The 144179-nt window shown below is 36.5% G+C and overlaps 1 protein-coding gene and 1 non-coding gene across 2 annotated transcripts; one reads left to right on the forward strand and one right to left on the reverse strand.

Annotated features, from left to right (window-relative positions):
- Positions 1 to 1509: 1509 nt before the first annotated feature.
- On the reverse strand, positions 1510 to 111292 carry LOC119522743 (teneurin-1-like). Its single transcript, XM_037821366.1, has 5 exons — positions 111013 to 111292; positions 93570 to 93641; positions 3648 to 3908; positions 1913 to 1969; positions 1510 to 1554 (listed from the first exon to the last, which is right to left on the reverse strand). The coding sequence occupies exons 1-5, from the start codon at positions 111227 to 111229 to the stop codon at positions 1532 to 1534; spliced, it is 630 nt and encodes a 209-aa protein (XP_037677294.1). The 5' UTR covers positions 111230 to 111292; the 3' UTR covers positions 1510 to 1531.
- On the forward strand, positions 43405 to 43511 carry LOC119523942. The gene has a single exon (XR_005214742.1). It is a non-coding gene; the product is annotated as a U6 spliceosomal RNA (small nuclear RNA).
- Positions 111293 to 144179: the final 32887 nt, after the last annotated feature.

Genomic DNA, 144179 nt, shown 5'->3' on the forward strand with positions numbered 1-144179 from the left:
AGGAAAATGAATAACAACATTTGCCCACAAATAGCAAGCTCAATTCATTACAAATCATTTGTTTCCTCAAATTAACATGCTTTTAGAAAAATTATTTATGGTCTCATATCAATGCAACCCTTCTCTACAAGAATCCATGGAAATTCTGAAGCCAAGCTGGGCCTGAGTTATCATCAATTGAAAATTTGTGAAATTCACATTGGTGAAATCTTAACCATAGCCTAAGACTTACAGAACTCTAAGCTGAGCAAAGAAAAGTTTTTCAAGTTTGTATTTTACATACATATATCATCCAAGAGAGGAAAAAATTGTACTCTATTGAATAAATAGCTATTTGGAAAACAATCTATTGAATTTAGCCAACTGGTTTCTGAATTGCTTCTTTAACCATTCCTCACATGTAAAATGGGGATCATAATAGAATGTAGTTCACAGAGTGGTCATGAGGATGCGAAGAGATAAAGATATGAAAATTATTTTTGGAAATTGTGAAGTGCTGATCAATAATAAAAGTGAACATTCATGTTGCACTTATAAGTTACAAGTACTGCTCTAAACCTTTATGTACATCAATTCCTTCTATCATCTCAGAAACCTAAAGGTAGATACTAATATATTATCCTTATTTTACAGATTATGAAATTGAGGAACTGAAAATTTAAATACCTTTCTCAGGGTCACACAGCCTGGATTTAAACCTGTACTGTCTGGCACCAGAGAACATATTTTTAATCACTATGTTCTATTGCCTTTCAGAAGTTAAAATCATTCTTAGAAGTGCACGTTAGGCTAACAGAGCTTGCAGTTAAGGACTAGCTTTTAGCAGACAGGCTCATAGTCCAATCTTATGGTACTCTGTTCTGTTCCTAAAATAAACTTGACTTTTAATGAAAAGAAAGGCTGCATTCCTTCACCCTAGATTCCTCTAACCCTGTCTTAGTAGGTGCTGTAGGCAGAAGGCTGATTAGACTGAAGACCATATGAAACTTAACTGCCCCAAATATTCCTCAATGGCCCTGATAGGACTAAGGTATATGACACAATAACATACCATAGTGGCTCACCTTGGTAAGTAGTTCTTATGGGGGGGCATTATTTATATTTTATAAAAGACCTCTGATTAATTGATATATCTTCCCCCTGCTCCCTTTCTCACAGCTCTCCACACCCATTTTGAGTCACTGTCCTGTGATCAGATAACAAGTTCCCACCAAAGGGTGTTTCAGAAGGTTTCAGCACAGTCTCAGTCATCAAAATAATTTATGAATGTTGATTTCAGTACCCCTTTGCAAAGAGGCAAAGCCCAATGAGACAATGAAGGCAAAAGTAAAGAAGACCAATGTCCCTTTACTGAGTGAGGAATGACACGGTATAAACACAGGCTATAGGAAAGAATGAACATTTCTTGCTTTTGAAGGTGGTATTTATAATTGATGACATGGATAAAGTGTGATTCTGAAGCCAAGATGGGAACATCTTGAGGAACAGGTCAAGGCCATCTGCTGGGAGACATCATAAAGTTCCGCATTGCCTAATACCATACGAAGTTAATGACTGAAGTCATGCAAAAAAAAAAAAAAAAAAAAAAAAGCTAGCTATCAAGGTAGTCATGAATAAACTTAACCTAACCAGATTTCAATCTTTGTCTCCACACTATAACAATGTTTTTCCATCCCACCTTAAATCCTGCATTGTCTTTCTCCCCAGCTCTGATCTCCTCTTTCCCACCAACATACACATACATTTTCCAGGGGAAAACAAACTGATAAGTTGTCAATGAACTAATCTTTGACAGGTTCCTTAACCAAGATTGTGTTTTGTCAGAGGGGCAGGGTTCCACTTTAGAGGGTGGGTGTTAGGGATGGTGTGAAGTAAAAAGAATTTGTGGTCAAATTTATTTGGAAGTACTTACCTTGAGGAGATCCAGTTTGAGCCTCCATGTCACAACAAACAGGTGAGAATTTAAAACCTGTAACAGCAAACATTTTACTAATTAATCCTTGTCTAAATCATCTGGGATTTCTCAAACTTCAACCCTTACCCTTCATTCAATAGTATTTTTTAAATAGCAGCTTTATCGAGATAAAATTCACATACCATAAAACTGACCCTTTGAAATATACAATTCAGTGGTTTTTTGCATTTCCACAGACTTGTGCAACCATCACCACTATCTAACTCCAGAATATTTTCATCAGCCTAATATAATGCCTGTACCCAGGGTCTTGCAGGGGTAGAAGAATAGAACCCCATGAAGAAACTTCTTTCATTTATTTTAATGTTTCAACCCAGTGAACTAACTTGCTGTAACCTTCTATGTCAGGAGTGAAATGAGGAAGAAGTCTTGGCAGTACAGGACATCAACTGCCCCCCTCATTTCACTTACTTTTGGTTGTTATTTTTCCTATTTGACAGATGAAGTCCAGAAAACTGTAGTGACCAGTCCAATGTCTCCTAACCTTCATCTCAATTCTCTTTCACTGAAATGAATATGCATACACATACTAAATATGTTACCTTCTTATTTCCATACTTTACCTCCTACATTCTTGGCCATAAGTCAGCAAAACATACATACATACATACATACATACAAACATACATAAATACGAGAAATACATACATCAAGAAATCAAGAGAAATCAAGAAACTACAAGGATACTTGGTGATATAGCAAAGTATTATAGCCTATCCGTTAGGAATTGGTATTCTAAGTAGGGGTCAACCTCTCATTCCTGATTATATCCTTGTGTCCCCTATGAGCTGAAGGAGGCAGAGGATGACAGAACACAAAAAAGAGGCAGGTACAGGGCTATTTGCTACCCCTCTGCCACCTGAGAAAATATTAGTTAGTCACTGTTAATAGACTAGTCCTTGTAGTCATGGTGATGGGGTCCTATGAAATGTAGACAAACAGAACCGTGAAGAGACTAGATTAATGTCTTTAATAAGTATTAATGTGCTTTTCATGAAGTACTGTTGATCTTGGGTGGGGACAGAGTAGCAGAAATAAAATAAATTAACCCCCCCAGAACAATTCAAAAAGGCAAAACTTTTTCTTTTCTAAAAGTTGTAAGAAAATAATACGTAATTATAATTTAATGATACTGCTGCTAGTACCTATTGTCTTGCAATTGTCTGATATTATTAATTCATGTATTTTTAAAAATTATTTCAATCTAACCTGGATAATTTGAATGTGTCTGCACACTTGGCAGGTTAATCTGAATAAAAATAGAATGCACATGCAGAGCATTCTTGCTATACAATTGTTCATCTCATTTATCATATATTGATATAAAGCCAAAATATACAAAATGAGTACTTTATTTAATAAATCCCACTAGAATTGCACCAGAAAACAAAGATGAAATTTAAAGGTGAGCAATAAATAAGAAACATGCACAATATTGCTGACTACATGAGATTATTTAATTTCACTAGAAATGAAAAGAACTTTGTCTTTTAAATGTGTCTATTTGCCATATATTTAAGCACATGCCTTGTACTTGGACCCTGCAGACTAGCATTTCCATTCTACCTATTAAATGAAAGATGTGCAGACACAGAGAATGAAAACAAACAAAAAGGCTAGAAAACTGCATTTTCTCTGTGTTTTAAATAAACAGTTTAAGTAGCTTTATTACCATTCTCTCCATCAGACTTCCTTTCATGGTCAGTGTCAGTCAAGGACAATGCAGAGTTGGCCCGGCTGGACAAACAGGAGCTATGCTCTGATTTCATTCCCCTTATCCACATTCTCAGAGCATGGTCCGGTGAGGCAGCACCTTCTGTCTCTGTGTCCACATCAGAACCCATCTCTAGCTGGTAACTATGCCGAGAAACACTGTGCATGTCTGCCTGGTAGCCAGAGCACAGAGTGTGAGGGGTTTCACAGAATTCCATTTCTAAGAGGAAACAAAGTTCAGAGAAAAGGTTTAGAAGTATGAAGAAATACCCAATAAAAATTTGACCTTTTATCCTTATGTCCCTATCCCACATTGCTAGTAATTATGTGTTTTTGTCAAGTTAGAATTCTGGTCTTTTTTATTTATGGTACATTGTATTCTGTGCTTATTTGTATTTATGTAGTTTAAAATTGTGCTCTTATTGATTCTTACAAAATTCTGGAAAAAGCATCCCCCAAAGAGCTTTATAGATACAATTTTAGTTTGCAGAAAACGTAATAAGTGAATGCAGAAGAGAGCAAAAGGTAGAGTAGTCCCTTAAAAGGTATTTCTCTTCTAGGAGGAATATATGTGCTCTTTAAAGCACACCTATGCTCAAAATATTATAATTATTCTTAACACACTGAGGTTAAGAATAAATAATGCCATATGAACACTCAGAAAAGAAAACATGATGTTCAAATACACTTTTCTAAAATATTTTTCCTAAAACACTAAAATTGTGAATACCTAATATTATTTTCCATTGACTCCAGGAGAACTTAAGGTCTACTTATGTAGGCTAAATAATCTGTTTCAATGATTCTTTCAACAAACATATTTTTAAAAATATTCACTCATATATTGCACCATAGTAATGTTTCATAGTTCAGATTTTTCCCCCTTGTCCCCAAAATCTTAGACTCATAAAATATTTAGAATCTTAGAGAACTTTTAACAAATTCCCTCCTTTTACAGTTGAGGAAAACAAAGTCCAGAGGATAGACATCAATTGTCCATAGTCCATATCAGATAGCAACAAAAAGAACCCCTTTTTCTAAAACACCCATGTCGGCTTGGTTTCTGCAGAAACAAATGAGGACCCATCAACTTAACTGCATAAATATCAGGCATTCAGCCTTACAGTCAATTTTGCATTCAATTACAGCAATGTGTCAAAAAGGGGAAAAGATGATTTTAACCATCCCTAATGAGTTAATGAAAAATGACCATATGCCAAGGCATATCATCTGAAATGTTCACATAATACTTAGATAAGGTAATCCGGGGATGTAGTACACTATATAGGATTTTCTCAGAGTGACATCAGAGACAGGGTATGTCATTTGGCCAAGAAGAAGCTTAACTGAGTGCATATAATCCTTGGTACATATCAATAAAATCCAACCCCCAAAATGAATTTAATCTTTGAGTATATAAAGTGTTGGATCTTAGACATACCATACACAAGAGAAAAGAGTGTAGAATATGAACATATTTTCAAAATGGCTCTATTTCGTGATATACAATTGCTGAACAAGGGTTTAGTAAATCAATCCTTAAGACTTATGTAATAGCCATTAGGTGCCCAGCACTGTGCTTTGTGGAACAAGTATTTTAGGCATATAAAGCTTGTATTAGGAAATTTCAATGATAAATTAACCCTTTCAGTGTTATAAGTCACTATGAGTATGTTACTTTATGATTTCTGTGATGATGTTTATAAGAGTAATTCTATCCTTCTACAAAAAATTTGTCTAATTTCCAAATAAGTGATGTTTACAAAATAATCATGGTTTCCTCTTCTCAAAACATAAAACCTTATGAAACCATAATTCTCTTTGCCATAATGATAAAATTAAAAATCCATTTTGCCTAATATCAATCTTAGCAATCTAGGATATTGGGACTAGTTAATATTCATGCCTCTTAATTTCACAATATTTTATACTCAAACCTACTGTTGCAGTTGTTGCTAAAGCAACCTGGTAATAAACTTGTCAGCTTGAAGCTATAAGAAAGGAATTTTATATGTGCATTCACGATGTCCTTCATTCCCCTAGACCATTGGTTCTTAAACTTTAGCATGCTTGAGAATCACCTTGAGGGGCTTGTTAAAACACAGATTGCTGCATTCCCCCTTCTCTGCTCCCATTTTCAGTTTCCGATTCAACAGGTCTGTAGTGGGGCCAAAGAATTTGCACTTCTAACAAGTTCCCCTGTGAAAACTATGCTGCTGGTCCAGAAACTATGCTTAGAAAACTACTGCCCTAGAGAGTTCTATGAAGTTAGTAGGAGCCAGGAAAGGGGAAGACGTGAGGAAAGAAGGTACAAACTTATTTTGGCTTTACCACAGATTTCGTATCACCCACTCTAATTCTCTTTAGAGATACAAGAAAGAAAGCATCTGTGCTGAATTGCTGTGAAGTGTCCCCATTTATTTTCCATGGATTCAGGGCACTAATTAGGAAATTTACTTTCAAAAGCACAGACTTGCATTTATTTTCACTCATACAATGGCATATGAAATGTGACTGCCCAACGATTTTAATAAACATATGACTCATGGTAAAGACATTCATTGGAAAAGGAGCAAATAAAAAAAGAAATACACAGCTTATTTGCCATTTTGGATTAATAAAATACTAGGTAAGGTAAAAGAAAAAAAAGAGTACTGACAGATATAAGTAGAATCCTTTTTTTTTTTTTTTGGCAGAATCGTCCACGTTACTTTATTTCTCTATTATGATGTTTTCCCCAATGTAGACAGTCCTGCAGTTAAGTGTCCATATAATGTGACTCTTCCATTTTACTGTATACAGTGACGACAAAGCCAAGTCAAACAGGCCTTGGCCAGGCTAGAGATGGATCTGGACCAAGTGTGCACTCTTCCACCAACTTATGTGCATCTTCACAGAGACCAAGCTTGGAGCCTTGTTGACTGCTTTTTTTTTTTTTTTTTTTTTAATTCAGTTTTATTGAAATATATTCACAAACCATACAGTCATCCATGGTATACAATCAACTGTTCACAGTATGATCATATAGTTATGCGTTCATCACCACAATCTATTTCTGAACATTTTCCTTACATCAGAAAGAATCAGAATGAGAATAAAAAATAAAAGTGAAAAGAGAATACCCAAACCATCCCCCTATCCCACCCTATTTGTCATTTAGTTTTTACTCCCATTTTTCTACTGATTTTTTTTCAATTTTTTAACTTTGTTTATCAAAAAATTAAAAACAAACAGGCAAACAACAACCAAAAAAACCCCACAACATTTCAAACAAAGCAATGGATTAAGGAAAACAAATAACCTAAAATAACTACTTTGCTTCCAATATGTTCCTACCATACCCCAAGAAAATTAATAAACCATGTCCAAACAGAGGAGTAAGAAAAACAAATAATCTAAAATAACTACATTGCTTCCAACATGTTCCTACCATACCCCAAGAAAATTAACAATCCCTAAGAAAACAAAGGAATAAGAGAAAAAACAAACCTAAAATAACTCTATTGCTTCCAACATGATCTTACTATATCCAAGAAAGTTTACAAACCATAATCATTCCTGAGCATTCCCATAACATTGAGATTACCCTCCATAGTTTATCTGTTCTTATTAGATTATCATTCCCCCTCCACTAATTGGTATCTCTAGGTCCCCTACATTCTACAGTATAAAACATTGTACATTTTTCACAGAATTCACATTAGTGGTAACATACAATATCTCTCGTTTTGTGCCTGGCTTATTTTGCTCAGCATTATGTCTTTTTTTTTTTTTTTAATCTTCATTTTATTGAGATATATTCATATACCACGCAGTCATACAAAACAAATCGTACTTTCGATTGTTCACAGTACCATTACATAGTTGTACATTCATCACCCAAATCAATCCCTGACACCTTCATTAGCACACACACAAGAATAACAAGAATAATAATTAGAGTGAAAAGGAGCAATTGAAGTAAAAAAGAACACTGGGTACCTTTGTCTGTTTGTTTCCTTCCCCTACTTTTCTACTCATCCATCCATAAACTAGACAAAGTGGAGTGTGGTCCTTATGGCTTTCCCAATCCCCTTGTCACCCCTCATAAGCTACATTTTTATACAACTGTCTTCGAGATTCATGGGTTCTGGGTTGTAGTTTGATAGTTTCAGGTATCCACCACCAGCTACCCCAATTCTTTAGAACCTAAAAAGGGTTGTCTAAAGTGTGCGTAAGAGTGCCCACCAGAGTGACCTCTCGGCTCCTTTTGGAATCTCTCTGCCACTGAAGCTTATTTCATTTCCTTTCACATCCCCCTTTTGGTCAAGAAGATGTTCTCCGTCCCACGATGCCGGGTCTACATTCCTCCCCGGGAGTCATATTCCACGTTGCCAGGGAGATTCACTCCCCTGGGTGTCTGATCCCACGTAGGGGGGTGGGCAGTGATTTCACCTTTCAAGTTGGCTTAGCTAGAGAGACAGGGCCACATCTGAGCAACAAAGAGGCATTCGGGAGGAGGCTCTTAGGCACAACCATAGGGAGGCCTAGCCTCTCCTTTGCAGCAACCGTCTTCCCAAGGGTAAAACCTGTGGTAGAGGGCTCAACCCATCAAACCACCAGTCCCCTATGTCTGTGGTCATGTTAGCAACCATGGAGGTGGGGTAGGCGAATACCGCTGCATTCTCCACAGGCTCCTCAAGGGGGCACTGCATCTTTTTTTTTTTTCCTTGTTTTTTTTTTTTTTTTTTAACTTTCCCTTCTTTTTTAAATCAACTGTATGAAAAAAAAGTTAAAAAGAAAACAAACATACAATAAAAGAACATTTCAAAGAGACCATAACAAGGGAGTAAGAAAAAGACAACTAACCTAAGATAACTGCTTAACTTCCAACATGTTCCTACTTTACCCCAAGAAAGTTACCTAATATAGCAACATTTCTGTGAACTTGCTCCTACTATATCCATCAGAAATTAACAGACCATAGTCATTCCTGGGCATCCCCAGAACGTTAAATAGCTTATCTGTTCTTCTTGGATTATTGTTCCCCCCTTCCTTAATTGCTCTCTATTGCTAGTTCCCCTACATTCTACATTATAAGCCATTTGTTTTACATTTTTCAAAGTTCACATTAGTGGTAGCATATAATATTTCTCTTTTTGTGCCTGGCTTATTTCGCTTAGCATTATGTCTTCAAGGTTCATCCATGTTGTCATATGTTTCACGAGATCGTTCCTTCTTACTGCCGCGTAGTATTCCATCGTGTGTATATACCACATTTTATTTATCCACTCATCTGTTGAAGGACATTTGGGTTGTTTCCATCTCTTGGCAATTGTGAATAATGCTGCTATGAACATTGGCGTGCAGATATCTGTTCGTGTCACTGCTTTCCGATCTTCCGGGTATATACCGAGAAGTGCAATCGCTGGATCGAATGGTAACTCTATATCTAGTTTTCTAAGGAACTGCCAGACTGACTTCCAGAGTGGCTGAACCATTATACAGTCCCACCAACAGTGAATAAGAGTTCCAATTTCTCCACATCCCCTCCAGCATTTGTAGTTTCCTGTTTGTTTAATGGCAGCCATTCTAACCGGTGTTAGATGGTATCTCATTGTGGTCTTAATTTGCATCTCTCTAATAGCTAGTGAAGCTGAACATTTTTTCATGTGTTTCTTGGCCATTTGTATTTCCTCTTCAGAGAACTGTCTTTTCATATCTTTGGCCCATTTTATAATTGGGCCGACTGTACTATTGTCATTGAGTTTTAGGATTTCTTTATATATGTAAAATATCAGTCTTTTGTCAGATACATGGTTTCCAAAAATTTTTTCCCATTGAGTTGGCTGCCTCTTTACCTTTTTGAGAAATTCCTTTGAGGTGCAGAAACTTCTAAGCTTGAGGAGTTCCCATTTATCTATTTTCTCTTTTGTTGCTTGTGCTTTGGGTGTAAAGTCTAGGAAGTGGCCGCCTAATACAAGGTCTTGAAGATGTTTTCCTACATTATCTTCCAGGAGTTTTATGGTACTTTCTTTTATATTGAGATCTTTGGTCCATTTTGAGTTAATTTTTGTGTAGGGGGTGAGGTAGGGGTCCTCTTTCATTGTTTTGGATATGGATATCCAACTCTCCCAGCCCCATTTGTTGAAAAGACCATTATGACTCAGTTCAGTGACTTTGGGGGCCTTATCAAAGATCACTCGGCCATAGATCTGAGGGTCTATCTCTGAATTCTCAATTCGATTCCATTGATCTATATGTCTATCTTTGTGCCAGTACCATGCTGTTTTGGCAACTGTGGCTTTATAATAAGCTTCAAAGTCAGGGAGTGTAAGTCCTCCCACTTCGTTTTTCTTTTTAGAGTGTCTTTAGCAATTCGAGGCATCTTCCCTTTCCAAATAAATTTGATAACTAGCTTTTCCAAGTCTGCAAAGTAGGTTGTTGGAATTTTGATTGGGATTGCATTGAATCTGTAGATGAGTTTGGGTAGAATTGACATCTTAATGACATTTAGTCTTCCTATCCATGAACATGGAATATTTTTCCATCTTTAAAGGTCCCCTTCTATTTCTTTTAGTAGAGTTATGTAGTTTTCTTTGTATAGGTCTTTTACATCTTTGGTTAAATTTATTCCTAGGTACTTGATTTTTTTAGTTGCTATTGAAAATGGTATCTTTTTCTTGAGTGTCTCTTCAGTTTGTTCATTTCTAGCATATAGAAACATTACTGACTTATGTGCATTAATCTTGTATCCCGCTACTTTGCTAAATTTGTTTATTAGCTCTAGTAGCTGTATCGTCGATTTCTCAGGGTTTTCCAGATATAAGATCATATCATCTGCAAACAATGACAGTTTTACTTCTTCTTTTCCAATTTGGATGCCTTTTATTTCTTTGTCTTGCCGGATTGCCCTGGCTAGCACTTCCAGCACAATGTTGAATAACAGTGGTGATAGCGGGCATCCTTGTCTTGTTCCTGATCTTAGAGGGAAGGCTTTCAGTCTCTCACCATTGAGTACTATGCTGGCTGTGGGTTTTTCATATATGCTCTTTATGATGTTGAGGAAGTTTCCTTCAATTCCTACCTTTTGAAGTGTTTTTATCAAAAAGGGATGTTGGATTTTGTCAAATGTTTTTCAGCATCTATTGAGATGATCATTTGATTTTTCCCTTTTGACTTGTTAATGTGTTGTAATATATTGATTGATTTTCTTATGTTGAACCATCCTTGCATGCCCGGAATGAACCCCACTTGGTCATGGTGTATGATTTTTTTAATGTGTCTTTGGATTCGATTTGCAAGTATTTTGTTGAGGATTTTTGCATCTATATTCATTAGGGAGATTGGCCGGTAGTTTTCCTTTTTTGTAGCATCTTTGCCTGGTTTTGGTATTAGATTGATGTTAGCTTCATAAAATGAGTTAGGTAGTGTTCCATTTTCTTCAATGTTTTGAAAGAGTTTGAGTAAGATTGGTGTCAGTTCTTTCTGGAAAGTTTGGTAGAATTCCCCTGTGAAGCCATCTGGTCCTGGACATTTATTTGTGGGAAGATTTTTGATGACTGATTGGATCTCTTTGCTTGTGATGGGTTGGTTGAGGTCTTCTATTTCTTCTCTGGTCAGTCTAGGTTGTTCATATGTTTCCAGGAAATTGTCCATTTCCTCTACATTATCCAGTTTGTTGCCATACAGTTGTTCATAGTATCCTCTTATAATTTTTTTAATTTCTTCAGGATCTGCAGTTATGTCACCTTTTTCATTCATTATTTTGTTTATATGGGTCTTCTCTCTTTTTGATTTTGTCAGTCTAGCTAGGGGCTTGTCAATCTTGTTGATCTTCTCAAAGAACCAACTTTTGGTGATATTTATCCTCTCTATTGTTTTTTTGTTCTCTATGTCATTTATTTCTGCTTTAATCCTTGTTATTTCTTTTCTTGTACTTGGTTTAGGATTGGTTTGCTGTTCATTTTCTAGCTTCTTCAGTTGATCCATTAGTTCTTTGATTTTGGCTCTTTCTTCCTTTTTAATATATGCGTTTAGTGCTATAAATTTCCCCCTTAGCACTGCTTTTGCTGCATCCCATAGGTTTTGGTATGTTGTGTTCTCATTTTCATTCGTCTCTATATATTTAGCAATTTCTCTTGCTATTTCTTCTTTAACCCACTGATTGTTTAGGAGTGTGTTGTTTAACCTCCAGGTATTTGTGAATTTTCTAAGTCTCTGATGGTTATTGACTTCTAATTGTATTCCACTGTGGTCAGAGAATGTGCTTTGAATAATTTCAATCTTTTTAAATTTATTGAGGCTTGTTTTATGTCCCAGCATATGATCTATTCTGGAGAAAGTTCCATGAGCACTAGAAAAGTATGTGTATCCTGGTGATTTGGGATGTAATGTCCTGTATATGTCTGTTAAATCTAATTCATTTATCAGATTGTTTAGGTTTTCAATTTCCTTATTGGTCTTCTGTCTGGTTGATCTATCTATAGGCGAGAGTGATGTGTTGAAGTCTCCCACAATGATTGTGGAAACATCAATTGCTTCCTTTAGTTTTGCCAGTGTTTCTCTCATGTATTTTGTGGCACCTTGGTTGGGTGCATAGATATTTACGATTGTTATTTCTTCTTGCAGAATTGCCCCTTTTATTAGTATGTAGTGGCCTTCTTTGTCTCTCAAAACATCCCTGCATTTGAAGTCTATTTTATCTGAGATTAATATTGCTACACCTGCTTTCTTTTGGCTGTAGCTTGCATGAAATATTTTTTTCCATCCTTTCACTTTCAGTTTCTTTGTGTCCCTGTGTCTAAGATGAGTCTCTTGTATGCAACATATTGATGGTTCATTTTTTTTGATCCATTCTGCGAATCTATATCTTTTAATTGGGGAGTTTAATCCATTTACATTCAACGTTATAACCGTGAAGGCATTTCTTGAATCAGCCATCTTATCCTTTGGTTTATGTTTGTCATATTTTTCCCCTCTGTCTATTAATATCCTTTATTGTACCCATACCGAATCTCTTTAGTACTGAACCTTTCTCCAAGTCTCTCTGTCCTTTCTTTGTTTCTCTGTCTGTAGGGCTCCCTTGAGTATCTCCAGTAGGGCAGGTCTCTTGTTAGCAAATTCTCTCAGCATTTGTTTGTCTGTGAAAAATTTAAGCTCTCCCTCAAATTTGAAGGAGAGCTTTGCTGGATAAAGTATTCTTGGCTGGAAATTTTTCTCACTCAGAATTTTAAATATATCGTGCCACTGCCTTCTCGCCTCCATGGTGGCTGCTGAGTAGTCACTACTTAGTCTTATACTGTTTCCTTTGTATGTGGTGAATTGCTTTTCTCTTGCTGCTTTCAGAACTTGCTCCTTCTCTTCTGTGTTTGATAGTGTGATCAGTATATGTCTTGGAGTGGGTTTATTTGGATTTATTCTATTTGGAGTTCGCTGAGCATTTATGATTTGTGTATTTATGTTGTTTAGAAGATTTGGGAAGTTTTCCCCAACAATTTCTTTGAATAGTCTTCCTAGACCTTTACCCTTTTCTTCCCCTTCTGGGACACCAATGAGTCTTATATTTGGACGTTTCATAATATCTATCATATCCTTGAGGTCCATTTCGATTTTTTCAATTTTTTTCCCCATTCTTTCTTTTATGCTTTCATTTTCCATTCTGTCATCTTCGAGGTCACGGATTCGTTGTTCAACTTCCTCTAGTCTTGTACTATGAGTGTCCAGAATCTTTTTAATTTGGTCAACAGTTTCTTTAATTTCCATAAGATCATCCATTTTTTTATTTAGTCTTGCAATGTCTTCTTTATGCTCTTCTAGGGTCTTCTTGATTTCCTTTATCTCCCGTACTATGGTCTCATTGTTCATCTTTAGTTCTTTGAGTAGCTGCTCTAAGTGCTGTGTCTCTTCTGGTCTTTTGATTTGGGTGCTTGGGCTTGGGTTATCCATATCGTCTGGTTTTTTCATATGCTTTATAATTTTCTGTTGTTTTTGGCCTCGTGGCATTTGCTGAATTTGATAGGGTTCTTTTAGGATTTGTAGACCAATTGAAGTCCTTATCTCTAATTTCTCAGATCTACAGCTTCGTGGAGTACACTTTCTCTAACTAACCAGCAGGTGGCGTCCACGAGCCACCTGTTCTCCACAAGCCAGTTCTCCCCTGCTTAGCCTTTTTGGTGAGTGGGGGAGTGAGTCTTGTGGGGTCCAATTGGTGTACCAAGCTTGTGTGTGTAGTTGGTGTTGCCTGCCCTGTATATGGGGCGTGTTTCTGGGCAGTCAGGGAGGGGGGGTGGCCCTAACAATCAAATCTCCCTGGTGATCCTAGAGTTTTAAAGCTGCTGCAATAGTCTAATCCTTCAGTTCAGTCCTGCCACAGTTTGTCTCTGCCACTGACCCACAAGTCCTTGGTATTGGCGTATGGCTCCTGAGACTTGCAAGTGGGCCCCTCTTCCAGGCCGTGCACCCCGGGTCCTCTGTTGAGGGATGACTGTGCTATGTCACAGGTGAGTGCCGTCCCCCCAGGGCAGTTCTGGGCTGCTGGGCTGTGTAGGTAGGCTCCCAGTCTGCTGAAATGATGGCTGAATGGGGCTTTGTTAATTCACACTGCTCTACCTTCCCAACTCTGGGACAATCAGCTGAGGTTGCAGGGAAGGCTAATGTCCACGCCCAGTTTGTGGTGTGTGCCTGTTATTTGAAGCACTTCCGTCACACTGGGTTGTCTGGGGCAGCTCTGGGCTATGGGGCTGGCGATGGGCAGGAGTGTTTCCTGTCCACCAGGATGATGGCTGTGAGCGGACACCCCCCTTTTCTTGGGAAGTTGTGGTGTTTAGTGAATTTTCTCAGCCACTGGATTATTGCGTTTTGTCTCAGAGCTCTCCTAGTTCTGCTCTTGACTTGACGTGCCCAAATAGTAAGTCTTTGAAGCTTTCTGTATTGGGCTTCTTAGAGTAATTGTTTTAGAAAAAGAAAAAAGGATTAAAAAAAAAAAAAAAAAAAAACAAAAAACGGGCCCTCCTCAGAGATCTAATGGGTTATTGAAATGCTAAGAGACAAAGCAACCAGGGCCATTAAGGAAAGGTCCACAGGGCAGAGAGATCAGCTTTTCTTCGGGATTTGCATATGCGCCTCAGGGCCCTTCCCCTTTCTATGTTCACCAGAACTCCAAAAATCCTCTGCTTTTATTTTGGAGTTTTTCGTGTTGTTTTTTTTCTATGCCTGTCTCCTCTCTGCTGGGCTGGCTGCTCTCAGATTCTCTGGTGTCTGGTCTCAGTCTATCTATGGTTGGAGTTTGTATCAGTAGAATGAGTTTCCGATAAGGGCTGCCACTGCAGTTCTCCCTTCTCCTTCCCGGAGCTGACAGCCCCTCCTCCCCCGGGACTGAGCCTGGCAGGGAGGGGCGAGGGTCCCCTGGCTGCAAAAACTTACAGATTTCGCTGATCTCAGCAGTTCCACGTTTTCATGAGTGTTGTATGAAGTATGCCCAAAGTCAGATTGCTCTGTGGTTTCCAGTCCACGCAGTTCCTGGCTTTCTACCTACTTTCCTGGAGGAGTAACTAAAACATACAGCTCACCAGTCTGCCATCTTGCCCCGCCTCCGAAAATCCTTTTGAAAAGAGTTTTTTTTTCCTACTTAAAAGGAAATTTGAACTTGGATTTTTTCCCCCTAAGGAGATGTCATATCGTATGATCAAAAATTGCATAGGATGAAAATTTATTTTCTATTGGAACTATATCCTGCTTTGAATACAAAGACTAAATCACTAATTCTCTCAAAAAGTAAACTTTCTTTTCAAAATATATAATTAGAAAAGGTAACAATCCAAGTAAGCTCTAGTTGCACTTGTTTAAAAAATGGTAAAGCAACAACAAAAAAAAGAAAGAAAAGAAAAGAAAAAGTTTCACTGCTTTACAGTAAGTGGTTTGTTGACATACTTCACTTTCCTCTCTTGAAATTGATGTTACCATTGTAGAATTTTTCCTTAAATACACAGAAATCCTGGTGGTGTTCAGAATTCCCTTAGGATGCATTTTCTACAAAGCACTTAAATTGCACCTTAAGTGGTTGTTTTTTACCCTTGCACATATAACCTTGTTACTAAAATACTACATAATCTCTAGAGAAGAAAAAGTTCAACTGGATTTATTATACATCTATTCTTACCAAATTACTAGCCACAAGAGAAATAAGAGTACACACTTAGAGTATCTAATGTTTAAATGGATAGAATGTTACCATGAGAAACTACATTTCAAGAGTAAACATTTGTAGACATAGCCAAATGGATGATGTATTTGGGGACTTACAAACAACAAATATTTAATTTTTCTACTAAAGAAAACCTAATTTTCAGCCTTACAAGAGATAAAATCTGAGCAGATTAATAAAGGGTTGAAGCCCAGTTTTTAAAGTGGGGAAAATATTTGAAGATATACTTCAAAAAAGAAGATATAGGTATGGCAAATAAGCAAATAAACATCAGTAGTTATCAGTAAAATGTAAACTAAAACCATGACGAGATACCACTACATAACTAGAGTTGCTAAAAAATCTGACCACATCAAGTGTTTACAAGGATGTGGAACTAGGACTCTCCTATACTGCTGGTAAGAAAATAAAATGATACAACCCTTTAGAAAGCAGTTTGACAGCTTCCCAAAAGCAGTTTGATAGCTTCCTAAAAAGTAAAAGCTATATTAACCAGGAGAGGAACTGAACTCCTGGACATTTATCAGAGAGAAATGAAAGCTTCTGTCCACACAAAAACTTGGACAATGCTGTTCATAGAAGCTTTATGTATAATAGATAAAAAGTACAAACAACCCAAGTGCTCTTCAATAGTTGAATGAATAAACTAACTGTGTTATAGCCATACACTGGAATACTACTCAGTCATAAAAAGGAGTGAACAATTGATACGTAACAACATGAATGAATCTCAAAATAATTATGCTGAGTGAAATAAACCAGTTAAAACTTCTGCATATTGCATGATAACATTAAGATGAAATTATAGAAAATTCAAATTAATCTATAGTAACGGGAAGCAGATCAGTGGTTGTCTGGGGAAAAAGGTGGAGGGGAGGACTGGATTACAAAAAGCCACAATGAAGCTTTCGAGGAAATCTAAATGACTGTGTTCTTGATTGTGGTGATGGTTTCAAAACATAACATATTAGGACACAAGAGGAAGATGGTGGCATAGAGAAGAGTGGAAGCTAAGTAGTCCCCCTGGAACAACTAAAAAAAACCAGAACAACTAGTAAATAATCCAGAATAACTGCGGGGGGACAAACGAGACCGTCCACTCATCATACACCAACCTGAATTGGGAGGAATGCCCAAGATCACAGCATAAAATCTGTAAGTAAAACCTGCGGATCCAGGTCGCGAGACCCCCCCTCCCCCATAGCCCGAGCTGCAAAGCCTCGTGGTGCCAGAGAGAAGCTCTCTCCCAGCAAGTGAATATAGCTCAGCTGAGCTCCAACTGGGGTTTTAAGTAGCGAGTGTGAACTGCTCACTACAGGTGCGAATCCCCAAAAAACAGACAGAGGCTTTGGGTGACTACTGACCTTGGAGAGCCGGAGGGTCACCTTGGACTAGGTCTGAAGGGGACTATCTGTTTCTTTTTTGGCTCAGTGGAGAAAGTCCCAGTCGTTTTCAGTTTCCAGGGCTGCGACTGGGAGAAGAGTGGAGACAGCACAAGCAGAGAGAGAGACCATTGAAATGCTAATGACATCCCCCTAGGGGGTCTATCTTTTCTATGAGGAAAGGGGTGGGGCCCTTTCCATTCAGAACCAGACCCCAGAGCATGGGGGAACATGGCCATACCTCCTCACACCAGTCAAGAATTATAGGCTAACAGGCATCACCTGCTGAGCAGAAAAACACAGTGACCTGAGGCATCACAGGGTGGAGCAATTTTCTAAGACACACCTTCAGGGAAACCAGATACTGAATATTTCTTCCCTCTGGGACCTGAGCCTGTTCTGGTCTGGGAAAACCTGATTTGGATAACCAAGGAAACCATGCCTAGACAACAGAGGATTACAACCTACACTAAGAGGAACAAAGTTATGGCCCAGTCAAAGAAACAAACATACACTTCAACTGAGATACAGGAATTTAAACAACTAATGCTAAATCAATTCAAAAAGTTTAGAGAAGATATTGCAAAAGAGATAGAGGCTGTAAAGAAAACACTGGGCATACATAAGGCAGAAATCGAAAGTTCAAAAAAACAAATAGTAGAATCTATGGAAATGAAAGGCACAACACAAGAGATGAAAGACATAATGGAAACATACAACAGCAGTTCTCAAGAGGCAGAAGAAAACACTCAGGAACTGGAGAACAAAACACCTGAAAGCCTACATGCAAAGGAGCAGATGGAGAAAAGAATGAAAAAATATGAGCAACATCTCCGGGAAATTAAGGATGAAACAAAGTACAATAATGTACCTATCATTGGTGTCCCAGAAGGAGAAGAGAAGGGAAAAGGGGAAGAAACAATAATAGAGGAAATAATTCATGAAAATTTCCCATCTCTTATGAAAGAAATAAAATTACAGATCCAAGAAGCGCAGCGTACTCCAAACAGAAGAGATCTGAATAGGCCTACACCAAGACACTTAATAATCAGATTATCAAATGTCAAAGACAAAGAGAGAATCCTGAAAGCAGCAAAAGAAAAGCGATCCATTACATACAAAGGAAGCTTAATAAGACTATGTGCAGATCTCTCAGCAGAAACCATGGAGGCAAGAAGGAAATGGTGTGATATATTTAAGATACTGAAAGAGAAAAACCGCCAACCAAGAATCCTATATCCAGCAAAGCTGTCCTTCAAATATGAGGGAGAGCTCAAAATATTGTCTGACAAACAGACAATGAGAGACTTTGTGAACAAGACACCCGCCCTACAGGAAATACTAAAGGGAGCACTACAGAGTGATAGAAGACAGGAGTGCGTGATTTGGAACACAATTTTGGGAGATGGTAGCACAACAATGTAAGTACATTGAACAAAGATAACTATGAATATGTTTGAGAGAGGAAGGTGGGGAGCATGTGAGACACCACAAGAAAGGAGGAAAGATAACGACTGGGACTGTGTAACTTGGTGAAATCTAGAGTATTCAACAATTGTGATAAAATGTACAAATATGTTCTTTCACAAGGGAGAACAAGCAAATGTCAACCTTGCAAGGTGTTAAAAATGGGGAGGCATTGGGGGAGGGATGCAATCAATATAAACTAGAGACTGTAACTAACAGAATCATTGTACTATGCTTCCTTTAATGTAACAAAGGTGATATACCAAGGTAAATGCAGATAAGAGGGGGGGATAGGGGAGGCATGTTAGATACTTGACATTGGTGGTATTATCTGATTCTTTACTCCACTTTGATTTAAGGCTATTTTTCCTTTTGCTGCTTCCTAGCTGTCATGTCTTTTTCCTCTTTCTTTTGCCTCTCTACCTTCTTTGACTCTCCCTCCTGCCTTGTGGAAGAAATGTAGATGCCCTTATATAGATAGTGGTGAAGGTGGTGGACACATAAATATATGACCATACAGAGAACCATTTATTTTTTACTTAGGATGGAATGTATGGTGAGTGAACAAAACCATATTAAAAAAAAATGGGTTGATGACAAAACCTTGAGGGCAATATACTGAGTGAAATAAGCCAGACACATAAGGACAATTATTGCAGGGTCTCACTGATAGGAACTAATTATAATATGTAAACTCACAGACACAAAATATAAGGTACCAAGATATAGGACAAGGCTTAAGAATGGGGAGTGGTTGCTTAGTATGAGCAGAATGTTCAACCAGGATGAACTTAAATGTTTGGAAATGAACAGACATGTCGGTAGCAAGATGTGAGAATAACTAACAGTGCCAAATGGTGTGTGAATGAGGTGGAAAGGGGAAGCTCAGAGTCATATATGTCACCAGAACGGAAGTTGGAGGTCAAAAGATGGGAATGTATAAAACTGAATCCTATGGTGGGCAATGTCCATGATCAACTGTACAAATACTAGAAATCACTTCCATGAACCAGAACAAATGTATGACAATACAATTAGAAGTTAATAATAAAGGGGCATATAGGTAAGAAATATATACCTATTGCAAACTATATACTACAGTTAGTAGCATTTCAACATTTTTTCATAAACAGTAACAAATGTACTATACCAACACTACGATTCAACAATTGAGGGGAGTTGGTTAGGGATAGGGGAGGATTGGAGTTTCCTTTTCTTTTTTTTCTTTTTTCATCTTTCACTTTATTTCTTGTCTGGAGTAATGAAAAGTTTCTAAAAATTGAACAAAAATTAAGTGTGGTGATGGATGCACAGCTGTATGAGGGTACCCAGGGGCAAGTGATAGTACACTTTGGATCTTTGGATAATTGTATGGTATCTGAGCAATCCCAATAAAAATTAAAAAGGAAAAAAAAAGCATAACATATTGCATACTTTAAGTATGTGTAGTTTATTGTACTTCTATTAAACACAGTAATATTTAATGGGTTAGACAACACCAGAAATTTAGACAAGAACACTGGGAATCATTCAATTGTTATAGGTGGAGCCAAGAGCCTCAGAGGAAGAAGGAAGTCCTGCTCTTTTCCTCCCAGTGAAAGAAAGTGCATGTAGCATTAACAAAAAGGTAGTCAGGATATTATCTTGCTTAAGTCTAATCCAAGAGGCAGTCAAGAATAGCTGATGCGTGATTTCTCAGTGATTCTATGGAGATCACTTCTATCCTAGGAACATAACAAGTGAAATCCAAATTAAGGAAGGAAATGAAAGATAAAACTGATCACTGATGAGCTTTCAGCAGCTAAGGGAACTTCCTTTCCTTAAGGATCATGAGATTAATTTGATTGGGTCTGGTGTGTAGGATCACTTCAGACCTCTATTAATGCCAATAATTAACAAATTTTAAAAAATGTAAAGTGTTGAATAAAATGAGCTACTGTATTTTCTCTCTGAATCTAGAGGTAGATCATCAAGTGTTCAGCTTGGAGAACCCATTTATCAAAACTTGAAAGGGAAAGTAATAGTAATCTATATCACCGTTTTTCTAGAAATGCTATTTCTGAATTCATCATAAGCTCAAGACTTTATTTTTCTTAAAATTCTACCCATCAACAGTTCTTCCAAAAACAGAGCTGTAAGGCATCAAACTCCAAATAATTGGAAATCAAAGGGCATGATTATTCTTAGTCATGGCCTGAAAGATTTGGGCTACAACTTCTAAAGAGTGGTCATTTCCAAAAAACAAGGAAGAGGATACAATTATGAGCTTCAATTACTATGACTCGTAATTATTATGGATTGTATGCAAAATCAGGTGTTAATAATTAGCCACGTGGTTTTAGGCAAGTCATTCAACATTGTGGGGCCGTGGTTTCCTCATTTTTAAAATGCAGGGGTCCAATAGAAATAGTCTTTGGCAACTCCCTTGTTCAAAAATTCTATAATTATAAGTAGAATCTGTTATGGCAAAAAGTGGAATATCTAATATTTCCAAATGGGAAAATAGGTAGTAATTTTATGAATAAAGGCCCTATTCCAAGGGATAATCACATATTAGCTAAATAATATCTTGTGTCTTGATCACATATTTTGCTATATTAAAATATTGGTACAACCTAGGTAGCCACTGTGAATTGCAAGATTATTGCTAGAGATATAAATATGGAAATAGATATAAATTTATGCTAAACCTTTGAGATTCTAGTGCATTTTTATTTACTCATGAAAATTGACTGCTTCAATTAAGACAGAAAAAATTCAATTAAAACAAATAATTGTCCCTAACAAATAGGTCTCAAATTACTGTTGACAATTGTTTCACCTACTACTGACATGTCAGCCATATATATAATATTAATATAGCCAAGCAGAGTTGTTATACTTTCGTCTTTTGACATTTTTACTATGGAAAGTGCATAGAGATGTCTTGAATTCCCAGCAAAGACAAACACCCAAACAACATTAAAGGACAAATTTGTTTGTCTTTTCACATCATAAATTCATGATTTACTTTTCTTGTCCCTATAACAATGTACAAAAGCAACCGAGTAAGCAGTTATTCATCAAAAAAATTATCAGTTTACAAACATTGCTATAGCAAACAATAATCCATGGCATAATGAATAAAAATTCTCAAAATAAAAAACAATATTACTGAACCACTAATAATTCATTACTGGCTCCAGGAACAAAGGCAATGGATTATTACAGTCTTAACCTAGAAATAAAAAGAAGGAAATGAGCAACACCAGATAGGAGGCAAATAATTTTCACTACTGGGTACCATTTCATTTTCTTTGAGAAGAAAACATCAAATTATTAAAAAAATAGTTCACTTAAACACAACCTGCTGAACACCCACTCAATTTCAAGGCAAGAAAAGATAACAAAATAGTCTTCCTGATTTCTCTCAGTCTTAGCAAATTAATCCAATTTAATTTCCTCTTCTCTTACTTCATGTAAAAGCTTTATCAACTGCACAGTGCTATATTAGGTGCTGAGCAGAGTAAGTTTAGAGGACCATGTCATGTCTGTAGGAAAGTTCCACAGAAAGCCTCTTTAAAGGCCCTAATGATAACATAGTAATAAAGGCACATCACCCAAACATGACCTTTATTTTTAAACTTGTCTAGGGCAAAGGAGTGAGAGATGAGGTGATCCCATGTGCAAGACTGGGACCTCTGCTTATCAGATGATTAGGAAAATAACCAAGCTTCCTGAAGCCTAAACTCTCCCTCAAAATTCCAAATGAATCTATCATCATGGTTCTCAGCACCTACCAATTATACCTTATTTAATTTTCAACATTTCTCCATTTGTCAGTGACAAGCATGGCAAAAAATCTGGGCAGATTCCCCCATTTGGGACCTGACTCCCAGGGGTGTAAATCTCCCTGGCAATGCAGGATATGACTTCTGGGGATGAGACTGGACCCAGCATGGGATTAAGAACATTTTCTTGACATAAAGGGGGATGTGAAATGAAAAGAAATACAGCTTCAGTGGCTGAGAGATTTCCAATGTAGTTGAGAGGTCACTCTGGTGGACACTCTTATGCACTATATAGATAACACTTTTTAAGTTCTAATGTATTGGAATAGCTAAAAGTAAATACCTGAAACTATCAAACTCCAACCCAGTAGCCTTGACTCCTGAAGACGATTGTATAACAATGTAGTTTACAAGGGGAGATAGTGTGACTGTGAAAACCTTGTGGATCATACTCCCTTTATCCAGTTATGGGTGGATGAGTAGAAAAATAGGGACAAAAACTAAATGAAAAATAGAGTGGGATGGAGGGATGATTTGGGTGTTTGTTCTCATTTACTTTTATTTTTTATTCATATTTTTATTCTTTCTGGTGTAAGGAAAATGTTCAAAAATAGATTGGGATGATGAATGCATGACTATATGATGGTACTATGAACAGTTGATTGTACACCATGGATAACTGTATGGTATGTGAATATATCTCAATAAAAATGAATTTAAAATTTAAAAAAAATCTGGGCAGACTTAAAAGCCTGAAGTATAAACATTCATACCTTGTGACTAAGATTGGTTAACTGAATCCAGCCCAGAACAAAGATAGACCAGGTCAGTATCAAAAGGGATGTGTGCAAAAGTATAGTGAATTGCAAATCTGTAGCACATGGCTCAATCCAGAGAGGGGCACAGAATTTTAACACAAGGTCAGAAAGAAAGGAGATAAAAACAAAAGGAAAACAAAAACAAAAACACAAAAGGAACCCCAATTATGTTTAGAAAGAGATAAAAACAAATATCCTTCAGGAATTTTAAGAAGAGGAAAGAAATTTGATGTGGGAATAAGCAATGCTGACTATTTCCTTAAAATAATATTATTCCTTAGTGGAGGGTCCTATTTAAACTCTACTCACATAAGATGGGAGAACTTTTTCTGAAGATAACTTAGACAGCAGTTACCAGTAAAATGAAAAAATTGGATGCCTTTTCTACAGTCTTTGTACCAAGAGTATGGAAAAAGAATCAGAGACTAGAAAGAATAGTGGGAGGCCATGAACTTCAACATAAATTTAGATCAATGAAAACCTGTGCATGTTCCCTTTATTTCAACATTTTGAATGAGACAGAGACTTCCTGGCCTAAATGAGAAATTTTCAGGGCTACTGAACACTGCAAATGCAGGATGCTAAATGGCCTTAAAATTTCTCATTTCTTACTTGTGTTGGTCCAATTTTCTGGCTGTTTGTAACACTTTGGAGCCTGAATACTTATTGCACACTGTGGTCTTCCGGGTATATTTGTGTATTTCATTATGCTCACTAAACATGTGACATTGTTTTCTCAATGTGGAGTCTGTATGTGTGTGTGTTTGGAGCATTAATCTGCTGCTCAATTATTTCTAGATGGGTGAGACCAATGAGCAAGAGTGAAATGACGGTTAAAAACATTTGTGAGTGCTTTCAAATGCTCATCAAGGCAAACAAATGACTTCTGTAACATACTGCACTTCCCTAAGAGCATGTTTTTTGTTTTGTGTGTGTGTGTGTGTGTGTGTGTGTGTCAGAAGAATGAGTAAAGATGCCACATTAGAACCATGCACCAGAGTCAGCGCTCACACAGGAGTGCTGAAATTTTGAAAAGGAAGCAAACAGAACTACTGGAGTTGAAGACCACAAAAATGGAAATGAAAAATTCCTAGAAGGGTTTCAATAGCAGATTGGAGCTAGCAGAAGAAAGAATAAGTGAACGTGAAAACAAGACACTTGAAATGAGTCAGGCTGAGGAGCAGAAAGAAAAAATAATTATAACAAGGGAAAATAGCCTAAGACATCTCTGGAACACCTTCAAGCATACCAAAATATGCATTATGGGAGTGCCACCAGGAGAAAAAGAGAGAAAGGGGAGAGAAGAAGGAATTTATCCAAAAAAAAAATAATGACAGAGAACTTTCCAAACAACAAAAGACATGGATGAGCACGTACAAGAAGCCCAGGGAACAACAAACAGGATAAACTTGCAGAAAAATATGTCCCATCACATACTGATCAAACTGCCAAATGCAAAGAACAAGAAAAGAGTTCTGAAAGCAGCAACAGAAAAGCAACATTTTATGTAAAAGGAAGTTCCAATTAGATTGAGTGCCAACTGCTCATCAGAAATCATGGAGGCAAGAAGGCAGTGGGTTGTAATACTTAATAAGTGCTGGAAAAAAAAACAAGCTCCAACCAAGAATTTTATATGTGGTGAGACTCTTTCAAAACATGATGGAGACCTTAAGACATACCAAGATAAACAAAATCTGAAGGAGTTCATCACCAGTAGACCTGCCCTACAAGCAATACTAAAGGGAGTTCTTCAGACTGAAAGAAAAGGACACTAGAGAGTGGTAGATATTAATGGAAGAATTTAGGGGCAAAATAGGTATAAGATTTACAAAGAATAAAGAGCAAAATGACAGTAGAAAGTTCTGAATTATCAGCAGTTACTTTACATGTAATTAGATTAACCTCACCCATAAATTAGGCAGAGATTGGCAAAATGTATTAAAAATAACACAAATCAACCATATTCTGTTTAAAGGAGACTCACCTTAAATTCAAAGACATAGTAGACTGAAAGTGAAAGTATGGGAAAAAATACCATGCAAGCAGTAATCAAAAGAGGTATATATACTAATATAGAGAAGTAGTTGTATTACCATCAGATAAAACACAGGTTAAGTCAATAAGAGTTAAGGGGAACAAAGATGGTCATTGTATACTAATAAAGGGGTCAATTCAACAAGAAGACATAACAATTATAAATATATATGAACCTAACAGTAAAAAAGAAAAGACTTTTATGAAATGATCTTTAAAATGCCTAAGGAGAGGAAGGAAAATACAGAGAAAGAACCAAAGGATATCAGGAACACAATGAATGAACAGTATGAAAATCTTAGTAAAGGGAAAGAAATTTTGAAATTTGAAGCAAATACTGATAGATGTGAAGGGAGAAACTGACAGTTAAAAATTAATAGTAGGAAAATTTAATACCACACTTTTAATAATGAGCAGAGCATCTAGTCAGAAGATCAATAAGGAAATACAAGACCTGAAGGATATTCTAAACCAACTAGACCTAACAGGCATATACAGAACTCTACTCTAAACAAAAAAAGAATACACATTCTTCTCAAGTGCATAAGGATCATTCTGACTATATGTTATGTCACAATCAAGTCTCAATAAATTAAAATATATTGAAATCATACAATGAAAATTCTCCAACCAAAATGGAATGAAGCTGGAAATCAATAACAGAGGGAGAAATGGAAATTCCACAATTATGTGAAAATTAAATAACATATTATTAAACATCAAATTGGTTAAAAAATGAAATCACAAGCCAAATTAGAAAAGTCTAGAGATGAATGAAAATGAAAATACAACATACCAAAACTTAAGAGATGCAGCAAAAACATTGTTGAGAGAGAAAATTAGAGCTCTACATGTTATATTTAAAAAGAAGAAAGATCTCAAATCAGATACCTAACTTCAAAATTGGAAGAACTAGAGAAAGAAGAGCAAATTAGATTGAAAGCAAGTAGAAGGAAGGAAATAACAAAGATTAGAGTGGAGATAAACAAAATAGAGAGCAAAAACAAAAATAGAATCAACAGCCCCCAAATTTGGTTCTATGAAAAGATCAATAAAATTGTCAATCCTTTAGCTAGGCTGATGAAGGAAAAAAAGAGAGGACACAAATAATGACATTTGGAAATGAAAAGGGGGACATTAATACTGACTTCACTGAAGTAAAAATGGGTATAAAAGAATACTCTGAATGACTGTATGTCAAAACATTAGATAACTTAGATGAAATGGACAAGTTTTTAGAAACAAACTACCTACAGTAACTCAAAAAGAAATAGAAGATCTCAACAAACCAATAACTAGTAAAGAGATTGAATTTGTAATCAAAACATTCCCAAAAAAGAAAGCCCAGGACCAGATGGCTTCACAGGGGAATTTTACCAAACATTCCAAGAACAACACCAGTCTTGCTCAAAGTTCCAAATATTGAAGAGGAAGGAACACTCCCTAATTCATTCTATGAGACCAATGTCAACCTCATATTTTTGCCAGATAAAGATACCACAAGAAAAGAAAACTACAAACCAGTATCTCTTATGAATATCGATGCAAAAATCCCCAACAAAATGCCAGCAAACTGAACCTACCAGAACTTTTAAAGAATTATGCACCATGATCAAGTGGGGTTTGTCTCCAGTAATGGGAGGGTGGATCAACATAAGAAAATCAATTACTGTAATAAATCACATTAACACAATGAAGGAAAAAGCCACATGATCATCTGGATCACTACAGAAAAACTTTTGAAAAATCCAGCACCTCTTGTTGATAAACACACTTAGAAAACTAGGAATAGAAGGAAGTTTCCAACATGACAAAGGGCATATAGGAATTACCCACAGCTAACATCCTACTTAATGCTGAAAGACTTAAAACCATCCCTTACAGATCTGGAAGAAGACAAGGATGCACACTGTCACAGCTGTTATTCAACATTGTACTGGAAGTTCTAGCCAAAACAATTAGGCAAGAAAAAAAAGACATCCAAATTGGAAAGGAAGAAGTGAAACTCCCTGTTTGTAGATGATATGGTCCTATGTACAGAAAATCCTGAAAAATACACAACAAAGCTCCTAGAGCTGACAATGAATTCAGAAATGTAGAGGGGTACAAGATCAAAACCCAAAAATCAGTAGTGTTTCTATACACATCCAATGAACAATCAGAAGAATAAATCAAGAAAAAAATTCCATTTACAATAGCAACTAAAAGAATCAAATATCTAGGAATAAATTGAACCAATAATATAAAGGTCTTATACACAGAGAAGTACAAAACATTTCTAAAGGAGATCAAAGAAGACTTAAATAAATGGAAGGACATTCTGTGTTCATGGATTGAAAGACTACATTTTGTTAATATGTCAATTCTACCCAAAGTGATTTATAAAGTCTATGAAATCCCCACAAAAATTCCAAAAATCTTCTTTGCAGAAATGCAAAATCCAACCATCAAATTTATATGGAAGGGCAATGGGCTCTAAAAAGCCAAAGACATCCTGAAAAGGAAGAATGAAATTGGAGGATTCATACTTCTCAGTCTTAAAACTTATTACAGAGGCACAGTAATCCAAACAGCATGGCACCTATACAAGGAAGGGCATATAGACCAATAGAATTAAATTGAGAGTTCAGAAATCAACCCTCATATTTATGGCCAATTGAATTTTGACAAAGGAGCAAAGACCACTCAACTGGGAAAGTATAATCTCTTGAACAAATGGTGCTGTCAAAACTGGATCTCCATTAGCAAAAAAAGAAGGAGGACCCCTAACTCACAACTTCTACAAAACCAACTCGAAATGGATCAAGGACCTAAATATAAAATACAGAATTCTAGAACTCCTAGAAGAAAACTTAGGGAAACATATTCAGTACCTTGGGTTAGGCAATATCGCTTATACTTTACACCCAAAGCACAAGCAACAACAACAAAAATAGATAATTAGGACATCATCAAAATTAAAAACTTTTGTGCATCAAAGGATTCTATCATGAAACACAATGGGAGAAAATATTTGGAAACCATATATCTGATAAAAGTTCAATATCCAGATCATATAAAGAAATCCTTCAACTGCAACAACAACAACAAAAAAAAAACAAAATTAAAAATGGGCAAAGTCTTGAAATGATATCTTGACAAGGAAGATATGTAAATGACCAAATAGAATATGAAAAATTCTCAACAGCATTAGCCATTAGGGAAATACAAATCAAAACTACAATGAGATATTATGTCTCACCCAGTAGAATGGTTATTATCAAAAACACACACACACAGAAAATTACAAGTGTTGGAGAGGATGTGGAGAAAAGGAATACTCATTCATTGCTGGTGGGAATGTAAAATGTTGTAGCCACTGTGGAAGGCAGTTTGGCAGTTCTACAGAAAATTAAGTATAGAACAACTGTATGACCTGTCAATCCCAATACTAGGTTTATATCCAAAGAATTGAAAGCAGGGATTCAAACAGATATTTACACACTGATGTTTGTAGTGGCATTATTCACAATTGCCAAAAGATGGTGAAGCAACCCAAGTGGCCATCAACAGATGAATGGATAAACAGAATGTTGTATATACATGTAATGGAATATTATTCAGCTGTGAAAAGGAATGAAGTCCTGATACATGAGACAACATGGATGAATCTTGAAGTCATCATGTTGAGTGAAATAAGGCAGACTAAAAAGGACAAATATTGTATGATCTCACTGATTTGAAATAATTAGAATAATCAAAATCATAGAGTTAGACTCTAGAATATAGGTTATAGGTTACCACAGTACAGGGTGGAGATAGGGAATAAGGAGATAAGGCTTAAAATGCATGGAGTTCCTAATTGGAAGGATGGAAATGGTTTAGTAGTGGATGGTGGTGATTGTATCATAACATAGTTAGCATAACTAACAGTATTGAAATATATATCTGAATGTGTTTAAAATCAAAATATTCAGTTTCATATATGGTAATAGAATAAAAATTCTTTAAAAATAGTTAGTATGGAACAACTCTTGAAAGAGGTAATATCTTGAACACAGTTCTCACACATTCAAGATCATTTTGCTTAACATAAAATAATGCCTAGTAATGCAAGTTGAAAACTTATTTTGGTAAATTAGCTATGTATTTCAAATGATAGATGCTCCAGAAATTTGGCAAGAGAATGTTTGAAGCCCACTTATTGTTGATCCATGAAAAAACTCTTTATAGAAAGATTACAAATGGAGAACAACTTCTCTATGTTATACTCTGACTGAGATAGTCTCAAAAAGGAAGTTGTCCATATTACCCTTTCTGGCTTAATCAATTAGTAAACAGATCCAAATTAAAATTCTTCAGAAATATACCCTAAAAATGGTGTAGAACTGGGGAGTTTTACTGAAACTAGTCACAAAGACTTTGTAAAAGATAGTCTTTAAGCTGGCTTGAATTGAAACTTCTTTTGCCCTTCTCATCAATCAGTTTCATTCCATACACTAGAGACAAATTACCATCGTAATAAGTTTGTATAGTGACCAATAGTAAGTACGTATTTCTTCTGAGGTCCTCGGTTTTTGTGAACTTAGAGAATGTTACTCAAAACATTTTTCAGAGCTAGAGAGAAGAAACTCTCCAAGTGGGCCAAGTTTGAGGAAAGAGCTCTTTGGACACTCATCATGGACTTTTAAATATGAATTCTCTTTATAAGAAAGCATTAAATCCTAGAGAAGACTTCCAATATGTGGTAACAGGAAGCAAATTTACTTTCCTTCCTGAAACAACAACAAAAACAAAATAAACCAGACAAAATAATGAAATGATGACTTTCAGACACTGGGCAACAGGCAATGAAGGACAGTGATGCCTGAGAGATGGGAAACAAATGAAGTGATCCCTATGATTGTACCATCTTATTCTCTGCAAAGAGTTTCCAGAACTTAATACAGGGAAGTGGGGCATAGGCAGAACCTGCTGGTCTCTCTGAGTCAAAGAGATGGAGCTGATAGCCTGGAAAGGCCAAGGCAGCTATCATTTTCAGTGCAGAGTACACTGAAGAGGAGATAGCTGCACAGAGAGAGAACTCTGGATATCTGCAGAAGATCCTCCTGGTTTATTCATTTGAGATTTGTACATTGTATGCATATGAAGAAACCACCTCAGACTAGAGAAGGAAACACTTGAAAGGATAAAAGAAAACAACTTCTGAATATCAAACAGGGCTGGAAATAGTCCCTGTTTTCAACAACAATAATTGAAAACTTCATAATCCGTGAACATTGAGTACAGTACTCAGAAAGGTTTTGCTTGTTAGTGGGGCAAAATTAGACCTAGACCAAATGACCAAATATTGCTATGAATTCACCTATTAAAGCTTAATAGAAAGACCCAAAAGGATAAAACAGTTGCCAAGAAATTTAAAATGAAACAGAACAAAATAACAAAATTCTTTTTCTTTCTTTCTTTCTTTCTTTCTTTTTTTCTTTCTTTCTTTCTTCTCTCTCTCTCTCTCTCTATATATATATATATATATATATATATATATATATGTACACACACACACACACACATATATATATATACTATATATTATAAATACAAAACTATCCACACCATAAAGGTTAACTTCAAAATGCCTGTCATCTAATCTGGCATCCAATCAAAAATTACTAGACATGCAAAGAACCTGGAAAATATAATCCATAATGAGGATAAAATATTAATCAGAAACTGATGAAAACATGACACAGAAAATGGCCTTATTAGACATAAACAGAGATATGGAATATATTTTTAATAACCCAATTCAAATTCTAGAGCTGACACCTACAATGTCTGCAAAAAATAGGCTGAATGGATTAAAGGTAGATTGAAAATATCTCAGGCAAAGTGTATTTCATATAAAGGAATAGTAACAAGAATAATGAAGATCATTTCATAATGACAAAAAAAATCAGTTCATCAAGGTTCAAAAAAATCCAAAGCATTTGTTGGACTAGTTACAGAGCTTTAAATTGCATAAGGCAAAAAGTGATAAAACTGAAAAAAGAAATGGACAAACAAAAATTATAGTAGGAGAATTTAACACCACTCTGTGAATAATAGATGAAACAAATAGAAAATCATTAAGGATATAAAAGACTTTGGCAACTTTCTTAAAGAACTTGATCTAATTGAAATTTATAGAATATCATCCAACAACAAAAGAATACACTTTCTTTTTAAGTGCACATAGAATATTTACCAAGAAAGACCACATTCTAGGCAATAAAATAAGTCTCAATAAATTTGTAGGAATTCAAGTAATAACAAGAATGCTGTCTGACAATAACGGAAATAAATTTAAAAATCAGTAGCAGAAAGATTTCTGGGAAATCCTCAAATATTTGGAAACTAACACAATTCAAAATAACCTAAGGGTCACAGAAGAAATAAAAAAGGGGAATTAGAAAGTATTTTGAAATGAATGAAAATGAAAACACACATAGCAAAATTTGTTGTATGCAGTGAAAGCAGTTTTTAGAGGAAAGTATTAGCAGTAAAGCCTTATAGAAAACAATACTCGCCATTTCTATTTAACCTCATAAGGGAAGCTTTAGCCAGTGCTATATGGCAAATAGAAAAAACTAAAGGAATCAAAATTGGAAAAGAAATTTGACTTTATTTGCAGACGACATAATTGTCTAGGTAGAAAATCCTACAGAATCTACAAAAAAAGCTATTGGAAATAAGTTTAGTGAGGTTACAGGATATAAAATCAATATAAGAAAATCAAGGGTATTTCTATATACTAGCAATAAACATTTTCAAGTTGAAATTATGGAAAAACATGATTCACAATAGCCTCAAAAATATAAAACATTTAAGGAAAAATCTGAGAAAAGACATGTAAGACCTGTATGATGAAAACTACAAACATTGCTGGAAGAAATTAAAGAAGACCTAAATAACTGGAGTTTATATATATATATATATATATATATAATCTGCTCATAGATTACTAGGTTCCATATTTTTAAGATAACAATTCTCTCCAAAGTGATTTAAAGTTAAATCCCAATCAAAATCCCAACAGGCTTTTTTGTAGAAGTTGACAAGTTTGTTCTTAAATTCATAAGCAGCTGCAAAGGACTTAGGATAGCCAAAATAAATTTGTTTTTAGCATTAAAAATGTTACCTTTTATTAATGTTATTAAGATGATCATTACTATCCTGCTTGGAATTTGATGAGAATGGCCAATAAAGAATATTCTTATTTTACATAATTTTTGAAAATATTTCTTTTTTTATTAGAGAAGTTGTAGCTTTTCACAAAATCATACATAAAATACAGGGTTCCCATACACCGTCTTATTATTAACACCTTGCATTGGTGTGGCACATTTGTCATAATTGATGAAAGCACATTTTTATAATTGTACTATCAACTACATTCCATGGTTTAGCTTAAGGTTCACTGTTTGTGCTTTGATGTGCCATGGAGTTTTAAATTTCTTTTATTGTAGTTATATACAATCTAAAATTTCTGCTTTTACTCACATTCAAGTATATAATTCAGAACTGCTGATTACATCCACAATGTTTTGTTACCATCACCACCATCCATTACCAAAATTTTCCATCATACCAAATAGAAACTCTGTATACTTTAAGGTTTAACTCTCTATTCCTTACACCGAATCTGAACCCTGGAAACCTAGATATAGATTCTGACTATATGAGATTACTTATTCTAGTTATATCATGTTAGTGAGTTCATGCAATATATGTACTTTCATATCTGGCTTATTTGACTCAACATGTTGTCTTGAAGGCACACACATGTTGTCACATGTATCAGAACTTAATTGCTTTTTATAGTTGAATAATATTCCGTTGTATGTATATACCACATTTTGTTTACCCATTCATCGCTCAGTGGACAATGATGGACATTGGGTTGCTTCCATCTTTGGGCAATTGTAAGTAATGCCACCATGAACATCAGTGTATAAATAATTATTTGAGTCCCTGCTTACAATTCTTTGGGCTGTATACCTATAAGTGGGATTGCTGAGTCATATGGTAATGCTATACTTAACTTTCTGAGGAACCACCAAACTATCTTCCACAGCAGCTGCATCATTTTGCATTACCACCAACAACGAATGTGAGGTCCTATTTACTCCAAATCTTCTACAACACTTGTAATTTTCCGTTTCTTTAGAGTAGTCATTCTACTAGGTATGAAATGGTATTTCATTGTGGTTTTGATTTGCATGTCCCTAATGACTAATGATGTTGAGCATATTTTCATGTGCATTTTGGTCATTTGTGTAACTTCTTTAGGGAAATGCCTATTCAAGTCTGTTGCTCAATTTTTAATTGGGTTTTCTGTTTTTCTTTTTCTTGTTGAGTTGAAGGATTATTTTATATATTCCGGATATTATTAAGCCTTTATTGGACATGTGGCTTCCAAATATTTTCTCTTATTGTGTAGGTTGCCATTTTGCTTATATCATAAAGTCCTTTGATGCAAAAAATTTTTAATTTGATGAAGTCCCAATTATTTATTTATTTGTTTTTCTTTTGTTGCTTGTTCTTTGGGTATAAAGTAGAAGAGACCATTGCCTAACATAAGATGCTGAATATGCTTCCCTAAGTTTTCTTCTAGGAATTTTATAATTCTGTCTCTTATATTTAGGCCTCTGATCCATTTTTAGTTGATTTTTGTATATGGTGTCACTGTCCACTGTCATTATTTTACAAGTGGAGATCCAGTTTTCCCACCATCATTTGTTGAAGAGGCTCTTCTTTCTCAATTGAGTGGTCTCTGCCCCTTGTCAAAATCAGTTGGCTATAAATATGAAGGTTGATTTTTGAACTCTTGACTCAATTCCCTGGTCCATATGTCTGTTCTTGTGCCAGTAACATGCTGTTTTGATTACCATGCTTTTCTAATAAATTTTAAGATCATGTAGTATCAGTCTTCCAACTTTGTTCTACTTTTTCAAGATGGCCTTGGCTATTCAGAGCCACTTACCCTTCAATATAAATTTGATGATTGGCATTTCCATTTCTGCAAAGAAGGACTTTGGAATATTGATTGGGATTGTGTTGAATCTATGAATCCCTTTGGGTAGAATTGACAACTTAACAATATTTAGTCTTTCTATCCATGAACACTGAATGTCCTTCCATTATTTTTGTCTTCTTTGATGTCTTTTAGCAATGTTTTGTAGTTTTCTGTGTACAGGTCCTTCACATTCCTGTTTAGATTTATTCCCAGATATTTGATTCTTTTAGTTGCTATTGTAAATGGAATTTTTTTCTTGATTTCTTCTTCCATTGTTCACTACAAGTGTATAGAAACACTACTGATTTTGGGGTATTGATCTTGTACCCTGCCAATTTGATGTCTCATTTATTAGCTCTAGGAGTTTTGTTGTGGATTTTTCAGGAGTTTCTGTACATAAGGTCATGTCATCTGCAAATAGGGAAAGTTTCATGCATTCCTTTTCAATATGGATGCCTTTTACTTCTTTTTCTTGCCAAACTGCCCTGGCTAGCACTTCCTGTACAATGTTGAATAGCTGCTGTGACAGTGTGCATCCTTGACTTGTTCCTGATTTTAGATGCCTTCAATCTTTCACCATTAAGTATGATGTTAGCTTTGGGTTTTTCATATTTGCCATGTATGATGTTGAGGAAGTTTTCTACTATTCCTAGTTTTCTAAATGGTTTTTTCAAGAAGTGGTGCTGGATTTTGCCAAATACTTTCTGTATGCCAGTTTAAATGATCATGTGTTTTTTCCCCACTTATGTTAATGTAGTGTGTTACATTAATTGATTTTCTCATGTTTACCCACCCTTGCATGACTGGTATAAAACCCTCTTAAACATGGTGTATAACTTTTTTAATGTGCTGATGGATTCAGTTTGCTACAATTTTGTTGATGATTTTTGAATCTATGCTCAGAAGTGTTATCTTTATCTGGCATTGGTAAAAGGGTGATGTTGGCATCATAGAAAGAATTCGGTAATGCTCCCTCCTCCTCAATATTTTGGGAAGGATTTGAGCAGGACCGATGTTAATTCTTCTTGCAATGTTTGGTAAAATTCCCCTGTGAGGCCATCTGCTCCTGGGTGTTTCTTTGTTAGAAGGTATTTGATTACTGATTCAACCTCTTTACTAGTTATTGAATTGTTGAGATCTTCTATGTCTTCTTGAGTCTGTGTAGGTAGCTTGTTTCTAGGAATTTGTCCATTTCATCTAGGTTATCTAATTTTTTGTCATATAATTATTCATAGTGTCCTTTTATACTCCTTTGTACTTCAGTAGGGTCAGTAATAATGCCCCCTTTTCATTTATGATTTTTGTTATTTGTGTCTTCTGTCTTCTTTTTCTTGGTGAATCTGGCTAAAAGTTTGTCAATTTTATTGATCTTTTCAAAGAACCAACTTTTGGTTTTGTTGATCTCCTCTATAGTTTTCTATTGTTTATTTCACTTATCTCTGCTCTAATCTTTGGCATTTCCTGTCTTCTGCTTGCTTTATGTTTAGTTTACTCTTCTTGTCTTGTTCTTCCAGGTTTGAGGTTAGGTCTCTGATTTGAAATCTTTCTTCTTTTTTTAATGTAAGCATTTAGAGGTATAAATTTCCCTCTCATTACTGTCTTTGTTGCATCCCATAAGTACTGGTATGCTTTATTTTTACTTTCATTTGCCTCAAGATATTTTCTAATTTTGATTGTGATTTCCTTTTAACCCATTGGTTTTTTGAAAAGTATGCTGTTTAATTTCCATATATTGGTGAATTTTTCATTTCTCCCTTTGTTCTTGATTTTCAGCTTGATTCCATTTCGGTCAATGAGGATACATTTTGTTATTTATTTTTTTTTAATTTATTGAGACTTGTTTTGTGACCTAACATATGGTTTATCCTGAGGAATGATCCATGTGCACTAGAGAAGAATGTGTATTCTTTTTTGTTGTTCTTTGTTTGGAGAAGTGTTCTGTATATGTGTGTCAGGTCTGGTTGGTTTAGGGTATTGTTCAAGACTTGTATTTCTTTATTGATCTACTGTCTAGGTGTTGTATCCTTTATGGAACATGGTGTATTGAAATCTCCTACTATTAACATAAAACCAGCTATTTCCCCTCAACTATTTTAGCATTTACTCCTTATATTTTGGGACTCTACTATTAGATGCATATATATTTATAATTGGTACATCCTCTTGTCTCCATGTTGAATTGACACCTTTATCATTATATAACTATCTTTGTCCCTCATAATATTTTTTACCTATAATATATTTAATCTGATATTATAGTTATCCCAGCTGTCTTTTGGTTACTGCTTGCATGACATATTTTTTTCATCCTTTCACTTTCTACCTACTTATGTCTTTGAATTTAAAGTGAGTCTCCTGTAAACATCATATAGTTGGATGATGTTACTTTTAATCCATTCAGCCAATCTCTGCAAATTGACTGGGGAGTTTAATCTATTTACATTTAAAGTCACTACTTATAATGAGGGACTTTCTTCTGTCATTTTGCTATTTAGTCTTTGTAATTCATGTATATTTTTTGCCCCTCATTTATTCTGTTAATGTCTACTTTCATACATATTTGATTTTTTGTGTTGTATCATATTGAGCCCCTTCTCATTTATATCTGGATATATTTTTCATATATTTTCATTGTGATTGCCATGGGATTAAAATTTCACATCCTAAATATATAACAATCATATTTGATTTCATTTCAACTTCCATAAAAATACACTCTTCCTATACCACTCTATCTCCCCATCATTTTTGTACTCATAACAAATTATATTTTTGTATACTGAATGTCCAAAACCATAGATTTATCATTACTTTTTACACATTTGCATTTTAGCACCTGTAGGAAGAAGGGGAGTTACATCCCCAAATTACAATAATACTGCATTTATAATTACCCAAATGGTTACTTTTACTGGAAGTCTTTATTTCTTTGTACCTCTGAACCACACTCTGGTGTCCTTTCCTTTCAGTCTGAAGAACTACCTTTAGCATTGCTTGTAAGGGAGGTCTAGAGATGACAAACTCCCTCAGTTTTTGTTTCTCTTGGTGTATCTTAATGTCTCCCTCATTTTTTTTTTTAATCATCATTTTATTGAGATATATTCACATACCACGCAGTCATACAAAACAAATTGTACTTTTGATTGTTTACAGTACCATTACATAGTTGTACATTCATCACCTAAATCAATCCCTGACACCTTCATTAGCACACACACAAAAATAACAAGAATAATAATTAGAGTGAAAAAGAGCAATTGAAGTAAAAAAGAACACTGGGTACCTTTGTCTGTTTGTTTCCTTCCCCTACTTTTCTACACATCCATCCATAAACTAGACAAAGTGGAGTTTGGTCCTTATGGCTTTCCCAATCCCATTGTCACCCCTCATAAGCTACATTTTTATACAACTGTCTTCGAGATTCATGGGTTCTGGGTTGTAGTTTGATAGTTTCAGGTATCCACCACCAGCTACCCCAATTCTTTAGAACCTAAAAAGGTTGTCTAAAGTGTGCGTAAGAGTGCCCACCAGAGTGATCTCTCAGCTCGTTTTGGAATCTCTCTGCCACTGAAGCTTATTTCATTTCCTTTCACATCCCCCTTTTGGTCAAGAAGATGTTCTCCGTCCCACGATGCCGGGTCTACATTCCTCCCCGGGAGTCTTTTTCCACGTTGCCAGGGAGATTCACTCCCCTGGGTGTCTGATCCCACGTAGGGGGGAGGGCAGTGATTTCACCTTTCAAGTTGGCTTAGCCAGAGAGAGAGGGCCACATTTCAGCAACAAAGAGGCATTCCGGAGGAGACTCTTAGGCACAAATATAGGGAGGCCTAGCCTCTCCTTTGCAGCAACCGTCTTCCCAAGGGTAAAACTTATGGTAGAGGGCTCAACCCATCAAACCACCAGTCCCCTATGTCTGTGGTCATGTTAGCAACCATGGAGGTGGGGTAGGTGAATACCCCTGCATTCTCCACAGGCTCCTCAAGGGGGCACTACATCTTTTATTTTTTTCCTTGTTTTTCTTTCTTTTTTTTTTTTTTAACTTTCCCTTCTTTTTTAAATCAACTGTATGAAAAAAAAAGTTAAAAAGAAAACAAACATACAATAAAAGAACATTTCAAAGAGACCATATCAAGGGGGTAAGAAAAAGACAACTAACCTAAGATAACTGCTTAACTTCCAACATGTTCCTACTTTACCCCAAGAAAGTTACATAATATAGCAACATTTCTGTGAACTTGTTCCTACTATATCCATCAGAAATTAACAGACCATAGTCATTTCTGGGCATCCCAAGAACGTTAAATAGCTTATCTGTTCTTCTTGGATTATTGTTCCCCCTTCCTTAATTGCTCTCTACTGCTAGTTCCCCTACATTCTACATTATAAACCATTTGTTTTACATTTTTCAAAGTTCACATTAGTGGTAGCATATAATATTTCTCTTTTTGTGCCTGGCTTATTTCGCTCAGCATTATGTCTTCAAGGTTCATCCATGTTGTCATATGTTTCACCAGATCGTTCCTTCTTACTGCCGCGTAGTATTCCATCGTGTGTATATACCACATTTTATTTATCCACTCATCTGTTGAAGGACATTTGGGTTGTTTCCATCTCTTGGCAATTGTGAATAATGCTGCTATGAACATTGGCGTGCAGATATCTGTTCGTGTCACTGCTTTCCGATCTTCCGGGTATATACCGAGAAGTGCAATCGCTGGATCGAATGGTAACTCTATATCTAGTTTTCTAAGGAACTGCCAGACTGACTTCCAGAGTGGCTGAACCATTATACAGTCCCACCAACAATGAATAAGAGTTCCAATTTCTCCACATCCCCTCCAGCATTTGTAGTTTCCTGTTTGTTTAATGGCAGCCATTCTAACCGGTGTTAGATGGTATCTCATTGTGGTCTTAATTTGCATCTCTCTAATAGCTAGTGAAGCTGAACATTTTTTCATGTGTTTCTTGGCCATTTGTATTTCCTCTTCAGAGAACTGTCTTTTCATATCTTTTGCCCATTTTATAATTGGGCTGTCTGTACTATTGTCATTGAGTTGTAGGATTTCTTTGTATATGCAAGATATCAGTCTTTTGTCAGATACATGGTTTCCAAAAATTTTTTCCCATTGAGTTGGCTGCCTCTTTACCTTTTTGAGAAATTCCTTTGAGGTGCAGAAACTTCTAAGCTTGAGGAGTTCCCATTTATCTATTTTCTCTTTTGTTGCTTGTGCTTTGGGTGTAAAGTCTAGGAAGTGGCCGCCTAATACAAGGTCTTGAAGATGTTTTCCTACATTATCTTCTAGGAGTTTTATGGTACTTTCTTTTATACTGAGATCTTTGGTCCATTTTGAGTTAATTTTTGTGTAGGGGGTGAGGTAGGGGTCCTCTTTCATTCTTTTGGATATGGCTATCCAACTCTCCCAGCCCCATTTGTTGAAAAGACCATTATGGCTCAGTTCAGTGACTTTGGGGGCCTTATCAAAGATCAGTCGGCCATAGATCTGAGGGTCTATCTCCGAATTCTCAATTCGATTCCATTGATCTATATGTCTATCTTTGTGCCAGTACCATGCTGTTTTGGCAACTGTGGCTTTATAATAAGCTTCAAAGTCAGGGAGTGTAAGTCCTCCCACTTCGTTTTTCTTTTTTAGAGTGTCTTTAGCAATTCGAGGCATCTTCCCTTTCCAAATAAATTTGATAACTAGCTTTTCCAAGTCTGCAATTAGGTTGTTGGAATTTTGATTGGGATTGCATTGAATCCGTAGATGAGTTTGGGTAGAATTGACATCTTAATGACATTTAGCCTTCCTATCCATGAACATGGAATATTTTTCCATCTTTTAAGGTCCCCTTCTATTTCTTTTAGTAGAGTTATGTAGTTTTCTTTGTATAGGTCTTTTACATCTTTGGTTAAGTTTATTCCTAGGTACTTGATTTTTTTAGTTGCTATTGAAAATGGTATCTTTTTCTTGAGTGTCTCTTCAGTTTGTTCATTTCTAGCATATAGAAACATTACTGACTTATGTGCATTAATCTTGTATCCTGCTACTTTGCTAAATTTGTTTATTAGCTCTAGTAGGTGTATCATTGATTTCTCAGGGTTTTCTAGATATAAGATCATATCATCTGCAAACAATGACAGTTTTACTTCTTCTTTTCCAATTTGGATGCCTTTTATTTCTTTGTCTTGCCGGATTGCCCTGGCTAGCACTTCCAGCACAATGTTGAATAACAGTGGTGACAGCGGGCATCCTTGTCTTGTTCCTGATCTTAGAGGGAAGGCTTTCAGTCTCTCACCATTGAGTACTATGCTGGCTGTGGGTTTTTCATATATGCTCTTTATCATGTTGAGGAAGTTTCCTTCAATTCCTACCTTTTGAAGTGTTTTTATCAAAAACGGATGTTGGATTTTGTCAAATGCTTTTTCAGCATCTATTGAGATGATCAATTGATTTTTCCCTTTCGAGTTTTTAATGTGTTGTAATACATTGATTGTTTTTCTTATGTTGAACCATCCTTGCATGCCTGGAATGAACCCCACTTGGTCATGGTGTATGATTTTTTTAATGCGTCTTTGGATTCGATTTGCAAGTATTTTGTTGAGGATTTTTGCATCTATATTCATTAGGGAGATTGGCCGGTAGTTTTCCTTTTTTGTAGCATCTTTGCCTGGTTTTGGTATTAGATTGATGTTAGCTTCGTAAAATGAGTTAGGTAGTGTTCCATTTTTTTCAATGTTTTGAAAGAGTTTGAGTAAGATTGGTGTCAGTTCTTTCTGGAAAGTTTGGTAGAATTCCCCTGTGAAGCCATCTGGCCCTGGGCATTTATTTGTGGGAAGATTTTTGATGACTGATTGGATCTCTTTGCTTGTGATGGGTTGGTTGAGGTCTTCTATTTCTTCTCTGGTCAGTCTAGGTTGTTCATATGTTTCCAGGAAATTGTCCATTTCTTCTACATTATCCAGTTCCCTCATTTTTGAAAGAAAATCTCCCTGGATATAAATTTCTCAGTTGGCAATTGTTTTCTTTCAGCACTTTAAGTATTTCAACTCACTGCCTTCTTGCTTCCATGATTTCTGATGAGAAAATTGACACTCAAACTAATTGGGACTCCCTTGTACATAACACAGTACCTTTCTCTTGCAACTTTTAGAAATTTCTTTTGTTCTTTGAATTTGACAGTTTATCACTATGTGTCAATGCATATTTTTCTTCAAGTTTATCCCATTTGATGTTCTTTGGGATTCTTGGATGTGCTTATTAATTCTTTTGTTAAGTTTGGGAAGTTCTCTGTCATTATTTCATTGAATATTCCTTCTTCTCTCTTTCTTCTCCTTCTGAGAATCCCATAATGTGTATATTGTTACACTTGAGGCTATTTTTTTTCCTTTTTATGTGTTTTTTTTTCTTTCTGCTCCTCAACCTGACTCATTTCAATTGTTTTGTATTCAAGTTTACTGATTCTTTCTTCTCCAAGCTCCAATATGCTGTCAAAACTGTCCTGGGAATTTTTTATTTCAGTTATTGTGACCATTCACCTCAGGCATTTCTTATGCTGATCTCTTAGCCTCAAGCTGCTTTTGCCTGGAGAGCAAATTCTGGGAGAGGGGCCCACTGGAGAGAAGTTTCCAAATTCAGTCTTTTCCAACCATAGCAAGGTAAAGGACCCACCAAAGGAGTGCCTACTAGCTCCACTGCTCTGGGGAGGGGATGGGAGAGGAGTCAGGAAGGGTGCCAGGACTTTCTTTTTTAACTATTGTTTTTTATTTTTTTATTAGAGAAGTTGTGGGTTTACAAATCAATCATGCATAAAATACAGGATTCCCATATACTACCCTGTTACTGACACCTTATATTGGTGTGCTACATTTGGTACAATTGATGAAAGCACATTTTTATAATTGTACTTTTCCACAACTTCCCAAACTGTACTTTCAGCATGTGCCTATCAAATGCAGCCCTTTCAACTGTCTTCTGCAGTTCTGAAGAAGTGTACTGTCTTTAAGTCTCTTTTGACACCTTTGTCCAGGGAGGGTTGGTAAAGTGGCTGACCTGAAGGCTGGACCCCCAGTGATCTGAAGTAGCTAACCAAAAGCAATTATCAGTGGTTGGCAGTGCCCCACCCCCAGATCTTGGGAAAGTGGATTTTTATGTCTCTCTCTGTAACCAGCAAGCTATGCTAAGGACTGGACCCCACTGTGGCATGCTGTGAGAGTGGGGGATGGATGATGGTTTCTAGTAGGTGAAAGAAGAAATTTACTGGTATTTACCAGCCTCTTCCTCCCATTCTTTCCTGGATGCTGTGCAGTGTTCTATTGGACTCCAGAGTTCCTGCCCATTTAATAGTTGTTCTGGTGGAGGGAATGATTCCTGGAGCTTCCTATTCCATGGTCTTCCCACAATTCCTTTACCAAAAAAAATTGAAAATGAAAATGTTGGAGGATTTACACAATGTGACTCCAAGAGTTATTGTAAAGATACAGTAACCAAAGCAGTGTTGTCTTGGTGTAAAGAAAGACAAATAGAATGATGGAACAGAATACAGAGCTCAAAAATAGACCCATGCATATATGGTCAATTGACTGTTGACCAAGTTGCAAAGGGAGTTAAGTGGAGAAATTTTTTTTTAAATAAATGTTGCTGGAATAATTGAATAATAATATGCAAACAAATTAACTTTGGCCCATACCTTGTACCATATACAAACATTAATTAATAATGGGTCATATACCCAATATATACTCAAAACTGTAAATATTCTACAAGAAAATATTGGAGAAAAATATTTGTGACTGTTCATTTCATAAAGATTTAATAGGTACAAATAAGACTAACAGAATTATCCACTAAAGAAAAAAATGAAAAATTGAACTTTAGCAAAATTAAGAATTTCTGCTCTTCAAAAGACACTGTTAAGAGAATCAAAAGAAAAGCCACTGCAAAGAAGATGTATAGATTGAAAATATGCACATGAAAAGATGCTCAACATCATTAGACATGAAAGAAATACAAAATAAAACCACAATGAGTGCTCACTTTGGCAGCACATATACTAAAATTGGAACAATACAAAGTAGATGAGCATGGTCCTTGCACAAGGATGACATGCAAACTCATGAAGCATTCCATACTTTTTTGCATATTATAGACTATATTTAATAGGATTACCTTACCAGCACCACACTAATACTAGGGATAAATAACTGGGGGCTGATAAGAGCTTTAGGGTGTTTGGGGTTTTGATAATTGCTTAAAATTTGAGAGTGATGATGATTGTATACCTAATCGAAGATAATGTGAGACATTGATTGTTTATCTTGGACAGAATATATGTTATGTGAAATTAGGAACCCCCTACTTAATAAGTTAATCCCCTGATCTTGAGGCTTGCTGTAGTGAAACTTATGGCTGTAAAGGGGAGTTTAAGCATACCTATAATTATGCCTAAGTGCCACCTCCAGAGAACTTCTTTGGTTACTAAGATGTGGCCTTTCTCTCTCTAAGCCCAACTCTGCAAATAAATTCATTACCCTCCCCACTGCATGGGACATGACTCACAGGGGAATGAGTCTCCCTGGTGATGTGGGACATGACTCCCAGGAATGAGCCTGGTCCTGGCATTGAGGGATTGGGAATGCATGCTTAACAAAAAGGGGGAAAAGAAAGGTAACAAATAAGGTTTCAGGGTGGCTAAGAGATTTCAAATAGAATCGAGAGGCTATCTCGGATGTTACTCTTATGCAAGCTCCAGCTAGATATTCCAAATACCCACAGTATTCAAGCTCTAACAAATAGTACTTCTGAAAATACTAAAGAATACCTAGGTCCCTATCTGCCGCTCCATAAAAGTTTCACTCACTAAATTTACTTTTCAGAAACTTAAATCCCCCAGAGTGTTCCTACACCAGATAAGTCCCAAAATCCAGAGGCAAAAGCCTCTCCAAGAACATCAACCAGGTACATCCTCCTTCCCCATACTGTCAACACCCCTTTTCAATATGAACAAGTTAGGGTAGTCACTGCCCAGGTGTCCCTGAAGATTGAGACAGTGATCAAACTAGAGAGAGGGGTAGCAACTGACAAGATAGGATTTAAAAAAGGATTATGAATATTGAATCTTTTTATAATTTTTTATAGTTTCTAGGGTACTAAAATAGGCAACAGGAAATAACTGATGTGGTAGGACTGCAACATATAATATGCTTCAAAATTTGCTATGTAGCTACTTTTTAAAACTTTGAAAGTTGTTACATTTCTGTTTATAGGTTATATTTCACAATAAGGAAAGAGCTAAAATTGTGGGACTGTAACCCATAACATTCTTTGAAATTTGCTCTCTAACTATTTGTTAAATTGTACTTTGAAAGTTACCACTTTTCTTTATATATATTTCACAGTAAAATAATGTAAAAAAAAAACACCACAATGAGATACCACTATACACATCTTCATATGACTAAAATGGCAAAGACTCACCTTACCAACAGTGGCAAGGATGTGGAGGAATTGGGAATGCAAAATTGTACATCTTTGGCAAAGAATTGGGAAGTTTCTTATGAAGTTAAACATACATCTACCATATTATCTAACTATTCTATTCTTAGATATTTACTCAAGAGGAATGAAAGCACATGTCCATACATGGATGCTCATAGCAGCTTTTATTTGTAATAGCCAAAGGATGGAAACAACTCAAATGGCCATCAAGAGGTAGACAAATGATCAAACCCTGATATATCTGTACAATGGAATACTAGTGAGCAATAGAAGTGCCGTATTATTATACACACAACAGCATGGATGAATACCAAAATAATATGTTGAGTGAGGCCAAAAAAGTCTACATATTGTATGCTTCCATTTATGTGAAATTCTAGGAAATGCAAACTAAACTTTAGTGACAGAAAGCCCTTCAGTTTTTGTCTTGTGTGGGAGGGAGCAGGGAGGGGCAAGAGGAAACTTCTGAGGTTTATAGATAAGTTCACTATGATGGCTGTGGTGATGGTTTCACAGGTATATACATGTCAAAATGTAACAAATTGTGCACTCTAAATATGTACAGTTTATTATATAATGATTATACCTCAATAAAAATGTTTTTAGAAAATGTCAGTGAAAAATAAAATGTTTTTTGTTTGTCTAATTTCAGTGCTGCAGTTGAATACTGGGAGTAATGAAACAAAGTAACAAGGCTGATAAGACTGAAAAACCAATCTGTCTTCCATTTGTCTTTACTTCAATGCAATCAGAATGGATTAAATTCTGAACACTGAAATTCTTCAATGCTTAAATTTTTATAGACTGATGCTAACATGACCAACAAATTGGGTTTGCTCTTAATGTAACTAGAAGGATTCATGGGCCAATCTGGGCTCAATGACAAAGTACCATGACAGACTGGGTGGATTCAGTGGCATCGGTGAATAACATTTGTCATTCCTACCGTAATAGGCTAGTTGCCTTCGCTTTGTTCTTTAGCTACAGATTTCTCTTATAATCCTGACTATTCATTCTGGCCAAATGTATGTTACTTATTTCAAAGAAGACTACATGAGAGGGTATGGTTGACTCATTGCAAATGTAACCCTACTTTTTAAATAATGCTCAAAGGCCAATTCTCAACAATGGGAGGTTATTGTCCCTTTTGTTTACCACCAATTTTCTATAAGGGCTTTTTAGTAGCATAGTAGATAAAAGTCAACAGTAGACGGGAAACACAAGCATAGTAGTAAAACACTCTAGTAATTAGAGCAAATCTTCTCCTCATTCTGAAGTGTAGTACATCTGAACCAATAGAATTATTTTTGAGAATGGTGTTTACATTACAGTCCTATGGGTACAAACGTGAACTTAGAAAGAAAGGCCCATCTCTGTGCAAATCAGGAAACTAATCTGCCTCAGGTACCAGAAATGTTACCTGGTAACTAATTAAGTGGTTTTAGACTTAACAACTTGGACTAGTAGTTCAGATTTCGAAGTACACATTCCTTGTTCTTGATGCACAAGTTGAAGGGTGTCAAGCTACTAAGGAACATGCAGGTTTGAATCATGTATATATTAAGAAAGCAAATCTAAACACGTATTTATCACCATCTATGTACCAGGTCCTGAAACATACATTATTTCATTTAATGCTCACAATATGTCCTGTGAGAAAGTTTATTATTACCCCTGTTTTTCAAATAAAGGAGTGAGATTCAAAGAGAGATTGAATAAAGTGCCAAAGCCACATAGATACTAAGTGGCAAAGCTAACTCGGAACAATTTTAACACTGAGTCCTAATCACCTTATACTGCATATGATGTTGTAAGTAGCACATTCAAACTCACAGCCTAGTTCTCATTTGTGTAATGTGCATGTAGCTGATGCTAGAACTTCCTGCTTCTCACCTCCCGAATTTCATTCAGCTCGCTGCTGTTTCCATCTGGATTTTCACAGCCAGCCACCAAAACAATGTAAGGGATACGGGGGCTAGGGAAACAATGGACATTTACTCTGTCACTGAGGTCTACAAAAAAGACCCTTAAAATATGCATATATTAACTCATTTTTCTTATATGAGTTTAATGTATTTTTATTCTTCCTTTTGAAGTACTATTTCACTTTATAGTAATTCTTACAGATTCATTCCCACCAGCATCATGTCACTTTGACTCACTGAAAACAATGATATGTTACAGCATATTCTGTGCTTCCAGACAACACAAACAACATCTGTGTCTGCAAGTGGACAAATAGAAGAAAACGTTGGCCTCTCCTGTGTTTAGATCCCTTGCTAAGAGCAGCTGCCTTAAGGAGAATTTTGCAATTATTTAACAATGTTTACAAAGATGAGAGGAATATTATTCATTGGGAAATGGATGTTGGGATATATTACTTTAGCACAGTATCACCCGTTCAGAGGAGACAATCAGATCAAAATTTGGGATCATGTCCTGTTTACAAGGTAGCATTATCATCTCAGGCTAAATAGATTGAGCCTAAATCTGTGATCTACATTATGAATTTTGTGTGTATCACAGTATTCAGAGAAAGGCTTTGAGTTACTAATTAAACACATTTTCTAACTGAATGTTTAATAACATTTTTCTTTATTTTAAGTTTATCAAGTAAAAAATCAGGTAAAGCATGCTTCTCTTTAGCCTTCATGCAATCATTTAGTGCTCACACTGCAGGCAATTTCTGCAAAATGCATTTTCCATAACCTCTTAAAGCTAGAAAGCAAATACAAACAGCAAGAATGACATTAGTGCTTTTGAATTAGAAACTTATATGGCCCAAATCTTTATTAACACTGCCCTAAACATTTAACCTGAACAAGCAATTAACATTTCATGCACTTAAAAAACAATGGGTCGTCTATATATATGAATTCAATCATGTTCATAATACAGATTTTGGAAGGATGTGCAGATCAAACAACATATTTATCAATGAGGATTGCCCAAAGATGTTAATGATATACAGGGCAGATGTAACATGAGTCCATACAATGCTTGTTGTGTAGGTGACTCTATTTGGTACCCAAATCCACCACCTTAGGAAAAAAACAAGCAAATAACTGAAGCATGATTTGACATTATATTAACAAAACAACTGCTTGACTGAATTTTCACTTTCCACAGTTACTTGGCTCTGTCACTGGTTCCGAGGTTTAACCCGGGCATGATTCTGAGGTAGTTCTGTTCCTCTGGTACATCCACTTTTCCATTAACCTCTCCCCACCTCATACTCAGCGTCCATTACTTTCATGGTGTCACTTCTTTGTCCAGGACCGTGTTCCCATTCCTTTATTTTTCCTTTCTTGATCAAACTTCTTTGTTCTGTGGCCAGTTAGCTCAAAGCACAGCACAGTGCTAGCAAATATGATAAATTTAAGTTATTTTTAATGTACTTTCTCTTCCCAAACCCATGACAAATTATATATTATGATTTTTAATAGAGTTGTTTAATTCTTTAAAACAAGGGTGTGACTTGTGATAAGAATTTTGGTATATAGGCAAGTTGGAGAGGGACACGCTTTGGGAAAAGAAGGACCTTGGCACTTGCTTTCATGTACTCAGTCCATAAGTTATTTAATAAGCACTCCTTGAGCACCTACTTTGTGATATGCACTGTGACAGGATTCAGGCACATTAAAAGGTGGAAAAAGATTTACCCTGCCCATGTAGGGCTGATAATCTAGTGCATACATGGAAATGATGACAGGAAAAGAGGTAAGTGCCATGAAAGGGCTAAGGAGTCCCAGGGGAGTGACAGACTGACTCTCCCTGGAAGAATGAAAAATGTTCAAGGCAAGAGGTGATCCTTTAAGTGCCTCTTGAAGGATGAATATGCCTCTGCAAAGGTTAAAAGATAGGGAAGAGAATTTCTAGAGGAGAGAAGCATGTGTGCAAAGGTACAGATGTGTGCAAGGGAATGGTAATTCAAGGACTAGAAAACAAGTTTCCATGTTTGTATTACAGGTGGGGGCTAATAAACTATGATGAAGTCATTTTGCAAAGGACCTAATATGATAACCTAAAACAATTGGACCTTACTTTTCTCAAATTATATCCCAAGCTGCTTACTATTCTTATATACATGTAAGGGCTCCAGAATGATTAATCTAAGCACAAATACCTGAATTTTAATAATTTTTCAGAAGTTTACAAAGCAGCCTAGGAATTCTAAGGCTGTGAGTTCTAATGCAGAATTAAGGCAATCCCATTTATTTAGCAAATATTTATTAAACTGCTAATGTGTCAAGCCCTGCTCCAGATGTTGAGGACAAAGCAATGAACAAAACAGGTAAAAATCCCTGCTGTCACTGAGATCATCTTCTAATTGGAATAAATGTGTAATAATGGTGATCAGACCAATTTCAGTACCAGAACCACATGGATGAAAGAGTAATAATTCAGAGTTCTTCCAGAGCATCAGGTATATCTCAAATATATAAAAATAGTGACACTTAGGAATTTAGCTTCTTGCACTCAACTGAAATCTACTTTGTGAAAACCATGTCAATGGCAGCTGTGCATCCTCCGTTAGGGAAGCTGTGGACCCCAGAAAGCTATGCTGAGATATGCTGCATTTGGCACTTTACAATGTGGCTTGTCACTTTGCTTCAAAAATATTTTTAAGTAAGTACTTGGGATTTTAATGTAATCTTTGTGTGTAAGTGTGCATGTGTGTGTGTGTGTGTATGTGTGTGTTGGGGAGGGTGTTCTTCCAGCCAAACCAGAGCCCACCTGAAACTCTGTAATACTTGCACCATTCAATGAATGGAAAGCTGTGGTAGGGAGGAGGAAGGATATAAGAAAAATTGAAACACTCCACAGGTTACTTATAAAATTCTGAGCGTATAAATTGTTCCACTTAATGCTATATAAATAGAAGTCCACTCTTGCTAAGGTGCCCCATATAAATGCCAAATAATATCTGCAGTAAAAAATTCCAAATCTGGGAAAGGTTATTTAAAACATTCCCCTTGTGAACAGTTTAATTTTAACATTAAGCTACAATTATAGAAAGATAGCTTTCATTTAGCTAGGATATCAATTTTACTCCTTAACCTACCTAAAATTCAAATGAGACTTAAGAAGGGTGTGGAAAGAAAACTAACTACAAAGATTAGTTTGAATTCTAATTATTTATATATGAAATTGAAATACATACCATCTACTGGTATATTAAAATACCTCTAGATTCCAAAGCTACATTTCAATAAAAAGCTCTTTATAATAAGAATTAGTACAGTAAGTTACATATAAAATTGGATGCATTGGCATGGAAGAGTTGGAAAACTATTTGTCATAATTTTTTTCTTTACTACCGCTATTCATTTAAAAGACATACTGGGTTTTTATAAGTAGAAGTAGCAACTCACGTCTACTATACGCTTATCATATGCATTCCCAATGTGATTTCATAAATAAATATTTCAGTAATACAAATAAAGAAAAAACCTTCTTCCACCAAATCGTGGCACCCCACAAGTTTCTTCATGTTAAAAAAAAGAAATATTCTGGTTCTCTTGGTGAGCTGACAGAAAACTACTTAGATGCATTAGTGTGGGGTGACTAGGGTACAAGTAAAGCAATTGGAAGAGGTAATTTAATAAAAGCACTTCCCACTACTTTCAAGCATTAATGTACTTCTCTCCCCTAAAGTGAGCAATTATTTCTTACTTGCCAGCAATATAATGATGAACACATGCCATACACCAAAAGCAATGTGTCTTAATAATAAAAATATTAATACATATAAGTACATATAAGCATATGTGCCCAAAACTCACACATTGTGAGCTTTGGCCATAACTTAATTGATGCTTTATGCAACATAAAAGACTGGCTCCACTGGAATGTTCCCTAAAACTAAGGGTCATGCTCCAGCCTGGACTAAAGGGTACAAATTAATGGCAGCTCTCTGAAGTAGAGGATGACTTGCAATCTTACCATAGAAAAGGGCAAGGAAAACAGGCATATGCTTTTAACTTCTCACCTCTTCCTAACCACTGGCTGATCCCTACCAAAATAATAATAATGATAATAATCATAATAATAATAATATTTATTCTAATGCTTACCATATGGCTAACACTGTGCTATGCATTTCATAAGTTATATATTTAATCCTAACAATAACTCTCTGAGGCAGTTATTATCATTACCCTGAATCAACATATTAAGAAACTGACTTTGAAGATGTTATAATACTTTCCCATAGTCACATATGCTAGTAAGAGATGAAGTTAAATTTCAATTCCCAATCTGTCTGTCTTGGCATCTTTTCCTTCTAACTAATACTGTAGTGGCAGAAATGCTTTGCAATCACTTTGTTAAGCATAAAGTTAACTTGCACATACACGTGTGTGTGGCTGGTTGTGGTGATGAAGGAGACCATAATCTAACATGGTCTCTAATTTCAAGGAACTTAATTTCTAGATATGGAAACAAGGCATATTCACACATACATGGTAGAGTATATAGCCATAGTCTAATGAGTGATTCAGGCAATAAATATTAGCAGTTCAGAGGAGAAGGGAGATCAGTATTGGAAAAAAGGAGTCAGAGACATTGCATGGAGGTGGTAGATAAATCTAGGCTTCAATGAAGGATAAGATTTGCATGAGGAAAGAGGGGAGAGTCTAGACCCTGATTAGGTGTTCCAGTTCTGTATATCCAGATGTTCATTTGATATCTAACTTGGATGTTTCAGAGGCATCCCAACTTCAAAAACACATATCCAAAGCTGATTATCAATATCATTACCTCAAAACCTGATCAATATCATTACCTCCAAACCTGATCTTCCTCTTGGCATCACCTTTCAGTGAATGGAAACACCATCCACTCAGTTGCACAGAAGCCTAGGAGTCATTCCCCCATTATTAACACATCAAACCCCATCATTTTTTTTTAAATTTAATTTTATTGAGATTGTTCATATACAATGCAATTATACAAAGATACAAAGTGCACAATCAATTGCCCATGGTACCATAATACAGCTGTGCATCCATCACAATTAATTTTTTTTCAATTTTTAGAACATTTTCATTACTCCAGAAAAGAAATAAAGACAAAAAAAGAAAACTCAAATCCTCCCATACTCCCAACCACCCCCCTCCTTTATTGACTCATAGTAAAGGTATAGTACCTTTGTTACTATTGGTGAAAGAATGTTAAAATACTATTAACTGCAGTACATAGTTTGCAATAGTTATATATTTTCCACTATATATCCCTCTATTATTAACTTCTAGTTACAGTGTCATACATTTGTTTTAGCTCATGAGAGAAATTTCTAATGTTTGTACAGTTAATCACAGATTGTACACTGCAAGATTTACTGTTTTATACATTCCCATATTTTAACCTCCAACTTTCCTTCTGGTGACATATGTGACTCTGAGCTTACCTTTTCCAACACATTCATGCACCATTCAGCACTGTTAGCTATTCTCACAATAACATGCTACCATCACCTCTGTCCATATCCAAACACTTAAGTTCAACCTACTTTAACATTCTGCTCATAATAAGCAACCGCTCCACATTCTTTAGCCTCGTTATACATTCTGGTAACATACATTTCATGTCTATTAGTACACATATTATAATTAGTTCATATCAGTGAGACCATGCAATATTTGTCCTTATGTGTCTGACTTATTTCACTCAGTGTAGTGCCTTCAAGGTTTCTTCATCAATCTGTTTTTTTTTTAATGATGGTTTCTTCAGCCACCATACTTTCCATTCTAAGTAAACAATCGATGGTTCCCTGTATTGTCATATAATTATGTATTCAGCACCATCACCACTATCTATATAAGGACATCTCCATTTCTTCCACAAAGGAGGAAGAGTCTAAGAAGGTAGAGAGACAAAGGAAAGAGAAAAAGAAAGAAAAAAAAAAACATGACAGCTAAAAAGCAACAAAAGGAAAGACAGAGTTAACCTAAGTAGAATAAAAGAGTCAGACAACATCACCAATGCCAAGAGTCCTATATCCCTCCCTTATGTCCCCCTCTTAAAGGCATTTAGCTTTGGTATATTGCCTTTGTAACAGTAAAGGAAACATAATGCAATGTTTCTGTTAACTATATTCTCTAGTTTGCATTGATTGTATTTTTCCCCAGTACCACCCTATTTTTAACACCTTGCAAGGTTGACATTCATTTGTTCTCTCTCATGTAAAAACATATTTGTACATTCTATCACAATTGTTGAACACTCTAGGCTTCACTGAGTTATACAGACCCAGACTTTATCTTTCCTTTTTCCTTCTGGTGTCTCACATGCTTCCAACCTTCCTCTTTCAAACTCTTTCAATCTTTGCTCAGTGTACTTACATTGCTGTGCTACCATCACCCAAAATTGTGTTCCAAACCTCTCACTCCTGTCTCTTCCTATCTGTCTGTAGTGCTTCCTTTAGTATTTCCTATAGCGCAGGTATCTTGTTCACAAACTCTCTCACTGTCTGTTTGTCAGAGAATATTTTAAACTCTCCCTCATATTTGAAGGAAAGTTTTGCCGGATGAAGGATTCTTGTTTGTTGGCTTTCCTCTTTCATTATCTTAAATATATCACACCACTTCCTTCTTGCCTCCATGGTTTCTACTGAGAAATCCACACATAGTCTTATCAAGCTTCCTTTGTATGTGATGGATTGCTTTTCTCTCACTGCTTTCAGGATTCTCTCTTTGTCTTTGACATTTGATAATCTGATTATTAAGTGTCTTGGCATAGGTCTATTACTATCTATTCTGCTTGGTGTATGCTGTGCTTCTTGGATCTGTAATTTTGTCTTTCATAAGAGATGTGAAATTTCCATTGATTATTTCCTCTATTATTGCTTCTGCCCCTTTTCCCTTCTCTTCTCCTTCTGGGACACCCAAGACATGTACTTTCCTATGTTTTGTGTTGTCATTCAATTCCTGGAGAGGTTGCTCATATTTTTCTATTCTTTTCTCCATCTGCTCCTTTGTGTGTAGAAGACACCTGAAAGGTGTCGTCTTCTCCAGTTCCTGAGTGTTTTCCTCTGCCTCTTGAGATCTGCTGTTGTATGTCTCCATGGTGTTTTTCATCTCTTTTGTTGTGCCTTTCATTTCCATACATTCTGCCAGTTATTGTTTTCAAATTTTTGATTTCTACCTTATTTTCATCCAGTGTTTTCTTTATAGCCTTTGTCTCTTTTGTTATATCTTCTCTGAACTCATTGATTTGGTTTTTGATTTGATTTAGCATATTTCTTTGGAAATCTTTAATGGATTGCTTCATTAAAGTGAAAAAATATCTCAACTGTATCTTGATTGAGAGGTCAGTTTGTACCTTTACCTGGGCCATATCTTTATTTTTCCTAGTATAGATTGTAATTTCTGTTGTTGAGGCATCTGGTTTCTTTGGTTACCCCAGTGAGATTTTCCCAGACCAGAACAAGTTCAGGTCTCAGAATAGGGTTATATTCAGGGTGTATCTTAGAATGACAGACTCTCCTGTGAAGTCTGCAGTCACTTTGCTTTTCCTAACCTTCCCAGCAGGTCAAGCCTCTCTGCCTGTCACTCTCAACTAGTCTAAGGTGATGTGATCCCTTCAGTGTCTGTTTTCCCCCAGGCTCTGGGGTCTTGTTCTGAAGGGGAAGTTGGGCCCCACCTCCTTACTCTTAGGGAAGATACACCCCCTAAGGAGTTATCATTCGCATTTGGATTGTCTCTCTGACTCTGTTATCTCCACCCATTTCTGGTCAGAGCACTGAGTACTGAAAATGGCTGAGGCTCTGTCCCCTGAAAATGGCTGCAGCTGTCTCCTTTGAGCCCCTCAGGTTGAGAGAGAGAAAAAGGGACAGAAAGCCCCCTTTTAGAGCCAGTATATGGCCCCCCCCAGCTTCACTCATCAGGCAGAGGTAACACTTGGCCTTCTGGGCTCCCCCTCCTGGGAGAGATGAGTCTTCTGGTTCTTTAAGGTCAGTCGTCACTAAAAGTCTCTGTCTGCTTGTTGGGAGTTTGTAGCTTGTATTCAGCAGTCTATGTTTGTTAATTAAAACCCCAGTTGGAGCTCGGTTGAACTATATTCACTTGCTGGTAGTGTGCTCCTCTCTATTACAGCAAGGTTTTGCAGCTAAGCCAGCCTTTGGGGGAGGGGACTCCTGGTGCAGTTCTGCAGTTTTTACTTACAAATTTTATGCTTTGATTTCAGGCATTCCTCCCAGTCCAGGTTGGTGTATGATGTGTGGACAGTCATGGTTGTCCCCCAGCAGTTATTCCAAATTATTTACTAGTTGTTCCTGGTTGTTCATTAGTTGTTCCAGGGGACTAACTAAATTTTACTCCTCTGTATGCCACCATCTTGCCATCCCTCCCATCATTTTTATATCCTAAATATACCTCACATCTGCTCAGTTCTTTCCAATTCCACTTCCAATAAAATCTAGACTAGATGTATGCAATAGCCCAATTGGTCTCCTTTATCTAATGTTGTTCCCCTTGAATCCATTTTCTGCACCATCACCAGAGATATTATAAAACTAATCACACTACCCCCTTCATTACTTCCCCATCATATTTAGGATAAATACCAAAATCCTTACTCTTCAAAGCCCTACATGATCTTGCTCCTTATCTGCTTTTCCATCCTCAACTATTGTCACTTTTACTCTCTTGCTCCAGTAACAATGTATTTTTTCCATTTTCTTAAACATATCCTGATATTCTTGATATTACCAGTTTAATAGGTTGGTATTTGTGACTAACAGTTTAGTAGGCTAAGCCTTCAATCTTGGGGCTTGTCCTTATGATGCTTGTTACTGCAATGGAGAGAGGCTAAGCCTACTTATAATTTTACCTAAGGGTCACCCTCAGAGAACCTCTTTTGCTGCTCAGATGTGACCTCTCTCTCTAAGCCAACTTGGCAGGTAGACTTGCTGCCTTCCCCTCCATGTGGGACGTAGCTCCCAGGTGCATAAATCTTCCTGGCAATGTGGGACATAACTCCTGGGGATGAGCCTAGACCTGGCATTGTAGGATTGAGAGATCATTCTTGACAAAAAGTGGGGGGGGGAGAGAAATGAAATAAAATAAAGTTTCAGTTCCTGAGAGATTTCAAATGGAGTTAAGAGGTCATTCTGGAGGTCATTCTTATGCATTATATAGATATCCCTTTTTAGTTTTTAGCTTATTAAAATAGCTAGAAGGAAATACCAGAAACTATTGAACTGCAATGCAGTAGCATGGATACTTGAAGACAACTGTATAACTATATAGCTTATATGGTGTGACCACTTGTGAAAACACACTCCCTTTATCCAGTGTATGGGCACATGAGTAGAAAAATGGGGACAAAAAACAAATGAATAAAACGGGGTTATGGGGGTTATGGGATGTTGTGGTTTTTCTTTTTTCTTTTTCTTTTTCTTTTTTCTTTTTTTTGGAGTAATGAAATTGTTCAAAAATTGATTGTGGTGATGAATGCACAACTATTTGATGATATTGGGAACAACTGTGCACTTTGGGTGATTGTATGGTATGTGCATATATCTCAATAAAATTGTATTAAAAAGGGAAAAATCAGTAGTGTTTCTATACACTAGTAATAATCACCTGAGAGAAAGCAAGGAAAAAAATTGCATTTACAATAGGAACTAAAATAATCAAATATCGAGGAAGAAATTTAGTCAAGGATGTAAAGGACATTTACAAAAAAACTACAAAACTTTGCTAAAAGAAATCAAAGAAGACATAAATGAATGGAAGGATATTCCATGCTCCTATATTGGAAGACTAAATATTATTAAGATGTCAATTCTACCTAAGATGGTTTACAGATTCAAGAAGACCCCAATCAAATTTCCAACAGCCTTCTTTGCAGAAATGGAAAACTAAGCTAGTTATCATATTTATTTGGAAGGGTGAAGGACCCCAAATAGCCAAAAAATCTTAAAAAAGAAGAACAATGCTGCAGTACTCGTACTTCCTGACTTTAAAGCATATAACAAAGGTACAGTGGTCAAAACAGGATTGTACTGTCACAAGGATAAACATATAGACAAACGGAATTGAACTGCACCTTCAGAAACAGACTCTCACTTCATGGTCAATTGTTTTTTCTCAAGGCTGCCAATTCCACTCAATTGGGAAAAAATAGTCTCTTCATCAAATTTTGCAGGGAGAACTGGATAGCCATATTCAAAAGAATGAAGGAGGACCCCTATCACACACCATATACAAAAAATAACTCAAAATGGGTCAAAGACCTAAATGTAAGAACAAAGAATATAAAATTCCTAGAAGAAAATGTAGGGAAACATCTTCAGGATCATGTGTTAGGCAATGGTTTCTTAGACTTTACATACAAAGCACAACCAACAAAAGAAAAATAGATAAATGGGAATTCATCAAATTAAAAACTTTTGTGCATCAAATGGCTTTATCATGAAAATGAAAAGACAATCTACTCAGTGGAAGAAAATATTTGGAAACCACATATCCAATGAAGTTTCTATATCCAGAATACATAAAGACATCCTACAATACAACATAAGGCAAATAAAAGACAAACAACCCAGTTAAAAAATGGGCAAAACAGTTGAATAGACCTTTCTTTAAAGGGGATATACAAATGTCTAAAAAGTGCATGAAAAGATGTTCAAGATCACTAGCTATGAGGGAAATTGCAAATCAAAACCACAATGAAATATCATGTCACGCAAACTAGAATGGCTTTTATTTTAAAAATGGAAAATTAAAGGTGTTGGAGAGGATGTGGAGCAATAGGAACACTCATTCGTTGGTGGTGGGAATGTAAAATGGTGCAGCTGCTGTGGAAGACAGTTTGCCAATTCTCCAGAAAGCTAAGTATAGAATTACCATATGACCCAGCAATCCCACTACTAGGTACATACCCCAAAGAATTGAAAGCAGGGATTCAAATAGATATTTGCACACCAATTATATTTCAGCATTATTCACAATTACTGAAAGATGGAAGCAACCCAGTGTCCATCATCCAATGAATGGATTAAGAAAAAATGTGTTATATACATACAATGGAATATTATTCAGCATTTAAAAGGAATGAAATTCTGGGTCATGCAACAGCATGGATGAACCTTAAATACATTATATTGAGTGAAATAAGCCATACACACAAGTACAAATATTGTTTGATCTCAATGATATGAAATATTTAGAATAAGCAAACTCATAAAGTTAGAATCTAGAATATAGGTTACCAGGGCCTGGGTTGGGAGTAGGGAAAGGGGAGTTAAGGTTTAATTTGTACAAAATTTCTATGTGGCTTAATTGTAAGGTTTTGGAAATGGATAGTGGTGATGGTAGAACAACATTGTGAGTGTACTTAACAGAACTGAATTATATATATGAATGTGGTTAAAAGAAGAAATTTTAGATTGTATATATGCTACTAGAATATGATATAAAGATAAAACATAGGACTGTATAACACAAAAAATCTAAGAATAAGTTTATCTTTGTTGATGTTAAAAAATTTGATCAAGTTTAAATTTTCAAAGTTTGGCATGGGAATACCCAATTGGATGAATCAAAGCTTAAATAATTAATTACCTCAGTTTTATGTATAATTCAGGTGAAACTTGGTTTTTATCTTGAGTTCTCTGCATTGCTCATCTTCTTATTTTAGTTTGTCTATTTTGGATGGCAATTGTTTGCTCTTTTTTTTTCAGCTACATCCTAGGTTCTAGATTGTGCTGATTTGAATCTATTATGTACCCCAGAAAAGCCATGTTCTTTTAATCAAATCTTGTGGGGGCAGACTTATTGTGGGTGGGATCTTTTGATTAGGTTGTTTCCATGGAGATGTGACCCTGTCAATTCAAGGTAGGTCTTGATTAGTTTACTGGAGTCCTTAGAAAGATCAGGGGCTGACACAGGCCCAGACACTTGGTGATGAGGACAGACAGAAAGACTCTGGAGATGCTAAACTAAGAGATGAAGCCCAGAGTTTGTCCCAGAGAAGCTAAGTGAGAACCCAGAGACACTTAGAGAGAAATGCCTTGGGAAAAACAAGCAAGGATGCACAGGAGCTGAGAGAGAGAAGCTAAGAGAAGCCCAGAGACATTTTGGAGAAAGCAATGCAACCTGGGAACAAAAGACCAGCAGACACCAGCCACATGCCTTTTCAGCTGACAGAGGTGTTCTAGACAACATTGGCCTTTCTTCAGTGAAGGTTTCCTCTTGTTGATGCCTTAATTTGAACATTTTCATGGACTTAGAACTGTAAATTTGTAACCTAATAAATCCCCATCGAAAAAGCCAATCTATTTCTGGTATCTTGCATTCTGGCAGCTTTAGTAAACCAGAACATAGATCATTTACTTAACTTGTTTTGGTTTGCTTCTTTATTCCTCTTATTTGCACACGTTGTTTCTTCTAAATATCTTTCTTACATGCTCCACTTTTTCACGATAAGGGTTTCCAAGCTATTCCATAAACTTTAGATGAAGAAAATTTGAGAGGTCAGTCTAATAAAAGGGAACGGCAATTCCTAAAATAACATCTGTACAGGATAAATCAAATTTGAGAACTAGAAATTTTCTCCACTAAGGCAAACCCATGGTCTCTTCAGTCTTGGACCCTGACTCTAAGAATGGAATCTAGTACTTTGTTGAGAATGGTCTTCATGAAATCTTTGAAATATGAGACTGAAGTCAATATGTGCTTCTTCTATAGCTATGTAAGATTTTCATAACTTGCTCTCCCCTCTCCAATCTGTCCTACACATCAATACCATACTTATCTTCTTAAAATGTCCTTCGATGATTGTGTTATATACTCTTGCTTTGCAACTGTCAATGGTTTTCCATTTTTCAATATATTCAATTCAAATATTTGTTCTGATTTTCAGGGTCTTTTGATAATCTGGCCCTACCCATCCTAGCCAATCTTATTTTCTAATGATCTCAAACATATATTCCATGCCAATCAAGCTGGCCTCCCTGTTGTACCATAAAAATACCATATTTCTTCTTTGCCATTTTTGGAATTGTTTTCAATTTGAATAGATTTCCTTTATTCACTCTGTCTTTATAAATCCTGTCTTTTGAGGTATAGGTCAAGTTCCAATTCCTCCATGAAGACCTTCCCAAAGTATTTCTTTAATTGATCTCTCCCTTTTCTAGGCTCCTAAAATACTGACCACCTCCCAATATGACATTTGAGTAAATATAGCTTGCACCATTCACTCCTCTCTGGCTCTTACTAAATCTGCCTACGTCTTCCAAACTGTGGTCACACATTCATCGTGTTTGCTCCTTGTGTACCCAGTTGTTGCTCAAGTTTCACCTACACATTGATATCTTACAAATACATTAAGTCTTTCATATGTGTGCACCTTTCCTCCCACACTCAATCCTAAATTCTAGACTGCTTGATTCCTCAAGTTAGAATCATATGCTTGTTTCCTTTGTATTCTGCCACAGGACCATTGTGAGGGTCCTGAACACAGTGGAGGCTCGGTAAATTGTTATATTGACACCCAAAACAAAACTGAAAGAAATCTTCTAGAATTAACCCTCAAATACCCACAAGATGCCCAAGGAAGTTCAACAGAAGAATAGGTAAGATTGAGGAGCAGAGCTTATTAAAATGATGCAGGCCCATGATACAATTTATTCTAGACTGGATTTTTCTGTAGGCATTGGGCATGTGCTAATTCTATCAGCTGCTTTAATTGTGTAGATATTAAACAACATGGGGGCATCAAACAGTCCTTTAGAGTTATGAGAAGTATATGTTATGAATAGAAACAAGGAAGGATGAAAACCAAGCATGTGGTGACTGGCAGTCTCAGCAGCAGGTATTTTGACTGAGAACAGACCCCAAGATCTACTGGAAAATGCAAAAATGGAGTAGCCAAAAGCTGTCACAGAAGAAGCCTTCAAAACTCAATCCAAATCAAAGAGAGCTACAGACTTTCATGGAGGCTTTTAAAAGGAAAATGTTAAGTTTGTCTGAATTGTAAAAGAATCCATATGAAGATATATTTTTCCTTAAAGAAATCAAGCCAAACACAAAAGAATAAAAAATCAACAATGACTATGATAACATTTCAACAGAAACTAAAGTCCAGTGATGGAGGGTTGACAGCCAAACCTTTTTTTAAAGTAGTGGTTACCAGGAAAGAAGATGATGGGATGTAAGAATTCACCACCTGGAAAAGGGAGTTGCCTGGGGAGTGACAGCTGCCATAGGAAAAGTAGAACAAACACACCTGCTGTCATGCACACCTGTTCTTTTTAGGGAGAGGAATCATGAGGCTGAAATAGCAGAAACACCAAAGAACAGGATGGGATGCCTCTTGTGACTCTTAAATATTATTCCTTATCCCTCTGGAGTTATTTCCTTGGGAAGAATGGCTACAGAATAGCCACAGATTTCACCCAAGTCAGTCAAATTCCATAGTTCAATTCCATGGTTTTCTGGCAGATGGAAGGAAATCCCTTAAAGACTTGAGCAGAGGAGGGGAGGCAAATATTTTCCATGAAAATACACTGGATATGGAAGAGAGGATAATTTATTATGCGCTATATTAAAACATTACCTAAAGGTGTTAGGTCTCAGGTGGCATGAGACATAGGGGACTGGTGAGGTAGACAGAGGTTGGGGTGGGGTAGGAAGATACCTCTCACACACACACACATACACACAAACACACACACACTTGCCAAAAGGCCCTTCATCACCACAGAAAGTATTTGGCCTTTAAGTATGGAAAGTCACTTGTGAACATGCCATAATTTCTGGCTCCATAAAGTTGCTACCCAGTCAATGATGCTTGCAAAAGTTGAATTCTAAGCTTCCACAGTAACCCAGAGAATACTGCAGCTCCATGAAAATAAATCAAGTGAAAAGGGCAAGATAGCTCTGTAACAGATTAGCTATACTAGCTTTGTAAACCCTCACAATGCCCTACAGGAAAGCCTGCCTCCAGCAGATAAGCCAAAGTAGAGTTCATTATCAGTGACAATATTTTGTCCTGCCTTGTTAAAAAGATGATATAGTAAGGAATAGAACTAATTGAGGTAGTGACAATCATGAGATATGAGGAATTTTAAATTTAACTTGTGTATAACTGAAAAATGGGCTCTAAAACAAAATTATCCAGTATTTTTGAGCTCTTACTAGGTATTCTATGTTTGATATTGTGAGGAACATAAGAGACCCCTAAATCAATATAATTAAAAGTATTTGCAGTCCCTGTCCTCAAGGAATTTACCATTTCATTGGGGAAACAAGCTTTACAATCAATGCTTAACCTAATAAATAGTCAACTGTACGACTGTGAATGTCAGACAATAAACACTAGGAGTTCACAGAAGGCAGTGTGAGCAATATATGCGGAAGTCATCAAGGAAGACTTTATCAAAGCTGGGAAGCTTCAGGGATAGATAGGATTTGTAAATGCTAGAAAGAATGCCAGAAAGACTTTTTAACAAAGACTCAAGGGAAATACTGGGTTCCAAATATGACCCACAGCATGAGACAGTCACTATGTTTACTCTTCAGCATAAAAATCAGTGTAGATAATTTTATTAACATGGAAATTAAAGTCTCTAGAGATTAAAGTGAAATAAATCATTACAATTCATTTGATTTTTCTCCTAAGCTTGCATATGATACAAACAGAAAAATATATTTTTAAATTTTGACCTTAATTAAACTTCAGGCATCTCTGCATATTCAGGTTTAAGATCACAATTAGGGCTAGAGTAAAAATCCCAAGTGGTGCCTTTGAATGGGTTCCATAATAAAGTCACTATATTTAGTGAATTTACATTCAAATCAACCATAAATTCTATTTAATTATAATCGCAGTAATAATTGTAAAAACAAGTCCTCCAACTCTATAGCTCTAGCTCTTTTTTTTCATGGTTAATATATTTTAAATGCAATTTTATTGAGGTATATTCGCACCATATAATCCATCCAAAGTATGCAATCAATGGCTTACAGTATCATTATATAGTTGTGCATTCATTACCACAATCAATTTTTGAACATATTCATTACTCCAAAAAAAAAGTAAAAATAAAAAGAACACCCAAAACATCCCATGCCCCATATCTGCCCCCCTATTATTTATTTATTGTTTGTTTTTATTTTATTACTCATCTGCCCATATACTGGATAAAGGGAGTGTCAGTCACAAGGTTTTCACAATCACACGGTCACATGATAAAAGCTATATAGTTATACAATCATCATCAAGAATCAAGTATACTGGATTACAGTTCCACAGATTCAGGTGTTTCCTTCTATATAGCTCTAACTCTTGATTACCCCTGTGGTAGCAGTACAGAAAATTAACCTCTGATTTTCATAGAGTACTACTCCCAGATTTTTATTCTGGGGCAGCAGTATTAACCAGTCTGTATTTGCCACTTCCTTTGGCTTTCCACTATCCACACTCTTAAGAAGATGTTAATAAGCAGTGAAATGGCCAAAAGGCCAACAGCCAAAGGAAGAAAGGCACAAAATCCACCAAATGCAAAGCCCTCTTTCAATAACCCAACGTTGCCCACATTCAATTCACCAAATAGAACATGTTCATTAACTCAAAGAGGACAAAGGAATCTACAAACTCATCAAAGGTGATTAAAACAGTCTTGGGTGATTTCTCAATGTAAAGACAATATTGAATTCAATACTTCAAAGGGTACATAAAAGAGAGATTAGATATTATCTGTTGTTAATTTTTTGAAAAGTTGGTTAAAATCCTCATTAATGTTCTATAAATTCGGTATTTAAAAAATAGGCTTTGTTAGAAATTTATTAGCAAAAAATGTGTATAAAGCAAATTAATAGCACAATTAAAAATTAGAAAAAGATTAATCTATTTAAAAATAAACTTTTAAAAGCACTTTAAAGGCATGCATTTACATTTGAATAATTGGTAATCATTCTTATCTGTTCGTTAAAGTAGGCAACAAAGGTTCTCTATTTGGCTATGCTTTACTAGGTTTAAGTCACTCTCCATTTTAAAATCATTTTAGCAAGCTTTATTTATACTTTTTATATAAATACATAATACCAAATATACTCTTTTGCACAATATATTTTTTCACATAAGCATTTTCCCAGTTTATCTCATTATTATAAAAAGTATATTTGCACATGGTAAATATTTCCAATAGTACAAAAAATAGAAATAAGTGAGTCTCCCTTCTATCCCAGTACCCAAATGCTACCCTCAGAGGTAACAATATGTTTGTGAATCTTTTATTCATATACTTGGATATCTGAGTGTGCATGAAACTTTGCATATGTGTGTTCAAGTTATGTGTGTATATTTGTGTATATGTATAATATATTTGTATTAGTTAGGGTTCTCAAAAGAAATAAAACCAAAAGAATATATATTTATGTGTGTATCTGTGTATATATATATGTGTGTGTGTGTGTGTGTGTGTGTGTAGAGAGAGAGAGAGGACAAAAGGATTTATTATAGGAATTGGCTCATGTGACCATGGGGATTGGCAAGCCTGAATTCTGTAGGCAGGCTACAAGCTGGGAACTCTGATGAAGTTTTCAATGAATTCCCCAGGAGAAGCTGGCTGGCTAAAGTAGAGATAGTTTCTTCTTTCTGACTGCTAAAATCATCAGTTCTCCCTTTAAGGCCTTTGACGGATTGGATGAAACTTCTCTCATTGCTGAAGGCACTCTCCTTTGTTGATTGTAGATGTGATCAGTCATAGAAGCAATCTACTGACTAATCATTTAAATCCATGAAATATCCTCACAGTAAAATTAAGGCCAGTGCTTGCTTCACCAAACAACTGGATAACATAACCTAGTCAAGTCAACACATGAAATTAACAATCACAATTTTTAAATGAAATTTGGGAGCTTATGACATGGATTATTCTATAGCTTGTTTATCTTGTTTAACATTATATATCTTGGGGATACATTTATCTACATTTTAAAATGGCTGCATAGTATTTCATTATACAGAATAATGGATTTTTAACCAATACCTTACTGACAGAGATTTATGATGTTTCCATTTTTTTTTGTCAGTTATTACTACAGTTGTCCTCCAAAGTGATTGCACAGAATTCCGTAAGAGTGCTTGCTTCTCTGTATTTTAAAGTCATAAAATTGCAATGTTTACTAATGTATTCAAACAATCAGTTCAGTTTCTTCCCAACTGGTTTAAATTACTGAGGGCTTGCTATACTAATCCTTTCCTTTGATTTTGAAGGTGCTACTATCATCACCGCCATGTATATATTGCATGTCATAATTTTCCCTGTTTGTTCAAGTTCTCAGCTCATTTATACTGTGTATTTGGCACTACAGGGAGGGAAGTAAGTGGGAAATGGTATATGTTCTTGCTTTTTTATTTTTTTTTTTGTCTCTTGCCTGTCTAGTTTGTGAGGATCTGCTTTCTTAGTGTGTTCAGTAGTAGAAACAATAATGGCCGAAGAGATAGGAAATCAATAGTGTAGCTGAACAGAGAGTCAGTCCAGAAAAGGATTTGAGCAGTTTAAACACAAGGGCTATAAGGCAATTAAATGCAATTGAATTTTGCATAGTCAACTCTTTCATCTCTCCCTGAAAAGACTGGCATGTCCAATGGAAGAAAATGTAGGCTTATAACAGGTTTATGAGGTAAAGAGAACATGACCACAATAATTCTTTTGAAAGACTATATTTTAAATGTTTGCCTATATGTTAAACAAGGGTGTTTAATTGCACATGTCATTTACTGAAGCATTGCCACATGTTGTTCCATTGTGAACCGAGGGGAAATAATAACTGAGCAGAGTCAGAGTGCAATGCAATCTACCTGGGAATAAAATACTCTCTTATAACTGTTGGACAATTCAGAGGATTACATTAATGCTTTGGGGCACCGTTTAGACAGTGCTTCACAGTAAACTGAGAATATTTGAAAAAGAAAAAGTAACAGTGGAATTAATTATGTAGACAGATCATTTCTCTCTATTTCCCCATCTGTAAAACTAGGTCATTGTATTAGAAGAGTTCCAATAGCACTTTCACTTCTATGATTCTGATATCATGGACATATTCAATAAGCATATTTTACAGCCATAAAATATCCTGTGGTCAGAAACATTAAAATTTTCACTTTCAGATTTGTCTTAAGTTGATTGATATAATTTTTTCTATCAAAGATAAGTCTGGGATGACCTTGCTGCTGTATGCCTGGCTAACTCTTATTTTCAAACTTAAATCAGATGTCATATCTTCCAGGAAATTTTCCCTGGACTTTCCAACACTAAATTTGAGTTAAGATGCAATTCTTACTGTTCTTATTACACTATAATTTTCATTACCTGTGGTTTTTCAATCTTCTATATTTGATTATAATAAACTCCTTAGCAGCAGTGACTAGGTCTTTGTATTCCTAATACTTAGCACAATATCATGCATAGCAGAGTCAACAAGTGCTTTCTGAATTAATTAAAGCAATTCAAGTTACTCTTGTCAATTATTTTTATGATTCAAAGTTCTGAGCTTGCTACAACATCGCTGGTATGAGAAACTACCTATTTATATTCTTAAACATCTCATGGGTATTCCAAATGAAAAAGTTTAAAATAGATTTCTTGATTTACATCTTGAAACCCATTCCTTCCTCAGTCTTTCCCTCATCAGTTGCTCAAGCAAGAAACTTGTGACTCATTCTTGCTTCTCCCTCTTGCTCCCCACTCAAATATAACCCTGAACAGAAAGTCATAAAGATTATACTTCCAAAATATACCTCAAATTGTTACACTTCCTTCCTGCTTCACCTCTTAAACGGACTTCTGCAACAACCTCAAAATTGATTTCCTCTTTTGCTTTCTGTAGCCAGAGAATCTAAAAATGCAAACCCCACTCCCACTCCTAATTAAAACCCATCAGTATCTTCCCATTACTCTTGAGCAAAAGATTAAAATCTTTAGTATGGCCTACAAAGCCCTGCAGGTCTGGCCAATTCTTATCTCCTCAGTTTCATCAAGTAGCACCTTCTCCTTTCCTGCTTGCACTACAGCCACTTTGCTCTCCTATAAAAACACACTCTTTGATGACTTATGGAGTTTATATATCCTGTTCCCCAGGTTTGGAATGCTCTGTCCTTGGATCTTCACATGCTTGACTCTTTCTTATCCTTATCTCAGTTTAAGGATTTTCTCTTCAGATATGCATTCTCTGAACACACCTGTTGGTTACCTTCATAGCACTATTTTATTGTCTATCCCCCAAATTAAATGGTAAACTCAGTGAAGGTAGGGCCTATATTTATTTCATATACCACTATACTCGGCACTTAGCATATCATCTAGCACATAATAGGTGTTCTTTATTTACATATTTCTTGAATGCAAAAATAAGCAAATATATAATAGATATTGACTGAGAATGGTGATGCTGTCTTTGCTGCAAAATATAAAACACAATAAATCATGAAATGGGAGGCACTCAATTAATAGATCTTTAGTGGCTAGTCATAATTCTTAAAATGTAGTACAACTATTAAGTACTTATCTACCACCTCTCACTCATAAATATTGGCAAGAACCACTGAAAAACATTCATCCACTTATTCACTCATTTGTTCAACAAATGATATAATAACACTGAATCAAAATGACTACAATAATCTAGATATAGAAACATTGCTGTCATAAATGGATGGATCCAATTAAAAATAAAATGTAATTTTCATTTTTATGAGTTATATTTAAATGTTTTTAAACTCCTCCATAGGTATATGTTTATTCTTCCTGTTTATACTCTACATAGAAGGTGAGATCCATAGATTTGATTTTATTTTTATTGCTTCAAGAGTGCCTACTGCAATGTTCAGCAAGTGTATGATGCTCATGTCAGTGCTTCTGTATTAAAATATACAGACTATGAGCTTTTCCATTATGAAACTCATACTAAAGTCTGACTGGAGAAATTCTCTGAGAACAGAAAGAGAAAATACAGCTTAGAAGAGAAAACCCTAATGAGAGCTGGGAAGTTTGTCAATGATGATAGGAATATCACATTAGGAGAAGTATTATCATGCAGTATCAAATGAATATTCACATTTAATTTGAGGGTGGTACTAGGCTCAGCACCATACAAACTGAATGTGTTTATCCCTTCTAGAAGATTACCATTCAAGATGCTGATTATACTGCAAGGTACATAAATAACTTGAAGGGCTATTATTCATGCAGCCTCATATAGCAACTTGATGGGCTATGTCATTGTAGTATATTATTTGTTATTGAACTTCCTCATTTCCATTTGCTGAGCTGATTTTTATCAATACTATTACAGCTTCTTTTTATTTATAGCTTCTATTAATCTTGACTGTGTATTGTTTGTATTAAAGAATGGTCTGAGAGGTTTCTATTAAAAATGATTAACCTTTTTTCACTGAAAATTAGCTGAAAGAAAATACATTGTGATATAACTCCATAGATGTTGGTGAGACGAAAAACCAGAGCAACTTATTTTTTCCATTATATTATAAAACACAAATAAGATATAAACCCATAAATGTCCAGACATGGGGTACTGCTCCCAAAATGCACAGCAATAATAATATTTGGCCACAGAGAAAAAAATTATCCTACAAAAGGTAGTAATCTCCCTCCCATTTCAATTGACTTTCAAATTATCAGGATAAACTCTAGTCACTCAAACTGTTTTCAAGGAGAAAAAGGAATTCAGGAGTGCCCTCAACTGATTTCTGCCTATGCAAAGTCCACTATCTGGTTTATTTTACTGTTCAACTTTCAATTGGTTGTTTCAGTATCACATAAACATTGCCTAAAAATGATCCTTACAGTAAGCAAGTCTGTGATAGGTGTAGATGACTATTGCAATTTTAGTTTTCCCAATAGCCATGGTAAACGATTTGCCTCTAGCAATTCCTTCTATTTACATGTCAGGAGAGGAACGTGGTTTAATAAATTTGAATTGGTTCTGAAATGGGAATTGCATAAGGATGACAATAGTAAGAAATACGGTAAAATGAAATAACTATTTTTGAAATATCTTTTCTTCATGCAGAAGACTACTGAGAGTTTGTAGAATTGCTGAAAGGGTGGAAACCACATTTGTACATTTCTTAGTGAACATAATATCTCCACAGATTCAGGGCTAAATTGTAAAACTGCAGCATTCTGGTGAGTAATTGTATATACATCAATGCTCAAATGAAGGCATTATGTAGAAGTTGTATGCACAATAAATCACCATCTGTACTTGGCCCTTGGAGTCTATTTGAATGCCCATTCAGTCCAAGCAGGCTGGCTAGATATATCATTGGTTTTCTTCTTCAGTGCCATCACTGGGAAAAAAGCCAGTGTTTAATAATGGAAAATATCACAATTTAAAGAAGGAGGAGGAAAAAGATAGGGCATTTTGAATCCACATTAGCAAGTTCCTGGAAACTAAGTACACTAACAAGGTATCCATGGACTTAGGTTGGATAAAAATAAATATATAAAAAATATTCATCTGAATAAAGAAGGACATTACAACACCTTTGACTAGGAAATCTCATTCAGAGAATAATATCCTACCTTTCCACCTATAGAACTATCTCATTGCCATAAAACCTAATATTCAAGCTTGTTAAAGACCACAAGACTAATGACTCCTCTGTATTCTCCCAGCATTATCAGTCCCTTCCTAACTTCAGCTCTTTTCTATGGTGGTCTGGAATCCAGGATCCATCATTTCAGCTAGTCTTTCAATGGTATTCTCTCTCCCTTTGTCTTCATCTTTCTACTCTACCTGCATGGCCAATGATGGAGGCGGCTTAACCTTGGATTCTACAGTTCCTGCACTTGGTCTAATAGGGAAACTCATATTACTGCAATCAATATTCCTTTTCTAGCAATATCTCCCTCCATACAAATGGTTAATACAACAGCAGCCATTTCATTTACCTGGATCCTACCCACTGTTCATTACTTACAGTGATCTACAGGATCATATGTGATCTGACTCCTGACCACCTCTGACTTTATCTCACACCACTCTTCCCCTCTCTCACTAGGTTCAAGTCACAGTAGCCTTCTTTCTGACAATTAAGCATACCAAACCCATTCCCTGCTCAGGCTTCTGCACTTGTTTTTCCTTCTACATGAATGGTCTTCATCAAGCTCTTCAAATAGCTAGCTTCTTCTTGTGAACCAGTTGTTAGCTATTTCGACTTCCCCAAACATCCAGTCTAAAATAGACCACCCCCCACCAGTAACTATTAAAACCTGTTTTACTTCCTTCAGAGCATATATAACTAGCCAGGAATATCTTGCTTGTTCATTATCAATCTCCCTTTTCTAGAGTGTAAGATCCTGAAGGCAGGAACCATATTTCACCATGTATCCCCAGCACTGAGAATAAGACTTGAAATACTGTAAACACCTAATAAATACTTGGTGAATGACAGAATGAAAGAATACCATAGTTTATCAGTGTATGTGAAAGAACCTGACCCAAGCTTTGTCAATTTAGGTACTTTCCCCAGATTCCAGCCTCTGGTCACAACACATTGATCAGGGGTGGGCAGCCAAACCAAGTGGGCCCAATCATAGTCCCTTCCTAGGATTTTAGAACTTGGAAGCCATAGAGTAGAATCCTTCTCTATATGGGTGAAGAGAGCTTGAAAAGGAGAAGCTCAAGAGCCCTTGGAAGCCATGTGTCTCACTCACTCGGTGGAATAAGACCGTGTTCAAAAAAGAAAATGAAGTTTAAACACAGTCCACTAGAAAGAGGTACTGACTATACTATGCTGATAATATTTAGTGCACAAACTACAGGTGTTTCTGATATCAGCCACATCCCTGCCTTTCTGCAATTTGTTTTTGTTTTTTTGTTTAGAAAATTCCCTGAACCAATCAGCACCCTCTTTTGCTTAAGCTAGTTTGAGTTGACTTTCTGTCATTTATAACCAAGATCTTAACTTATCTGCTAACCTTCCTGCAATCCTAATATTATTTGGTATATTTGTTTCTCATTGTTCATTCTCCTAATGTTTCGTACTCTACTTGTGCCGGTTTGAATGTATTATGTCCCCCAGAAAAAGCCATATTCTTTGATGCAATCTTGTGGGGCAGATATAATAGTGGGGATTAAGTTGGAATATTTGGATTCGGAGATACGCCCCACTCAACTGTAGATGATAACTGATGGGATATTTCCACGGAGGTGTGGCCCCGCCCATTCGGGGTGGGCCTTGATCAGTGGAGCCATATAAATATGCTGACTCAAAGAGACTGAACGGAGTGCAGCTGTGAGTGACGTTTTGAAGAAGAGCAAGCTTGCTAGAGAGGAATGTCCTGGGAGAAAGCCATTTTGAAACCAGAACTTTGGAGCAGACGCCAGCCACATGCCTTCCCAGCTAACAGAGGTTTTCCGGACGCCATTGGCCATCCTCCAGTGAAGGTACCCGATTGCTGATGTGTTACCTTGGACGTTTTGTGGCCTTAAGACTGTAACTGTGTAGTGAAATAAACCCCCTTTTTATAAAAGCCAGTCCATCTCTGGTGTTTTGCATTCTGCAGCATTAGCAAACTAAAACACTACTCAAAACCCTCTATCACTGTATCTTGCAGGTGAGCTTATCTCCTACTTAACAGAAAACAGATGTTATGAAGCATGATGAACTCTTTCAATTATCCCACCTTCTTTTATAATTCAGAAGTTAAAGCTTTCATCTGTATCCTGGATCTCATCCCTATAGGCTTACTCTAGGATCTTCCTCCATCAGAGATTACCTCTCTCTCCTATCATTTCAAATGTTCCTACTTCATTAGTTATTTTCCTTAGCCTATAAGCACCCATTCATTCATACTTCAAATAGTTATCCTTTGCCACTGTCCCAGGTACAGGGATAGGCCAGCTTACATACTCCAGTTTTTGTTTTGTTTTTGTTTTTGTTTTAATCCATAAAACAAAGAAATGAGACAACTTTTTTGTTTGAAGCATTTTTTTTTCCTTCCAGAAACCTGCGCTCTCATTTAGCTATTGCCCTTCTTCCCCATTCCATCCCTTCTCAGCCAAGCATCTTAAAAGCCTATACTTAATTTCTCCCCTTCTTTCCTTCCCATTCATTCCTCTACTATTCCACAAAAACTCTCTTGGTAAAGTCAGCAATGAATTCCTAACTGCCAAAAATGATGAAGATTTTATAGTTTATTTTCCTACATTTTTCTTCATATAACATACCATTGTCCCCATCTGAATTTTCTTTTCTCTCTTAACTTCTGTTATACTATTTTGTTTTGATTCTCCATCTCATTCTCTAACTATTTCAAGTGTTTTTCCTGGCTGCACTTCCGGCCAGCCCTTTAAATCTTGGTGAACACCATAATTTTGTCCATGGACTGGTCCTTCTTTGTGTTATACTCACTGTACATGCTCTTCCTAGGGGATCAGGTCCAACCTCATGCATCAGTTATGCATTAACAACTACCAAATCCATTTTCTAGCCACCAATCCAAGTCTTGTGAATGTATGTGTATATATACATATATATAAATCTTCTATATGTTATATATTTCTGCATGATGGATATACAGATATACTGCAAAGTCATGTTCAAAACTGAACAGTTTTTCTCTAAAACTCTGCTTTTTTTTTTTTTTCCTAACCTTGATAGATAGCATTCTCTTGCACTGACTAATCAATTGCTGGGAACCTTCACTCTTTTATCTCCATCATCCACATCCAGTGGCCCCTAAGTCCTGATAATTTTACTTTCTTTCTCACGTATATCTCCTTGTATTTTGAAATTTCAATGCTTATGTTAAGCTCCTCCCTTTCTCTTTTTTCTAGATTATTGCTATATTTTCTTAACTAGTTTCATTTCAATGTATCTTTCACTCTTCCAGTATGTCTACTGCATAGTCAAGAGAAACCACAAAAGTTTTGAAATCCTCCCCACTGTAGAAAAATATACTTAAAGTACACTGAAATCTACCTTGAAGGTGATACATTTTTTTGCACTGGATTCACTATGAATAGTTCAAAATGTACCTTTGAAGTTGTCAAAGTTATTCTGATAAGGCTGTAATTATTCAAATAAAGTAGAAATCAATTTATAATAGCAATAGGAATGCACTAAAAACTGATAATGGCATTGGAGAGGTAAAAACAGTGGAGCAAAAGACATGACAATCTGAAGGGGAAGAAGATGGCAGCATAAAGAGGAGTGGAAGCTAGTCAGTACCCCTGGAACAACTAATAAATAACCAGGAACAGCTAGTAAATAATCTTGAATAACTGTGGGGGGAGAAACTTGACCGTCCACTCATCATACACCAACTTGAATTGGGAGGAATGACAGATATCATGACATAAAATCTGTAAGTAAAACTGCAGCTCCAAGCCAGGAGCTCCCACCCCCCATAGCCTGAACTGCAAAGCCTCGTGGTGCTAGAGAGCAGCACTCTCCCAAACTGCAAAGCCTAGCTGCACTAAAGAGCAGCACCCTCTGAACAAGTGAATATAGCTCAGCTGAACTCCAACTGGGGTTTTAATTAACAAACATGGACTGCTGAATACAAGCTATGAATCCCCAACAAGCAGACAGAGACTTTTGGTGACAGCTCACCTTGGAGAGCTGGAGGACCTCTCTGGGAGGGAAGGGAAGCCCAGAGGACCGCTGTCTCTGGCTGATGGGTGAAACTGAGGGAGGCCACAGACTGACCTTGAAGGGGGGCTTTCTGTCCTTTTTTCAACTCAGTGGAAAAAGCCTCAACCATTTTCAACTCCTGGCACTCAGACCCAGACAAGGGTGGAGATAGCAGAGTCAGAAACTATTCAAATGATAATGACCTCTCCCTAGGGGGTCTATTTTCCCTAAGAGGAAAGAGGTGGTGCCAAGCTCTACTACCCACCTTCCATTCAGTACCAGACCCCAGACCCTGGGGAAAGACATCCACATGCCACACCTCCTTACACCAGTCTGGAGTGACAGGCTGACAGGCACCATCTGCTGGGCAGAAAAGCACAAGTGACCTGAGGCCTCACAGGGTGTACTAATATTCTAAGACACACGCTCAGGAAAATCTGATACTATTGCCTCCTTCCAAGACCTGAGCCCACTTTGGTCTGGGAAAACCTGATTGGGGTAACCAAGGATACCAGATGCCTAGATAACAGAAAACTACAACCTACACTAAGAAAAACAAAGTTGTGGTCCAGTCAAAAGAACAAACTTACACTTCAACTGAGATATAAGAATTTAAATAACTAATGCTAAATCAATTCAAAAAGTTTAGGTAAGATACGGCAAAAAAGATGAAGTGTATGATGAAAACACTGGGTGTACATAAGGTAAAAAACCGAAAGTTTGGAAAAACAACTGACAGAATCTATGGAAATGAAAGGCACAACACAAGAGATGAAAGACACAATGGAGATATACAACAGCAGATCTCAAGAGGCAGAAGAAAACACTCAGGAACTGGAGATCAAGGCACCTGAAAGCCTACGCACAAGAGAACAGATAGAGAAAAGAATGGAAAAATATGAGCCATGTCTCTAGGAACTTAAGGACAAAATGTAATGCAGGAATGTATGTGTTATTGGTATCTGAGAAAAAGAAGAGAAGGAAAAGGAGCAGAAGCAATAATAGAGGAAATAATCAACAAAAATTTCCCATCTCTTATGAAAGACATAAAATTATGGATCCAAGAAGTGCAGCATATCCCAAAAAGAATAGTTCTGAATAGGTCTACTCCAAGACACTTGATAATCAGATTATCAAATGTCAAAGATAATAAAAGAATCCTGAAAGCAGCAAGAGAAAAGTGATCTATCACATACAAAGGAAGCTTGGTAAGACTATGTGCATATTTCTCAATAGAAACCATGGAGGCAAGAAGGAAGTGGGGTGATATATTTAAGATACTGAAAGAGAAAAACCACCAAGCAAGAATCCTATATCCAGCAAAACTATCCTTCAGATATGAGGGAAAGCTTAAAATATTCTCTGACAAACAGACAATGACCGAGTTTGTGAATAAGAAACCTGCTGTACAGGAAGCACTAAAGGAAGCACTGCAGACAGAAAGGAAAAGACAGGAGTGAGTGGTTTGGAACACAGTTTTGGGAGATAGTAGCACAGCAATGTAAGTACATGGAAAAAAGAGGACTGTGAGTATAGTTGAAAGAGGAAGGTTAGGAGCATGTGAGACACCAGAAGGAAAGAGGAAAGATAAAGAGTGGGACTGTATAACTCAGTGAAACCTAGAGTGCTCAAGGATTGTGATAAAATGTACAAATATGTTTTTACATGAGGGAGAAGAAGTGAATGTCAACATTGCAAGGTGTTAAAAATGGGATGGGATTGGGGGAAAATGCAAACTAGAGAGTATAGTTAACAGAAACATTGTATTATGCTTCCTTTAATATAACAAAGGCAATATACCAAAGCTAAATGCATTTGGCAGGATCATAGGGGAAGGGTATGGGACTCTTGTCATTGGTGATGCTGTCTGACTCTTTATTCTACTTTAGTTTAGTGCTGTCTTTCCTTTTGTTGCTTCCTAGCTGTCAAGTTTTGTTATTTTTTTCTGTCTTCCTTTTTTTTCTTTTTCTCTTGTCTCTCAAACTTCTTTGACACTTCCTCCTCCTTTGTGGAATAAATGGAGATGTCCTTATATAGATAGTGGCGGTGGTGGTAAATACATAAATACATGCCTATACAGGGAACCATTGATTGTTTACTTAGAACAGAATGTATGGTGTGTAAACAAAACCATCTTAAAAAAATGGGTTGATGAAGAAACCTTGAGGGCACTATATTGAGTGAAATAAGACAGACAAATAAGGACAAATATTGCAGGGTCTCACTGATATGAACTAATTATAATATGTAAACTCAATAGACATGAAATGTAAGTTATCAGGATATAGAATAAAGCTAAAGACTGGGGAGTGGTTGCTTATTATGAGCAGAATGTTCAACTAGGGTGAACGTAAACATTTGGAAATGGGCAGAGGTGATGGTAGCATGTTATTATGAGAATAACAGTGCTGAATGGTGTGTGAATGTGGTAGAAAGGGGAAGCTCAGAGTCACGTATGCCATCAGAAGGAAAGTTGGAGGTTAAATGATGGGAATGTATAAAACAGTGAATCTTGTGGTGGACAATGTCTGTGATTAACTGTACAAATATTAGAAATCTCTCTCATGAACAAGAACAAATGTATAACACTATAACTAGAAGTTAATAATAGAGTGGTATATAGGAAAAAATATACCTATTGAGAACTACATACTGCAGTTAGTAGTATTTTAACATTCTTTCATCAATAGTAAAAAATGTACTATACCAATACTAGGAATCAATAATGGAGGGGGGGTGGTTAGGGGTATGGGAGGATTTGAGTTTCCTTTTTTTGTGTGTCTTTATTTCTTTTCTGGAGTAATGAAAATGTTCTAAAAATTGAAAAAAAATAATTGTGTTGATGAATGCACAGCTGTGTGATGGTACCATGGGCAACTGATTGTACACTTTGGATCTTTGGATAATTGTATGGCATGTGAGCAATCGCAATAAAAAAAGTAGAAAAAAAAGACATGACAATGTAAATTAGAGGAGAATTAATTTTTTTTCTTGACTTCTTGTTACAATTTGGATAGTGCTAAGGTTCAATCACTTCCCTTGAAACATGTATACATGCATTTTAAGTCCCATACTATATGATTAACATATAACTTGGAAGACATTTCTGTGCTTTTGTACCTCAAAACCAGCATCATAAAGAAGTATCACATTTTATTATTTTTATTTCAAATGGATGTCAGTCTTGCCATTTTATAAGGTCTGTTAGAAACCTTAGAATGAGTAATTATAAAGAAAAATCTCAGACATGTGTATTTCAGTTTTAGGAGACTAAGGAGGATCAGACAGGCCTGTGCCAAAAAGGAAATTATCACACAGAGATACTGTTGATTATCCTAGCAAATCTCCCTTTCCATTTTACTTGTGTTCTTTGGTTCAAAGATTCTCTCTAGAGGCACAAGGGAAGACTGCATATTTCAAATTATTTTTAGGACTTTGATTAACCATGCTGCAAGACCCCAGGTGACTATTAATATACTACTAAAGGCAGTTGAAAGAAGACTTAAGGTCATTCAGTGAGTGAATGAAGCAAAATTGAAAGCAAGAGTCTTAACCCAGTGATGTGATCTTTCTAGTAGACTATATAGTAGAGGTAATCCAAAAGGGGGCAAATGAGAATAAGGGACACCCTCTGCACAAAAGGCTAGAAGACAAGAATCCTCAGCATGGAATTCAGTAATAAAATGAAAAAACTTACCAAGTGAACTTTCAATTCATCCATTCTATCTCAATATAGTACAGCCCTGTTATAAAACTGCCCATTCTTATAAGGCTACAGATATATTGTTGATAAAATCTTGTGCTTTGAAATATAAAACAAAAACCAAAATTAAAAAAGCTACCAGTTAAGCTTCCAAACATCAGCCTTATAAAGGCATGCTGCAATAATAAATTCATTTCTCTGGACAAAAGGAAATTCCTAGAATAGTAAATTCTCTATAAATACTTGTCCAATTAAAGTGTCTAATTGTCTAATGTCAATTTTTTAATGTTAAGACACATTTGGGACTATATACTGATTAGCTAACAAGTACTTCCCATCCAAAGAATACTGGAAGCTCATTTCTATAGCTTACCAGGATTTTTGCAAGAGGAGACAAACATTCATAAGATTGCTGTTAATTGTGTTTCCACTTCTCATGAATTGTTTAATTTTATTATTTACCTATGCCTTGAATAGTATTGAAGAAAGCCATGTAAGTCCCTTTGTCAATTTCCAGAAGTATAATTTTCCACAATTAATCAGTAAGAAGAGAATTAAGCTTTGTTTCTTTAGATTTAGGAAAAAACTGCTGCTTAAAAAGTAGAATGCATTAAGAAATTAACATAACAGTAAATGATCATTATAATTATCTGAATTTGCATTTCTAGAATTCTACTGAAAGAACTCAAAATCACTCTTCTAAGATATTTTTAGACAAATTTTCCAAACTGTATAAAATTCACAAGAGATTTGCTACTTGTTATTAAAATTATGACCTCAAGCATTTTTAAATGTTCATAACTCACTTTAAGGAAATAATCCAATATATTGTAAAATGTGTATTTCATACGTTTTACCAGCTTATTTTTTTATTATCTGCCCTGTTGTACAAAAGAACAATTCATCAGTTTGTCATACATCACAAAAGCTTGTAGGTCAAGCAATTACTATACATCCTGATTTAAAAGCTAGCTGAGAGGAGACTATTTAAATAAAAATTATTTGGCAGTTGCAAGCATCTCTGTAGAGGTAGCCCATGATAATATTACTGAGAAGTTAATAAAATACAACAATGCCCCCCCAGGAAACATCATTCTCAGTCAAAGCTAAAAGCAATCACTTTTGTTTGATGATAAATAAAAATAACAAGTATTGACAACAATAACTAACATTTATTGAGAACCTATTTATGTGCCAGGAACTATTCTAGTATTTAACTTTTTGCATTTATCACATGCACAGTATCTTTCAGGTACTATTCTGAGTCCTGGAATTCAGCAGAGAACAAAACAGACAAAAGTTCCTGCTATCATAGAACTTGCCTTCTACAGTGGGGAGAGAGAAAATAAAGGGTATAATTAAAATAAAATAGTATGACAGATAGTATGACAGATAGTATGGCAGTAGGGTGACCATATGTCTCAATTTCCCCAGATAATCCTGGTTTACATGTATGGTCCTTGTGTGATTATTACTAATTCCCCCTTTCACTCTCAAAATTGTCTGTATTTGAACAATAAATTATATGAACTCTTGAGTGATAAATGCTATGGAGAAAAACAAACTGAAAAGGTGGCGGGGGGGCTGTGTTGGGGAGAATTGTAATTTTCAATAGAATGGTAAAGAATACCTCACTGAGAAGGTAACATCTGAATAAGGACTTACACCAAGTGAATGAGACAGCCAGGCATATATCAAGGGGAAGAATATTTCAGGCAGAGGGAATAGAAAATGCAAAGGCCCTAAGGCAGAGTTATGCCTGTCTTGTTTGAGAAACTGTATAGAGGTCAAAATGACTGAACAGAAAGAATGAGGTAGGATATGAGGTCAGAAATGTAGAGGGGGGCCAGATAATGTTGGGTCTTGTCCTATGATTGAGATGGGGAGTTACTGAAGGTTCTGAGCAGGGGTGGTGATATGATATGACTTAGGTTTTAAAAGGATATTTCTGACTATTGTATTAAAAATAAATTGTAGAAGTGTAAGGACCAAAACAGTAGAAAAGTTAGAAGACTATTGCAAAATTCAATGTGAGAAATAATGGTGGCTTTGACCAGGGTAGAAGCAGAGGAAGTGGTGAGAAGTAGTCAGATTCTGAATATATTTTGAAGGAAGAGGTAACAAAATTTGCTGAAAAATTGCATGAGTATGATAGAGAAAAGGTCAGGGGTGACTCCAAGGCTTTTGATCTGAGGACCTGGAAAGAAGAGTTGCCATAATGAGACAGAAAATTGAATGAGACAGAAAATTTGGAGAGAGGATCAGGAATTTGTTTTTGAATATTGTCCCAGCCTGAGTTCTCCACAAACCAGAATTTGACACAAGGGATTGTATGCAGAGAGTGTATTTTGGGAAGTGATCTCAAAAACAGGAGTGGAGGACCTGTAAAAGTGAAATAAGAAAGTAAGGAAAGTCAATCCTACGGTGACTTTTGAGCTGGTCAGTGCTATGGGTAACTGAAGTTGATTTTACTAGGGACCCTCTGAGGAGCTTATAGAAAGTCCCTGAGTATTGCCTTCTTGAACACAGAAGAGAGGTTTTAGTGACTGGTCTCTATGTCTTATTGGTCAAGGGTTTCCCCAAGGGATGTTTACTCCCCAATACTTACAGGTTTACATAATTTCTCAGAATGGCTGAGTGGGTTGCTACAGGCATTCCACATGAAGGTGGCAGTAAAGGCAGGATATGAGAGATACCTGATGCAGTTGATGAAAGGTATTATTAGTCCACATCTGCATGCAGCTGGTAGCTGCAGCAAAAGTTGGAGTAAAAAGGTAGGGTGAAAAAATGTGCAGCAGAAAACAAGAGGTGTCTTATACAAATACATTAAGTTTTGATGAAGTTGAAGGGAAAGGTCCAAGTTAGAGATGTAAATATTCTTCAGCATATAAATGGTATTAACAACATAAGAGAGGACTAAGGGAATTAGTGTAGCAAAGGCAAGAGAAGAGGTATGAAGGCTGGGTCCTCGAGACCTCCAATATTTAAAGATTGGGAACATGAGGAAGATCCAGCAAAGAAGACTAAGAAAGAGGTGGGAGGAAACTCAGAAAATGTGATATTCTGAAAACCAAGAGAAGAGGAAAAAATGATCAACTGTGTCAAATGTTGCTTATGGGAACTGGGAATTGACCATTAAATTTAGCAACATGGAGGTCTTGGTGATTTTGGCAAGAGCTTTTCCTAAGGATTCAAGAAATTCTAAGACATGGATATTAGAAAAATAGTTAACCTAAATGTTGAACTTCCTGTATATAACAGCAGGGAGTGAAAAGAAGACTGTCATGCAACAATTAGACATTGAAAACCATCCATCAGTAGTCCAAAAATTGATAGACCCCTTTAATGAGGTAGCAGGAAGGAGAAAACAAAAATCAGATGGTATGAATTTGAAAAGAAGAGAGGCTGTTAAACTGAAGGCCTTGGAATAAATTGGTTATCACTGAGTAAATTACTTCTGGCTTAGTTAATTTAGGTAGTTAGTGCATAATTGAAAAAGAGAAAGGTCATACATTTGATCTACATCTTAGATAACTGTCCCAGCACAGAATAGAACACTGTCCCATGACCAAGACATATGTTAGTCTTGGATAGCCATTTTGCAAATACTGTTTACCTGATGTTAATCACAGTGAATTCCTAACACTAAAGTGCATAACAGGGTATACCAGTCCCTACAACTAGAAAAATAATACAGATTTTTCTAATGGTATGTAAGGAGCATCACCTTCTTTTTATAAACCCAGATTGAATCTGAACAACCATATCTTATGAATGATATTTTACATATAGAGAATATGATTAAGAATATGACATTTAGTGTCCAGTAGACATATGTTCAAGTCCCACTTCAGCCAATTATTAGATGTGTGATCTTCGGAAAGCTAACCTTCCTTTCTAAGCTTCACTTCTGTCAACTGTAAAATGTGGATTTTATGTGTTCCTGAATGTCACAGGGTTGTTTTAGAGGTTAAACAAGATTAACCTCAGCACAGAGTCTGACACATAATAAATAATAGCTATTATTAGACACATAATCAATATCAGTTATTTTATAATTAGAGAAAGTGTTCGTTGACAGAATAATCATGCATAAATTCAGGATTCTTACATACTACCCTATTAACACCTTGCATTACTGTAGTACATTTGTTACAATTGATGATAGAACATTTTTATAATTCTATTAACTGTAGCCCATGGTTCAATGCAGGGCTCACTGTTTGCTCCAGTTCCATGTATCCTTAAAAATTTTTTTATTCTATTTCCATATGTCCAACCTAGCATTTCCCCTTTTAAACACAGTCAGAAAGTGCATTGCTGTTAATTACATTCACAATGTTGTGCTATCATCACCACCATCAATTATCAAAACATCTCCATTGTTCCAAATAGGAACCCTGTACATTGCAAGGTTTAACTTTGCAATCCCTGTCTCCACCATGTCCCCTGGTAACCTATATTCTAGATTCTGACTCTATGAGTGTTCTAGCTTGCTAATGCTGCGGAATGCAAAACACCAGAGATGGACTGGCTTTTTAAAAAAGGGGGTTTATTTGGCTATACAGTTACAGTCTTAAGGCCATAAAGTGTCCAAGGTAACACATCAGTAATCGGGTACCTTCACCGGAGGATGGCCAATGGCGTCTGGAAAACCTCTGTTAGCCGGGAAGGCACGTGGCTGGTGTCTGCTCCAAAGTTCTGGTTTCAAAATGGCTTTCTCCCAGGACGCTCCTCTCTAGCAAGCTTGCTCCTCTTAAAAACGTCACTCATAGCTGCACTCCGTCCGGTCTGTTTGAGTCAGCATGTTTTATATGGCTCCACTGACCAAGGCCCACCCTGAATGGGTGGGGTCACGCCTCCATTGGAGTATCCCACCAAAGTCACCACCCACAGCTGGGTGGGGCACATTCCAAGCAAATCTAACCAGCACCAAAATGTCTGTCCCACAAGACCACAAAGATAATGGCATTTGGGGGACACAATACATTCAAACCGGCACATTCCACCCCCTGGACCCCAAAAATGACATTATCTTTCCAAATACAAAATACATTCATTTCATCACAATATCACAAAAACTTAAACCATTTCAGTAACAAAAGTTAAGTACAAAATCCCATCAAAATCAAATATAGGCGTGGTCAGTCCTAAGGCATACTTTTCCTTTAGCTTGGATCTGTGGACTTAGAACAAGTTATATGCTTCCAATATACAAAGGAGGGACATTCATAGGATAAACATTCCCATTGCCATAAGGAGAAACAGTAAGGAAAACAGGGTTAACAGGACCAAAACAGTTCTTAAAACCTGCAGGACAAACTCCATTAGATTTCAAAGTCTGAGAGTCATTTACAGAACAACGTTGCATCCTTGGGGCTTGAGAGAGCGGGAGCCTAACCCTTCCTAAGAGCCTTTTCGGCAGCCTTTCCTCTCCAAATGCTTAGGTGAGTGCTCTAACATACCCACCCATTGGGGAGACCACCTTCTCGGCCCCACCCTCCTCAAACATCGGGGCAGCTCCTGGATTCCCTTCCATCTCCGGGGCACACGCTCAACCCCTTCAGAACAGTGTGGTGGCAGCCAGGCTCTCCCCAATTCCCTGGGAATGTGCTCCAACCTCTTTGGGACCTGAGGTAGCAAAACTCTTCCAGAGCATCGAGGTGGAATTCCCGCCCTCGACCTCCGCGGCAAACTCACCCTTTCCATGTGTGTGGGCTGCTCCACTCTCCCAGCCTGAGACCTCTTGACTCCAGACCTCAACCTCCATGGCTCTGTCTTTGAAGAAACTTTTCCTTCAGTTTGTTCCTTGTCTCTCTCCTCCAGTCCCAACTGGCAGTGGCTCTGTCTGTAAAGAACTTGCAAAAATTCTGTTGGCTTCGCATGAAGCATGCAGGGGTCAAAGCCATCAGACAACAGGAGTTTCCACAAATCCTTTCTGGATAATTCCATCTCCAATCTTGGCTTGTACTGAAATGGCGGCTGGGTTCCATGTTTGGTTACATCCTCACGTTGGGCTGTAGCTTCTGGGATTCCACCCCCTGGAAGCCCGTAATTTTCCAAGCCATCAGCTTCTGGTTTCTTTGAACCCAAGAGTTCAGTTCTAAGTTTATCTCTCTCTGCTCACATTTTACTATAAGCTGCAAGGAGAAGCCAGGGTATATCCTCCACAGGTAGTCTGGAGATCTCCTCAGCTAAGTATTCCAGTTTGTCACTTTTAAATTCTTCCTTCTATCTGACACCAGGACTCAATTTTGCCAAATTCTCTGCCACTTTAAAACAAGGTTCGCCTATCTTCCAGTTTGCAACAACACATTCATCATTTCTGTTCAAGACCTCATCAGAAGTATCTTTAGAGTCTATATTTCCACAAACAGTCTCTTTAAAGCAGTTTTGGCCTTTTCTATCAAGCTCCTCACATCTCTTCCAGAAACTCCCCATTATCCATTTAAAACGCCGTTCCAACATGTTTGGTATTTGCAAACTCAGCAGCAAAAGCACCCCACTTCTCTGGTACCAAAATCTGTTCTAGTTTGCTAATGCTGCAGAATGCAAAACACCAGAGATGGACTGGCTTTTACAAAAAGGGGGTTTATTTGGCTACACAGTTACAGTCTTAAGGACATAAGCGTCCAAGGTAACACATCAGTAATCAGGTACCTTCACTGGAGGACGGCAAATGGCATCCGGAAAACCTCTGTCAGCTGGGAAGGCACATGGCTGGCATCTGCTCCAAAGTTCTGGTTTCAAAATGGCTTTCTCCCAGGACATTCCTCTCTAGGAAGCTTGTTCTTCTTCAAAATGTCACTCACAGCTGCACTCCGTCCGGTCTCTTTGAGTCAGCATGTTTTATATGGCTCCACTGATCAAGGCCCACCCTGAATGGGTGGGGTCACGCCTCCATGGGAGTATCCCACCAAAGTCACCACCCACAGCTGGGTGGGGCACATTCCAAGCAAATCTAACCAGCACCAAAACGTCTGTCCCACAAGACCACAAAGATAATGGCATTTGGGGGACACAATACATCCAAACCGGCACAATGAGTTTTCTTATTCTAATTATTTCAAATCAATGAGGTCATAACAATATTTGTCCTTTTGTGTCTGGCTTATTTCATTCAAATTGATGCTTTCAGGTTTCATCCATGCTGTTGCATGTATCTGTACTTCATTCCTTTTTATGGCCAAATAATTTTACATTGTAGGTATATACAACATTTTGTTTATCCACTCATTGGCTGATGGGCAGTTAGGTTGCTTTCATCTTTTGGCCATTTGGAATAATGTTGCCATGAACATCAGTGTGCAAATATCTGTTTGAATCCCAGATTTCAATTTTTGGGGTATATACCTAGTAGTGGGATTGCTGAGTCATATGGTAATTCTATACTTAACTTTCTGAGAAATTGCCAAACTGTCTTCCATAGTGGCTGCCACAAGAAATGAATGAGTGTTCCCATTTCTCTGAATCCTTTCCAACACTTGTAACTTTCCCATTTTTTTAATGGTAGCCATTCTAGTGAATGTGAAATGATATCACATTGTGGTTTTGATTTGTATTTCCCTGATAACTAATGATGTTGAACATCATTTCATACGCTTTTTGGCCATTTGTATATCTTGGAGAGATGTCTATTCAAGTATTTTACCCATTTTAAATTGGGTTGTTTGTCTTTTTGTTGTTAAGTTGAAGGATTACTTAATATATTCTGGTTATTAAACCTTTATCAGATATGTTCCAAACATTTTCTCTCATTGTGCAAGTTGTCATTTTACTTTCATGATAAAGTCCTTTGAGGCTCAAACATTTTCATTTTTTGAAAAGGTACCATTTATCTATATTTTTCTTTTGTTGCTTGTGCTTGGCATGTAAAGTCTAAGAAACTATTGCCTAACACAAGGTCCTGAAGATACTTCCCTACATTTTCTTCTAGGAGTTTGATAGTTCTGGCTCTTATATTTAGTCTTTGATTCATTTTAGTTTATTTTTGTATAAGGTGAGAGGGAGGGTTTCTCCTTTCTTTTGCAAATGGAGATCCAGTTTTCTCAGCATCACCAACTGAGTGGTCTTTACCCCTCATTAAAAATTAGTTGGCCATAGTGGGCAGAACAAGATGGCAGCATAGAGAGGTGTGGAATTTAGTTAATCCTCTAGAGCAACAAGTAAATAACAACTAGTAAATAACCTGGGACAATTGTTGGGAGACATCCGTGAATGGACACACATCATGCGTCAGCCTGGAATGGGTGGAGCGGCTGAGATTGTAGCACAGAATCATAAGTAAAGCTCTGCAAACCCAGAGTTGAAGCACCTCCCCCTTCAGACAGGGCAGGCCGAGCTGAATCACTGCCATGTGGAAAAAAGAAACAGGTTACAGGGAAAGTGACTCAACCAAGCTCCAACTGTGGTTTTAATTAACACATTTGGACTACTGAATACAAGCTGCAAGCACAGAGCAAGAAGGGGAGCAGATTCCTTCCAGCAGGGAGGAGGCAGGGCTGAAAGGGAAAAAATACATAAATAAATAAAAATGAGACTTTTCAGAATACTGGAAGATGGCTGTGTCCGAAGAAAACTGAGGGACTGGGGACTGGTTCTGAAAAGGGGCTTTGGCTCTTCTCCAATTTTTTTTCTCTCATTCTAAGCATCCCATTAGAGAAAGCCTTAGGCATCTTCAAAACCCTACTGACTCAGACAAGGGTGGAGTTGACAGAGCGAGAAACACAAAGGAAGGATTCAAATGGAGAAGATAACTCCCTTAGGGGCTTATCTTCCCTAAGAAAAGGGGGCTGGGACCAGCTCAAGTGGCTGCCCTCCCTTAGAGAAGTCAGACCCTAGGGCCTGGGAGAAAACAACCAAACCAGAAACAACTTAAGCTTGGCTTCTGACAGTCTCAGCCCCTGGCCGAGACAGGGTCCCCTGAGAATTAAAGGGACCACACCTCTTTACACTGGTGGGGAGCTGCAGGCTGAGAAGCACCACCTACTGGGCTGGATAGGGAAAACACAGAGTCTAGAGGCCTCACAGGAAAGTCTGTCAATCTTCTAGGACCCACCTTCAGGGAAACCTAGTTCTGAATACACAGTATCCTCCTGAGACCTGAGCCCCTCTGGTCTGGGAAAATCTGATTGGGGCATTCAAGGAAATCAGATGCCTAGGAAAAAAAATCACACTAGGAAAAATGAAGATATGGCCCAGTCAAAGGAACAAACTTACACTTCAACTGAGATACAAGAACTGAAACAACTAATTATTAATCAAACAAATCTCCTAAATTAATTCAAAAATAAATTCAGTGAGTTGAGGGAATATATGACAAAAGAGATGAAGGATATAAAGAAGACATTAGGTGAACACAAGGACAAAATTGAAAGTTTGAAAAAACAATTGGCAGAACTTATGGGAATGAAAAGCACAACACAAGAGAGGAAGGACACAATGGTGACATACAGCAGCAGATTTGAAGAGGCAGAAGAAAAGATTCATGAACTGGAGAACAGGACATCTGAAACCCTACACACAAAAGAACAGATGGGGAAAAGAATGGAGAAATATGAGCAACATCTCAGGGAATTCAATGACAACATGAAACACATGAAGGTACATGTTATGGGTGTCCCAGAAGGAGAGGAGAAAGGAAAAGGGGCAGAAGCAATAACAGAGGAAATAATCAATGAAAATTTCCCATCTCTTATGAAAGACATAAAATTACAAATCCAAGAAGTGCAGCAAACTCCAAACAGAATAGATCTGAATAGACTTATGCCAAGATACTTAATAATCAGATTATCAAATGTCAAAGGCAAGGAGAGAATTCTGGAAGCAGAAAGAGAAAAGCGATCCCTCACATACAAGGGAAGGTCAATAAGACTATGTGCAGATTTCTCAGTAGAAACCATAGAGGCGAAAAGGCAGTGGTGTGATATATTTGAGATACTGAAAGAGAAAAACCACCAACCAAGAATTTTATATCTGGAAAAACTGTCCCTTAAATATGAGGGAGAGTTTAAAATATTCTCAGACAAACAGACAATGAGAGAGTTTGTGAACAAGATACCTGCTCTACAGGAAATACTAAAGGGAGCACCAAATACAGATAGGAAAAGACAGGAGAGAGAGGTTTGCAGCACAATGTTGGGAGATTGTAGCACAATAATGTAAGTACACTGAACAAAGATGACTGAGTATGGTTGAAAGAGAAAAGTTAGGGGCATGGAGGACACCAGAAGGAAAGATAGAAGACAAAGACTGGGACTGTGTGGCTTTGTGAATCCTAGAGTGGTCAAAGATTTTGATAAAATGTACAAATATGTTTTGCATGAGGGAGAACAAGTGAGAGTCAACTTTGCAAGGTGTTAAAAATGGGGTGGTATTGGGGGAAAAACAGAATCAATGTGGACTTGAGTTTATAGTTAAGAGTAACATTGCAATACATTTTCTTTAATTGTAGCAAAGGCAATACACCAAAGCTAAATGTCTATAGGAGGGGGCATAAGGGAAGGGTATGGGCTCTTGGCATTAGTGTTATTGTATGACTTTTTAATAGTATTTTATTTTATTTTAACCTTTACTTTTGTGGCTTTTTAGTTGCCATTTTTTTCTTTCTTTTTCTCCTTCTTTTCTCTTTTTACTTTCTTTACCTCTTCCTCTTTCTTTGTGACTGTATTTTATCTTAATTTTACTTTTCATTTCATCCTTTTTATTATTTTTTTGTTTCAGTTCTTTCTCTGAGTAATGAATATATGTAAGTGCTAAATGTGGTGATGAATGCACAACTATATAATGATACTCTAAACAATTCATCGTACACTATAGATGATTGTATGGTATTTGAATATATCCTTATAAAATTGCAGGGAAAAAGTAAACAGAGGGACACAAGTGCTGGGGAGAACTTGGAGAGAGAGATGTATGTATCCACTGTTGGTGGGGAAATAGAATGGTGTAGACTATCTGGAGGATAGGCTGGTGGTTCCACATGAAGCTAAGTATGTGGGTGTCACAAGGTCCTGCAACCCCACTATGTGGTATGTGCTTGGAAGATCTGAGAGCAGGGACTTGAATAGACATTTGCACACTGGTGTTTATGGTGTCAGTATTCATGATTTGCAATGGACGGAGGTCGTCTGGGGGTACATAGACTGATGAACAGAATGGTGAACTGGGGCATATGCATACAATAGGACATTGTGCAGAAACAAGAAGGAATGAAGCTGTGAAACACGCAACTAGGTGGATGGATCTTGAGTACAGCATTTTGAGTGAAGCACGTCGGAAACGAAAGGACAAACACTATAATGCCTCACTAATATGGACTAACAACAATGTGTAAACTCTGAGAACTGAGTCTTAGGGCACAGCTTATCAGGGGAATGCTTATTGTAATGGTCTCTAGATTGTAAACTCTTATAGCAGTCACATTTATTCCTGAGTTGTAATGGTTATCTCTAAATCCTGAGATGCTGAGATCTTTGAGTATAACCCAGTTGATCTTTGGAACTTTGGGTATCTGTGTGACATCCAAGACTTGAAGCTAGATCTTGGCAGCTATGAATGTCAATATTACCTCATAAGGCAACTGTTGAGAGAGCTTAAAAAGTGTTCAGACTTCAATTAGACACATGAACTAAGCAGATACGGTTAGAACTAAGGCAAATCAGGCCCAAGGGTAAAGGACAATACTGAATGGGTTTTAAAACCACAACTTTTGTGTGAGCCCAAAGGAGGAGGTATTTATTTGGTGCAGGATGTATATTTTCTGTAGCACAGCAGATAATTTAACCTGTATGAGCAGTTTGAACACCTGTAAGATCAGTTTGTTTGAACAGCATGGAGCTGTAAAAGGGAAGTGGGACTTGAGTTTGTACAGGCTTGGGTGAAATCCCAATATATCCCAGAGTGATACGGGCAGAGAGTAAAAGTGTATTTGCAGGGCCCTCTGAGGAACTGGGGAGAAATGCAGAAATGATGGACTTTTCCTCCTGGGTTATTCTGGATTTTACTGCAAACATTGGGGACTGCCAATTTAGTGGGCTGAGCCCTCAATCTGAGGGCTCTCCCTTGTGAGGCTAGTTGCTGCAAGGGAGAAGCTAAGCCTACTTATAATTGTGCCTAGGAATCCCCCATCCCAGAGAGCCTCTGTGTTGCTCAGATGTGGCCCCTTCTCTCTGTAAGCCCATTTGTCAGGTGAACTCAGAACCCTCCCCCCCTACATAGGACATGACAGCCAGGAGTGTAAATCCCCCTGGCAATGCAGGAAATGACTCCTGGAGATGAGTCTAGACCAAGTACTGTGGGATTGAGAGGATCTTCTTGACCAAAATGAGGAAGAGAGATGAAACAAAATAAGGTTCCAGTGGCTGAAAGATTTCAAATGGAGTCAAGAGGTCACTCTGGAGGGTATTCTTATGCACTACATAGATATCACCTTTTAGTTTTTAATGTGTTGGAATGGCTAGAGGGAAGTACCCGAAGCTGTCAAACCACAACCCAGTGACCCTGATTCTTGAAGATGATTATATAACATTGTAGCTTGCACAGTGTGACTGTGTGATTGTGAAAACCATGTGGCTTGCACTCCCTTTATCCAGTGTATGGACAGATGAGTGGAAAAATGGGGACAAAACTTAGATGAAGAATAGGGTGGGATGGAGGGGATGGAAAGTTCTAGGTGTTCTTTTTTGCTTTTATTTTTATCTTGGAGTAAGGAAAAGGTTCAAAAACTGATTCTGGTTATGAACACACAAATGTATGATGGTACTGTGTATAATCAATTGTACACTGTGGATGACTTAGGGTAGGTTAATATGTCTCAATGAAACTGTATTAGAAAAGTAAATGAAAAAGGGGGGAAGGAGGGAAAGGGGAGGTTTTGGAAACTTTTTTTTAGTCTGTATTATTTTTTGGAGTAATGAAAATATTCAAAGATTGTGGTAATGAATGCACAACTATATGATGATACTGGGAAAAATTGATTACATACTTTGAATGATTGTGCAATATCTGAATAAAATTGCATTAAAAAACCAGTTGGCCATTAATGTGAATGTTCATTTCTGAGATCTCAATTTAATTCCAATGGTCTATTTGTCTTTCCTTCTGCCAGCACCATGATGGTTTGATTACTGTGACTTTGTAATGTTTTAAGATTGGGAAGTATGAGTCCTCCAATATCATTCCTCTTTTTCAAGATGACTTTGGTTATTTGGGGACTCTTGCCCTTCCATATAAATATGATGATTGGCTTCTCCATTTCTGCAAAGAAAGTTGTTGGAAGTTTGATTGGGATTGCATTGAATCTGTAAATCACTTTGGGTAGGATTGACAGCTTAACAATATTAATCTTCTAATTCATGAACATGGAATGTTCCTCCATTTATTTAAGACTTCTTTGATTTCTTTTAGCAATGTTTTGTAGTTTTCTGTGTACAAGTCCTTTACATCTTGGTTATATTATTCCAAGATATTTGATTCTTTTAGTTGCTATTGTAAATGGAATTTTGCCTTGATTTTTTCTTCCGATTGCTCATTGTTTGTGTATAGAACACTGCTGATTTTTTGCATGTTGATCTTGTACCTGCAACTTTGCTGAAAAATATTAACTATTATTCTTAGAAACAGGTAAGTGTGAAAATATATTTGCTTAAACAGAAGAGTTTTCAAGGTCTTACTCTAGTGTTTTTATTGTTCTAGAAGCATTTTTGCAACAGCTTTCAACTTTCTTTTAAACTTGGGAAATCACCAGAAACTGATTTTTGTTTTTTGTTTTTTTTTCCTCTTGTTCAGAAGTTACCTATGAAGTTAAGCTTCTTATATGGATTAATTCCATGGCAATATTGATTTAGACCTTCTGTGAGCTACCAATTCTAGTTATCATAACCTTTCGAGGAAGAAGAAAATATCCCTAATTAGAAACTCTACCATTCTCACTCTAAGTGGGCTTAATTGTAAAATAATCCAGTGGATGCTTAGTTAAGAAGTCCATCTGGATAATAAACTAAACAGCAGTATTTCCATTTATTCAAACTACAACACTCAATAGAATGTTTCTTTTATATTCTTCCAACAAAATAACTAAACAGATTCATTTGTTCAGTTTTTTTAAAAAACTGTTCCTGTGCATTCCCAATGTGATTAGGCTTGCTTCCACTATTGCACACTCATATGGTTAAATTATAGAACAAGGACATGGGAACTTACAACTGGCATTCAAATGAGACTGATGGTTGTAGACATAGGATGTTTCCTTATACCCATGTATAAAATCCTAATTCATTCATTTTCATGTTACTTCCGTTGACACAATTTTTCTAGATTTTAAGAATGCACAAGAAATCACTTCTTTTAAAATGGCTGTGTAATTGGTAATCTGTGAGTTGAAGGTACCTGGAAAGCATTTGACAATTGGGAATAAGATTTGTGTCCTGGCCCCTTTCAGAATGACTTATGTATATAATCTCAGTTTATTCTCTGTACCACATGAAGGAAACATTACCCCCACTTAACATGAGTGGAAACAAAACCTTATAAAAATTCTCACATTAAAAGAAAAAAAAAAAACTGAGCATTTCCTATGTGTAAAAAGATGAAGTGACTATCCTCAAGAAACTTATGGTCTAGTTGGAAAAACATACAAGTTAATAATCAATTACAATTTAGGGTGATTGGTGCCATGCCAGGAACAAGTACAGAGTGCTGTAGGGGCACACAGAAGGGACATCCAGCCCAGGTTGCAAAGGACCAAGGAAGGCTTTCCAAAGGAGGCAGTTCTGTGTTGAAAATGGAAGGATGAGGAGAACATAGCCAGGGAAGAGAGAGATAAGACAGGCTTAAAACAGTGCTTCAGGCAAAGGTGAAAATTGGTGCAAATGTACCCAGGATTCCAGCAAAATTTGGAATCAAGAGGATGAATTTTATCAGGTCCAAAAATATTAAAGAAATGAGGAAACATGCCTGTGAGGTTGGTAAAGTAGTATAGCTGGATGGCAGAAACCACAAAAGAGTAGTTTCAGCTTTTTTTGTTTTATTGAGCTTTTTTAATTAGAAAAGTTGTGGGTTTACAGAACAATCATGCATAAAATAAGATTCTTATATACCACCATGTTATTAACACATTGCATTGGTGTGAAATATCGGTTACACTTTAAGAAAGCACATTTTTATAATTGTACCATTAATTAAAGTCCATGATTTAACTTAGGGTTCACTGTGTAGTGCAGTTCCATGGATTTTTTTAAATTTTATTCTGTTACCATATATACAACCTACCATTTCACCTTTTAACCACATTCAGATATATATTTCAGTGCTTTTGATTACATTCACAATGTTGTGCTACCATCACAACCATCAGTTACCAAAACATTCCCTTCATTCCAAATAGGAGCCCTGTACATTTTAAGCCTTAACATCCCATTTTGTATCCTCATCCCATCCCCTGGTAACCTACATTCCAGATTCTAACTCTATGAGTTTGCTTATTCTAATTATTTCAAATCAATATCATACAATATTTGTCCTTTTGTGTCTGGCTTATTTCACTCAACGTGATGTCTTCAAAGTTCATCCATGTTATCGCATGTATCAGAACTTTATTCCTTTTTATGGCTGAATAATATTCCATTGTATGTGTATACCACATTTTGTTTATCTATTCTTCATTTGATGGACACTTGGGTTTGTTTTTAACATAAAAGTAGAGGAGTTTTAGTGCTTCCATGGAGATTGAGCTTTGTGGAGTATGGAATAGTGAATGAGTAGGCTGAGATAGAAAGGATTGTGGACAAACAGTGGTCTCATATGAGAGTCATGTCTGAGACAGTCTGGAAGGTGAGAAAATCCACTGTGAGTGTTGCAGGGGATGGGTTACCAAATGCTTCATTCATACAATTCATTCATTCTTTCAGCAAATATTTACTGAACATTTATTCTGTGATGGCATTGTGCTAGGCTAATAAGTAAAAGAACAATTTGAACCCAAATTGCTGTTAGTTGAGTATACTTTCTATTATACTATTGCCTCAAAACAAAAATATTAAAGTTTTAGATTTGACAAGCGGAAAGGGTCTTAAAATGTTACCTGAAGAATTTTGGTAAAATGTGCTTAGTAGTAAATAGAAGAGAGTAGAGGTTTCTAGATAGCTTCAAATTCAGTGATCAACAAATATTTGTTTGCTTCTTCTGAAAAACAGTAATTGCTGAGTTGAATGCTGGTGAGACTTGAGGATATATAAAATGAAAAATTATAATTGCTATGATAACATAGGTTAGGAAAGATCAGCACAGCACATTAACACCAAAGCTTGGTGATAGGACTGAAATAGAATCAAATTTCACATATTTTTTGGGGGACAGATTTAGTGTGGTCCTACCTGAATTTCCAAAGTTAGATCCTCGGCCGCTTCCTGATTCAATATTAAATGCTTTGAACTTTGGTTTAGAACCTAAGTAATAAAAATTACCTAATTATTTTCCTTGTACACCTTCTGCTTTTTGTTTAAGCTTAATTTTAGCAAAGGTTCACATGTTTTATCAGAAGAATGACTTAGGAGAAGTCTGTTTAGTTTGTTGAACAGACAACTTTCTGATGGCATTTCTGCTGAATCTGGACATCATATAAGATATAAATCCCAACATGAGAGCCTTCATTGTGTTCTTATAAAGGCAGAAGCCTAACAACTTTATATTGAAATGTAAATTTTGAACCCACAATATATGAAAATAAGAGTTGCATGTATACGTTTCAGCTCATCTTATTAGTACAGTACAACCACAAGAGCAAAAACCTAAACAATTGGGAGTCTTGTTAAATTGGAATTTTTCCTTTTCTGCTCATCCCTGTCAGTTGACATTGATAAGAATGAGACAGATATTAAAAAATCAAGCCACTTCTGTGACTTTAGGTTCTCATTATACATTGAGGTCAATCTTCAATGGCTTCTACATCTGTGGTCTAGTACAATAAAATTGGAAGTAACTGGCCACCATAACACACACATGCACACACTCACTAAGTCTTAAACCAATTCCACATCCAAAACCAACTCTATAAGCTAAGGCATGAAATAAAAGCAGACTCCTACATTTTAGAAAGCTTTTCATTAATGAAATTAAGGCTAATTCTTGGTTAACTGCAAATGTTTACTTAACTTACACTTCAATTGTGTAATCATTTTATCTAAATTTTCTTTTTATGGTATAAGAAGGACTACAAACCATTCAGAAAAAAAAGCATCATATACTAAAATTGCCATATTTCTAGCAATTGAGGCAGTCAATATTCAAATTTAAAACCCTTTCAAATTACATTTACCAGAAGGAGTGCTAAGTGCTATACATTCAATAAATTCAGTTGTTCAATAAATGCTTACTGAGCACCTATTATGTGCCAAATACTCTCCCAGGCTTTAAAGTAAATTTCAAAAGCAGGGTGGAGGAAAGATGGCATAGCCAGACCAATTGCAGTTTTAAGTCAGTGATCAAATATGTTCCATGGTTCATTGACCATTTGTACTTGCCCCACCAATCATAATACAGAATGGAAGGAACACAATGATTGAAGGCCTTGCTGCATGGTACAATTAGGATGCTTCAGAAATCAGCTACATTGTCATCTATGCAAGAAGTATTCTGAGGGAAACCATTGAGAGACACATAGCTTGCTAGCCTCTAACATTTGCCAAGCATACCTGGAACTTAGAGTTTTGGGAATGGGAAATTATAGGAGAAACAGGAGGTATTAAGTATCCATGTATGAATTTTAGATGCTGGTGTATATAATTTCTCTGTCTTTCCTCTGAATTATTTTATAGAAGCATGTTCTTACTTTAGGAAAATGGAATTGATAGAAAATAAACATTAAAGGCAATCCTATTATGAAATGACCCACCTTATTTTTTCATTAAATAAAGGGTGATTTTATATATATATATATATATATATATATATATGATAAAATGGTGATTAATAAATGTGTATATATACATCATAAAATAAAACTCTGCATTTCTTATTACCATCCTGTTTATCAAAACCACAGGTTATTTTTTCCAATTAGTGAAGGTGATTTGGGACCATATTTAGTGAATAATTTGATACACATTAGCATTCAGCCTGATGTGTGTCAATGTGATAATTTTTAAATTGTTCTTAAAATTCTGGACTTGTACCATTAACAAGGAGACATAATTGGGCCTCAGTGGGGAAGTCCAGTAAATGTCTCAGTTGATGCTTGAGAAATTAATTTTAACTCAACCCTATAAATTCTATGAAACGTTTGGGTTGGGGGGTGTGTCCTTATTAACAGGTTTTTTTTTTTTTTTTTTTTTTTTGCTTTGAGCTCATTTCTAACTGCTTTCTTCCATGACATAAAAGACACTAAGGGTAATTCATTTAAAGACTCAAGAGTAATAAAAATTAAATCCTTCATGTGTTACAGAAATGATTGGCACCCAAATAGCACTTCATATGCTTAAGTTTATACTGACAGGGGAGCAGAATCCTCAGCTTTTATTATAAAGCATTCAAATGAAAATATTTCCAAGGTTCCAGGAGATTCAAGATTTATCTTCTATCACCTATAGACCCTTTCAGAATCATAATGAGGAAGAAAAGTGCTGAAAATAAATAGAACCATTTGTATATGGAGCCAGTTCTGCATCACAGATGACTGAAAAAGCAGAATAACAATTTTCTGACAGAATGATTTCCTGACAGGACATGTTGGCATAACTCATACTCCTGTCTTTGCAGATATTTAAAACTGATTTTGACTGGTCACATGAATAAAAAGCCACATTTTGAAATGACTATCCTGAATCTTGTTCAAACCTTTGTAAAAAGAGTATCAGCACATAATAAGGATATAGTCTCAATCAACCTCATGAACTAAAACCCTTCAGGACACTCCAGAGTTTCTCTGTTATCTATTGAAACAAATCCATGCACTTTTGCTTCACTTTTTAGGTTAAGCAACTGCTTCTGTCTGCATTTTACCAACCTTCTTTTTCCTTCATTTCTCAACAGTCACCGCTTCAGCCAAGTTATCTAATGTGTTTGTCATTCAAATCATCTGAGTTACCCTTGTCTCTGTGCCTTTGTGTTAACCATATAATAAATGGATTCTAAATAGTGAAAAAGAAAAAAAAAGCTTTTCTTTTTCAGATGTCACAGGACTGATAGACACTTTGATCCTGTCCTGTCACTGAAGAAATTCAAAGGAGGAAACCATACTATGTAACCCTTCGTTTCCCAGAGGATAGTCAGTTATTTGACACTTAGCCAGGGAGTCTGTCTTTTCCTTCTGAAATTATGTGGCTCCTCAAAGGAAAATACACAATTCCATTGAATAGAAAGTTATTTAAGAAGAGAACAACTGAATCATCCCCTATACTCTGGTGCAGCTTTTAATCTACATTTAGGAGGAAGCATTAAAGGGTTAAACACAGCTTTATGAAAAGTGGGCTCAGGGATAGACAGTAGAAATGGAATGAGCATGCAGAGGTAAGAGCTATTTTCAGACTGAGACCAAAAAAAAAAGCCTCAGAAGTAGCAAGGCAAAGAAATTGAGAAACTGACCTAGCTATTCCTGGCTAAAGAATGTCCTTAGACAAGAGAATAATGGTCAAAGGTAAAATCACATTTGTGTGATACGTCTGTAATTAGTTGTAATTGTATATTGTTCATAAATTTCATTTAAGAATCTATATAGAGAATTGTTTCAATCAAATTTAGTCCTTCCAGGCAAATCCTGTCATTTGGTAATGAACCGGTATCTAGGAAGTAACTGAGGCTACCCATGCTCCTAGCTACCTGATAAAGAGGAAAAGGAAGTTTCACAGAAAGGATGACCCTCAAAGGGATGCTTGAATATGCAACTTCTACACTACACCACTGTAAATAACCTTCCTTCATTTCCCCACCTATTTGGGTCCTTTCCCTTTTCTAAAACTGGATTTCAAATTTACCTCTACAATAAATGTGTTTGCACCCATCAGCATAATTTGCAAACATTATTTGTACATAGGGGTGTGGTGTATAAATGTCTATATAAGGAAATACTGCCTCCATTGTAAAAACAAAACCAAGGCCATCTTAGATTTTGCACTGCGTGGAAAACTTCTTAGTTGATGATGACAGTACTAAATCATGGTGATATGCCAAAGGAAGGTGAAACTCGAGGGCAGAATTTACTGCTTGGTGTCCTCCCACCCTCAGACCCTTGTAGTGTCTCCTTATAGTGATAAACCTAAGTTTTATTAACTAAGTGAGGTGAAATTCCCTTAACAGAAAATTTTAATCCATGGTTCAAGGATGCAGAAGGACTTCAAAGGTTTCCTTAACCCCATGAAACACACAGCAAATATTGTGTGTATGTTCATTTTTTTCTGAAAAGAAGATTCAGAGTTTTGATAAGCATATAGTAATGTCCTGCACCCTCTCTGTGAAGAACCGTTACTCTACGCATTGGGAGACATTGAGGTTTTTTTTAAGGAATAGTACCATCTGATATGTGTTTTAGCAAGACCACTGGTGACAACATGGAAGAATGCCTGGAGCTCCCCTTTCATTAGGAGAAGAAGCTTTAACACAATATATATATACTAACTCTATACAGGCATCCCTAAAAGTATAGGATTTCCAACATCAGTCTGCCACTCAATACTGCTTGCAAAACAGTTTACCAAATGAGAATGTATATTTAAAGCTCATAAGCTCCTAGCAAAGTGTAAACATCATCTATTAGAACTTCACCTAATAGTGTAGTGGAAAGAATACAGGCTTTAGTCAGAAAGTCATGGATTTATATCTCAGCTCTCCTACTTACTCAAGCTATGTGTCTTTGGCAAGTTAATCAAACTTTCTGAGTTTCATGTCCGTTATCTATATAAGACTCATGATGACCATCTCTACATCACAGAGTTGTGATAAGGACTAAATGAATACTATATGAGAACACACCCAGAAGAGTACCTGACACATAATAAGTTATCAAACAGTGATAAAAATTGCTATTATTCCCACATCTCCATATTTAGTCCTGCCTCACTTGAGCTCCAGATATGTATGTCCAACTCCCTGTTGGCCTAGTCAACTCCTTCTCTGCTACTCTTCTGAAGTCTTTGACTCAATCCATACTTTCAGCAGATAATCTTGCCTCTTCCTTATTCAAACAGAGCCTATGAAGGCATGACTTCTTCAACTTCTTGCTACTCCTTTTCTGAACTTATCTATCTATCTCCAGCCTCATCTTTACTTTCTATCTCAGAGGAAGAATTAATCATTCCCCTTGCAAAGCCTTCCCTTCCACCTGATATGTGAAACATTCTCCAATAAAGCCTTACTCCAGAAATCAAATTTGATTGCATTCACTCCTAAAAGGTTGTAATTCGGTATCTTTCTTTAAGATTATTGAAACTGCTTACTCTAAGCCAGTGGATCCCAATCTTCTGGAATCACCTGAGGAGATTTTAAAAATAACTGATGTCTGGGTCTCAGCCCTGGAAGTCTTGGCACTGTAATTTATAAAACTCCCTGCATAATTTTAATGTGCCATCCAGGTCAAGACTCTCTGGTTTAAAGTCAGAAATGACCTTCTAATCTGCCTGTTTTAATGACCTTTTGTCAATTTTCATTCCACTTGTTGATTCTACAGCATTTGACAATATTAATCTCATCTTTTGATAGAAAGTATCCTTCCTTGGCTTACATGATATAATTTTCTTTTGGCTCTCCTCTGAAATCTTAAAACCATTTCTTTTCTTCTGTCCATTACTTTAAATTCAAGTATTTCCCAGGGTATCATGCTCAGTCCTCTTTATTTCTGACTCTAGATACTCTCACTGGATGATCTTATCTACTCCCACAGTTTCAGGAACCAACAACTCACAGATAACTCCAAATACAAACACACAGAGAACAGGGCAAGAAGGCAGCATAAAGAAGTGTGGAATTTAGTTAGTCCTATAAAGAAGCTAGTAAACAGCTAGGAACGACTAGTAAATAGTGTGGAACAACTATTTGCGGGATATCTGTGACTGGACACACATTGTACACCAGTCTGTAATGGGTGAAAAGGCTGAGACCATGGCATATAACTGTAAGTAAAGCCCTCCAAAAGGCAGAGGCTGGTGCCTCTCCCCCACTGACATGGCTGACTGAGTTGGAACACATCCCCGTGGGAACAAGAAGCAGTCTCTGCTGGGAGCAAAGGAAGGTGGCTCAACCAAGCTCCAATTGTGGTTTTAATTAACAAATTGAACTACTTAAAACAAGTTATGAGCACAGATAAACCCGGAGCAAGCAGGAAAGGAAACTTGAGGTCTCTCTTTGCAGAGAGGAGGTACGGCTGATGGGAAAATAAATAAATAAATAAATAAATAAATAAATAAATACACTTTTGTAGTCAGCCAGGCTCAGAATACTGGAAAAGTGCTGTGCCCAAAGAAAAGGGACACATAGAGCCAGGTACCAACTCTGGCTCTTGACTGGCAAAACTGCAGGGTTGGGGACTGGCTCTGAAAAGGGGATATTTTTTCCTTCTCTCTCTTTTAAACTATTCTAAGTAGCTCATTAGAGGAGGCCTCAGTCATTTTCAATTGTCAGTGCTCACTCAGGCAAGGATGGAGTTAAGATATGTCTGAGAGACAAAGTAAGGAATCAAGTAAAAGAGATAATTCCCTAAAGGGCTTATCTTCCCCCAAGAAAAGGGGGTTGGGGCCTAGCTCAAGTGGTGGCCCTACTTCAGAGAATTCAGACCCCAGGGGCTGGTGAAAAAAAAACACAGAAACAGCATAAGCTTGGCTTCTGACTCGCTCTTGGTCTAATCCACACCCCCAGCAGGGACAGGGTCTGCTGAGAATTAAAGGCACCACACCTCTTTACACCAGTGGAGAGCTGCAGGCCAACAAGCACCAACTGCTGGGGAAGATAGGAAAAACACAGAGACTAGAGGCCTCACAGGAAAGTCTGACAACCTTCTGGGTCTCATCCTCAAGGAAAATTGGTACTGATTACACCCTTCTTCTGAAACCTGGGCCTGTCTGGTTTGGAAAAATCTGTTTGGGGTTGATCATATCTGGTAGACCCTCCTCAAAAAATGTTTCCGTATAGGCAGGGCAAGAACCAGAATAAGAAGAGCTGAAAATTCTGATCAGTTAAACAGAAGCTATGCTGGAGGTCTAGAATAAGTTGAACTGAATGCCAAAGAACAGATAGAGAACAAAACCAACCAACAGGAAAACCCTAGCTAAAGAGTGAAATTAACCTTTAGAATAAACTAATCAAGGAAACCAGATGCCTAGACACCAACAAAAAATTATGGGTCACACTAGGACAAATGAAGATATGGCCCAGTCAAAGGAACAAACTAACACTTCTATGAAATACAGGAATGGAAACAACTAATTAAAGTCATTCAAACAAACATGCTAAATCAATTCAAATACCAAGTCAATTAGCCAAGGGAAGATATGGCCAAAATGATAAAGGATATAAAGAAGACATTGGGCAAACCTAAGGAAGAACTCGAAAGTCTGAAAAAACAATTGGTAGAATTTATGGGAATGAAAGGCACAATAGAAAAAAATGAAAAACACAATGGAGGCTTACAACAGCAGATTTGAAGATGAAGAAGAAAAGATTTTTCAACTAGAATATAGGACATCTGAAATCCTACACACAAAGAACAGATAGGGAAAAGAATGGAAAAATATTAATGGGTTCTCAGGAAATTGAATGACAACATGAAATGCATGAATATACATGTCATGGGTGTCTCAAAAGGAGAAGAGAAGGGAAAAAGGGCAGAAAGCATAATGGAGAAAATAATCACTGAAAATTTCACATCTCTTATGAAAAACATAAAATAACAGGTCCAAGAAGTGCAGCATGCCCCAAACAGGACATACCCAACTAGACCTACTCCAAGACACTTACTAATCAGATTGTCAAATGTCAAAGATAAAGAGAGAATTCTGAAAGTAGCAAGAGAAATGTGATCCATCATATTCAAGGGAAGCTCAATATGACTAAGTGCAGATTTATCAGCAAAAACCATGGAGGTGAGAAGACAGTGGCAGGATACATTTAAGATACTGAAAGAGAAGAACTGCCAACCAAGAATTCTATATGCAGCAAAACTGTCCTTCAAAAATGAGGGAGAGATTAAAATATTTTCAGACAAACACACTGAGAGAGTTTGTGAATAAGAGACCTGCACTACAAGAAGTACTAAAGGGAACACTATAGGCAGAAAAGGAAAGACAAGAGAAAGAGGTTTGGAGACGAGTATAAGAATGAAGACTATCAGTAAGGATAAAGAGAGAGAGAGAGAGAGTAAAAAACAAAGTTAAGACAAGATATATAAAATCCAAAAGATTGGATTGGTAGATTGTAGATGACAGCATAGTATTGTGAGTAGACTGAACAAAGTGGTGTGTGAATAGGGATTGAAGAGGAAGACTAGGGGCATGTATGACACCAGAAGGAAATATAGAAGATAAGGACTGGGACTGTATAACTTAGAAAAATCTAGATTGGAAAATGATGGTGATTAAATGTACAAATCTATGAATGTTTTTTACATGAAGGAGAACAAATGAATGTTAACATTGTTAGGTGTTAAAAATGGAATGGTATATGGAAAAATAAATCAATGGAAATCAGAGTCTGTAGTTAACAGTAACATTGTAATACACTTCCATGAAATGTAACAAAGGCAATATACAAAATCTAAATGTCAATAAGAGGGGGATATAAGGGAGGGGTATGTAATTCTTGGTGTTGTTGTTTCTCCTTCTTATTATATTTTATTTTTTACTCATTTTTCCTTTTTTTCTTTGTGTAAGAAATGGAAATGCCTTCATATCGGTAGTGGTGGTGAATGCGTAACTATGTGATTAAACCAGGAACCATTGATTGTTTTCTTAGGGCAGATTGTATGATGTGTGCATAAAAGTAATTAAAAAATAAACAGAAATATACAAGTGCTGGAGAAAATGTGGAGAGAGTGATGTATCTATTCACTGTTGGTAGGGAAGTAGAATGGTGCAGCCCATCTGGAGGGCAGTGTGGTGGTTCCACAGGAGGCCAAGTATGGGGTTGCCATATGATCCTGCAAACCGATAACAGGTACAGGAATGGACATTTGCACACTGGTATTTATAGTGGCAGTATTCATGATCTGCAATGGATGGAGGTGGCCTAAGGATACAACCACTGATGAACGGAAGGGCGAACTGTGGTGTATGCATATAATGGAACACTGATTGGCTGCAATAAGGAATGAAGTTGTGAGGCATACAACCAGATGAATGAACCTTGAGCACAGTATGTTGTGTGAAATAAGCCAGAAAGGAAAAGAGTAATATTATATCATCTCACTAATACGGAGTAAATATAATGTGCAAACTGAGAATTGAATTTGAGAGCATAGGTCATCAGGAGGAGGCTTATTGTAAAGGTTCCTAGATTGTAAGCTCTTATAGCAGTCACATCTGTTCATGAGTTGTAACGGCTATTTCTAAATTCTGAGATGATGAGCTTTTTGTGTATAACCTAGTCATTCCCTGGAAATTCAGGGATCTGTGTGACACCTGAAATTCAGAGCTAGATTTCTGTAGCATGAAAGTCAGTATTACCCCATAATGCAACTGTCAAAAAGGCTGAAAAAGAGATCATACTTCAATTAAAGACATGAGTGAAGCAGATCATGTTAGGACTAAGGCAATTTAGACTAAAGGATAAAGGATGATTGACACTGCTTTACAACTTCAACTTCTGTGTAAGACCAAAGAAAGAGATGTTTATTTGGTGCCAAATTTCTATCTTCTGTAGCACACTATCTATTTTAACTTGTATGGCCAGTTTTCGAACACCTTAATTACATGGAACCTCTTGAATAAGGAGTGAGATCTTTTTGGTTTGTACAGGTTAGTGTGTTGCCCCGATTCATCCCAGAGTAATTTGGACAGAGAATAAAAAAGTATTTGCAAAACCCCCTTGATGGATCAGGGAAAAATGTGGAAATATTAAACTTCCCCACCTGGGGAATTCCTGATATTCTCACAAGAATGTGGGACTACCAATTTAATAGACCAAGCCCTTCAACTTGGGGCTTGCCCTTATGAAACATATTCCTGCAAAAGAGAAGCTAAACCTACTTATAATTATGCCTAACTGTCATCCCCAGAGAACCTCTGTTGTTGCTCAGATGTGGCCCCTCTCTCTAACCCAACTCTGCAGGTAAACTCACTGGCCTGCCTGCTACATGCAGCAAGACTTCTAGGGGTGTAAGTCTCCCTGGAATTGTGTGACATGAATCCTGGGATTGAGTCTGGCCATGGCATTATGGGATTGAGAAAGCCTTCTTGGACCAAATGGAGGAAGAAAAATGAAACAAAATAGAGTTTCAATGGCTGACAGATTCAGAAGGTAATTCTAGAGGTTTTTCTTAAGCATTATTTAGATTTCTCTGTGTAGTCTTTAGTGTATTGTAATAGCTAGAAGGAAATACCTGAAACTGTTGAACTGTAATCCAGTAGTCTCGATTCTTGAAGATGATTGTATAACTATATAGCTCTTAAGGTGTGACTGTGTAATTGTGAAAACCTTACAACTGACACTCTCTTTATCCAGTGTATGGACAGATCAGTAAGAAAATGAAGACAATAAATAAATAAATAATGGGGCGGAAGGGATAAAGGATGTTTTGGGTATACTTTTTCATTTTTATTTTTATTTTTATTTTTATTTTTTTGGATTAATCAAAATGTTCAAAAAATGATTATGGTGATGAATGCACAATTACATGATGATACTGTGAACCATTGATTGTACACTTAGGATGATTATCTGGTATGTGAATATATCTCAATAAGATTGCATTAAAAGTATAAACACACACACACACACACACACACATACACACACACAGAGTAACACATTTCCTGAAACTCAAAATCTGAATTTAGAGCTACCCATGCATAGTAGTTATGGCAGTGAGCTTTAATGTCAGACTGCCTGGGTTCAAATTCCAGCTCTATTACATACTACCTCTGTAATGTTGGGTAAGTTATTTAGCATCTCTGTTCCTCACTGTCCTTATCAGTAAAATGGGGATATCATGATCCCAATCTCAGAGTATTAGGTTTAAATAACATAATGAATCTAAAGTACTTTACTCAGTATCTGATGTTTAGTAAATGCCAGATATTTCTCTTATAATCATTGCTATCATTCCCCAAGCAGAATATGTGGTTCCAGACTCTAGACTCCCATAGTACTTTATGTATACTACTATTATATCACCAGTCAATTGCATCATAATTGTCAGTTTACATCTGCCTTTCCAAATGTACTCTTTGATGGAAAAGACTGCTTCTTATTCATCTCTGTATCTTCAGAGTTTACGCAACTTGGCACAGTAAAGAAAGCATGGACCAGCATCTCTCTTGACAACTCTAATTTACAATGCTTTCATGGAATACTGTCTTAATAAGGATGTGAGGCTGAAGTTGGGCTCAACAGGAAAGAGCTTTCTTACTGGTTAAGGATGTCTACCATAGAACTAGTAGAGGGAGCAGTGGTTCAGCTGCCATGGACATTCCATTCCAGTTTTAGATGTTTTATAAATAAATGTTTATTGAATAAATTTTCATGAACAAAGATTACTGGTGGAAAGACATGAGCCAATTGGAGTTTTTACTAAATAACTTGGTTAATTTTCTCTTAGAGTCTAAGTCCTTTTAGGACTGTCATTATAGGTTTTTATGGTAGAAACTTGTGACAACTAGAAGCATAACACACTTACAGCAGAAAATTCATTACATCTGAACAAATGCTGTTGAAATGTTTATTTCATAGGCCTTGCTACATTGTATTACATTTTCCATCTGTGATCTTTACCGCATAAAGAGTTCCAAGATTTTTGTAGGAACTGTCACCCAAACTGTCTAGATACAAGCAAACAATAGTTTAAACTACTGCTAAATGCTTGAACTAAAAAATGAGAAATATGACTTTGCAACTTTGGGCTTCTGTCTACTGCTTGAACCCACAAGTGGCAATGCTAATTAAGTAGCTCCTGCTGTGGGATTAAGTGGCTCATTAACCTGGGACAAGGAGGGGGAAAATAATAGTCACTAGGGTCCTTTATATCAAAATGAACTTCATTCATCTAGCACAGAACCTGATACATAGTTGACACTAAATGAATGTTTGAAGCATAAGTGAATGGATGGATGGATGGATGATACATAAGCTTTGTTTCCATGTAAATTTTGAAAACGCAAACTGGAAGTTTTATGTTTTTTTCATCAGATGGCAATAATGTGAGCTACAGGTTTGGGCCGTAATCCTGAAGAGTAAACAACTAACCAACCAACTAAACAAACAAACAAACAAAAACATCTTTTAGGAGAGACCACAAAATAAGGTCAAGAAAGGAGACATGAAATGTTTTTGCCAGCTGTAGTTTCTTAGGAGTCTATGATCTTGTGGGATTTTTAACAAGTACTCACCACACCTCCTTTATATTCATGGGTGACTTTTCATTTACTGCATTTACTTTGCAGTAAAATAGCTACATTTAAAACTAATCTTTATTATAAAAATTATAGGGCAATTCTCATAACTAAAATTATTAGACTTGGTTTGTATATCATATATATTTGCATTTTCATTAGTATTACTCTACTTTCTTAGTTAATCAATGCTTCCCTAGGAATTGAAGCTGCTTGGGAACAAATGCTAGGCCACCAGGAAGTTTACCCCTGCTATTCAATACTACAGAAATCAAATAAAATAAGCCTGCTAGGGCTAATTCATTCTGTTAGTAACGAGTTCTGAATTATATTATATTAGTGTCTATGCCTTGATTCAAAAGCTTTGGGAAAATAAGAAAACTGGTTTTAAGATCCAGCACTCTGTGTGGGTTCACTCAGAATCCAGCATTCTGTGCATGGACTTATGTTGTGGATGGGGCAGGGAGCTACTTTCTTGACAAATAAAGACAGGAAAATGAAGATTCTTTCAGAAGGGATGAAGTATTTGCTTTCATGAATGTTTCCCCAAAACTAGCCCTGAATTAGATGAAACAGCAACTTCCTTAAAAAGTGAAAACAAACAGATTCAGAAATATTTCATGGTAAATTATATAGCATATCATCTGTCCTTTTCTAATGATAATCAAAGTGGAAAAGCTTTTAACCTCTTATAAACTCTTGGTCATTGGAACATAAAGAGGCTGGCAAGGTTGTTGGGAAAGGAAATGAAGGGAAACTAACATTTATTGAGTTTCTAAATAGTTTCACAGTTGTGATCACAATTAATCTTTATCACAGTCTTATGATGTAGGCAAGAGAGGTAGTGTAACATAGTCAAGAGTGGGGGCTTTGGAACAGTAGACTTGATTTCCAATCCCAACTCTCGCCATTCTTTAGCTGTGGAAACTCTAGCAAGTTATTTTTTTCCAAACCTCAAATACCTTATCTGTAAACTGAGGATAATACTTCATACCTCATAAGGTGTTTATAAGGAGAGAATGTAAAGTGCCTAGTAGAGTACCGGTGCAGAAGAGACACTGTCAGGAATGATGATGATGGTGATGATAATGATGAAGCAATTGTGAAGATGAGAAAACAGGCTCAGAGAGCTGAAATAACTTGCTTAAGGTCAAAATGCTAGTAACTCTGAAAGCAGAAACCCAATCAACATTGTTTGATTTATTCCTTTCTGATCTACAACTCAAGGAGTCTTTGATATTTTTATTACTTAAAATGATGAGCTAGGCTCAATTCTAGCTAGGTTGATCCAAGATGCTACCATTGACATATATTTGTGAAAATTAAGAAAATTTTCTCTTGCTCATAGATAGTAATAAATGCAATAAAAAACAAAGAGGAGTTCAGACCTCACAAAAATGATAATTGGAGCCACAATTTTGCCTAATGTGGGATAATTCATTTCTCCCCCAAAGTGGAACATATTTTTCTTTCTTAGATGTCTCTAAAGATCAGTGAGTCAGTGGCAGATGTGATCCTGAGATTCGAAATTTTCAGCTTCTGGATCTTTATACTTCAGTTTTTTTAAGTCAGTGTACTGAAGGATGTTGCTAGCTAAAAATGCAAATAGGCTCAAAAAGTGTTTATGTAAGTTCATGGATGACAGATTCAGGTTTGTATCCTTGGCATTTTTCTAGTCTCACTCTATACACTCTTGCTGGGTAATCTCAGCTATTCATTCCCAGGCTCATTCTATCATAAGAAACAGATGAGCTCAAATATACTTTTACCTACACACCAGGTCGGCCCTGAACTCAGACCCACATTTCCAACTGCCTGATGGACAAATCCACCTGGATGTCACACAATTATCTTAAACAGAACATGTCTGTTCTAGTTTGCTAATGCTGCTGGAATGCAAAACACCAGAAATGGACTGGCTTTTATAAAGGGGGTTTTTTTGGTTACAAAGTTATAGTCTTAAGGCCATAAAATGTCCAAAGTAACACATCAGCAATCAGGTACCTTCACTGGAGGATGGCCAATGGTGTCTGGAAAACCTCTGTTAGCTGGGAAGGCACGTGGCTGGCGTCTGCTCCAAAGTTCTGGTTTCAAAATGGCTTTCTCCCAGGACGTTCCTCTCTAGGCTGCAGTTCCTCAAAAATGTCACTCTTAGTTGCCCTTGGGGCATTTGTCCTCTTTCAGCTTCTCCAGAGCAAGAGTCTGCTTTCAATGGCCATCTTCAAAATGTCTCTCATCTGCAGCTCCTATGCTTTCTTCAAAGTGTCCCTCTTGGCTGTAGCTCCTCTTCAAAATGTCACTCACAGCTGCACTGAGTTCCTTCTGTTTGTCAGCTCATTTATATGGCTCCACTGATCAAGGCCCACCCTGAATGGGTGGTGCCATGCCTCCATGGAAATTATCTCATCAGTGTTATCACCCACAGCTGGGTGGGACGCATTCCAAACAAATCTAATCAGCACCAAAACATCTGCCCCACAAGACTGCATCAAAGAATATGGCTTTTTCTGGGGGACATAATACATTCAAACTGGCACAATGTCCCAAGAGAAATTCATTTTCTTTCTACCAAAACTGCTCCTCCTCTTATGTTCCTTCTTTAGGTAAATGGATCACCAACTCCCCAGTTTCCCAAACTTAAAACTTTAGATCATCCTTGACTCTTTTATCTCTCAACCTTGACAAGCATTCAGTTGCCAAGTTACCACACTATCTATTGAATGAGTTTGTTGAGCTCCACTGATACAGCCAGAGTTTAGACCATTTTATCCTGAACTAATTCAGTAGCCTCACAGATTTTCTCCTTGCTTCCAGTTACTTCCAATTGCAATGAAATCATTTTTTCCTCAATGCTGTAAGGAAAAAACTCCTGAAGTGGGCATGCAAGGGCTTTCATAATCTGGCTCCAATGTACCTTGTTCTAGCCATATGGGATTTTCACCAATCTAGGCCTTTTCACAACTTTTTGCCTTTGCACCTACTAATATACTTTCTTGGAATGTCCTTCTTCAGAGAAAGTCTTATCAAAAATTTTTAAGACCTATATCAATTACCACCTTTCTATGAACCATGGTTATCTGATGTATTTATTTGTTCCATCCTGAGTACTTTTACAACACTTTATCTGTAAAAGCACTTACTACACTAAATTGCAATGATTTGGTTGCGTGTCTAGCTTCTCCACTATACTATGAGTTTTTTGCAAGCAGAAACTATTGTTGTTGTCTCCATCACCAGCACCTGACTGAGTGCCTGGCATATAGTAAGTGTTCAATAAAAGCTAACTGAGTAATAACCATTTATTGAAAGGAAGTTAGGGATAGTATCATAGAATACAAACTTCCCTCACCCCAAAATTCCCTTTGGTTACTGTTCCTGTTTTCTATTGCTGTCATTTTGCAAAACAACATAAATGGATTGGCTTTCATAAAGTGGGTTTATTTTGTTACACAGTTACAGTTTTAAGGACATAAAGTGTCCAAGGTAATGCATAAACAATTGGGTACCTTCACTGGGAGGATGGCTAATGGCATCCGGGAAACCTCTGTTAGCTGGGAAGGCATGTGGCTGGCAACTGCTTACTCCAAGGTTGCATTTCAAAATGGCATTCTCCAAAATGTTGCTCTTGGGGCATTTTGTCCTCTCTTAGCTGCAGCTCCTCTTCAAAATGTCACTCTCAGTTGCTCTGATGTCCCTGTTTGTGAGCTCTTTTTATAGGACTCCAGTGAACTAATCAAGGCCCATCCTGAATGGGCAGAGCCACATTTCCATGGAAACATTCAATCAAAGGTGTCACTCACAGTTTGGGTGGGTCACATCTCCATGGAAACACTCAATCAGAAGGCTCCAACCTAATAAACACTAAAACATCTGCCCCCACAAGATTGCATTAAAGAATATGACTTTTTCTGGGGGACATAATATATCCAAACCAGCACAGTCACACTGCACAAAGTCTGAGGCTGGCTTGCTCTTCATGCTGACTCAGGACAAAATTGTTTGTATTTTTATAACAAACTGACATCAGAAGTGCATTCTTATTTACACTTGCAACACATTAGATTAATCACTCTACATCCCAGTCCCACAGCCCACAACTCACAATTGTAAGTTCATCTTCTGTATGGACAAATACAAATATTTTAATGGGAAGTATACATTTCTTAGAGCATAAAATTCCTAAAGGAAAAGAATTTCTCAACTGCCAGGATGGGATCACCTATGCAATGGGGTTGTGATGATATGCAGCAAAGGTTTGGTAGGGAGGATGCACATAAGTTATGCCTTAAAAGATGGTAGGATATGGATAAAGGGAGATAGCAAGGAAGGAAACAAGCCAGCAAGGGTTTAACAAGCCATCCAGGGGATTCTGATGCACATTCAAATTTGAGGGTCACTGCTCTGAAAATCTCATTTACTCAGATGGCTTCAATGATCATGTCTATTTAGGTGATTTCCAACTATCTGTCTTCAGCCCTAATGCTTTTCCTGAACACTAGTCCTAAATTTTCAGTTACCTGCTGAATATTCCACATGAATAACCCACTGGCAATTCTAAATCAATATATCTAACATGGGAGCAATCTTCTTACCACCCCAAATCCCACTCCTCTTCATTACATCACTGACATCTGATAATGTGCTCCCATTCTTTCAGTCATCCAGATATACTTCTCTATCTAATCAGTTGCCCCATCCAGCAAATTTGACCTCTACATCTCTGAAATCCATTTTCTTCCAATTCTCATTACCACTACTCTCAGTATATATTACCCAGACTTATATAGACCACCTAAGTGGTCTCCCTGGATCTCACACCATCCCTTTCCCTTAGGACTACAATGCGCAGGGTTTCTCCATTCTGTTCCTCAACCTTCTTGACCCTTTTTTGGTGCTCTCTGCTAACTATCCTAAAGCTCTTTTAGCAGTCAAATATTTGAGACTTTAGTCCCATATAGGCAGTGGCTTGAAAAGCACTTAGCTGTTTACTTTTTATCTTACTATAAGTTATTTATCTGTCAGTCTGTAAATGGCTATTTGTAGGATTAGACAAACTTAAAATGCTCTGATAAGAGGATAGTTGCAGACAAATTCACACACAATCTGTAAAAAGCACATGTAGCCTACAACCTCAGCTGAGGTAGCATATAAAACAGATTCACTGAGCATATGTAAGCAATGAGAAATACTAATCAGTTAATATCAGAAAAATTTTTTTGAAACATAAGTTTATGCACGTAAGCATTCCCTCATGAGAAATAGTATTAGTTATAAACATCCAATAAAAATGTACCTTGAGTAGATTTCTCTAATTCTTTCCTCTTCCTGCTCTGGCTATTGTAATTCATCTTTAGCTCTTGGTTATACTCATGCAGAGTTTCTCGGGAGTTGTATGACTGTCTTGGTTTTCTTCCATCTTCACTCTCATCAGAAGAACTGGAATAAGCTAGATCCATTTCATGCTTGACTTTTGACAGAGGTTGGTAGGGTTTGCAGTCCGTTTGCTCCATCTTTCATTAAAGAAGCTCAGTTTCATGAAAAATAAGGAAGAGGAACTCCTTAAAACAAGCAGTCCTAGAAGAAAAGGGAAACACAAGCCTTCTTAGATGTGGCCTTTCACAAAGAAATGTGCCTGGCAGATTAACATACTGGTCCTGCTAATACTATTAAAGGAGTGGAACAAAAGACAAACTAGATGACATGAAGTTAGTTGGAGGAAATAATAATACTTTGTGCTATATGCTTACATTGTCAAACATTTAGGACTAAGCTGGAAGTTGCAGCATCAGAAAATACTCAAGGTAAAAGAGAGAATCTTCAAAAATATTTGTATTCAAATGCAAATAAAGGGCAATGTTACTCTATGGTGGGCCTGTATTTTTAAATTAAAGTCAGTAGATAGATTAAAAAATTTTATCAGATTGAAAGTGGCCAGGAGTATAAAAATTAATCCGGCATATCCTGCATTTGAAATGAAAACTGGGTAAGAGAACTACATTCAGAAAAAGCATATTCTTGACTCTAGTTTATTATTATATTTAAGACAGGGGCTCTGAGGAAGGAATGGGCTCTGGGTAAGAGAGTCAGCTACTAGAGTTCATAGAATAAAATGTCCTTGAGGGAAAATGAGCTCTTTGTGTTCATATTGTGGCTTTTGAGCCTCAGGCCTGCAGAGCATTTTTGTGAGTTAGGTGGTGGTAATTTTTTGTTCTTCATGGAGAGAAAGTAAACAACATTTTAGTTGACTAGACTGGTATAGAAGCAGCAGGATCTAAATCGGGTTTAGAAATAGGAATTTTATACTTCATGATAAAATACTGAAAGAACCCCTCTCCCCCCAAAAAATTTTGAGCAAGGAGCCACTGGAGCTCTTAGAGATAGTAGAGACATTTCTGCCCTACTGAGCACAGAGAGGTTTGAGAAAATCAGATACCATTCTGAGATGTCAAAGTCCTCTGTAAAGTTAGAAGCACTGTATAAATGTTCCTGTTTTCATTATTGCTATCATTTTATCATCACCGTTTTCATCCATTGCTGCAACTTTGCAACTTGAAACTTTCATACAATGTTAAAAAACTTAGTTCAAAACCAAATATCTTTATGATTTTATTTTGCAGTGAAATTGACTCTTATTTTTATTCACCTCTTCAACATTTGCATTTTCAAAGAAATCTACAGGTATCCATATGATGAGTTCTATTATGTACAATATTTCATTTTGGGGATCCCTATTGCATTATGGTAAGTACATAGAATAGAGAAGTCAGTCAAAAAAGGTTTATGGATTGACTGACAAGCACTCAATGGTAAATACTGCTTTGTAGTGTGAATGGAGTTTCACATGTCCAAGTCTTTTTAGGGAGATTGAAGGCAGGATCCAAGTCTTATGCTTCTTTATATTTCTCATACTACTTAACACTACTCTAATCACATACATAGTAGAAACTACATAATTCCTGAACCTACAAATTCCATAATAGTGTAGTTTGGTTCAAATTAATATCAGAAATGAGCAAGCTTGAAGGGAAAGCAGATAAAGTATTATCAACAAATGTATATTGGTGATTGAAAAACAATCTAATCTCATCCCATCTCATGGTTTCAAATACTACTTACATACTCACAACTCCCTAATTTGTAACTCGAGCCTTGGTCTCTCTCCTGAGTTACAGAGTTGCATATCCAATTGCCTACTCAGTCTCCCTACTTACATGTCTAAAAGGCATCTCAAATATAATATGTTCAAAACTGAGCTCCTGATTCCAACCCCTGCCCAAACCAGCTCCTCTCACAGTGTTATCCATCTCAGTCAATGGCAACTCCATTCTTGTGATGGCTGAGGCCAAATAATTTGAAGTTCTTCCTGACTCCTTTCTTTCACACTGCACATACAATCAATAAGTAAATCCTGATGGTGCTACCTTTGAATCTAGCCACCTCTCTTCACTTCACTAATACACTGGTTCAAGCCATCTTCATCTCGCACCTGGATTATTTTGATAACCTCCTAATTGGTATCTCTGCTTACACAATTGCCATGCTTATAAGTGCATTCCCTACACTGCAACCAGAATAAAACTTTTAAAAATCTAAGTCATGTTCTAGAGTAAATAGTAAATAGCCAGGAACAACTAGTAAACAGTCTGAAACAACTGCTGGGGGACACCATGAATGTTCACACATCATATACCAGCCTGGAATGGGTGGAATGGCTGAGACTGCAGCATAAAATCTGTAAGTAAAAGCTTTGAAACTGTGCCAGGAGCCCCCTTCCCCCATGGCAGGCTGAGCTGCAAAACCTCACTGTGGGAGAAAGCAGCAGTCCCTGCCGGGACCAAGGGAATATAGCTCAACCTAGCGCCAACTGGGGTTTTAATTAACAAATGTGGACTGCTGAATACAAGCTACAAACACAGACAAACCCCTAACAAGCAGCAAAGTACCCTGAGGTCACTCCCAGTGAAGAGGAGGAGGGGCTGATGGGAAAAAAAATACAGAGACTTTTGGAGACAGCTGTGCTTAGAATACTGGAAAAAGCCTATGTCCCAAGAAAAGGAGCACAGAAGACTGCATACTATCTCTGGACGACAGGTGAAACTGGGTGGCCAAGGACTGGATCTGAAAAGGGGCTTTCTTTCCCTTTTTTTTCTCTCTCAGTCTGAGTGGCTCATTGGAGAAAGCCTCAAGCATTTTCAGTTCTCAGCACCCTGAAGCAGGCAGGGGTGGACTCAAGAGAGTCAGAGAGACAAAGGAGGAATTCAAGTGTAAAAGGTAACTCCCTAGGGGGCTTATCTTCCCTAAGAGGAGGGCAGGTGGGGCCCAGCTCAAGTGCCTGCCCTCCCTTCAGAACTCAGACCCCATGGCCTGGGGGAAAACAATCAAATCAGAAACAACTTAAGCTGAGAATTAAAGGGGCCACACCTCTTTACACCAGTGGAGAGTGACAGGCTGACAGGCACCAACTGCTGAGCAGGTAAGGAAAAGCACAGTGGCCAGAGGCCTCACAGAAAAGTCTGTCAATCTTCTAAGGTATACCCTCAGGGAAACCTGATATGAATATATCCCCCTTCTGAGACCTGAGCCTGTTCTGGTCTGGGAAAATCTGATTGGGGTAATCAAAGAAACCAGATGCCTAGACAACAGAAAATTACAAATCACAAAAGGAAAAATGGAGATATGGCCCAGTCAAAGGAACAAACTTACACTTCAACTAAGATACAGGAATTGAAACAACTAATGCTAAATCAATTCAACAAGTTTAGGAAACCTATGGAAACAAAAGGCACAACACAGGAGATGAAAAACACAATGGAAATATACAACAGCAGATTTCAAGAGGCAAAAGAAAGCATTCAGGCACTGGAGAAAAAAACACCTGAAATCCTACACACAAAAGAACAGATAGGAAAAAGAATGGAAAAAAATATGAGCAGCAGCCCATGGAATTGAATGACAACATGAAGTACATAAATGTATGTGTCATGGGTATCCCAGAAGGAGAAGATAAGGGAAAAGGGGCAGAAGCAATAATGGAGGAAATAATCACTGAAAATTTCCCATCTCTTATGAAAGACTTAAAATTACAGATACAAGAAGTGCAGCATACCCCAAACAGAATAGATCTAAATAGGCCTACACCAAGACAGTTAATAATCAGATTATCAAATATCAAAGACAAAGAGAGAATCCTGAAAGCAGCAAGAGAAAAGTGAACCATCACATACAACATACAAAGGAAGCTTGATAAGACTATGTGCGTATTTCTCAGTAGAAACCATGGAGGCAAAAAGGAAGTGGTGTGATATATTTAAGATACTGAAAGAGAAAAAAACACCAATCAAGAATTTTATATCCAGCAAAACTCTCCTTCAAATATGAGGGAGAGTTTAAAATATTCTCTGACAGACAACAAGAGAGTTTGTTAACAAGATACCTGCTCTACAGGAAATACTAAAGGGAGCACTACAGACAGATAGGAAAAGACAGGAGTGAGAGTTTTGGAGCACAATTTTGGGTGATGGTAGCACAATAATGTAAGTACACTGAACAAAGATGACTATGAGTATGGCTGAAAGAGGAAGGTTAGGGGCATGTGGGACACCAGAAGGAAAGAGGGAAGATAAAGACTGGGACTGTATAAATTAGTGAAACCTAGAGTGGTCAACAGCTGTGATAAAATGTACAAATATGTTTTCACATGAGGGAGAAAAAATGAATGTCAACCTTGCAAGGTGTTAAAAATGAGTGTTATTGGGGAAAAATACAATCAATGCAAACTAGAGCCTCTAGTTAACAGAAACATTGTATTATGCTTTCGTTAATGTAACAAAGGCAATATACCAAACCTAAATGCCTGTAAGGGGGGATATAATAGAAGGGTATGGAATTCTTGGCATTGATGTTGTCTGACTGTTTTATTGTACTTTACTCTAATTTTATCTTTTCTTTTGTTGTTTTTTAGCTGTCATTTTTTTCTTTCTTTTTCTTTTGTCTCTCTACCTTTTTTGACTCTTCTTCTTTCCTTGTGGAAGAAATGGAAATGTCCTCATATAGATAGTGGTGGTGGTGGTGAATGCATAATTACATGATTATACAGGGAACCATCAATTGTTTACTTAGGATGGAATGTATGGTGCATGAACAAAACCATCTTAAAAAAAACAGGTTGATCGATGACCCTTGGGGACATTATATTAAGTGAAATAAGTCAGACACAAAAGGACAAACACTGTATGATCTCACTGATAGGAACTAATCATAATATGTAAACTCATAGACATGAAATATATGTTACCAGGATATAGAATGAGGCTAAAGAATGGGGAGTGGTTGCTTATTATGAGCAGAATGTTTAACTAGGTTGAACTTAAGTGTTTGGAAATAGACAGAGGTGACAGTAGCATGTTATTGTGAAAATAACTAACAGTGCTGAATGGTGTGTGAATATGGTGGAAAGGGGAAGTTTGGAGTTACATATGTCATCAGAAGGAAAGTTAGAAGTTAAAATGTGGGAATGCATAACACAGTGAATCTTGTGGTGGAAAATGTCCATGATTGTTCACATATTAGAAATTTCTTTCATGAACTGGAACAAATGTATGACACTATAACTAGAAGTTAATAATAGAGGGGTATATAGGGAAAAATGTATCTATTGCAAACTATGTACTACAGTTAGTAATATTTTAACATTCTTTCTTTCACAGTAACACATGTACTATACAATACTATCAGTCAATAATTGTGGGAGGAGGTTAGGGATATGGGAGGATTTGAGTTTTCTTTTTTAATTTTTATTTCTTTTCTGGAGTAATGAAAATGTTATAAAATTGAAAAAAAATAATTATGGTCATGAATGCACAGCTATATAATGGTACCATGAACAATTTATTGTACACTTTTGATGATTTTATGGTATGTTAACAATCTCAATAAAATTGAATTAAAAAATTCTAAGTCATGTTGGATCACTCCTTTGCTCAGAAACAGCAATGCTCCCTAGTTTACTCAGAATAATAGCCAAAATCCTAACAATGGCCTACACGGCCCCACATGGTCTGTCCACCCCTCCCTACCCTTTCCTTTCTAAACTGATAGTTCCCCCCTAAGCTTTCTTGCTGTTTCAGAACACACCAGGCTTGTTCCCACTCCAGGGCTTTTGCAACCTCCCCTCAAAACCACCAAAAAATGGCACTGCTCACCCTTCTTACTTTCATAGCACTTATCACCAAATGACACAGTAAATATTTTGCATATGTGTATACTGCCTGCCATCTGCTTCTCTCCACTAAAATGTATGCTATAAGAAGGTAGGGATTTTCATCTGTTTTATTCATTGCTATAGCCCCCAGAATAAATACAGTGTCTGGCACATAGTACACACTTGACCAATGCCTGTTGAATGAATTAAGAAACAATTGTTGAACACTCATATAAGGTGCTAGAGAGACTGTGGAAATGAATAAGCCATGGCTTCTTCCCCAAAGGAACTCACAGCTTAATTCAAGAGATAAATATACAACTCTACTATAAACAGAATGAAATAACTCTTATAAAGATAAACATAGTAATATTGGAGCACCAAAGATGAAGGTATTGGGAAAGGACTTTAACTCAATTTAGCTTATTTGTTCATCATCACCAACATCACCACAACCACTGAAATTCCTTTGAGTATCTATGTTATAAGGCCAATTTTAATCTTGCTCTTATAAGTTGCTCATAGCATGTTCTTCAGAAGGTGAACACTTGTATGTATTTTGGACCTTACTTTGCTACAAACAGCACAAAGTGAGAACTGTACAAATAGCAATTTCCAAAGATGCATCTTTGCAGCCAAGGACTGAACTTTAATCTACAGAAAGAGGTATCAGAAAAATTCATGTAACTCTATTTCAACCAACACACACATTCTTGATTCATTGAAGAATGGAAGCTTACTTAGTAGGGATGGATGACTATTTTCCACATAAGATCATTGACAATGTGAAAATATCAACCAAGGAACTTATAATTTAAAGGAACTTAATAAACAAAATTCTGTTATAAATTAGAGCTTAATATTCATTATTTTATTTTCTAATGTACACTTTCCATCTATTCAATTGCTTTTTCAATAAATTGTTTACTCTGACTGGGATAAACACAGCACGTCTATGGCAATAATAACACTCTCTCTTAAGCCTCAATTGATTATGATTCCACACTTACCACCACCAAAAGCCAACATTTTAAACTTAAAAATAAAAGTACAAACAAAAAGGTTGTATTTTGGCAACTACAATTTATCATCTTAAAATCAACCTTGTATTTATGTATGGGAACCTAACCATTCTCTTTTACTTCAGTGTGTGTATTTACAACATGGAAAGTCCTGAGAGAGAGAGAGAGAGAGAGAGAGAGAGAGAGAGAGAGAGAGAGAGAGAAAGAGATTCCTATAGCCATTTTGAATCATTTTGGAAGATCTTATCACAACTATTCACAGCTATGTATCAGCTGGGAATGTCACACCTATTCAAGGTCATTGAGTGTCCTTAGCAGCAATTTTCCTCTAAACCACAAAACTGGTATAAACCAAAAGAAAAACAAATCTTTCCTTTCCCTCTCACCCCCACCATGACTTCTTGTCTTAAAATTTATGTCAGTGAACCCAGGTGGTGGGGGAAACATTTCAGATTGCTTTAAGCATGTGATATGGTGATGCACACAAGTCTGTGCCCAGGGCTGTGCAAGTATGTAAACATGATATTATGAAAGCCTTGAGAGGAAGATCTTGAATTCACTCACAAATAGTTCACTTTTTAAATATAAAAAAGTGGGCAGCAGTCTGGACTCCTGAAGACAATTATATAATAATGTAGATTACAAGGGGTGACAGTGTGATTGTGAAGACCTTGTGGATCACACCCCTTTATCTAGTGTATGGATGAGTAGAAAAATGAGGATAAAAACTAAAGGACAAATGGGGTGGGATGGGGGGGATGATTTGGGTGTTCTTTTTTCACTTTTATTTTTTATTCTTGTTCTGGTTCTTTCTGATGTAAGGAAAATGTTCAGAGATAGATTGTGGTGATGAACGCATAACTATGTTATACTGTGGACAGTGGATTGTATACCATGGATGATTGTATGGTGTGCGAATGTATTTCAATAAAACTGAATTTAATTAAAAATAAATAAATTAATTAATTAAAATTAAAATAAATAAATAAATAAATAAATAAGTGGGAAACATTAAGAAACAGATTAATATTTTAAATTGAGCAAGGTTTAAAAGCACAATAATTCTTAAAAGACACTGTTCCAAATAATTTATGGTAAAGGATAGGCTCATATTTGCTTAATTGACTTTTTCATTCACGCCTAACATGGCATCCTCGAAGTCTATTGCCAAGTAAATCTCACTTAGACATGATGACGATACTGTCAAATCACAGAAAATCCAAATGTACATATAAAGCTATTCATATCAAAGAAATTTTATTTCTCTTTCATTCTGATAATGATAAACTTAAGAAATGAGAATGTGTAGGTAAAATTCATGCTGCTACAAAACTGAAAAACAACGAAGTCAATTATCTTGGCTACTGCAGAAGATACATCCAGAGAGCACATAGTATAAGTTCAACCTTTGAACTTATAAGTTCAAACTTTGAACACAAAGTCGACCTTTGGATCGACCTTGTGTTTTCTACTCTCTACCAACTAACAAGATAAACTCCAAGTTATTTTAGAGAAGACTCAAGGAAGTGTAGGTCTCTTTCTTTAGTCACTATAAGGCTAGGGAGAGATAGCTATGGTATGTGGAAACCATTGGCCTTGGAGTGGCAAAACTTTCACAATAACAACAGCATCAGAAGCAGCAGCTAATTAATATGAGAGTCATCAGGTTTTGGACACTATTGTAAGCACTTTCATATATTAACTCCTTTAATTATTATAATACCCTATGAGGTAGGTACTATTTTTATCCACATTTTACAAAGAAACTAAGGAACAGAGAAGTTAAGTGACTTACCAAAGGTCACACAACTAGCAAGCTGCAGATCTGAGATTTGAATTCATAAAATCTGTCTCCAGAGTCCACACTCTTAACCACTTTCCACACTGTCTTCAGAACATCTGGCAGCGTGACCTTAGGTATATATACCCTCTCTCAGGGCCTCCAATTTCTCTAACTGTAAAATAAGGAGATTGGATTTTCTCAAAGAGCTCTTGCAGGTCTAAAATTCCATGATTGTATGTGAAATTGAAGGGAAGGTTAGTTTGACTTGCCAAGGAAACAAGGTATATTCAAGGCCAAGCTTACATTCTTTCTCATTCCTTCTTCCCACCCCTTCTTTCCCTTCTCTTCCTCCTGTCATAGGGTAAGTTAGCTAAAATAATGCTTTTTAATCTGTGGGTCTGTTTATATCAATACATTGGGGATAAACCTCCATTCCTCTTCCTCTGTCTTGTTCTATCCATTTCTCTTTCTCACACATCAGCCTTCTGAAACCTGTTCCTGGGCTTATCCTCATCACAGACAGGTCTGCCCTACTGTTTATAGGTTGAGGACTTCACAGGAAAGCCTCACTCTACTCCAGATAAAAATGTAAAGGGCACATAGGACAATGCTATGGAGAGCAGGCCTTCGTAGAACAACAGATAGAAGAAATGAGGCCACCCTGGGGAATAGTGCTTTGGAATTATTACAATAATTTTTCCTCAATAAATGCCTTTGACATTAATGCATATTGACTGATTCATAAAATATGGTACTGAGGAAGCCCTTAAAGGAATGTGAACTCTTGGCTAGTTCTTCTCTTACCTTTCATCTTAAGGAAACACTTAAGTAGTAAACTGCTACGTTAAAAAACAAACAAACATAAAAGTAACATAATTGCTGGACTTTTTACAAAATTGAAGGAAAAATGCCTGCCATAATCCTACCAGCATATATTCCTTCAGTCGTAATATACACTCAAATTTTTGTATGTTGCTTCCTTTATTCTAGATGTTTTTGCGAATTTCTACATAGTTTCTATAATCATCATTTCTAATGGTTATGTAGAGTGGATGTACTATAATTTACAGACACATTACCTATTGTTGCATATTTATGCCCCCCATTTATGAGTTTTATAATGGAAGACATACAAAGGTATCATGAACATCTTCAATAATTTTTTTATTATTTCCTTAGGGTAGATTCCAAAATGTTGAATTAATGAGCCAAAGTTTCAAACCTTTTTGTGGTTCTCCATGATTGTAATGATTTACACTGCCATTTGCAATGCATGGGACTCTCTCCCCTCTCATTGAACCCTTTCCAAATTTAAGTAGTATTTTTTCAATGTCCATTTAAAATAAATAAATTAATAGTAGCTTCTTTTAGTTCACATTTTTTAAATTATTAGTGAGGCTGAATATTTTTCTGCATATTTTGCTACTTCTGTTTCCTTTCTTGTGAACTATTTATGGTTTTTGTACAGTTATTTACTGGGGACCTTAGGGAGTTTTTAAAATTAAACTGTATTTACTTAATACAACAAATAAATTAACCATTTATATGTAATGTTTACTGAAACTATCTTTCAAATTCTATTGTTATTTCTTACCTTTTTTATGAACATTATACTAAGATGGAAACATGCACACTGACTGGTTATTATCAAAATGATTAAGAAAAAGTATGACAAACTTGGCAAAACCAAGAGTTTTTCTGAAAACTATTTGATAGTATCTAATTATTCATCAGCTGTTTGATTGACTTCATTTAGCTATTCTCAAAATGAATTTGTAGTTTGTCTGAATTCAGACATTTTTTAAACCTATCAATTTGTGTGTGAGGGCAGCCTAGTTACCTCACAAAGCCTAAAACAGCAGTTAGATTTTTTCATGGAATTAGCCAGTTATTTTGGTGTATCATAGATAAAAACCATAGTATTTTAGTGAATAAAAAGAGCAATAAATAATCCCTTTTCAGAAGACAGGCTGAGAATTTTATGTATCTAATATGGAGTATCTTATTCTGGAAATGATGGCTTTCAGAGTAGACAATTTTTATGGTACACAGATACTCTATTATATCAAAAGGATAACACTCAAGAGTTGAAATGAAGTTCTGTTTACTGCACTGGTTTACATGTGTTTGTTTAACCTAATCATTCTATTAGCATTTTTAAAATCTTACAATAGATGGATGAAAGGTCCCTCTTGGAAAAATATTTCTCCAAAATTTATTTTACTCAGTAGTGACAACAGCTGCAATCAATGTTGTGCCGGTTTGAATGTATTATGTCCCCCAAATGCCATTATCTTTGATGTAATCTTGTGTGGGCAGACCTATCAGTGTTAACTAGATTGTAATTCTTTGAGTGTTTCCATGGAATGTGCCCCACCCAACTGTGGGTGATAACTCTGATGAGATATTCCCATGGAGGTGTGGTCCCACCCATTCAGGGTGGGCCTTGATCAGTGAAGCCATATAAATGGGATGACAAAAAGAGGGAACTCAGTGCAGCTGTAAGTGACATTTGGAGAGGAGCTACAGTCAAGAGAGACACTTTGAAGAAAGCACAGGAGCTGCAGATGAGAGACAGTTTGAAGAGGCTGTTGAAAGCGGACTCTTGCTCCGGAGAAGCTAAGAGAGGACAAATACCCCAAGTCCAACTAAGAGTGACATTTTTTAGGAACTGCAGCCTAGAGAGGAACATCCTGGGAGAAAGCCACTTTGAAACCAGAACTTTGGAGCAGACGCCAGCCACGTGCCTTCCCAGCTAACAGAGGTTTTCCAGACACCATTGGCCATCCTCCAGTGAAGGTACCCTATTTGGACACTTTATGGCCTTGAGACTGTAACTGTATAACCAAATAAACCCCCTTTTATAAAAGCCAATCCATTCCTGGTGTTTTGCATTCCAGAAGCATTAGCAAACTACAACAAATGTCCTCCCAGTGTCTCGGCAGCTCTTAAGACCATTTTGAAAGAGAAAAATGGAATTCATTTAACTCCACATTTAAATAGTGGTGCTTAATTAATCTCATATATCTTTGTGTAGATTCTCTGAATTCCTGAATCCTTATGTCTTTATTTTTCTCATTATTTTTGATAAAAACCTCAAATATTTTTATAGACACTGATGCTAGATCATATGAGACAAGTGGAGACAGAGAAGAATCAATGAACAAAATTTAGTAGTGTCACCCGACTCCACAAAGAAATTCTAATTTAGAAAGTATTTTTAAAAGAAAAATCAATATCCAAAACTTTACACCAATAATTTTGTGCATTTACTCCCATTTAATATTCTCCAATGTTACTTAAGGAATCTTGACTCCAAAACTCCCTTATACATTACCACACACACAGGGATTTGGATCAAGTTCTTAGGGACTAAGAATTTCACAATATTCCATTAGATAAATGAGAAAAGCCTAGTGCATCCCAAAATGAGCACTCAGAACCTCTGGTTCATATTTCAAATTCATTGAAGAAGCAATTTTTAAAAATTGTGTAAGTACCTACTACATTTCTATCCCTCAGTAATTTTCAAACAGTAATACACCTCTGAGTTGCAGTGACATCTCCATCACACCATCTCTTTTGGAACTCCAAAACCCTCCTAAAGTAATTTCAATTTATCTTTCTCTTAATACTTCTCAGTGTCCTTTGGGGTGGATTATGTAGATCAGCTAAACACTTAATACGGGGAACAATCCTCAAGAAAATTGAAGGTAACTCAATGTATAAAAGCATTTTTTGCTATTTAGAGAAGAACATTAGCTATTTCCCCAAGTAAACAATCATATTCAGTTCAGTTTTCTTACAAAGACATCCATTGGGACTTTGTAAATTTCATAGTAATTTAGCATTAACATACTTATCCAAAATGTAGCATCAAATTTAATACAGTATCTTGAAAAGTAATAGGCTTTAAATATGGTCAAACAGCCAGAGATAATCACTTTATTCCATAGTTTGCAAACAGCAAGCATTAATCATAGCTCTATATCATCATCCATCTTCTGCATTAGTTCAGCAAAATCTGTACTTTATCAGTAACCCTCTGGAGTTTCATGTATAACAGTTGGGAGCAGAAGCATTTTCACTGCTTGCTTCTTGAACCTCATTTTCAAGTATGTTAAACATTAGACTGAAAAGGAGCTAATCAAATTAATATAGCATATGCTACAAAGATGTAGATCCTTAAGTGATTTAATTGAATAGGTGGATTCAGTGTTTAATAGTGATTGCTGGAATTTGCACCAAGTATCTTGGTACTCTAGGTAAATGCTAACTAAGCCAAAGGCAGCAGGTTATATTAGAAAGAGCCCATATGAGAGTTCTGAAATGTAGGTTCTAGATTCAGCTTTATGACAAAGTAGTGTGTCTCCATCTTCTTATCTATAAAGGGGGGAAAAGACCTAATATTAATCCTATGAACCTCATAGGACTGGCATGACTAGCACATGAAAATAATATGATTGAATGTTTTAATAAATAAGTAATGGAAGAAAGACCCTGGTATATGTTCAGGCTGTCTGCTTGATCAAACAATAACAATTATTTTAAAATAATTATTATTTTTATCAGAAGGTAAAGAACCAGAAAGAAGATCCAGGCACTCTTTTAAGCAATTTACATACATGATTGCACTTAATCCTCAAAAATTTCATAATGAGATAGGTTTCCCTCATTTTACAAATGAGGAAATAGAGGCACATAGAAGTAAAGTAATTTCAACAAGATCACACAGTTAATGGGACTAGAATTCAAATCTAAAAGGTCTGGCTCCAGAGCCTATGCGCTTAACCTCTTTGCTACAAGAGAGGTGCCGAGTCTCTAGATTCAAAGGAAGCTGCTGGAACCAGTGTGGGAAACTCAGGCAAACCAAGTAGCCTCTAGATTCTAAATAGCATCTGCAAACTATTCTGCCTTGCTTATGTAACAAAGAAAACCAGCTTTTAAGACAAGGAAGGGATATAAGAGATCCTTGAAAGGGCATATATATCTATATATGAATGGAAGGGTTCTAAGATGTTACTAATGAAACTAGAAAAAATACAAAACATATTGCTCTGCAAGGTTTTCAAGTATCTGTAACCAATGTTCCCCTACTACCACATTTTACACTTACTAGACACCCCGGGTCAAAGAGGGTTAGAATTGACTTCTGATTGTTGAGTCAATGTGTGATCAGTTTGACACAGATCTCTGCACCATTCCAGGCCACAAACAGGAAATTCACTAGACTTCCTTAGCTTCGCTACGAACAAATACCCCATAAGAACATAGCACAGATTGAATTGTAATTTTAACCATTGTGATTTCCTCCTTTAACAACTAAATTTTCATATTCACCTACAGGGAGTAATACAATGTAATTACAAATGCGATGCTACCACAGAGAGTAGGGTTGGCATAATGTAGTAGAAAGGGCACTGAACTTGGAATCAAAAGTTTGAGTTGGGGTCCATTGTATGTCACTTACTGTATGACACTGGGTGTATCAGTTAAACTCTCCCTATCCCACATACTAAAATAAATTCCCTTCCTCCTTCAGAGGGCAGGCAGATGACTCAAACAAAATTATATACATATATGTGGAAATACCTTTTAAACTGAAAAACAATTTATACAGTTAGGATTATTATCAATGGCTTTTTCACATGTGGATGTATTCATGCTAAATGATCTCAGGGAGTCAATGTTTATATCAGATTTGGTGGGCCATACTGAAACAGCTAAGGGCTAGATCAAATTATTGACCTTTTTGTTTTAAATTGTTTTCTACTTTTTTGAAGCAGCTATTTTGAGGTATAATTCATATACCATACAATTCACCCATTTTAAATTTAAAATTCAATGATTTGGGTTACATTTATAGAGTTGTAAAACCATCAGCATAATCCCATTTTAAAATATTTGAATCACCCCAAAAATAATCCATTAAGCAGTCTCTCCTAATTCACCCTTTCCTCCACCACTGGCAACCACAAATTCACCTTCTGTCTCTATAGATTTACCTATTCTCAACATTTCATATAAATGGAATCATATAATATGTGGTCTTTTGATCTGGTTTATTTCACTTAGCATAAGGCTTCTGAGGTTCATCCATGAGGCACCATGTATCAATATCTTATTTTTAAAATTACTGAATTTAATCTTTTTTATATGTTGTCATGTTTGCTAATTTTTTTTCTGCATTAGAGAAGTTGTGAATTTACAGAACAATCATGCATGAAATACACTGTTTCCATAAACCACCCTATTATTAACACCTTGCATTGGTATGGAATGTTTGTTACAATTGATGATAGCACATTTTTATACAGTAAATTATACTATTAGCTATAGTCCATGTGGTATACACCTACATGTTTGCTAATATTTTTGTTAAAGATTTTCTCCCCCTTTCTTTTTCTCCTCTCCTTCTGTAACTCCCATTATGCTTATGTTGGTATGCTTGATGTTGTTCCACATGTCCCTAAGGCTGTGTTAATTTTTTCATTTATCTTTTTTCTCTATTTCATATTGGATAATTTCTTTTGATCTATCTTCAAGTTAACTGTTTCTTCTGCTATTTTGAATCTGCTATTGTGTCCTTCTTGTGAATTTTTCATTTCAGTTACTGTACTTCTCAACTGAAAAATTTCCATTTGGTTCTTTTTATCACTTATATTTCCTTCTTGAAAATCACTACTTGTATGTTCATTGTTATAATTCTCTCTTTTAAGTCTTTATTCATGGTTTCCTTTAGTTACCTGAGTATAGTTATAAGAGCTGCTTTGAAGTCATACCCACTAATTCCCACATTTGCAGACACTCAAAGACAGTTTGTATTGACTTTTTTTTTTCTGAGTATGGGTTAAGCTCTCCTATTGCTTTGCACAGCTCATAATTTTTTCTTGAATACTGAACATTTTAGATTATATATTGTAGCAAATCTGGATTCTGAGTTTTCCCTTAAAATTTGTTGTTGCTGATTTTTTTGTTTCTTTCTTTATTTAGTAACTCGCCTGGGCTAAATCTGGGAAATACGTCCCCCTATGGTGTGTGGCCACTGAGATCTCTGCTTAGTCATTTTGTTATCTATCTATCTATCTATCTATCTATCTATCTATCTATATATTTAAAGCCTGGTTTCCTAGGGATCACCCTTTATGCACAGAGCTTTGTTGTCAGTCAATGGATGGACAGAGGTGTGCTCAAGCACCTGAGCCTGTGAGTGTTCTGTCCTTTGTCAATGGATCTTGTGTGTATAAAGGAGCACACTCAAAAGTCACACCATTTCCAAGTTTGCCATAACTTTTATTTTTCACTGGGCCTTTTGTGTCTCACATGCATGCATACAGCCTCAGGGTTAACCAGGAATGTGTGGCTAGTTTGAGACCTCTCAGGTCTCCATTGTCCACTGCACATGCACACAGGCTCAGCCAGGGATATGCTTTTCTCAATGGTAGAACTGTTGGCTCTCCACACTTGCCCAACTTTAAGATTGTTATTTCTGTGAACAATGCTACTGGGTATGGGTGTCATGTACCTCCATATCAAGTGCACCATCTTTAAGCATGGCAGTGCAGCTATGATTCTTACAACCTGCTCTAACCCTACTGAGCCTCCTCTTTGACTGAGCTGGGGAGAGAGTATAGGGAGGATGAGCAGCCCCATAACAAAGCACCATAGATTCCACCTTTCTTAAGTTCAACAGGTATTGCAATTATAAGTGGATCTTAGATTGTTACAGGACTTTGGTTGGATTCAAGTGTTCTTACATAATTGTTTTTGTCAATTTTGTCCAGCTTTATAGTTGGTTTTTGGGAACTGGATTTATGGATCTCCTCTCTAGGTCATAGCTAGAAGTCCTGCCCAAATTACTGATCTCACAATGGCAGGATTTTGTAGAAATGCTACACATTGAGGATTTGTTTTAATTGCTTAGGATTTCAAAGACTTAGTATAAGAAAAAGAATCTCAATAATAATTTTATAATGATTATATATTGACAAGATAATATTTTGGATATAGTTGGTGAAGTAAAATTAATTTCACCTGTTTCTTTTTTCTTTTTTTTAAATGTGAGTACTAAAGAATTTGAATTACATTTATGTCCTGCATTATATTTATTTTTTTTCCTGCATTATATTTATATTGGACAGTGTTAGTTTAGATCTAGCAGCCAATTTATGGAAAGTACTGGAGAAAGAAACACTAAATAACACAATGGGGACAAATAGCACAATCCAGACTGTGAGAAACTCTATGGTAAAATGATCCAGTTTCTTCAGTAAATAAATTATGGGTTGGCAATATAGAGATTAAAAGAGATTTAAGAGACATATTGACCAATCATAATGTGTGCATCTTATTTGGATTCTCATTTGAACAAAGAAATGAGAAAAAAAAAATCTTTACACACATTTAGGAGATAATCTGAAAAATCTGAAAATGTACAAGATATCTGATAATATTCAAGATTTAGTGTTAATTTTCAAGGTATAACAATGGTATTAAAATTAGGGTAAAGAAGACTTTATATTTTGTAATCACATACTGAAGTCTTTATGGATGAAATTATATATCTTGGATCTACTTAATAAAATGTAGGGGGAGAAGAAGGAATTGGGTGAGGTGTAGATGAAACAAGACTATCCGTGAGTTGAAAAATGTTGAAGCCAGGTGGTGACTAAGTGTTTGGGTCATTCAATAATTCTACTACTGAGTATGTTTTAAAGTTTTACATAATAAAAGGTCAAAATAAAATTGTTTTTAATGATGTTGGAAAACACTAGCATATAACGTTAAATGAAAAAGATAAGATACAAAGATGATATTAATTAGAAAAACTGTTAATACTGGTTTCATGGGGTGAGGAGGTGATTACAGAGAAATTTAACTTTTATTAAATTCTATATATTGAGATTGTATAATTTTTAATCAGAAAAATAGTACCCTTTCATGCAGAGGTTTATTACCAATTATTTTGTAAAAAAAATAAAATGCTGAAAGGAAATATACCAAATTATCGGTGGCAATTATCTTTGCATTGTTGGATTATGAATGATTTTTATTTCCTTTATATTTTCCCTATTTTCTATACTGAGGCTGGATTATCCTTTTGTCAGAACAATAGGAATTTTAAGGTAGAAAATTGGAAATTTTTACTTTCCTTTCTGTCCCTCCTATGCATGCTCTTATAGTTATGTGGTGTTCGGCCATTTATTAGAAGGTATTATATATTAATAGTACCTTGAACTTTGCAAAGCACTTTAGACTTTTTGACTGTTAGGTTTCACAAACAGTATTATATATATACTTTTTTGCCTGATACCCCTCTGATGTATAATGTTGAGAGGAGGTTATTATTCCCAATTTCAGATGAGAAAACAGAGGCTCAGATAATTGCCAAAGGTCACATAGCAAAGCAGTAGCAGACCTTCCACAAGAACCCAGATTTCATTACTCTTAGTGTGGTACTCATTTCACTATAAAGTGTTGCCCCCTACTCTTCCAAAGAAAATCAAATCAAATCTGGCATACTATCGTTTTATCAAATAACTAACTTAAACCAAGTTGAATTCAAGTTACTTATATCAATTAAATATACTATAGATTTTATTTAACTGCACTCAAGAGCTATGTGCAGGAAAGAAGCACTCAGAGGAAATAACATGGAGGAAGCAGTAGAATTTTATGACATATGGTATGCTTGCTGGTGAATTCAAAGGTATGTTTCATGCCAGTTTTCTGTCTGAAAATTGTCTTTCATTTCACCAAGAGAATGTCCCATGCCAGCAAATGCACAACCACTTAGCCCTTTCTTTTAAAACCTAAACCCATGAGAACATGGACTTGGCATGGCTCGATGGAACATGAATGCAATATGCTTGACCTGTTTGGTGAGTACAAACTATCCAGACTATCCACTGTGGAGAAAGACCCTAGGTTGTCATCTGGATTCCCCATCAGTTCAGGGAAAGTGGGGATACAATTGAGTCTTAGGTTTATCCTTGGCTAAAGAATAAGGTTTAATAATTCCAGAAATGAAAATAACCCCTGAAAAATAAAATAAAAACTAAACCAGGAGGCAACTTAAAGCATAGGCTAAAACCAGCTAAGTGCTCCTGAATAGAAAAGCACCTTTGCCCTTTTTGCCCTGGAGGATTGTAAAAAACCCAATTCGACCCTAGTTTAGCTCTAAGTGTCTAATCATTGCAAGACTTTTCTAGCAAAGAATGTAAATGTTGGAGAGCAGGCTACTGTGGGATATTTGAAGAAGATATCTATGTACATATATTTTTAAAGTAGTTTTATTAAGATGTATTCACATGTCATACAATCCATCTGAAGTTTACAATCATTGGCTTTTAGTATAATCGCAGAGTTGTGCATTCAGCACCACAATCAATTTTAGGACATTTTCATTACTCAAAAAGAAAAACTCTATTCCCCTTAGCAGTCACCTCTCAATCCTCCTATCCTTCCCCAAGCCTACATATCACTAATATAATTCTATCTCTATAGATTTATTCATATTTACATTTTATATAAATGGAATCATACAATATGTAGTATTTTGTGCCTGGCTTCTTTCACTTGGCATAAAGTTTTTTCTTAAAAAATAGTTTTTTTAAATTAGAGAAGTTGTAGGATTACTTAAAAGTCATACAACATTCCCATATATCCCCCCATTGTGGACGCTTTGCATTCGTGTGGTAGCTTCCTTACAATTGACAGAAGATTATTAAAATATTACTGTTAACTATATTCCATAGATATAATTTTTCCCATTTACTGCATTATTATTAATACCTTGTAATAGTGAGGTATATTTCTTATAATTCATAAAAGAACAGTCTTATATTTGTATTATTAACCACAGTCATTGTCCACAACAGGATTTGCTGTATTATACCATCCCATGTTTTATCTTCTGACTTTCTTTCTGTTAACATACACAACCCAAAAGTTCCCTTTATAACCACATTCACAAATATAATACAGTGCTGTTATTTATACTCACAAAAATGTGCTACCATCATCACTATGCCATTTGAAACATTTACAATCAACCTAAATAGAAATTCTGCACAAATTAAGCATCAGCTCCTATTCTCTACCCACATTCTATCCCTTGATAACCTATATTCTGGATTCTAAGTCTATAAGTTTGCTTATAATAATTAGTTGATATAAGTGAGATCATACAATATTTTTGTGTCTGGCTTATTTCATTCAACATAATGTCCTCAAGGTTCATCCATGTTGTTGCATTCATCAGGACTTCATTTCTTCTTACAGCTGAATAATATTCCATCTTATGTATATACCACATTTGTTTAACCATTCATTGGTTGACAGACACTTGGTTTGCTTCCATCTTTGGAAATTGTAAATAATATTGGTGTGCAAATGCCTGCTCAAGTCCCTGATTTCAGTTCTTCTGGGTATATACCTAGTAGTGGGATTTCTGGATCATATGGCAATTGTATACCTGGCTTCCTGAGGTACCAGCAAATTGTCTTACAAAGCGGCTGCACCAATTTACATTCCCACCAGCAATGAATGAGTGTTCCTATTTCTCCACATCCTCTCCAACACATGTAGGTTTTTTTTTTTAAATAATGGTCATTCTAGCAGGTGTGAAATGATATCTCATTGTGGTTTTGATTTGCATTTCCCTAATAGCTAGTAATGTTGAACATCTTTTCAGTTGCTTTTTAGTTATTTGTAGGTACTCTTTGTAAAAATGTCTTTTGCCCATTTTTAAAATTGGGTTCCTTGTCTTTTTGTTGTTGCATTGTAGGATTTCTTTGTATATTCTGGATATTAAAACATTAAGAGATATGTGGTATGCCGGTTTGAATGTATTGTGTCCCCCAAATGCCATTATCTTTGTGGTCTTGTTGGACAGACGTTTTTGGTGCTGGTTAGATTTGCTTGGAATGTGCCCCACCCAGCTGTGGGTGGTGACTTTGGTGGGATACTCCCATGAAGGTATGACCTCACCCATTCAGGGTGGGCCTTGATCAGTGGAGCCATATAAAACATGCTGACTCAAAGAGACCAAATGGAGTGCAGCTGTGAGTGACGTTTTGAAGAGGAACAAGCTTGCTAGAGAGGAATGTCCTGGGAGAAAGCCATTTTGAAACCAGAAGTTTGGAGCAGATGCCAGCCACGTGCCTTCCCAGCTAACAGAGGTTTTCCGGATGCCATCTGCCATCCTCCAGTGAAGGTACCTGATTACTGATGTGTTAACTTGGACACTTTATGGCCTTAAGACTGTAACTGTATAGCCAAATAAAGCCCCTTTTTATAAAAGCCAGTCCATCTCTGGTGTTTTGCATTCCGCAGCATTAGCAAACTAGAAGAGATTTTGGTACCGAGAGTGGGGTATAAGGGAATCAGCCAAATAAAGCCCCTTTTTATAAAAGCCAATCCATCTCTGGTGTTTTGCATTCTGCAGCATTAGCAAACTAGAACAGATTTTGGTACCAGAGAAGTGGGGTGCTGATGCTGCTGTATTTGCAAATACCAAACATGTTGGAGTGGCTTTTTAAATGGATAAGGGGAAGATTCTGGAAGAATTGTGAGAAGCTTGATAGAAAAGGCCAAAACTGCTTTAAAGAGACTGTTTGTGGAAATATGGACTCTAAAGATACTTCTGATGAGGCCTTGAACAGAAATGATGAATGTGTTGTTGCAAACTGGAAGAAAGGAGATCCTTGTTTTAAAGTGGCACAGAATTTGGCAAAATTGAGTCCTGGTGTCAGATGGAAGGAAGAATCTGGAAGCAACAACTTGGAATACTTAGCTGAGGAGATCTCCAGACTATGAGTGGAGGACGTATCCTGGCTTCTCCTTGCAGCTTATAGTAAAATGCGAGCAGAGAGAGATAAACTTAGAACTGAACTCTTGGATTCAAAGAAACCAGAAACTGATGGTTTGAAAAATTCAAGGCTTCCAGGGGGTGGATCCCCAGAAGCTACAGCCCAACATGAGGATGTTACCAAACGTGGAATCCAGCCACCATTTCAGTACAAGCAAAGATTGGAGATGGAATTATCCAGAAAGGATTTGTGGAAAGTCCTATTGTCTGATGGCTTTGACTCCTGCGTGCTTCATGCAAAGCCAACGGAATTTTTGCGAGATCTTTATAGATACAGCCATTGCCGGTCTGGACTGGAGGAGACAGACAAGGAAAAAATTAAAGGAAAAATCTCTTCAAAGACAGAGCCATGGAGGTTGAGGTCTGGAGTCAGGAGGTCTCGGGCTGGGGGAGCAGAACAGCCCACATGCATGGAAAGGGTGAGTTTGCCCTGGAGGTCGAGGGCGGGCTTTCCACCTCGATGCTCTGGAAGAGTTTTGCCACCTCAGGTCCCAAAGAGGGTGGAGCACATTCCCAGGGAATTGGGGAGAGCCTGGCTGCCACCACACTGTTCTGAAGGGGTTGAGCATGTGCCCCGGAGATGGAAGGGAATCTGGGAGCTGCCCCGATGTTTGAGGAGGGTGGGGCCGAGAAGGTGGTCTCCCCAATGTGTGGAAATGTTGGAGCACTCACCTAAGCATTTGGAGAGGAAAGGGCTGCCACAAAGGCCCTTAGGAAGGGTTAGGCTCCCACTCTCTCAAGCCCCAAGGATGCAACGTTGTTCTATAAATGACTCTCAGACTTTGAAATCTAATGAAGTTTGTCCTGCAGATTTTAGGAACTGTTTTGCTCCTGTTAACCCTGTTTTCCTTACTGTTTCTCCTTATGGCAATGGAAATGTTTATCCTATGAATGTCTCTCCTTTGTATATTGGGAGCACATAACTTGTTCTAAGTTCACAGATCCACAGCTAAAGAAAGATTGTGCCTTGGGACTGACCACGCCTAAATTGATTTTGATGGGATTTTGTGCTTAACTTTTGTTACTGAAATGATTTGAGTTTTTGTGATGTTGTTGTGGGATGGATGTATTTTGTATTTGGAAAGATAATGTCATTTTGGGGTCCAGGGGGTGGAATGTGCCGGTTTGAATGTATTGTGTCCCCCAAATGCCATTATCTTTGTGGTCTTGTTGGACAGACGTTTTTGGTGCTGGTTAGATTTGCTTGGAATGTGCCCCACCCAGCTGTGGGTGGTGACTTTGGTGGGATACTCCCATGGAGGCGTGACCCCACCCATTCAGGGTGGGCCTTGATCAGTGGAGCCATATAAAACATGCTGACTCAAAGAGACCAAATGGAGTGCAGCTGTGAGTGACATTTTGAAGAGGAACAAGCTTGCTAGAGAGGAATGTCCTTGGAGAAAGCCATTTTGAAACCAGAAGTTTGGAGCAGATGCCAGCCACGTGCCTTCCCAGCTAACAGAGGTTTTCCGGATGCCATCTGCCATCCTCCAGTGAAGGTACCTGATTACTGATGTGTTAACTTGGACACTTTATGGCCTTAAGACTGTAACTGTATAGCCAAATAAAGCCCCTTTTTATAAAAGCCAATCCATCTCTGGTGTTTTGCATTCTGCAGCATTAGCAAACTAGAACATGTGGTGTCCAAATATTTTCTCCCATTGGGTAGGTTGTCTTTTCACTTTCTTTATAAAGTCCTTTGAAGCACAAAAAAAATTAATTTTGAGATGATACCAGTTATCTATTTCTTCTTTTGTTGCTTTTGCTTTGGGTGTAAAGTGTAAGAAACCATTACTTACAAAAAGATCTTGAAGATGCTTCCCTACATTTTCTCCTAGGAGTTTTATAGTCCTGGATCTTATATGTGGGACTTTGATCCATTTCGAGTTAATTTTTGGATAAGGTATGACATAGGAGTACTCTTTCCTTCTCTTGCATATGGATATGCAGTTTTGCCAGCACCATTAAAGAGACTATTCTGTTCCAGTTGAGAGGACATGACAGCCTTGTCAGATATTATTTGGACATAGACATGTGGGTCTATTTTTGAAATCTCAATTTGATTCAATTGGTCAATATATCTATCTTTATACCAGTACCATGCTATTTTGACCACTGTAGGCTTTCTAATATGCTTTAAAATCATGAATTTTGAGTCCTCCAAGTTTGTTCTTCAAGATGTTTTTGGCTATTTGGGGCCACTTCCCCTTGAAATAACTTTGATAATTGGCTTTTCCATTTCTACAAAGTAGGTTGTTGGAATTTTGATTGGGATTGCAGTGAATCTGTAAATCAATTTGGGTAGAATTGACTTCTTAACAGTATTTAGTCTTCCAATCCATGAACATAGAATGTCCTTCCATTTATTTACATCTTTAATTTCTTTTAGCAATATTTTATAGTTTTCTGTGAATAAGACCTTACATCATTGGTCAAATTTATTCCTGGATATTTAATAATTTTAATTGCTATTGTAAATAGAATTGTTTTATTGATTTCCTTCTCAGATGGCTCATTACTAATGTATAGACACACTACTGATTTTTGTGCATTGATCTTGTATCCTGCCATTTTGCTGAGCTCATTTACTAGCTCTAGTAGCTTCGAGGTAGATTTTTTGAGAATTTTTAATATCAAAAATCATGTTATCTGAAAATATTGGCAGTTTTACTTTTTCCTTTCCAATTTGGAGGACTTTTATTTCTTTTTCTTGCCTAATTGCTCTAGCTAGAACTTCTAGAACAATGCTGAATAACAATGGTGACAGTGGGCATCCTTGTCATTTTCAAGATGTTAGAAAGAAAGCTTTTTGTCTTTCACCATTAAGCATGATGTTACTTGTGGGTCCTTCATATATGTCTTTATCATGATGAGGAAGTTTCATTCTATTTCTGTCTTTTGAGATGTTTTTAATAAGAAAGGATGCTGGATTTTGTCAAAAGCCTTTTCTGCATCAGATGATCTTGTGATTTTTCCCCTTCAATTTGTTAATGTGGTATATTACATTAATTGATTTCTTGTGTTGAGCCACCCTTGCATACCTGTGATAAAACCCTCTTGATCATGGTGTATATTTCCTTTAATGTGGTATTTGAATTTATTTGCAATTGTTTTATTGAGGATTTTTCAATTTATATATATTACAGAAGCTGGTCTGTAATTTTCTTGTAGTATTTTTATCTGGCTTTGGTATTAAGGTGATGCTGGATTCATAGAGTGAGTTAGGTAGTGTTCCCTCCTCTTCAATTTTTTTGGGAGAGTTTGAACAGGAATAATATTAATTATTCTTGGAATGAGTGGTAGAATTCACCTATGAATCCATCTTGTCCTGGGGTTTTCTTTGTTGGCAGGTTTTTGATTACTGATTCAATCTCTTTACTTGCATTTCAGCAGTTGAGGTTTTCTACTTCTTCTAGAATCAGTGTAGGTTGTTTGTGTTTTCCTAGGAATTTCTCCTTCATCTAGGTTGCCTAATTTGTTGGCTTACAGTTGCTCATAGTATCCTCTTATGATCCATTATATTTCTGTGGGGTCAGTAGTAATGTCTCCACTCTCCATACTGATTTTATTTATTTGAGTCTTATCTCATTTTTTCTATGTCAGTCTAGCTAAGGGATTGTCAATTTTATTGCTTTCTCAAAGAACCAATTAGGTTTTGTTAATTCTCTCTATTGTTTTTCTTTCATTCTCAATTTCATTTATTTCTGCTTTAATCTTTATTATTTATTTTCTTCTGCTTGCATAGGCATTACTTTGTTGTTCTTTACTAGTCTTCTAAGTGTGCAGCTAGGTCTTTGATTTTAGCTCTTTATTATTTCTTAATGTAGGTATTTAGGGTGACAATTTTCTCTGTCAGCTTTGCTTTTCTCTGCATCCCATAAGTTTTTGTATGCTGTGTTCTTGTTTTCTTTTGCCTTGAGATATTTACTAATTTTTCTGATAATTTCTTCTTTGACCTAGTGATTGTTTAAGAGTCAGTTTTTGACCTTCATATATTTTTGAATATTCTGTTTCTCTGCCTGTTATTGATTTTGAGCTTCATTCCATTGAGGTCAGGTAAAGTGCTTTGTATAATTTCAATCCTTTTAAATTTATTGAGACTTGTTTTGTGACTGAACATATGGTCTATCTTGGAGAATGATCCAGGTGTAAACCCTGCTGTTTTTTTGGTTGTGCAATGTTCTGTATATGTCTGTTAGGTCTAGTTCATTTATCAGATTATTTAAGTTCCATGTTTTCACATTGACCCTCCATGTAGATGTTCTATTTATTGATGAGAGTGGTACTGAAGTCTCCAAATATTATTATAGAGATGTCTATTTCTCCCTTCAGTTTTGCCAGGGTTTGTCTCATGTATTTTGTGAAACCATGGTTAGGTGCATAAATATTTATGATTGCTATTTCTTCTGGGTGGATTGCCCCTTTTATTAACTTGTAATGTCCTTGTCTCTTATAACAGTTTTGTATTTAAAGTATATTTTGTCTCATATTAGTATAGCTAATACTGTTGATGTGGAATATCTTTTTCCAACCTTTCACTTTCAACATATTTGCGTCCTTGGGTCTAAGGTGAATCTCTTGTAGACAGCATATACTTGGATCATGCTTTTTTCTTAATCCATTCTGCCAATCTGTGTTTTTTGATTGGGAGTTTGAGCCATTAACAGTCAATGTTATTACCATAAAGGCAGTACTTATATCAGCCATTTTATCTATTGATTTTTATATGTCACATCTTATTTGTGTCTCTCTTTTTACCCTTTAGTTACCCTACTGATACTCTTCATTTCTACACTCTGCTCCAAGCCTTTTTCCTCTGTCTTTTCCTTCGAGCCTGCAGACCTCCCATTAATATTTCTTATAGAGCAGGTCTCTTGTTGAGGAACTCTTTCAGTTTTTGTTTATCTGTGAATGTTTTAAACTCTCCCTCATTTTTGAACAACAGTTTTGCTGGGTACAGAATTCTTGGCAGGGAGTTTTTCTCTTTCAGTACATTAAATATATCATACCACTGCCTTCTTGCCTCCGTGATTTCTGATTAAAAATCATAACTTATTCTAACTGTGGTCCCCTTGTATGTTATGTATTGCTTTTCTCTTGCTGCTTTCAGAATTCTCTCTTTGTTTATGGCAATTGACATTCTAATTCATATGTGTCTTTGAGGAGCTCTATTAGGATTTATTCTGTTTGTAAAACTATGCTTTTTGGACATGTATGTCTTTCATAAGAATTGGGAATTTTTTTGCCATTATTTTCTCAAATATTCTTTCTTCCTCTTTTCCCTTCTCTTCTTCTGTGACACCCATGAGAGGCATGTTTGTGCACTTCATGCTGTTATTCAAATCCGTGAGACCCTGGTTAATTTTTCCATCCTTTTCTCTTCTTCTGTCTGCAAGATTTCAATTGTCCTATCTTCTAGTTTGTTAATTCTTTCTTCTGACTGTTCAAATCTGTTGTTGTATGCCTCTAGTTTATTTTTTAATCTCTTTTATTGTGTCTTTCTTTCCCCAAATTTCTATTTTATTTCTTTTTGTACTTTCAAATTCTTCTTTATACTTATCCAGTTTTTCTTAATATCATTTATGTCTTTAGTCATATTTTCCTTCATCTCCATGAATTGACTTAGGATATTTGTTTGAACATCTTTGATTAGCTGTTCCAAATTCTGTGTCTTCTCTAAAGTTTTACTTTGTTCCTTTGACTTGGCAATATCTTACTGTTTCTTAGTAGGGCTTGCAATTTTTTGCTGATGTCTCAGCATCTGATTATCTTGATGTGCTAACTCTGAATGTCAGTTTCTCTCTCTTGCCCAGGGTTTTAATGTTGATTGGCTTTGTGTTAAGGCTCTTCTTTGACACTTGGTTCAACTTATCCTAGACATTTAGAATTTCCCTTGTTTAACTGATCAGATTTTTTCAGCTCCTCTTCATCTGATTCTGGCCCTGGATATGCAGTACAATTTTTAAGATTGCATTATTTGTGCAATTATTTCAACCCCAGGGGAAAGCTTCCTTTCTTCTGTTCTTTCTCTGGGAATCTTGATGTTTTCTGTTTGTTTTTGTTTTGCCTCCATAAATTTTTTTTAACTCTACTTTCATGGCCTCTAGCTGCTTTTTCCTGGAGGGCAAATTCTGGGAGGAAGGTTACACCAGAGAGGTCTTTCACAAGTCAGTATTTGCCAGCCTAAACAGGGTCAGGGACTGGCAAATGGGGCAAAGAACAGCTCCAAAGAGCCCTGTGGATAAGGTCAGGAAAGACATCAAAAAGCCTTTTTGATAGTTGTCCAAAGCTGCACATTCCTGTTTTGCCCAGAAGATGGCACCCTTTAACAAACTGTTCCCCACAGCCTCAAAGAAGTACTGTGACTTTAAAACTCCACTGCCTCCAGCCATCTTGGGGGTAGGGTTGAAACAATGACTGTAGTGGTTTCAGTCCAGGGTAGGCTAAAATTGCAACACAGAGCAGGGATGTAGCAGTCTGAATTCACCAATCAAAAACTGTGAGCAGTGCTCAGGTGTGCCTCCCCCAAATTTTTCAGCAGCCAGCCAGGGACCAGACCCAAGGCAGTCAGCTTCAGGAGCAAGGGTTGGATACTGGCAGCCACTGCAGAGCTAGGTACACAGTTTCTCAGTCTGTTGGTCTGCTCTTACCTGGATGCTGTGTAGCACTCCCCTGGCCTCCAGAGTCCCAGACAGTTGTTTCAGACAGTTACTGCCTTTCCACTAGCTGTTTTCTGGAGGAGGAGTGAGTTCTAGAGCTCCTTACCCTGCCTTCTTCCCAGAACGTCCTGCTCCCTGTAAGTTTTTAAGACCTTGAAATTTATACTGTATCTATCTACTACAATAAACTTTTCTACCAGCTGAACAGAAATTCTCAGGGGAAATACCAGCTTAGAAAAAAGAAAACCTAATGTTAAGGTGGAGAAATATGCTGGGTGAAATGGGAATTTCCAAAAACATCACATTCAGTTTGGATTATTTGGCCATCCAGCTGATATGGTCAATCTTTTTTATATGCTAAAAGTTATCTTACTGTCACATGACTCCTTACTTGGCAGTTGGTTTGGCTGGGTGTGATGGTTTGAAGTTATATGTACCTGAGAAAAGATCATATTCAGAAAAAATCAGCTAATCCATTCCTATGGGTGTGAACCTATTATGGGTGGAAAACTTTGATTAGGTTACTTCAATTGAGATGTGACCCACCTCATTCAAGGTAGGTCTAATCTTCTTACTGGAGTCCTTTATAATAGGACAGAGAGAAGATACAGAAAAAAGTCCCAGAGAAGCTGAGAGAGAAGCAGATAGCAGCGGTAAACAACTCAACTTGGGAGAGAAGGGAGAGACCAGCAGAGGTTGCCATGTGCCTTGCAATCTGACAGAGGGAGGAACTGAGGATCTCTGGTAACCCACGGGGAGAAAGCATCATCTGTTGATGCCTTGAGTGGACATTTTCACAGCCTAAGAACTATCAACTTATAAGTTAATAAATCCCCATTGTAAAAGCAAACCCATTTTTTATATATTGCATTTCATCAGCTTTAACAAACTAAAACACTGGGGGAACACAAATATTACAGTTATTCTAATTGCAGAGGTATATCTGGCTAAAAGGAGTGGTATATGTCCTTAAATATCTCTATTACAAAAGAATGAGTAGCAGAATTTGGGAAAACTTTTGAGCCATACAAACTTGGGCTCTAAGACATGTTTCCATTCAATTAGCCTCATGTTTCCTCATCTACAAGATTTATATAACAATATCTACATTGCAAGATTGATGTGACAATTAAAAATACATTCTGGATGTATCTTGTAGAGAAACATGTGGAAGTATATATGCCATCAAAGTAGTAACAGCAGTTAAGATGGTAGAATCCATGGGTAGATTCTTAGATGGTGGTATTAAGGGCATTTTATATTGTTTCCTTTGAATTGTCTTATTTTTCACAATTGACACATTCTGATATTATAGTAAAGAAAAAGAATAACACATTCTATTTCAAATGATTGATGTGAAGTGCCTACTCTAGTGTGGGGCAAATAAAAAGCACTCACTTCCTCATTGTTGTCTGCCATCATAGTTGTCATTCATAGCATCATCATATTCTTCTTAGTATTATAGGTGTGAAAACAGAGGCTTAGAGAGCTTAAGTACCTTTCTTAAGTCCATAAACCTAAGGGATAAGTAATATACCTAGCACATTGCTAGAAATATACACATATGTATAGATTATTTTCATTTCATAAAATCATGAATATGTAGATCTGGTTCAAAAAGTCACCAATTCAAATTGGGCCAATACACACTAAGCCCTCACTGAATCAGACTGTTTAAAATGGAGCAAAATTTTGACAAAAGGATAATGTTTGCAAGAAGCAACATGAAGACTTGAAGGAGAGACATAAACTCACATCCAGGAAAGGAAGGAATTTCTAATAACAAATATTAAGTATAACAGTGCTTTTCAATAATAATTTATCAATACTCAAGAGTTGTAACTAGTAGGCAACATTTTACTCTGAAATCATCTCCCCTCTCAGTCATGCACAGGAGCTGGTATGTGCATGGGTGCACACACACACACACACACACACACACACAGAAACCCTTCCCTTCACTTCAGAATCCCAGTGGTTTCTTGCTGCTCTCTGAATGAATAAAAGATCCTACTATAGCACCTTCACTTCATCTCTGGGCAGTGTTTCTTACTTCAGATCTCTCTTTACTCTTCTCTACTGAAGGTTACTTGAGCTATCTATATCTCTTTTTCTTGTATCTTTTCCAGATGTCTACTTGTCAACAACTTATTCAAAGTGATTAATGACTAATTGGCACTAAACAGGTTATCCTGCCCAGAAGAAGTTAATTTTTACAGAGGTCATCTGGAAATGCAGTGTCTTTGACTAAAGGTATTCATTTCTAGTTTTGAAAACCTGGTCTTGTAGTAGGCCATTAAGGGTCTTGTGATTTGAGAGTGGTTTCCTTGCTGTCCCCAAAGTCAAAGTATTTCAGTAACCACTGATTCTATAGGGCTGAGTCTTACTGGATCCGATTCTTCTACCCTCAGGGCAGAGACAGGATTGGCCTAAATCCTCATGGAATGTCTTCTGCAGATTTAATATTATGTGACAAAAACTGAGCTCATTCCTAGATAGAAGCTAACAATGAACAATTTCCTTCTCTTCACAGCTTCAGAGGGAATCACCGTTACATTCTTGGTTGCTTGAACACGTGAATTAACATTGATGAATAGGTTGAGAATTTGGAACTTCCTATGAATTAGAGTATTCATATACATACATAAAATTCTTCTAATTGAATTTAGCAATAAAAAGCTAGGGTTCTTTTCCTTGTCTGTTGATATTGTAGGCATCCTAGAGAAGCTGCTGGCTTCAAGTTACTGAAAAACAATTGAATTTCTAGAATTTTCATCACTGAATCTCATTTGGTGTGTTTTCAAATTTCTTAGGTTAAAAATGCCCACAGTAACTGACTCTCATCTGATCTTTTGGTCTTCAACAGAGCATGTGAATTATAGTCAACACTCTGTTCTGGCATCCTGTCAGCAAGAAATCTCTATCAACTGGGGCTTCAGCCAGTACTGTAATAGATATTTCTAATGACAAACCTGAAGAGCAGCATAAAGTGGAAGTGCCTTCTGAATATCAAAGGACTATAATCCATTCATTGTAGTTTTATATTTAAATATAGTTTCCTAAATTCTTATTCCTTTGAAGTGGTCAAAAGCTTAATTTTTCATTAAACAAGACACCTGATTCCTCAATCATGTTGAATTTATGAAAATAATACCATCAAGACATAGACCTCTGAATCATCCTTGAGGCCCACTATAACTTTATTTGATGTAGTGTCACCTTAAAGCTTTTACTCATGGGCAAGTGTGACTAACACATGGGTGATGACATCCACTATGCTTGCAGATAAGTAGTCATTTATATCTCTAAAGTATCTTGACAGCAGAATACACATAAGTTGACAAATGTAGCATGAGCTGTAATCATTTACAAACTACTTGTCACAGAAAACGGACTGGATATGGGCTATTTTTTGGTAATGCTGTCAGTGTTTCATATAATATGTAGACTGGATCTCCAACTATGCTTAATTCAGAGAATATTATAAACATTAATTAGCTGCATTTAATTTTTAAAGCAATTTAAAGTTCATAGTTTAAGAGGAAAAAACTAAAAACAGTAGACATGGTTTCTGCACAATGTAATTAATGTTTGGGAAGCAGTCACTGGAGCATAGTGTAATGAGGTTGACAAATCAGTAGCCCTGATATTTCCATAAAATATCACAACTCAAACATCATTTTAAAAGTGCATTGAAAATTAAGTGTGTCATACCAAGTATACTGAGCTATAGTGCCATTAGGGGGGAAATCTGCTAGTTAAAATTTTGCATTCTGTATTCCACAGTCAGCACATAAGTTAGATAGAATGGTGCACAAGGTGACACACAGTTGGACACCTAAGGATAGGTGTTCATTATTATTTTTTAAAATAATAACACTAATAATAGCACTACTCAAAATCAAACATAGGTTAAATGAGGAGTTCTTTCATGATCTCTATCTTGTATTCCCTTTTTTTGTTGTTCATAAGACCTTTCAGTCAATGAAAATGAAACATTAAGGGATGTGATTTCTTTGGGAAGGCCTAGCCCAATGTAAATACTTTTGAAATGTATTCATGCATATTTCTAAGCATGAGGGTCAGAGTGATATTTCTCTTCTTATTAAAAACTGAAGTGGAGTCATCACTTTCATATAATACTTAAATCTTATTCTGAGGAAAATGTTGAAAGCTTCCTTTACTCTTTAAAGTATAAAGCTGCTATCTCATCATCAAGAGTTTATTTGATCACACAGCACTCTCTCTGAGATGTTCCTCTATGAAAATTTCTCCATGCTTCCCTCTGAATTCATGACAATGTAATTCCCAACAATCTTAGAAGCAATCACATTGTTTGCAGTTTCTGTAAGAAATATAGAGAACTCAATGTACAAAATGACTTTTCTATGAAACAAGTGCCTTCCCAGCCGATGTGTCTCAGATGTCTCACAAGTACAACTCCTTGAGCTGCTCTTTGACTTCTCACTCTTCACTGGAATTAATTATACACCCTCACCCACCATCCCTTTACCACAGCCTTCCCCTAACCCTGGTTTCATTATCAAGTCATGATCTTGGGAGGCTTCATGTTTTTCTGTTTCTTCTGCAATATGTCTTACCTTTAGCTCTGAAGAAATTCTTTTTTAAATATAATGCCGAATTGAGATCCTGTGATGACAATACTAATTAACATTCTCAACATGTCAAGAATTCCAATAGGAAGTTTATAATTACAAAGTCTTCGTACTTAATGGTATTTATAAAACAACAACAAAAATCTGTGTCTCCTTTAACACCTGATTATAATCTCACTTCTGTGAACCTATCTTAATTAAATAGTACAAAACATGGGGAAAAGTTACATATATAAAGATGCTCATCTCAACATTATATAGGTAAGTGAAAACTGGAAAAAAATTCAATGAGTCAAAGTAGGGAAATGG

This window comes from Choloepus didactylus, chromosome X, assembly GCF_015220235.1.
Source record: "Choloepus didactylus isolate mChoDid1 chromosome X, mChoDid1.pri, whole genome shotgun sequence".
Lineage (NCBI taxonomy): Eukaryota > Metazoa > Chordata > Mammalia > Pilosa > Megalonychidae > Choloepus > Choloepus didactylus.

Bases quoted from the DNA above. Each gene is read 5' to 3' on its own strand.
- LOC119522743 (XM_037821366.1), bottom strand. From the start codon at position 111,229: ATGGAGCAAACGGACTGCAAACCCTACCAACCTCTGTCAAAAGTCAAG. The intron at 3,909-93,569 runs GTAGGACCACAC...GTTTCCTCTTAG, and splicing joins ATCTAACTTTGGAAATTCAG to AAATGGAATTCTGTGAAACC. The intron at 1,555-1,912 runs GTAAGTACTTCC...GCATGACTTCAG, and splicing joins TCAAACTGGATCTCCTCAAG to TCATTAACTTCGTATGGTAT.